This window comes from Alligator mississippiensis, chromosome 12 (genome assembly GCF_030867095.1).
Source record: "Alligator mississippiensis isolate rAllMis1 chromosome 12, rAllMis1, whole genome shotgun sequence".
Lineage (NCBI taxonomy): Eukaryota > Metazoa > Chordata > Crocodylia > Alligatoridae > Alligator > Alligator mississippiensis.
Genome location: NC_081835.1, coordinates 67,351,542 through 67,473,437, shown reverse-complemented (window position 1 = coordinate 67,473,437; position 121,896 = coordinate 67,351,542). Strand labels below are relative to the sequence as shown.

At 44.3% G+C, this 121,896-nt stretch overlaps 2 protein-coding genes and 4 long non-coding RNA genes across 10 annotated transcripts; 3 read left to right on the top strand and 3 right to left on the bottom strand.

Annotated features, from left to right (window-relative positions):
- Nucleotides 1-1,503: 1,503 nt before the first annotated feature.
- On the bottom strand, nt 1,504-19,618 carry ZBTB34 (zinc finger and BTB domain containing 34). Its single transcript, XM_059715768.1, has 2 exons — nt 19,533-19,618; nt 1,504-7,809 (listed from the first exon to the last, which is right to left on the bottom strand). The coding sequence occupies exon 2, from the start codon at nt 7,785-7,787 to the stop codon at nt 6,288-6,290; it is 1,500 nt and encodes a 499-aa protein (XP_059571751.1). The 5' UTR covers nt 7,788-7,809; nt 19,533-19,618; the 3' UTR covers nt 1,504-6,287.
- Nucleotides 19,619-19,704: 86 nt separating this feature from the next.
- On the top strand, nt 19,705-23,622 carry LOC132244497 (uncharacterized). The gene is made up of 2 exons (XR_009455974.1): nt 19,705-20,383; nt 23,368-23,622. It is a non-coding gene; the product is annotated as an uncharacterized LOC132244497 (long non-coding RNA).
- A 317-nt stretch (nt 23,623-23,939) lies between these two features.
- Nucleotides 23,940-35,560, bottom strand: ZBTB43 (zinc finger and BTB domain containing 43). 3 transcript variants are annotated; one of them, XM_059715766.1, is made up of 3 exons: nt 35,437-35,560; nt 34,920-35,077; nt 23,940-30,219 (listed from the first exon to the last, which is right to left on the bottom strand). In XM_059715766.1, exon 3 carries the CDS (start codon nt 30,195-30,197, stop codon nt 28,803-28,805), a length of 1,395 nt encoding a protein of 464 aa, XP_059571749.1. In that variant the 5' UTR covers nt 30,198-30,219; nt 34,920-35,077; nt 35,437-35,560; the 3' UTR covers nt 23,940-28,802. The 3 variants fall into 3 exon arrangements, with proteins under 3 accessions (XP_059571749.1, XP_059571748.1, XP_059571750.1); XM_059715765.1 differs by having other exon boundaries at nt 34,959-35,077; XM_059715767.1 differs by lacking the exon at nt 34,920-35,077.
- A 187-nt stretch (nt 35,561-35,747) lies between these two features.
- Nucleotides 35,748-109,107, top strand: LOC102571410 (uncharacterized). Of its 3 annotated transcripts, XR_009455969.1 has the most exons (8): nt 35,748-36,637; nt 38,920-39,063; nt 42,339-42,422; nt 78,906-79,049; nt 81,724-81,788; nt 82,665-82,765; nt 95,499-95,585; nt 106,276-109,107. It is a non-coding gene; the product is annotated as an uncharacterized LOC102571410 (long non-coding RNA). The 3 variants fall into 3 exon arrangements; XR_009455968.1 differs by having other exon boundaries at nt 35,748-39,063; XR_009455970.1 differs by lacking the exon at nt 78,906-79,049 and having other exon boundaries at nt 35,748-39,063.
- On the top strand, nt 48,274-52,061 carry LOC109285061 (uncharacterized). Its single transcript, XR_009455972.1, has 2 exons — nt 48,274-49,448; nt 49,789-52,061. It is a non-coding gene; the product is annotated as an uncharacterized LOC109285061 (long non-coding RNA).
- A 1,304-nt stretch (nt 109,108-110,411) lies between the features above and the next one.
- On the bottom strand, nt 110,412-111,471 carry LOC132244496 (uncharacterized). Its single transcript, XR_009455971.1, has 2 exons — nt 111,252-111,471; nt 110,412-111,115 (listed from the first exon to the last, which is right to left on the bottom strand). It is a non-coding gene; the product is annotated as an uncharacterized LOC132244496 (long non-coding RNA).
- Between the last annotated feature and the right edge of the window lie 10,425 nt (nt 111,472-121,896).

Below are 121,896 nucleotides of genomic sequence, written 5' to 3'. Positions count from 1 at the left end.
AGCTGGACTGGTCTCAGTGGGGGCCGACGACAGGACAAGGAGCAATGGGCTCAAGCTGCAGCAAGGGGAGTTGAGGCTGGGTATCAAGAAAAGCTCTCACGAGAAGGGTGGTGAAGCGCTGGAACAGGCTGACCAGAGGGGTGGAGGTCTCCATCCTTGGAGGTTTTGAAGACCTGGGGAGACAGAGCCCTGGCTGGGATGATGTAGTTGGGGCTGGTCCTGCTTGGACTAGATGGCCTCTGGAGTTCCCTTCCAACCCGATTTTCTATGATCTCCCCAGATTCTAGGCAAAAGAAACATTTGCTCTAGTTGAAGGAACCTGGCAGGACTTTTGGCTTTCCTTCCCGCATGGGTACAAGAAATGCCACACTCGCCCCACCCCTAAAACCCCACATATCTTTCATTTAGAGGATTTGGAGGAGTGGGAATCCTGGACAGATTGTCAACAATTTACACCCTTCCATCATGGCAGCACTAAAATATATGTATACATGTAACCTAAATTTGGGTGGAGGCAAAGCTTATCACTCATTTGAAGCTCAACCAGCTTTGCAATACAATGCAACTCCCACGCTCACCCTTCGCCTTCCATGCGCAGTGAAAATAAGTTCAAATAGCAAAACCCAGGTGCAATGGAATCACAGTATAATGATATAGTGTACCTGATGTTTGTATAGACCTAACTATATTGCTTGGCCCTCAGGGGAAAAGGTTAATTTCTGAAATGCAAATGAGCCACTCAAGGATGGACCGGTTTCAGAAAATTAACAAAGTATGCCACTGGCCAAAGAGGAGGGGAAAATGTCCTGCTGGAAGTGATACTTGCATGGACTCAGCATTCTCCTGCTCAGCTCTCACGAAGCAAGGGGGAAAGTACCAGCTGGCTGATTGCAGACACACCAATTAAGGACCTGTCCAAGTGCTGGGCACCCAGGTTTCTAGTTCGGTGGTTCTCAACCTTTTCTTATTTGTGGGCCCCTAAAAATTTTGGAACGGAGGGGCAGATGCCTATTAATTATAAGTGTGGGTATCCGCGTACTTCTGGATTGATCAGTCATCTTTCAAGGACTCTTTAGACGTAGTCTGCAGCCCCCAGAGTCTGCGGACCACAGGTTGAAAACTTGAGCCCATTGCTAGAAACACTTCCCAGGTTCCGGTTTTGCTGGTGGCTGAAGTGAACTGACCCTGCGTCCATGACCGAATTCCTCGTTGGAGGCAGAGTGTAACTGCCGAAGTCAGTCTGGACACAGGGTCAGTTCCCTTCAGCCAACAGCAAAACCGGAACCTGGGAAGCGGTTTAGACAAGTTGTGCATCGCTGCATGCCGGCTGCATAGCCTCAGCCCGAGTAGCAGCCTCAGTCAAGGCAGCGCAGGAATTCTTTGCCTCCCCTTTGGAACGTCCCTTGAGTGAAAGTAACCGTTTACAGATGTTTTGATAAACCAGCATAGAAAATGCAAGTCTTTGGTGTTTAAATATCTGAATGTATACACCGACACCACTGGTTTGCTCTAGAAGCATTTTAATTTACAAACAGCAATTCCCATTGACTTTATTTATACCATAAAAAAAGCAATTTACAAGCAAGAAACGAAAATTCATCCAAACAAAATAAAGCAGCACTGAAATATTCATGTCACAAATCTAAAACAAAATGAATACAAGAGTAAAATATCATTTGAATAAATATTTTAAAATTCATGCTATAAAATAATCCTTAATGGCAAGTTATTAGTTGTTACAGCATCAGCTTAGCTAGCTTCATTTACTTCATGTGGTGATGAAGTGTGGAGTTGTGAGGTTACCGGTTTATATTGCAAGATAATGACACCAAGTCAAGTCATTCAAACTGTTCAAATATTTATCATGAAAACCGTACAAATAATAATAGTTATTTAAAAATACCATTTTCTGTTAAGGAAATAAACACTGGTAATGTTGTGCAAGTGAGTTCTAACTCGAATCAGATACACAACCAGAGACTTGCACTACAAGTCCAAAGGTTGAATTCATAGCATTTGTAAATTGGAGAGAGCGCAGTTTAGTTTACCTGCTGCTGTAGTAGCAGCTGCTTATATATGCTTAAGCAAGTCCGCTCAGTTATCGATTCTTCGCTTCAAGTCCCCTGAATAAAAGCAGGAACAGAGCTGTCCCTTCTGTTCAACACTTCTATGTAAACTTGCATAACCAAGTCAACGTCATTGCAAGGATGGGAGAGTAACATGCCTAGTCTACAGTTGCATGAAATACAATTATTCTGGCACTTATTAAAAAGATATGTAAGAACAGCACAATGGATATAAACTTTGAACGCTTTGAATGACTTTACTGAACTTCTGCTTAAGTCACTGAGTATTATGAAATTTACAATTCATGAACTAAACAGATTCATATAAAGAATTTACACAATTCCCCAAATACTTTCAATATAAAATTTAATAAATAACCCTGACCAGTCTAAAAGCACCATTCAAGGGTAAAACTCCCTTGGAAAATAGATTAGGTGTTGCATATTTGAGTCCCTTTCAATGGTTTCATGTGAAACCCTTTCAGAAAAATCACAATAAAATAATCACAGTAAACTAATATAAACAATTAAAATAAGATACTTCTTTTTTTAAAGGTAAAGCTCATTCATATCAACCTTTTCCCAGCCCTTGATTTTATTTCTTGCTATTCTTCCCATAATTCAGCCTAACAGCTATAGCAGGCCTTATCATTTCAGCTAGAAATAAACTGAAGGCTTCAGTATAAAAACACGTTTATTCGTGTTTGGGAAGATAAAAATATTGAAAACTATCAATTTAGGTCTACAGTATATTCTGCTGAACAGTGAATAGACAGTATCCTTTATGCTATTAAAAGAATTCACACTAAAATGCAAAACCAATCATGAGGCGCTCTGTTGACCAAAACTGAACTTCTGAGAGACTACGCTTATTTACAAAGTTATTTTCTAAATGTATTTACAACTTTAATAGAAAGTATATGGAAGATAACTGATTAGGAAAACTAAAATAACTGTTTAAAACCAGAAACATTAGCAAAAGTATAAAATTCTTTTGTCTTCACAGTTTGTAATAATAGGTTTAACATCTAGAGGAAAGGACACTGTCACTGGTTTCACATTTGTCTATGTAAATTAAAAAGGTAGATCAAGAAGAGACTCAATTATGAACTAGCCTAGAATGATTTCATGATGTATTTTACTGTCAAATATTTCTTCACATATCACTTATTTCATTGACTTCTGCATTTATTGTAAATGAAATGTTTAACAGTTCTGTGCTAACTTAAAACTGTACAGAAACAGGTACTGTACAGTACTTTCAAAACTAGTTTAAAATAACACAGCATACGTTGTCTTGGTGGACTTGTGAAATGAACTTCAATTTGATAATGCTTTATGTTTCATGGTAATGTTAATCCTGGCATACCATCATGTGACAAGGCACAATTTAATTGCTGCTGCCAGTCTTGAAGTTCATTTTCGACCAGTCTCACTTTGCAAGAAGTAGAAATATAATGCTCAACGATGTTCTATGCTCACGTCAATGTATGCATCCTGTGAAGCACTGCTCAACTTTACAGTACTGTGTTATGGCTTGATAATTCTTAACACTGCTAGCAGTGGAAAAGGTAAATATTATACCAACATGAATGGGAGCAAGTGGAACTTACAAACCGCTAAATGATGATATTATAGAAAAATGATCATTTCCTGCCCCTTAACAGTCCCATTACAATGTTTGAACCTGAACCTGTACAATCAAAGTGATGTATATTTGTCAGAGACAATTTTGGATAAGTCACTCTTTGGTAAACTCAAACCAGTTTAATAAATTTACAAATACAAAGAACTATATTTAAATAATGTTAAGACTGTGACACAGAACAAGAGTCAGGAAATGCAAAAGTTTACATACAGCCTTTTCCCCTACTATCCTCAACTCGTATTACCATGGAAACCAGCCATCCCAAAGGCACCACAGCACAAGTTTAAGATAAAAGGTCAAGCTTTACTCTGCATTCCTTGGCTTTTGTGTGTCTCAAACTTAATTTTATCAAAACACAATTTTTTGCATTCAAATACTTAAAAACCCATATGCAAGAACAACATCTGAAACACCAACACGTGTTTAAGTGGGTAAACATGTAGAGATCTAACCTCCCCTTGATGCACACGTACCATTTCCGTTAGTGGAAACAGGAGCTCTACTGTTGCTTCAGGGAGAGAACAAACCCCTTCTTTAGGCAGTTTTAGGAGGAAAAGGCAGATTATATACCCGATTTAACTAAAACTACTCCTAGAGAGCAGCTGGGGTTTTATAGTGTAAGTCTGTATTTAGTAACATTAATCCTTATTGCGGACTGTCACAATATTAAGAGCTAGTGTATTTTTATAAAAAAAGTTACTGCACAAATATACCCCAGACTCATGGGGTAAGGGCCTGAAAAATATTTAAAATCCCACAAAAAGCAATTTTTGTTATAGGAGTCCAAAAAGCACTGTAAGCCAGCAAACCTACCTTTTTGCTTTCCTTTAACCTGAAAAAGAGTTTTTTTGTTTTGTTTTTTTTTTAATTTCAAGAGATTAAAAGCATAATTGCAGGTACATTTTGGATGTCTGAAAAATGACTAAAAAAAAAAATATAGTGCCAAACGTTATAAAGCATAATTCTTGTATATATTTAAAAACTTGTGATCAACACAATTGTTATTTCTGTAATTCTGTCGATCAGGCAGAACTCCACCTAGTAGTGTTTGCTAGCTCGTGCTTTTGAGGTCTCTCTTTCAAGCTATAATCTCATTGAAAAGATTTTGTCTTTTTTTTCACTGTTACCATAAGGTTTCACATTTTCTATACTATACTGACCTAAATGATATCAAAGGTAAAGTTAGCACCACATTAAAAAAAGCATTTGGTAAAAAAGAAAAAGAAAGATTTAGAGTATTTTGAAAGTTATTGGTGGCTTCTTAATGCAGAAAACATTAACCACTGAAATTATAAGGAAGCCATAGTGACTCTGTAATACTCACATATGTAATAACAGACATATTGCTCGCAATTCCCATATAGTATTTTTACAAAAAAGTACAAATTCCAAGTGCTGGCATGTCACTTGGAGCTATAAGTAGGAAGTCAATGTGCACCTGAAACAGCTCTCTGGGAAGAGACCTAATACAACACTGCTTGGAAGTACTGTAGTTTGAACTACAACATCCCTTTTGGGCTAGTATTAATCAACTATGTGGAGTGATTAAGTTAGATTCAGTTACCTGGTATGTTTCTACAGTACGAAATGAAGGTAGATTCTGAGGCCAGTAAAAACATTTAAAACCACGATGCTACTTTTGGGTTTGCTAATATAACAATACAGTTCTATAAAAAGGTCAGCACCACGGGTTGTCCAGCGTGTACTCTAGACAACAAACAAAAACCCAAACAATTCAACCATAACTTAATAGATTTATGGCATTTGGTTTACATATCTGTTATAAAGCAAAGCTATTTGCTTTGCTCACTTTTGGACACAACATAATATTTTAATAAAACAAAAATCAAAAAACATTCTTCTAAAATCAAACAAACAAGCAAACAACAACAACAAAAATCCCAGCAAAGTCCTAAATCCTAGGCAGAGATGAGACTGAAGAGTTGAAAGCCTTGTACGTGGCATACACTTTGACATACGCTTACATTCACCCCATCCAGAGTAGGAAAGTGAAAGCATTTTATTTATATATATTTAGATATTTATAAATATATATATATAAAATTGCTAGCTACCAAAAGTAGCTATTTTAAAACTAAACAAAATGCATCATGAGGACACATGGAGGGGACACAAGGGCCAATATTCTCTCCCACGTGGTTATGTAACTCTTATTACCAATAACGAGAGTGAGGCACGGTGAGAGAAGATAGAGCCACCTGGTGCGTTCGGCATGACTGCCAGTCTTACTATCTTTCACTCCCAGAATTCACGCTTTGCCCAATCAGCCTGTAGGAAACATTTTTAGCCAACTCCCCCCTACGCGCACACACACGCGCACACACACGCGCACACACACAGAGTCCTTTATATGACGAGCATCTTCAGGAGAGAAAAATACTCGGCCTTGTTCAAATGGATGGAGAAACACTTACGTAGCTTTCTCCAGAGACCATTTCAACCAGATTTCCAAAAGGTCAGGTAAATTAAAAGGCTGATACACTTGTATATAAAATTATTACAGAAGAAGAAAAGTAATGTGCTTTGCTTGGGTTGCACTTAGAAGTAGTATTTTAATCAGGTGTGTTGGACATTGTGTGAATTTCCATACTAGAATCCATAGCTTCAGAGGCCGAAGTGTCATTATCTATTTTCTGTTCCACAAATGCTTCTGTTCTTTCTGGAGACTCTACCCGGTTTCTCACTTCTGCTACCCCAGGGTGATTCTTTCGCAAATGCTGGTTTAGTGTCCCTTGAAAAGGAAAGCATTTCCCACATATCTCACAGCGGAAGGGTTTATCATCTGTGTGGCCACGAATATGATATTCAAGTTGGTCCTTGCGTGTGTATTTCTTCCCACAGAACTTGCACACAAAAGGAGTTATTCCCATGTGTAACCTCATATGTCGATCAAGGCTCCCCTTCTGATTGAAAGACTTTCCACAGTAAATACAAATTAACCTCTCGTTGTATGGATACCAGTGACCTCTTGCACTTCTTTCCCGTGGACTGTTTTCATATCCTGGATTACTCACTATGGTTTCACTGTCAGCCCCTTGCATCAAGCCCTGAACATCACTATGCAAGTGTCCAGCGGATACCCGTTTTTGGCGTGCACGACCTCCTCTGAAACAGCTCAGCATAGACCTTGACGGACTTGAATTACTCAGGCTTCCAAAGGTTTCAGATGCACTAGTAGCCTGGGATGAAGTGTGGGAAAACGAATATACATGTTGCAGCACAGACCCATAGGAGCCAACATTTATTGCAACCACCTGCTCTCCATCTACCATTTCAGTATGGTATCCATCATCACCAAGGGAAGAGCTATCAGAACAACTTGGCCGATCAGATTTCTCCATTTTAACTTTCACCTCTGCAATCTGGCTCTCCCTTACTATCAGATCCCCTTGCTCATGATCACCTTCAATCTGAATTTCATATTCAGAGACGCTGCCACTGCTTCCTCGATCTGAATGTCCTTCTTCTTGCAGACGATTGCGTAAAGTCTTGCCTGGAGTAGTTTCCATTCTAAGATCGCTACCTGCTGTCGACTGTCGCACCTGAGAGCAATAGGGGGGAGATATTTCAATAGGGTTGGCAAAATAGCTGCTATCTTTAACTCCATTCCGGTTTTCTGGATTTTCTTCAGCACCAACAGTGACAGAGTCGACATCACCAACGCTGATCTTCGAATGGATACTTTCTAGTATCTGCGTGCACTTGTCAATGACGCACTGCATCTGTAGAAAGCTAGCTGCAGTTAGAAAACTAACAACATCCTTCAGCTGCAAGGACATCCTTCCAGTGTAACAAAACGAAAGCAACTGTTCAAAGACGTTGGGGTTTTTAATAACTGATATCGATAAGCCACTCATGGTGCTTAATGCTGAATGGTCACGGAAGTATGGAGAACTGGCAGCTAGGACAGCCTTGTGAGCTCTGAATGGCTGGCCCTGAATGTGCACGATGATGTCGCATAGCTTCCCTTGCAGGCGAAGCTCGTTTAACTGGCTCAGAACAGTGTTGCTGTACTCGGGCACGTCAAACTGAATGAAACTGCTGCTGTCCATTTCTACTGCTGTAAAGCGTAATCTGAAAGAAAATAAAGAGATTTACCACGGAGACATTATACATACGCGTTCTCCATTTAAAAAACAAGAGTATGCATGCCAAAGCAGAGTCACTGGGTTGTTCTGCTTATGAAATCTAGCATAACAAATCAATTAAGCTTTAGCAGCTTTCTGTCTCCTGCTCACAACTCGGTCCCTGGAATAACTAACTGTCTGGGCCACTGACAATTCAATTGCTTGGGAGTGTCCATCACCAACTTTAAAGTAGTGCCATAACATCAGTCTCAACTAGAATGGCAGAACTTGATGCCATCTAGAGCCCTATTCATACCAAAGTGCCAGTTACAGCTTTAGCTTACAAAGGCTTCGCTAGGCTGCAAAGTAAGAGGCAAAAGTAACACAACCACTGCTGGACCACTGTGTCCACACACCCAAGAGGTAAGGTCTTATTTTACCAAGTACAGCAAGCTTTTTAAAAGCCCAGCAAAGACAAGAAGGGCCCATGAACTGTTTCCTGTATGCATCTAGAACTTACTGTCCAGAGAGATTTTCAGTTAACACATCTACTATGCAGACATGTAGTACTAACGCACATTGACAGAAAATAGCCAACAGATTTCATACTGATGATGAAAGGAGTACACTTTCATTATAATTTAATATACTGAAAGGTTCCCTGTTACTGCAACATGGTGACTGATAAGGTAGGTTCTGTAGCATGGGGAAAAATTGTATTTTTAAACACATACACACAAAAATTCTTAGAAGCAATTAGACTGACTTAATTGAGAGCACCTGTAGATGTGCTGCAAATATATATTATTGAAATAGTTATTTCTTAATAGGTCCATCAACTCCTTTGGCTCATATACAGTGTCTAGTGCAACATATCTATAATATATTTTATTCCCCTAGTCATTTCCAATAGTTTTTCTCCTTAGGAGTTAATCACAAAGTTTACACTGAAAATATTAAGCTTTAGGAATTCAAACTACAAGGTAAGGAAGTTCCTAGTAAAAGAAAACACTAGTCTTACTTTGCACCCAGACCCAGGTATCCAGACAGCTCTGAATGCATATGCTATACGTGCTTCAACACCCAAAGCAAAGGTCAATCAGCACCTACCGGTGAACTGTCAGTCTTTGAGCTTCCTTTTTTTTGTGGTTTTCAACCTGTCCCTTTTTTGCAGGCTATACATGCATTTGAAATGAACACTACTTGCTTCTGGTCATTTCAGCATCTCCTCATATTTTTGTCTACACAACTGAGGCTTCACTGAGCTATTCAACAGCTGTTCCCTTCTGGACTCATTTATGGGTCAAGCGCAGTTCTGAGTCTGGAAAGTCAAACCTCCTCCTGCTACCTAAGCAGTCTCATTTCCCGCAAAATGTCTGGAACTGCAGTCCCAAGAACTCCATGGAAACTAATGCATTTCAAAATGCAAAGTCTCCAGAGAGTGGCACTTCTGCAATTTTTCACTGCAGTGTTATTACTAAAATAACCACAAAAGGAGAAACTTGTTGCCCAATGGTTCCCATTTCAAAAGCTTCCACTGCAGACACTGGGTTTTTCTATCCCAGGACCACTACTGACCAGAGGTCTAGAGCCCTCAAATGGCTTTACAGTAATCCCTGCTCTTCAGTTGCTTGATAGTCCAGGTGCGTTACATACCCATCACACCCGGCTTCTCCAGCTCAGGAAACGGGAATCTCCAGGTCATTCCTTGCTGGTGGCACATAATAGGAGGCATATCAAGATATTTCTACACGCCGCTGAATTACCTTCTATTTGTGCCTCAAATTACACGCTGTCATGATGACATGAAAGATATGAAATTTAAATTACATTATCTGCAACAGATGATGAAAAGCCAAGGACTCTCCTAGAAAACCTTAGTGTTCAGGAGAAGAGAGCAAAGAAACCTACTAGGAAGAACCCAGGACAGGGGCGGGCAATTATTTCGAGAGGAGGACTGCTTACTGAGTTTTGGCAAGCCATCCAGGGCCACATGGCAGGCAGCCAGGGGCAGATAAATATTAATTTTCTAAATTTTGGGGGCCCCCGTGGGCCGGATAGAATGGCCTGGCAGGACGCGTCTGGCCCGCAGGCTGCATTTTACCCACCCTTGACCCAGGATCTGTCTGTTTTCCTTGTCAGTGGTGCTGCCCCAGACCGTTCCTGCTGCAGACTGCCTTCAGCAGCGGGATGGCTTTAAAAGCAAGATAAGCAACTTCTAAAAATCCGACACAATCCAACTGAAACGAACGTGCACCGTGTTGTCTTCCTCCCCATTTTTCACCAGTCCCTTTGTGTTTGGAAGGAAGTTTTAAATATAAACTCATAGATGAACACAATCATGTCAGACCATACAGCAGCTATTCTGTTAGATATTCTAAGTCCTTTCCAAATTGAAGGATATTAATCACAAGTGAAGTATATTTAGCAATGCTAATACAATTATAAAATACCATGATATTTTAGCAACATATACTGGCACGGTATTTTTTTTTTTTTTTACTTGCTCGTTTGGGTTTCACTAATTTTGTCCTATATTAGGATAGACAAGCCAATTTTATAATGTTCTTACAGCAGAAAACATGGAGAAAAAAGGTTAGGAAAGGCTTACGAGGTGACTGGATCACTATGTAAGCTAAGAGATGATTTCAGATAGCAGAGTTCTTTAATCTAGCAAACACTTAATGAAACCAAATTCTCAGGAGCTCAAGCTAGACAATCCCCGCTGCTTCCCAATGCTCTGCACTGTGCGGGGGGCTCTGCCACGAGCACCCAGAGGCCTCAATCGCCGCTCCTGCAGCCAGTGAGTGCAGGGCTTTTTTACGTGCCGGGACTAGGCTGGGGCCAGGTGGGGCGGCCATGGGGGCTTCTCCCAGGGCTCCCCCCACCAGGCACAGCCGAGGGAGCTGCCCAGCTATGCCTGCCTCTCCCTGGCCACTCTGAATTACTGAATCTCTCCGAATCGGCACCAAATATTCCAAAGCCAAAATCAGTTCAGGACAGTGATCTGAATCTCTGAATTGAACCACTGTCCTCTGAATCGGCTGAATCCGAATCGAATATTTCCCTATTCATAAGAGATTCCAATCATCACTTATGATCACAGACAAATAAATCACTACAAAACTGATTTTAAAAAAGTTATGAAAAATAAAGAATGCTGCCATCTGTGCGGGCCAGGAGCGGTCCGAGGCCCTTTTTCCGCGCGGCGGGCTGTGGCCAGCAGCCCGGACACACCGGGTCAGGGAAGACAGGCGACACGCTAGAATTAGGCACGGACGCTTAATGGTTGTTTAAGATTGTTTACTTACACCGTAGATGGTCGCGGTGCAGGCTGGAAAACTTCCAGGAAAACTTTGCTTAAATCCTAATTTTAGGACTCGGACAGAGCTCTGGATTCACTCACAATTCACTCACATGAAGTTTGCGAGGCTCCGTGGAACTTTGCGCGCAGGGAAGGGTACGTCGAGGGATCGTTCGGTGACGGGGAGGCGAGAGGCTGATCAGACCCCTGTTGCCTTCTTGATATTCATGCTGGGTCCAATAGGCTCCGCAGCGCTTAGAGATCTTCACGAGATGTGAAGTCTCCTCCTCCTGATGTTCGTGGAGTCCTCCGACTTGGGCAGAAACCACTCAAGCCTCTTATACGGCTAGCAAGCCAATCTCTAGCCGCCACGTAGGAATAATTTAGAACTGACCAATAGTGGGGCACAAATTTAAATACAAATGGCGGGAACTCCTTGCAATGTGCATTTCTGTGCTGCAACAAAGAAATGCACCCTGCAAAGAAAGCTACAAACAGTGGGAAAATAATTTAGCAGTGCCGAAGCGCACACAAACAAAAATCACACCCTTGGGTTGTGACACCATCTTGTTGATTTAATTATGCAACATGTGACTGAAAGAGCTGACTTGTCCATTAGAAAGTATCATCAGGCCCTGCCTACACTTCAAAGTTAAAGTGAATTAAGGTACAGTGAAAAAATAAATACTTGCAAGCCTCCATATTAGTTTACCTCCCTGATTTTCATTGAAATAGCTTTTCCATTAGAAAGCAAGGTTATCTAGCAGCAACAAGGGCTTCCGTTTCAAAATACAAAGCTCTACTGCTGAAATAAAGTCACTTGGAAAAGAAAATAATCCATCCAGCAAATGATCACATACCATCAGGGAGCGGTCCTGATAAAATCTCAGCTGCGACTTCTGTAACACAACTAAAAATAATGAAATACTCATCATGTACGCAAGCACACATGTGCAGGAGGAAAGTCTGAAACACTCGTTTTAACTGATCAAGAAAACTAATTTAAGTATGTTTCAGCATATGGCTAAGACTTGAGTATTACTTACTAAAGTACATCCTTGCCCTATAACAGTGGTTCTCAATCTTTTTGGACTTGAGCCCCCCCACATATAACTTTTGTGAACTGAGTTGCACCCAATTTATATACAATAGTGCTTACATCCTTACACAGGGGCTCGGCAGTAGGGTTGGGGGACTGTCTAGGCAAGAACAAGCCAGGGCCTGGTTTATCTGCTTAATCTCTTGACACCTCACTTACATTCTCATTCCTTGCAATACCCGTCAAAAGATCTGGCATCACCCCAGCTGCCCCAACACCTTGGTTGAGAATCACTTCCCTATAAATTGACGGACAGAGTTTAAGCTAGTGCCGATGCAAACGACACCAGGCAGAGTGCTTTGGCAGAACGCAGCTCACACCGTTTACATGCTGCCCGAGAAGCGCATACACTTTTTAGTGGCCCGGTCCAAAACTGGTCCTATTTCCTCCCTGTTGCTACACTGTAACAAACTCTGCTCATCTCATCTGCACATCAGAAAAATAGGCCTAGAGGAGATTTCAACAGGTAAGTGCAGGCCTTGCTTAAAGGTAGACAAGGTTCTTTGGGCAGATGTGATATCTTTTATTAGACCAACTAAATAGTTGGAAAAATTGTTCTTTGCAAGCTTTGGGGCACAAATGCCCTTCTTCAGGCATAGGGAACGTTTGCTGGTAAATTGTGCCTTACTTAAATGCATAGGAACTCTGTGCCCACCGTCTGCTTTGTAGCGCTGGTGAACTCTGCTGAGCTGGCCACCTGGCCAAACGGGCTGGGAGCCCCCAACGGGACGCTTCTGAAGCACGCCCTGAACTGACCGCGTGTGTCCATTTCAAAGCTGCTACTGGACAAGGAAGCACTAGTCAGCCTAACTGAGGCGCTAAGCTTAGAGCAAGCTGTTCTTGTAGTTAATGGGCACTATTTACAGGGACTTGAGCACATATTGGGGTACGGTCAGAAACTTCAGAGCCCCTTTTCAGCTCGGAGGCTATGCATTTAAACAGACTTTGTATTGGTTTCCCGATAAACCACACTGTATTAGCATAAGCTTTTTTGCCAGTAGAAATGCATTGGCAGGACAGCTCCCACTAGCATAGAAATGAAGTTAAATAGATAAGCCCTACACATCCTTACTGGTATTTCCATTTGGCAAAAACTATGCATACTTGGTCACAGAGCTAGGAACTAATACAGTCATTGATTTTAGTATCAAAACAGAGCATTATAATCCCCTAACTGACCTCCAGTATAAACAGGCCAAAGATAAACATCTACTGATTTATGCATCAAGATCATAACTTCAGTCTGGACTACTGCATCTCCTTTAAATATGTCCAGTTGTTTCTATCAAGGCCTCAAGCATACCCATTATTTCTCATCTAGGTTTGCTACCTTCAGCTCCCAACCAGTGGATACAACTTACTATTGAGTTAAAGAGTTATCTGCTATCAAATCTTATTCCCTTTGTCACCACTTGCAGACCACAACGAATTCCCTTCTCAACTTTCACTTACATAAGCTAGGTAGATGAAGCTTCTTGGGACTCTCCCTGAGAGAGATGTTTTCCAGAACTCATATTATACCTCTGTCTCTTCTTTGAACTCTTTAGTACCCTTTTCAAAAGTACAAAAGCCAAAATTGAACATATTGGCTTACACTTCCATTCCACCCAGGAGAGCACACAAATACCAGTAGACTCTCCCTATGCCTGAAGAAGGGTGTTTGTACCCAAAAGCTTGCAAAGAACAATTTTTCCAACTATTTAGTTAGTCTAAAGAAAATGTCACGGTTCCCGAGGAATCTTGACTACCTATGACCTTAGACCAGGGGCAGGCAATTATTTTGGGTGGAGGGCCACTTACTGAGTTTTGGCAAGCCATCGAGGGGCGCATAACAGGCAGCCAGGGGCAGATAACTATTAATGTTCTAAATTTTTTAGGGGCTCTGCGGGCCAGATAGAACAGACTGGCGGGCTACATCCGGCCCACGGGTCAAATTTTGCCCACCCCTGCCTTAGACCAACACGGCTATAACCAACAACCCCAAAAACTGGACACAGCATACCAGTGCTGGTTTCACTAATGCTGCAGACAGAGGCTTCCTTAGTCCTACTAGAGTTTATATACAGTCAAGGATTGTAGCTGTCCTTGTAGCTACTTCTTCACACCGTCTTTCACTGGGCTTTATACTGTTGCCCTCACCATGGTAATCCAGTTGCAGAAAAAGCTGATGTTCAATTGTTTATCTATTATGACCCCATTTCTTACGACAAGCTACTTCAGATAAGAGCAGTTCCTTAAACATACAAATATCAACATGTTATCGATTTCTTGATAAGTAATCTTAAAATCAGCTAAGCCAAATTACATTCTACCAAAGATCATGGCTCAATTAAAAAAACCCCCAAACAAAACTGAAAATAGGAGGTGATGCAACATGCTTAGTATTTCATTTTAATGCCATCATGTGGTAACAGCAACGAAGCATCATGTAACTGCTCAATGCAGCCATACACTTGCCAACCTCATATTAATTTCTGCTTCTAAGTCTGCACCTGTTTAATTTCATTTGCTTGCTGATATATACCTGTCTTTAAAGACCGTGCACCATGCAAGTTACGCTCATTCTAACTCCAATTTAAATACAAGAAAAAAAAAAATCAAGATGCCTTCGCTTACACAATTTTTCAGTCATCAGAAAGAGACCTCTAGACAAAAGAAGTTACAACCATGTGGTTACTACTGTAACAAATGTATAAAAATAACTTTTGCTATAAATTTGTCTGAGTTGCAATCAAAATGGTCAGACTGTCATCAGCTCCAACCTAACATTTTTGCAGAAAAAAAATGGAACCATATGTCTCAGACTGGATACAGCATGCCAGTTCTGACAAAAGTATAGGAATAAGCTTAAAGAAACTGTAATAGATGCTCACGAATACCTCCCCCTAACTTCAAAAGATTCAAGCGCTCACTGCTCTCATTTGTAAGAATCTGAAATGTCATATTCATGCAATCCCGGGTTGTTGGTACCAGCCTCATAACGCAAGAGGAATTCTCAGGTGTGCTTTCATTTAAGACGACGACTTTGGCTTCTATGATCCCTGCAGAGTTTTAGGGTCAGATCCTCACTTTCATTTAAGCAAGCTGGAAGACTAAAAAGCCAACAGAAAACTTTCCTTTGCTCCTGCAGCTACTCCTAACCCTGCACACAGTCAAAACTGCAACCACAGTGACACAGCTCAGGGCATCCCTACCAAGCCCTCATTCCTTCAGTGACACTTCTTGTCAGGAGAGAAGAGAATGACTGTGTAGGGCCTTCAGATCAGGTCTACTCCACACAAGGATCCTTCTTCATCTGGATGACTGTCTCAGGTCCTCACTACAGTATGGCTAGGATCTGGAAACAGTATGGCATGAAACATGTGCTATACAAGAGACTCTGGCCCTCAGTCTTGCACATTTTTATGTAGAAAAGAAAACCAGCATTTTATTAAAATACTGATTTTCTGGAACAAGAGTTTCTTCCAAGTCAAAATTACCTAAATTAATTGTACTCAACTAAAAGCCTTTGTGATACAGTTTGTACAAAGTAGGTAGGACCATACCAATCTTACATATTTACAAATCCACTGCACTACAAGGAGACTGCCAGAAAATTCACACATTTAATTAACATTCAAAATCAAGTCCTATATATTTTGATTTCATGCATCTAAAACACATTATAGAAACACACTACCGGGGACTAAATATATAAATAACACACTTCCTCGTGGAGTTTCCATACTCGATCCACGTACCCACACACATTAACTTAGCTAGCGGAGGTCATCAGCCCCAGGCCCCAACTATGAGGGTGTACCAGAATCCCGCCCAGGAGTCTACCATGGCAAGGGCAGCCCTGCCTGGTGGGGCTACAGGAGCTGAGCAGCACAGCCCTGCACACAGCGGTGCACCCGAACAGCAGCAGGCGAGTGGAATCGTGCTCCAGCAGATGCAGCTCTATGCTCAGTAACAGATGTAGGGTGGGGGGAGAAAACGGGGACCCAAGGACAGCTCTCAGGACCTGCACCACTGGGCAGCCGCACTGGCTACAGCGGCAGCCACTGCCTTCCCTGTGGAGAAAGGGAGAGAACGTAAGACTTCCCTTCCGCTGTGGCCCACATTGACCAGGCACTGAATAAGCATACCCCCATGCCAGGCACTGAATAAGCTTGCTACACCTCTGCCCAGGCTTGCATTATTTCTTTAATGTAAGAAGTGACAGAGCAGGATGAATAGACTGAACACTCCCCCCCCACAGTATCTTCAGAACACATTTTTAGCTTACTGGAAAACACATGCAAAATAAATCTAAATATATTGAACATGTCCACCTGGAGCTCTGCGTAACATTAGATCTTTTTACTGTGTTGCATAAGGAGGACTAACATTTAAGAACTGCTTACCCCTCATGCACAGTAGTGCTGAGGTGGGCAGAAACACCCACTGAAATCATAACAGCTGAACAGGCTCCAGGAACAGGTAACTTGTCAGCAGATCAGCTCTCTACTCAAAGGCTCCATGTTGCACTGGTGAATGAGAAGCAGCTGTCTAACTGCCAAAGAGGAGTTCATGAGACAAAGGATAGAAGAATTGTTTGTTTGGTTTTTTTTATTATTATTATTTTTTTTACAGTGGCTGAGAAGAAAGGCCTAAAACACTCATGTAAACTATGAAGGTTTAAGAAATTACTCCTTAGCAATCAGTATTTTGAGTAGTATTAAGTCTGTACCTGGAAAGTTCAGGTTGTGAAAAGTCAATTTTTAGACGGATGGTAAATCAGACAGAAATGTACACATGCCTTTTATGGAACAATTGTGAACTCTTAAAAATAAAAAGCTGTCCTATAATTAAGCAGTAATCACAACACTGGCAGATCAAATGATTATAAGATCCATTCTACTTTAGAAGCTGCCTGGAATTGGGATCTTAAAACCAGACAGATCTTCTCATCGGTCCATTATCCCGAGAGACACCACTTACCCACATTCCACAGAAATCTTGTGCCCCTGACTTTTATTTTTGAAAATAAAGCATCAAGAAACTCAAATGATAAAAACCCCAGTTGTCTGCTCTAAAGGACTGTATCTGCCAGCATTTTAAGTTCCCTCCATGGACATTTTTGTAGCTTTCATTTTGAATCTCTCATGCATTTAGCCCTTGGCAGGTTGAGGGGTGTAAGTCCAGAAACCACAGGACACGCATGTGGAATCTGGATATTTAGATACAGGTCACTGAGAGTCACTGTGAGCAAGAGCTGGCCCAGGGCCCAGAAAAATACCAGAGCACTACTGAAAAGGGCTGCAATTTACTTCAGTTAATTTTGGTACTTTTTACTGTTGCATTAAAACCTAATTTTGTTTAGAGATGCTCTAATAATACAGAACAGCTTTTCTATGGCACTTCTCAAGTTTAAGATAATCTGAAGACCCACTACAATATCCTAGGTTAGATACTGGTAAATCAAGCAAGCAAACCAAATTGTCTTCACGTGCACAAAACACAAGTCACGTAACCTTGGATGTACAAACACTGGTCACGACACCAGGATGTTAATACACCTATAGGACCTGCAGCCGATTTCTCAAGAGCCACTCAACAACCTGGCATAAAGCATTTCGGTTTTAACACGGAGGACAACAGTGTACAGCAACATGACAATACCGCTCTCTGAGCACTGGGTGCGAGATCACAGAAAAGAGCATAGAAGCAATTGGTGGGTTTCAGATAAATGTCTAAATAAGCCAGAGGTCAGAGGATATCACTTTTTTTCTTCCAATTTTCAAGGAATGTCTACAGGTCCCAGAAGGTGTCCAACCTCCTGCACCACGACCACGACCACGACCACGACCACGACCACGGACGGCAGCAGACTCAGCTTGTGCCCTGCGTGTCACAACGTTCCAGTGGTGATAACCGACCTGCACGTGCTTTGGTTCTGAAAGTCCTGGACTAGGATTAATGAATTAACGTGACTTCTCTTCAGGACAGACTGAACCTTAGCAAAATCTTGCTAGCAAAAGTCATGCCCTCATCTCCCCGCAACAAGCACAGCATAATCCCCGCTCCTCAGACAAGGCATAAGAACCACAGTACTTCTCGCCCCTTTGGCACTTGGGATAAGCAGATCTCAAAGTCTTTCACAGAAGGGGTCAGTTAACACCACCGGACACCTGGGGAAACAGGCACAGAGAAAGGGGGAGGCGGGCTGGAGGCCACCTGGTCAGGCAGGGGCAGAGCCCGACAGGATTCAGGCATCCAGGTCACAAGCTGATGCTTCCCCCCTGGTCCCACACCCGATCCCTGCAGGACCCAGCCTCAGCGCCGTCACGAGTGGGCGGCACACTGAAGATTTACAAGCGTCGGAGAGCAAGGAACGCTTGTTGTTATTATTTCAGTCTTCGGGACGACGGAGACCCGAGGGAACGCACGCGCGATACAGACACCGCGCGCGGGTGGCAAGTCTGCAGCAAAGGAGCTGCCACGCGCAACCGTAAGAAACGGTGACGAAGCTCGCGCTTGCCAGCCCGTAACATCATTGCAGGTGCCTGCTGAGTTCTTATTAAAGGAAAAAGCTATTCATTTACAAATATCAGCATCAGCTCCGCACGACAGCTTGCAGCGCACCAAGAGCAAGGTCACAACTGAGCGGTTCATTTCTAGTCTCAGAGAAACGGGAGGCTGCGTATTCGGGCTCAAGAGGCTCGCGTACCGAAGGCCTGCTGCGTCCGCGCTGCCAGCACGCGCCTGCCTTGCCGCCGACCCGTCAGCAGCTCCTGTGCAAACGTGGTCGGCGCCTCTGCACGAGCGCCGGGGTCGGCACCCCAGAGACTAGCACCGCCGCTCCTCGCGTGGCACCCCTGCTGCTAGCCCGCCAAGTCAAACCCAGGTAAGTACGCGCGTCGCCTACCCCTGCACGCAACGACCAGACCGCGCGCGGCCCAGGTGCAGGCGCCACGGCCACGTCCCACACACACGAGCACCGGCAGAGCCGTGTCCGCACGCCGGGCTCGGGGGTGCACGCGCTAGGGACCAGCGCCCGCGCGGACCGGACCGGACCGGACCGGCCGGGCCTTGGTCGCCAGCCGCCCCCGAGCGAGCAGCGCTCGGCGCCCCGCCAGCGCCGTGCTTCGGCACCAGCCGTCTCAGCGGCCCCGGCTCTGCTCCCCGCGCGGGCCGGGCCCTGCCCGCCGCTCCGCCTCGGGGCCTCGCCGCCCCGCTGCAAGGGCTGCTCCAGGCGATGACACGCAGGAGCCGGCGCGCTCCTCGGCCCCGGGCCGCAAGGAAGGCAGAGACGGGGCGGCCCTCGGGCCGAGGGCAGTGTCGCGCGGCGGGCGCGGCTCACCTGGGGTCGCGGCGTCTCACATGGCGGGGCCCGGCCCGGCCGCCTCCCCGCGCCCAGCGCCGCTTCCCGCCCGCTCCCTCGGCTCCTGCCCCGGAACTGCTTCCGCCGCGCTGCCCCGCCCCCGCCCGCCCCTCCCCCGCTTCCGCTTCCGGGGCGTGCCCCGCCACGCCACGCCACGCCCCCGCGGGCCGGGGTGACGCGGAGCTGCTTCGTGCGCGCTCCGCAGCCGCCGCCTCCGCGCGTGGCCCGGCTCGGGGGTGGCGGGCGCGGGCGCGGGCGGTCCGGCAGCCCGGCTCCAGACACGGCGGCGCTCGGAGCGGGGTGGCCGGGCCGGGCCGGGCGGCACGACGCCGGGAGCACGCGCCCACCCACGGCAGGCGCTCAGCCCGCCCAGCACGGGCGGCGAGGCCGGGGCGCTACGAGCCGGCCGGCCGACCGGCCTCAGCGGGGCTTGGTAACACGACTGCACGACGGTGTGGGCGAGCGCCCCGCGGCCCGGCCCGGCCCGGCCCGGCCCGGCACGGCGAGCGCGCAGCTGCGCAGGGACCCCGCCCGGCTGCCAACGAGGGAAGATGTGCGCCCGGCCGGGGCCAGGCTCTCCCCGGGGCAGCGCCGACACCGGAGCCGTCGGGCTGGAGACGGGCCGGGCCCAGGAGGCCCGTGGCGGTCCCAGGGGCCGGGAGGCACCGGCAGCTCCCCCGGACCCGCCTCAAGCACTTGTGCGTCAAACACGCGGCTCGTGCTCGCCCCGAGCCACGTGCATCTCGCAGCTCCCACACCGCCTTCCTCCTCGCCTGCTGTTAATCGCGCGTGCCCAGCGCACCTCCTTTGCCAAAGGTTTTGGTAGCTAGGTAGGTAGGTAGGTAACATGATCACATTAACATGCGTCCGCAGGTTCAAAGGGCAGATGCTTCATCACGCCCCAGTAGCGATACCTAATGTCATACACCGTGTTCATCAGCAGATATCAAACTGCTCTCCTGAGACGTCCCATGAAATGACAGACGTTGTCTGTCTGCCCATAACGCTTCTGGGCAACCGCGCGTGCTGCAGAGGGCAGGTGGCGACTGCCTGCACGGCCCCGCGTTTGAGCCGCTGCCAGGGAAGTTTGTGTCAGCAGCGAACGCCCCCAGGTGCCCGAGCAGCAGAGCTTCCCCCCACCTCCCTGCCTGGGGGCAAAGGGGGGCAATCACGGTGGGCACCCCCCCACAGCTGCAGGCAGGCGGACGCGGGCCAGATGGATGTGGAGTGGGGGGGAAGGGCTGTAGAGCGGGGCTGGACCTGGAGCAGCAGGGGGGATGGGCAGGGGTGCAGGGCCAGATGTGGGGCTCCATCCCAGCCCTGTCTTTTTTGACGGGCAATTTGCCAGTATTCGTGTATTTCTCCGTTGTGTCAAGGTACAGAGAAGCGGTGGCGTGCCCAGCAGGTTGGTGGCAGTCGAGCGCAGCACCCACAGCTAGCAGGCCACAACGCCTTCTTGCATCATTTGATGCATTCCCCACCCTCAAGTTGATCAAGGCCAGCACTCTAGACCTAATCAGTGGTTAGGTCGGGAAAGATATGGGCAGCTTATTCCTATTTCCTTTTTAGAAACGTTTGCAAATGATTGGAGGTAGGGGCACAACACAGGCTTCTCTAGCAGCCTGAAGTTCATCTGGTGTACAGCTCCTTAAGTGTTTTTGGAGCAGCTGTCAGCTCTACTTCGATGGAGAACTAAGCCCTGCCTGTAGCTTCTGCTAGTAATAAAGTGAGGCACAGCTAAAACGATGAACAATGCAGGGACTATGTAGATTAGTTACTGGATTCATAAAGAAATTAAATATGAACTGTTGTATGTCACATTGCTTGAAAATGGAACTGGGTGTGAATATCGGTTTTCAGAGGATTAGATGAATGACCTGTTTAAGCTAAAGAAAGTCCATTCTTTGTTGGGAAGGAAAACATTCTTCCCAGTCTTAAGCAAAAAGCACCCTTATTTAAGAGCATTTCAAAGTTGTACCGGATCTAATCATCCCCAAAGCCTCCAAAATGTGTTTTCTATTTATGTTTCTTCCCTATACCTTTTGCTCATCTCATTCTCATTTTTTTCCATGCTACAGGTCTTTTTTTCCTCCAGCATAGTTTACTATTCTACCTGGTGTCCCACTTACCACTGAAGGGGACTAAGCCATGAACATACGCTGCCTGTAAAGTGGTACATACTGCAGCCAGTTTTAATAAATATCTCCTGTTACTTAAAACTGTTACCTAATAATTTCAGTGTAATTTTATGTTCAGGTTAATTATTTTAGCACTTTTTTATCCTATCGTACTAGTGTAAAAGCCCTTAACTATAGTTTAGGCAAGTCTATTGACAGAAAAAATAGGAGAGAGAGAAAACTGAAAGAAGAAAATCTCAAAACATATTTTTGTCTCATAATTATTAAATGCAAGAGACTGGAATGGATACCAGAGGCAAAGAGAAGTAATTTACATCTAAACTTAGGGTTAGTTACTAGTGCTATTCATGTGTGGGGTATGCTGCAACCCTTCATTGTTAACTGGTGACTCAACTCCTCTCCCCAGGTAAATAAAACCCAACTACAACTGCTGCAGTTTCAAACTCATACCATTAAACTGTTGGGTGTTTTTAGGGGGTGGGGAAAGAAAAAGATGGATGAGGGTAAAGTGGGGCAGGCAGACTAAGTGGTGCTGTATTAAACACTTAACCCTGACACCTCTCTCCCCTATGGTACAAATGATAGGACAAATTGCACAACGAAACCACTAGAACCTTATTTGGGATGGGAGCTGTCAGCCACAGTGGTGTCAATTTATATTTGTACCTTAAGTATCTGTTCATCCCACTTATACATAACTAACTTTGACTGTAGTTAACTGGCAATTCTGCTGGTTTATCAAACAAACAAACCAACCCTTGACGTCACTCGAGCTAATTACTTAGTGATTCTGCATGTTGTCTACTCACCGCATTTTGATTACTGGTACAGCAAAACACATTTAAATTAAGCTAGACTATCATTTTTCCTTCTGGCTGTACTGTCAGTCTGACACAATCCTCCATACTGATGTGATTTTTCTCCTTCCTGAAAATATTTGGAAATCTTATTTTAAAAACCATCATGCAGATTAAGATGCATCACCATCCAGAATATAGCAGAGAGGCCATTACTTTAAAATACATCTGGGAACACAAAAACAAAGTAAATTCTTATTGATCTACTAGGAATTTTAGAAGAAACACGTTTCATATAAGATTAGACTAGTGTCATTCCACTTGCTCTGAAGAACATATGGATGGAATCACCCTGAATTAGTCATCTTCATCCAGGAGTTTTTTTTCTACTTAAGGCCTAGGTACCTTAAGACATTGTTACACCAAAAATAGAGAGTTCTTACACCAAACAGGTGCTAATATCTTCACTAGCTGCAGGGTATTTTTTGAAAACTTGCATGAAGAGAAGTGCTGAAGATGCAGCATGAGGGAAGTGTTTAGCACATATACAACAACCAGGGTTAAGACTTGTAGGGCCAGAAGCACCCTCTGACCCCTGTATAAATACAGGCCATAGAATGAAGACTTTGACAAACAATTATTCCAGTGGGGCAGATTCACATTTCCATTATGATGCACATTATGTTGGCATTGAAATATGATAGTGGTTGGTGCCTAATACTTGCAAAAGGTTCTGCTTGCTTCCTCGTAGGCATGCACAACTGATTGTAGCGCCAAGACTGAATCGTAACAGGCCTTTCATGCGCTGCTTTTCCAGAAGCTTCTGTATAAGCACAAGTCGTTTGCTTGTTTATTTAAATTAACCTTTTTTTGCTACAGATGATGGAGCCAGTGGAATTCTGGTATTGATTTTTGTGACATGGACAATTACAACAAAATTCCCGAGGAGGCTGAGCTACCCCAGTTCCAGATGTGGAACACACTGACCTTTCCAACAGAAACGAAGGCAAAATGTAGAGCAGGAGTAAGACTCAAGAGTGGGTCATTTCAAACTTCTACTTAGAACATCTGCTGTAACACCACGAGAGAGGAATCTCAGGACTGAAGTTACCATAAAACAGCAGTTTTGTTTTAGTTGTTCATTTTAGTCATTTACTTCCTTCATTAATATGTACCTCATTAGGGTTAGGGTAGGTAAACGGTTTTACAGGTTCAGCAGCCTGAAACTGGAACTTAAGAAACAACATTGACAGGCAAACCAAACACTTTGATAAACTCCTATTGCTAGGTTCGCTTCCTTATTTTATTGTTATCCATGATAATAGCGATATGGACTGGCAACTTCTTGAAGTACTAAAGTTTTGTTCAAGTTGTTATTCTTCATGACAAAAGCTGCATATACTATTCTAGAACTACACATGCATTAGTTTTGTACACACAAAAAAGAAAGCTTTTACAAAACTGACAGATAACATTTATTAAAACATGTTATACAAAAAAGGGCATGGGTCTCTTCTATAAGAAGAAAATATTGAACAGTAACATTAAATTAATTAAAACCATGCTGTGCAATTAGGACAGCAATTTTATATAGACAAAACTATCCAACCTTTGCAATACAGGCATAACATCTCACAAAATATCAAGATATGCAACTTTACTATTTTATAAGTAAAAAATTTAGCTCATTGGGGAAGATTCACCTGACTTGCATAAACAGTTACATTTCTGGAAGATGTTCTGGAATCCCACGGAAAACAAAAAATGCAGCAATCAACTGACGCAAGCTTCAAGCAAAATCAGAGTCCGACAGATTCAACACTTAAAAAAAATATACTACTTTGTTTTCCAGCGTCTCCCTTCGGCACTGAGAGCTTAGAGCCTTTGCCTAAAAAAACCCTCATAAACACACGTAACTGAGGAATACAGCAACCTTTCTTTACCGTTTTATGGAACCTTTCAGTTCTGCAAAACAGAGCTGACAAACTAAATGTACTATAGCTTCTTGGGAGTCAAAAAAGGTTACCTTACTGACACCAGCCCAGTCACGTTCTGTTTAGAGGGCTTGAAGGCTCTCCATTATTTCATGCCCAAAAGTACGGGGATGTTAGTGTGGACTTTACAATAAGGACACCAGAATCTGGGAGTCTCTGAGCTCCCCTGTGGACTCTGAAGTGTGGCATTTGCTTATACTCTTGATAAATCAGCTGCTGCAAGTGCACAGGGATGTGAGTAGTTGCCTAAATTCAGCAGCACATCAGAGGGGAGAACTGAGAACAAAGATCTTCCAGTCATGTCTTTCAGAGTCTTATGTGCTCACCTCTGAAACAAGCGACATTCAAAGACAGACTAGAGAACGACTAGCTAGGCTGTACTTCTGTAGAAAGGGACACAGGAGTTACAGTGGACCATAAGGTAGGAGCCAGCTGTGTGCTCTCACTGCAGCAGAGAGCCAACAGCATACTGGCTTGTATTAAGTTGCAAATCAAGGGAAATAATCTTTCCATTGGATTTGGGACTGGTGGGGCCTTACCTGGAGCGGGGCCTGAAACTGGACACAGTACGCTTCAAGAAAGCTGCAGACAGATTAAGAGTCCAGCGGAGAGCAACACAAAGGATGAGGAGTAATGCTCTCAAATTGTAGCAGGGGATACTCAGGTTAGATACTAGAAAACTCTCTCATTATAAAGGTGGTTAAGCATTGGCAAAGGATATCCAGAGAGGTTGTGGAATGCTCTTCAATTTCCAAAAATGAAAAGTTAGACAAATACTTGACTAGGATGGTTTAGTTGGGGATCCCTGAGAAGGGAGTTGGACTAGGTGACTTCCTGAGGCCCTTCGCAGCCTTATTTTTTTAGGCTTCTAAGACAGTTGCTCCCTGCAGTTGTGAAGGCAGGGCTTTTAAATACTAATGTACAGAACAGGAACCCCAGTCAAGGAGAATACGACTACTACATCAAGATTCACAGACCCATGAGGAACAGAAGTTTTGAAATGTGTCACCAGGGCAGCAGGAGACTTACAGAATTGTAGTTAACTTAAATACCATGGTAACGAACATTTCAAATCCAGTGACTGAACAGACGAGAGAAAAATATAATATCTTTATGAGGTGTAAAGAGAGAGAAGTCCTGCCAATGATGACAATACTTCAGGTGTTTATAAAATGCCCACTTTGATAACACCCCTCAGCAAAGAGACAACACTAAAGTACAGGTGGGAAAAATGAACAAATGTCTCTAAAATAAAGCATAAGCAGAAGTGCTTAAAATCGACCTTAATATGAATGTCTCGTTTCACCCAAAACAGCAAGCATCTTTGTTGCTGGAACAAAGCCACTGTACTAATAGTGCTTGCAAACTCTGCAAAAAGCTGTATCCATACTTCTTTATCTTGGTTAGCTTGAGTGGAACAGGTAGAAGTGAGAACTCTGGAGAAAAATCTTCTATGGCAAATACTTCCTTGTACCCAAGCCATTTAATGTGGTTTAAAACCAAAGATCCAAGCGTCAAGTGTTATAAACATTAATGGAATCACATATGTGGGGTTTCAACACAATGTCAAAACGTTAGGTAGGACAGCATTAGACCAATATTAGAAATTTACCATCCATGACAAGTCACTATAAAGGATAAACATTATTTATATGCATCTACTGCACCTGTATAAAACCTTTAAAGTGTCTTTTTTAGTACATTTTATTTTAAAGCTCTATTTCAAAGTTATCTAAACATTATTCCTAGTTGCAGTTAACATTTAAAAGACCCATATAAAAGTCATCTCAGACTGGTAGAAGAAAGGGCTTTGCTGGCAGCACTGTAGGGGATGGGTCTGATGGACCGCTTGACTATGGATTCTCAACCTGGGGATTGTGACCACCCTCTTCTTTATAGAGAGATTGGAGGAAGGTCCCCAAAGTTTTCAGTTGTAACATGGGGGTCCCTGTATGAAAGAGGATGAAAATGACTATGCTAGAACAATCCTGAAATGAGCAGGAGAATCTTTCCCACAGCAGTAAAGAATGGAACGTGCAGAGAAGTCTTCCAGTACACGGGACTGGGAAGGGAGAAGGTAATGGAAAAATTGGGCCAGGGAATGCTGGAACACCGCCCTCTATGCTTTTCTGAACAGACAAGGAAATAACCTGTTACCACTATAAATTTCAAGATTAAAAAGACAGTGTTAACATGGAAACAAACTATTGAGGGAATATATCATTTCTAAGTTTAAAAAACATACTTATAAAGATTTTTAAATACAAAGTGCTTCTATACATTGAGCAAGTTACAGTGTTAGTGAGCAAATCCCTGTTTAGTTACCTTGATTACAAGGGCTACACATGGCCACATGGTTTATTGTAGAGTCCAATTAAGTGCTAGGAACAGGAACTCCTTGGTGCTGGGCCATTTGTATCCATTGCCTGCAATGGAATCTTCATATTTGGGATCATCTATTTTAACAAAATTCCATATGAAAAATATCTGAAGAATTGACAGAGTAAAATTTAAGAGCCTTCAAGACAAAATAATTTTACTTAAAAGTTTATAATTAATATGCCAAAACAGAAGTGACCAGAGATAGTAGCCCGACAAGCAATAAACGCCACCTTGTCCCAGACATCCATCTTCAGGAGACAGTCATAGCTGGTAGCCACTTCAAGCAGGCTAGCAATTGTCCCAAACTGTTATGCTGGAAGTGGGTTGCAAGCACATGGACTCTCACCCATTCTGATCGTGACCCATTTATGCTAAGGAGGCTCCTTCCATCTTATGTCGGGCCGTAAAGTACAAAGTAAAGTTAACTGCTTTTAAGTAGGAGTGCAAAGGCTTTCAATTAGTAAATCCTAATGTCAGCATTACAACTGATGCATCCACTCTCACCTGCAGGGCTGGTAGCATCCCTCAAAACTACAACATTGCTCCACACAAACTGCTAGAGCATGAGTCCAGTGGATAACACATCCTCTTCATGGAGCACAAGCACCGCCTTCTCACTGTCAAGGATCCAGAAGTTGCTCCCAAGCTTGAAACTTTTCTGCAGCCCTATATCCCACTGTACCATTAAAAGGGATCCCAACTGGGCAATTTAAGTGGTCAGCAACAGGCTTCATTTGGAGGGGAAACAACTCTGGCTGCTTGTGGCTCTGGAAATGATCAGAGTCACAGTAGTTCAGTACCAAGAACCTGTACTAAAAACCTGACTGGTCAAACAGTAAAGGATTAAATATTTAAATAGTTTGTCTGTGACTAACAACCACTGACTGAAGCAAGTGTTTAGAAGTTATGAACTAAAACTAGATAGAAATTTTCAAATACATTTTAGTACCAAAAACAAATCTGTTTGTACTGTTCACTGAGTTTGGTACTTGCTGCTGCAGTGATCCATTAAATTCCAAAACAAACTATAGTTTAAACGCTTGAGTGTACTGGATTAATACCAACTTTGCAGGGTTGGTTTGGTTTTTTTGTTACACATTTTGACAGTTGGCCACCCTTGCAACTGCTAGATGTTCTGTTATGATGTAGTAGTTAAAAAGGCAGCCAGACTTGCCACAGCATTAGGCTCTGTTAGGCCAAGACAGTTATAATTTGATTCAGTCTTAAATATATGCACTGTCCAACAAGATATAACCAAGTGCTTTACAAAAATGGATAAAAAGAATTAGGCCCAATACCTAGATAGGACCAGATACTTTACCAAAAATGGGCAGAAAAATTATCCAAATAATAGCTTTCCATCAAATGCTGTGGCACTCTAAAGGCTACTTAAGTTACCTATGTTAAGGGTGTTGGTGGTCTCTGTTCAGTTGCAGGCAGACAAGTTATTCTACAGGTAGAAATCTTACTCGTTTAAGAGCTTTGACTCCTGCAAATAGTTAGGTTTACCAGACTAGCAATCTTGTGGTGGGGTTATTGTTGTCCACTTCTCAATAAGGCCACTCACATGCATACAGTTATACAAAGAAATACATATTTGCAGGATTGGAACCTTTAATAACTCTTTTGGGGATTGGGCCTCACTATGTGTTTGTATGACACTTAATAAAAGAGGATGCCCAACAAGGAAAAAGTTACCACAAGTGGCCTCACTATTTACAGATTACAAGTCGCATGAATTAGCCACCTGAACATCTTTTACATCTAAAGCTTGTAGAGTGGCATCAGTAGATGGACAATAAAATCTGATCTGCTTGAATCAGCAACACCCTTAGAACTTTAAAAAAAACACCCTAAAATGTCACAATAGCAAGTACCAGACAGTATTTGCATAATTAGCTTGTTTTGCGTACTCTACTAAACAACATTTACTATGTTTCAGTTCATCTCAGTAGTATTCTGCTCAACTTTGGTAGCCTGGTATGATTTACTACAAGAAGTGACATGCCGATGAAAACTGTCCCGCCACATAAATCTTTTCCCACAGATGTTACACTCATATGGTTTGATGCCCGTGTGGATTTTCATGTGGCCAACAAGGTGGTGTTTCATTTTGAATTTCTTACCACAGACCCCGCAGCCGTAAGGCCGAAGGCCAAGGTGCATACTCATATGCCGATCCCTCTGGCTCTTGTGTGTAAAGCTTTTACCACACTGACAGGGATACAGTTTGTCAGCATGCGAGAATCCAGAGAGGGAGGTTTCTTCTTTAATTCCTGCAGCCATTTCAACATTTTCACCATACCCTGCTGCTATCATAACATCTGGTCTGTGAACACTTCCATTTCCATCTGCCCTTTCACCTGAAAATTCTTCCATAGAAGAGCCATAGAAATCAACTTGCTCATCATAGTTACCCTCATCACCCTGTTCATCAAATTCTGGTTCTATCTTTTTGTCGCTGATGTGAAAGTCTTCGACACCTGAAGACTGGATAGGATGCTCTGGCTGAATGGCATTCATGGACTCGGAGACTTGGTGCTCATCATAAGGATTATCTGCACCTTCACAGTCCTGTTCAAATCTTTCCGGTTTCACATGGATCCAACGTTTGTGTGACATGATGCTGGGTTTGCTGTAGAGAGGTCTTGTATACTGATATTCTGCACTGTCGCTAGCTCCCTCTTCGCCATCCTGACTTGTCATTCCTGTGCTTAGTCTGTCATGTTCCGTCGAAGAGTTACTGGGAAGATACTCATGTTCTGTTACTTGAGATGACAACTCGTCTTTCGAGCTTTCTTCTTCATTTTCACCATCCCTTAGCTCTTGCCCTTTGTGGAAGTCAGGCTGTCCGCCAGAACCCAGCTCAAAAGTTTCAACAAGGCCATTATAACTGCTGCTGCTTGGGGACTGATGATCACTGCCATGATTCATCTTCTGACAAAGCACTGTTGGGTTCCCTTCTAGCACTTCTGTACATTTGTCTACTACATGCCACATCTGAAGAAAGCTTGCTGCTGTCAAATAGCTGACAATTTCTGGGGCAGGCATGACCAGGCGACCCGTGTACGTAGAAAGAAGAATATTCTCAAATACCCTTGGATTCATCACATCAGGCAGGACTATTCGTCTGCTATTTTTCAGGAGCACTTGGTCGCAGAAGTATGGGGAGCTGGCTGCGAGGACAGCTTTATGGGCTCTAAAGAGATGGCCCTGAACTACAATGGAAACATCACATAACTGTCCTTGCTGGCGCTGCTGGTTCAGCTTCTGTAAAATGGTGCTAGAGAAGTCAGGAAATTCCACTCTAAAAGAACTTGACCCAGACTCCATTTCATTACAAGTTAGTGCTGTGCTGCAAGAGAGGAAAAAGATCACCAGTTTCAAGACAACATCATCAGAAATTCTGGTTAGTTATGTTTGCTTGGGCCGCTTTCTGAGGTTCAAGTCTCTCCTTAAAGGAGGGACACTTTAATTAGGCCAAGATGTTTGGATCAGCAGGTGTACAGAACAGAAAATAAAGCTTTTACAATTTTAATTTGTTTTCTTTATTCTTGTTTTTTTGTTTTCTACAGAAAGCAAGTTATTATCCCACCACTTCCTATTGCACCTTACCCAACCACAAAAACAATCTGTGCACACGTACAAGCTAGAGTGGTACCAGCAATTACTCTACCCAGATACAACGATCATTCGTGCATGTCCTTAAGTGGGCCGAAAGGTAAACGAGTAACCATCTAGCCAAATTACAGAAATAGAATGACTTGTGTTAATACAAGTGCTGGGGCGCTCTAGAAAAGTGGCAGAAATAAACTCAGTTTACCAACTGCCAGCCAGCCAAATCTCAACCCCTGCCCTTGAAAGCATAGCAATGCTTTAAAACTGCTTCACAGTTCAATACACTGCAAGAAAATGATTAGCAGAATTGTAATTAAAGCGGAGTTTGTGACTTCCATATTTTTGCAACGAGAGAGAGAGAGAGAGAGAGGGAGAGCGAGGGAGAGCGAGAGAGACAAAAGTAGATGCTGCAGAGCTGTGAAACAGTAAGAACACTGAAGTAACATTAAAATTTATTACAATCCCCCTCAATTTAACACCTTTTAAATTCAGTGTTTTTCTTGTTTAAACTGGAAACAAACCTGAACTCCTTAGAAATTTTCTCAGTGTAACAATGCAACAAAAGTTAAACCCAAGAGCTCAACAAAGAGCTTGATTAATATATTAAGGATTTTAAACTATCCAGCTGTTTAGTTACAGAGGGAAGAGAAATATCCGGATTTAAAAAGTTACACAGTAAAGAAACAGTCTTTTAACTTAATGTTTTAAAAGATAATAAATTATAACTAACAGCCCAACAAAATATAAAGTTACTAATCCTTAACATAAAAAAAACCCTTATTAGGAATTCAAGCACAACTATAGAAAGACCCATTTTAACTGCATAGGTAAATTTGTAGATTATCTAACTAAAATGTTTTAGCACAAGCTTGCACCTGGTCCAAAGCAGAGAAATGCTACTTTAAGTTTTTAGAATGCTCTTCCCCATGAATGACATGAAAGGAAAAGACTTTTTTTATGAAAGGAAGAAACTGTTAAACAGTTATAGGTGCCAACAGGAATAACACTTTTCAATGACTAATATCGGAGGAGCCTCCCATCCCATCCCATCCCCTCCCCTCCCCTCACCCCAAAACAAAAATTATCTTGGGTCTTGTATAAAGGCTTGTCTAAATCTTATTGAAGATTGGAAGTAAAATTCTGGAAAAAGAAAACCCATTAATTCAGACTGAGATAAAAATGCAACTGATTTATCAGGTGGTTCTTCCTACATAATTGTTTAAAAATATACGTGTGTGCAACACACAGCATTTGAGACAGCCAAAAACCCAGTAGTTTGAAGTTGAATTGAAGCAGAACTAAAATAGCGTCTGGGCTCCGTGGGTGACGCATTCAACAAGTCTAAAAAAAATATGTATGTAATCCATGAATATACTTTTCAGAGTGTGAGTTTGGAAGTGACAAGTTACTTGAAAATGACAGTGTTTCTTCCTGGAGAATTTTATGTACGCTCAATTTCACAAGTACCACAATATCAAACAGAAAAAACTGAAAGTAGCAGCACCACCATTTACATACTTATACATTGTTATTGGGGGCTTAAGAAGCAATGTAATTAGCAGTTCATAATCATGCAATCAGTTTCTGGTATTTTGGAGGGAGAGATGAAGTTTGCCTTTTAAATGAAAGTTCTTCCAGTTCCTCCACCCAAGGTTTAAGAAGTAGGGAAGGAAGACAAGGCAGATTGTGTCAAAATATTTCAGAAGGAAATTGTAAAAGAGATTACCCCACTGTCACATACCCAGCTAGAGGTGGAGAATGCTTCCACATAAGGAAACACATGGGAGCTAGAAAATTAGTAACAGGACTGCAAATCTTTAGGATTTACAGGAAATCCACCCCAGAAGTCCTCGCAAACGTTGAAATGAGAACCTTTTACAAGACTATGCCCACTTTAGTTTCATTTCAAAGTGTCTAAATCAGCCTTACTTTTCATAATACTACTCTATTATGCAGAGCTATACAAAATATAAATTGCCGGGGGGGGGGGGGGGGAGGAGGAGGAGGAGGAGAGTGCATCATAATTTAGGTTGCAAACACCACGGTAATAAATTGAACACATTTTTCTCTTTCCTGAAAATTAATACAAGGTTTACAAAGGGTAGTTTCTCATGCAACCCCAGATACATCGCTTAAACCTGCCATTAAGGGATGGCTTTATAGCTTAAAAAAAAAAATCAGTCTGGCACTGTGTGACCATGGTCAGATGTACCATTTCACAGGTGGACCATTTCACAGGTGGAAACCCTAATACCCTATTTCACAGGCTATTGTCAGGCTTAATAAATGTTTTATTAAAGACAGTTTAATAAGATTTAAGATGCTAGGTAAAAGTCATTTTTAGTGGAAATTCTTAGGCCTAAAGTGGCCTAATAAGGCACCACTTTAATACATCAGACTAGTATCTGCCTTCTGGTTAAGCAATTTGCCAACTGCACTCACAAAAATCCAAAAGAGACCAGTCCCCTATGAACTGCTTGATCCAATAGAGAACGCCAGAGTAAGATGTCCATTTGTACAGTGTGTGATATTTTCAAAATGCAGTCCTATAAATATCTGGAATCTCTATATTAAGAATTAAAAAGCAACATCATTACATTTCCTCCTTTGCAGAAAATGACTGATCAATTTTAGCCCATCATGATGGAAAATTATGCTCAATTTGCATTCTAGCCAATCTGAAGTATGAGCCAATCAAAGTGCTGAGTGGCTGACTTCCTGAATTACCACCATATATATTAATAGACAGTATCACATTTTAAAAGATCCCTTATTAGAAGGGAGGTTATTTCTGAAGCCCTCCCATGAAGTCAAACTGGCTTACACATTTCTAAAGACAGCCCTACTATGAATTAGGAACCAGGCAATTAGAATGACAGCACCTTTAACCCCAGCTAGTTTCATTCACCTTCTTTCAGCCTTGCTCACTTTTTACAAACTGTTCCTCCTTTACATGAACACAACAACCCATTTCAGAAAGAGCCTCCCTTTCTTTAGGCCTTTTCTCAGACAGCACCATCCCAGGTAAAAGAAACCCAGCCCCACTGCAAGAATTTCAGCTTGCAAATACAGCACACTCCCTCTAAGCACACAGCTTTGGTACGAAAAAGGTTGTGCACTTACCCTGAGCATGCACTTAAAGCAAACAAACCTCACTGAGTACACAGCATTTGCAGCACTTGAGACTTAACCAGCGTTGCTAATAGCACTGTAGTATTAGCAGAAAAACTGACTAGCATTTGTCCTCTTTAAAGCTTCTAATAAGCAGCTTAGCGGATGCTACTAGAAAACTCAGAAATGAAGGGAGAGCGGTCCTGAAGCTGACTAGGAACCAGGGAACCGACTACCTCCCTTCATCTGCAAGGCTTCCAAGAGCAGCCTCTGTGACGGCTCCTTTCTCTCCACTGTATCAGGTGTAGTTGAAATGAGAACAATTACAGTCATATTCAGCATGCACTACCTTGAATATAATTAAGTTAAAGCAGACGGTAGAGCTGAAATATGCTGCCTACTTGACCAACATACACAACTGATATCTGTTTATGGTTCTTGTCACATACAACAATAAGCAAAACATTAGGACTGGCATTGCTACACAGCTAAACAAATTAAGTACTTACATCAATGATTCTCAACCTTTTTAGACTCAAGACACCCCTGGAGACACTCCTCCAGAACTTGTGTGAATTGAGTGGCACCCTGTTTTAAAATACGCCTTTATTACAGTGCTTACTTTCTTGCAAAGGGGCCTGGCAGGGGCAGGCCTGAACCTGCACTTATTCCCTCGCACCTGCTTATCTCAGCACAACTCAAAGCACCCTTCAAAAGATCTCGCATCACCCTGGTTGAGAATCACCGACTCGCAGCGTACGCTAAGTACGTATGTATGCACGCAAGCTATGCAGCCTACGACAGCTGGTCCCGCAAAGCGAGCTGCATGGATGCAGAAACAGTGCAGTCACGTGTAAATTATTCTTGGCATTGCTGAATCATGCAACAAGAACACACAAGGGCAGCTCGTCACTAATACTATAATGGACAATTATGTTAATGCGCAAGCTCAATGCGTAAGTCATGACGTTTTTGTATCTCTTCTTACACTAGGAGGAAGTTGTTAATTCTTCGCCAAACATTCCCATATTTTGGAATAACTTCCCATGCAACCATTTGCTGGCAATCACTTTTTTTTCCTTTCTAGTAGTGCTACGCTAATTGCAGTTAAGTGCACTGAAATAACATTTGGCTTGAACTACCACCTCTCCACAGCGTACAACTGAAACTCGAGGAGACACCACGCTAAATCCACATATTTCCTGTGGCATAATATTTCTAGGCAGGATTACTGGTTTCTTTTATGTGGGCAACTGACATGAAAGACAAGCGCTTTACACGAGCGGGGCAGCGAGCCCCGCACGTGCTGTCCAAGCCCTTCTTCACCTGCGTTACCAGAAGCCCAGATGTGGAAGGGGAGATGACCTGTGAACCGTGGCTGGACGCGCGCTGCTCGCGGGCTGTTCTGTCGGCATGTTCCCGGCGGGTCGGGCGCAGCGGGCGACGCCGTCCTTCCGATGCATGCGCGGCTCCCTTCACGGCCTCTGCCAACCACATCCAAAGACAAAAGCCATTCGCTTGCCAGACGCGGGTGGCGCGAGGGCAGCTTCAAGCCAGCGTTTCCCCCCCCCCCCCGCTCCCGCTGCCCGCCGGCTTGGCCGCGCTGCCGGACACGGGCACCCCGGCACGGCCACCTCCCGCCCGGACATGGCACCCGCCTGAGGGAGGCCCGGGCGAGGCGGGCCCGCGGCGGCTTCAGGCTCCCGGCTCGGGCTGGGCGACGCAGGGCCCGGCCCGGGGGAAGAGGCCAAGGCCCAGCCCGCTAACCGCCGCACTGTCCCCGGCGCTCCCCGCCGCCACGGGCCTCGGCCTCAGCCACGGCAAGCCGCGGTCCGGCGCTCACCTGCGCGGGTCTCACATCGCGGGCGCGGGGTCCGCAGACGCTTCCGCTCCCGCCGCCACTCGCCGACCCCGTCCGGCAGCACCAAGCTCTTCCGCTTCCGGGTCACGTGGCATCAGCGCTCCGCTTCCGGGCGCAGGGCGCAGGCGCGGACCCGGCCTGCCTGACGTTACGGGGGGCGGGGCGGGACGGGGCGGAGTCGAGCCGAGCCGAGCGCGTGCTCCGCGAACGCTCGAAGGCGGCGGGGCGGGGCGGGGCGGGGCGGGGCGGGGCGCCCGCGGGGGAGGGGCGGGGCTGCGGGACCAACCGTCTCCTCGCCCCTCAGGCGAGCCCCGCACCTGCGCGGGATCAGGCGCGGGGCGCAAGGGGCTGCGGTACCCGCGTGGAGCGAGCGCCGTGCGGCAGCGCCTTCTTAAAAGCTGCTTTAAAAGTGGCTCCATGGAGCAGATCCCGCTGGGTGCGTGTTCGCTTCTGCAGCAGTAGGGTGAATAATCCGGCCTCCCTCGCCTCAGGAAAGGCATTTGTTTCCGTATTGCTTGTACGGTCCTGAGCGCACGGGCTCGTTGTGGGTGCGGTGGAGGGGGAGGTGTGCGGGCTCCGCCGCTCCCAGGAGCAGCAGGCCTCTCCTGACCTGGCGGCTGTCCCTAGAGCCTCGTGAAGGGAGCGAGGTCGTCGTGTGTCAAAGCCTAGTCCCCGCCGTCCTGACCGTGTGCGCCGCTGGCCCGGAGAAGGCCTTGCCGGCCAGGCTTGCTGGCAGTGGCTGTCCCCTCCAGGCTGCGGCGCTGCCGGGGAGCCGTCCGTCGCAGAAAGAAATCCTCCTGGGGGCAATTGTGGAATAACTTGGTTGCAAAGAAAGTTTCCTCCTTCTACCGCCCCTGTCGTGGTTTGCTAACGCCTTGAAGCAGGGAGGTGTCGACCCGTTTGGGCTGTGTTTTAATACTTGCCTATTATAACTATTAAACTGTTTTCTGTAGACTTTCAAGCACGTTAAGGAGGAAATAGCTTCACAAATGTCTCTTCCCTGCACTATTAAATAAAAGGTGGTTACATTTTTCAGACCGGTTGCTGAAACGGAGACTCTCCGCTGATTTCCTGACAGCCGAGAGCCATTCCCTTTGGTCTCTGCTCCGGAAGTAGAGTCCAAGGTGAACGCGCAGTCCAGAAACACCCTGCTAATAAGACCGCGTTATAGGTTTCCGAACCAGTGAGTGGTGGCATATTCGGTGGGGTCTCATTTACATATTGGCGAGGGAGAAATGCTTGTTTGGCCAGACCTTAATTGCTCGTTATACATGAAACATCTTGAAAAATTTCAGGCTTCATCCTACTTTCATTAAACTGTTTCATTTTTCTTTGTCAGCATGTGATTTGGAGCAGGTTTATCGTTTTAGGATTCTTTTTAGATCTAGAAAGACCAACCCAGCAGAGTTAAGGAAACAGACGGTTAACAGGCTGGTCCGAAGGCACTGGTCTGTGTCTCTGCGGGCCATGGGAAGGGAGCAGGTGAAACTGCGCAGTGGGCACCAGCTGTGTCTGTCTTGGAGCCGTGGAGATGCAGTTGTCCTGCTCATTCAGGATTGCCTGGTGGACTCTACCAGGTGTCCCTTACTCTCTCTCAAGACCAGGGCTGCTATTCACTTCAGCTGCCTTTTCAGTGAAAGGAGGCATGAAGAAGAGAAAAGCACATGTATGTCAGGAGGTGGGGTACAAGAAAAGTGTAGGAGTTGAGACAAAGCAGGAAGAGTAATGATTTGTTTTATGTTTCTTAGCTTGGCAAATATCTCCTGGGCATGATGTGTCAGCAGTTCTGCAAGTCAGTTTGCCAGCCTTGGAGGAATGGGGGATGTGTGTGTGTCGCTTGTTTGCTGGGGCCCTTAGAAACCAGTACTACATTGCTGGGTTCTCCCAAGCCGGCATCTTTGTGGTCAGTCATAGCCTTTGTAAGAAGAGATTATTGCCTGTGCATTAGTGAGAGTGGGAAATCAAGGTTGGAGCTAATAGTTTCTGACTGTAGTAAGTTGTCATTTGGGCACTACACAGGAAAAAGGATGGAGCTAGTGAAAATCCTGTTATACCTCTGGCCAATCTACCAGTAACTTTTGTCAAGGAGTGCCCTTGTTAAGTCTTAGTGGGTGATAGAGAGCTGCTACTTGTGCTGCTATTATAAATAACAGGATAGAGGAGGACAAAATTCTCAGATGCATGCTGGACAGAAAAGATCTAATTTAAACTTTTAATTTGGCTATAGCTGGGCAGATTTTTTGACGGCAGTTTAAATGCATAGATGCAGTTTCACATATAGTCTTTCATAACACTAAGCATCTGGGGGCCTGGTGGAAGAGGCTTCTTTGGCAGTGTCATATAAAATAAGGGCTTGGTGATGGGAGAAGTAAAGTGGCCAGAGTAACTGCTATCCCTCAACAATACTGATCATTTTGTCTGAGAGAACCTAGCTAAGAGATGTTCAAACTATGTGGTCTGAAGAGAAAGGTGGATCTAACAGAGAAGACAGCAGTTAATTTCTACCAGCTGTTATCATTGTGGACTGAAATTTAAATGGTATTTTAACCCCCCCCCCCCAATATATATATCACATGATTTCTCATAGTACACACCGTTTTAACTATTTAAAACCATTTGGGTTCTGAAGAAAATTCCCTGTGATGAAGGGATCAGGAGGCTCTGGTCCTGTAGTTAATTTCTCTACATTTATGATTCAAAAACTGAATTTAATACAAAATTAAACACAGAAAAGTTTGGAGATAGTGAGCAGCTTATTGACATTGAACCAACTTTTATATTAAGCAACATGTTTAATAGCCAAGACAGTTATCAAAATTGCTTCACCTTAACTCTTAGTTTTTCAGTTCCAGCTTCATTTGGGAGTTATGGTTTTCCTTTGCAGTAGTTCACTGGGAAATTTCCTATGTTTTCCCTACTTTTATTTCTCTGAAACTGCCAGCAGTGTTGTATGCAATGTCAACAAAGAGACACTAGAGAGCAATAGTAGATGCTGGCTTGGGAATTAACTGTGCTGTCTCAACAGTATTGCACAGGTCTGCTTGCTTGGTGATGAAGAGAGTGAGTAAAGGGCATGTGCCTAGACCTACTACGTGACAATGAAACGTTGCCTTGAGACTACTGGTTTGGTTGTATGGCAAGCACATACAAGAACTTCCACAAAATACGATGGGATTCCACAGGAACAATTTATAGGCTGAAAATAGATCAAAGACTTACTTTGAACTGTCCAAACAAGCCTGTGGCATTTATGATGGTGTTTTCATGCTGGCACATTAAGCTAGTTCATAACTGTTAGTTTAGTTAGATTGTATCTTGACTGTAGAGGACTGACTATTCCAATAAGGAATTAAACCTTCAAAACAAAAAGTCATTAATTTATTTTCAGACACTGTCTTAAATGAGAGAGGTTGCTGTTTGGTTAGCTTTCTGAGAGACTTTAACCTAATCTTTCTTGCCTTTTAGACTACATAAAACAAGTCCTATGAATAGAGACTAGTTTCTTGCTACAGTGTACTTGGGAATGCAGCCCTAAAATAGTTTGCTGCTGCTTTACCTGTGTAAAGCCCCTGATTTAAACAAGATGAGGGCCATTGCTGTTGGTGAAAGGTAAGTTGGGAGGGTTTTAATGATGTTTGATACAAATAAAATATCACATTCATTTAGACTTTACACTTTCTAAATGCAATGCATCTCTGTAAGTTAAAGAGTTACCAGTCTTGGAGAATTTGTAGAGGAGGTGCACCACGAACAATGGCTGAATAATTTTCCAACATTGCATTGTCAAGATGCTCTGACCCCTTGGAGGTGAGAAGAGATTCTGGTTTCAACTACACTTTCAGTCCTTGGCTTCATTCCTTCAAGGATACTAAATAGTGGCTATCAGAATAGTGGATTTATTTTTATGGCAAATCGAGATCTCTATCATGGTAAACTCCTAACTGGCAGACTGGGCTTCAGCTAGTAACCTACAGGTAGAAAGATTGAAAATTTAGGTTTGTTGACCTCTTTGTTAAAGCAATTTTACAGGTTTTATTTCCAGAAGCTTTTAATGGGGTTGTCCAGAGAGAAAGAGACCTTTTGTGCTTGCTCGCTGTTTGTATTTAATCACATGTTTTGGCATTTTGAGGAAATCACTGATTTGGGGGCAGATACAAAATTTTAATACTGTACAGAAGCTTTTGGGTCCCCCTTGCCCCCAGCCCAAAAGATCCCATGTTTCTAACTGTACCTCATTTTAAGTGTATAGCACTGACGTGGTACCAGTGACGCTGCAGATGTTTTCTGTGCTAGGAGAAGAAAGACCTCTCTAGTCAACTGCACACTGCAAGAAAAGCTTGAGTTAATGGTTGGCATTTCAGCAGATCTAGGCAGTTGTCAAACTGGTTCTTTTGGACCAAGAGGGAAAACATTCTAAAGGCAAGGGCCCCTTCCTGAGTGTGCCACGCTTGAAACTAAGCTGAAGCCATATGAAATACTTAACAACATTGTCTGAAGGTCTCAGGGTGAAATGGGCACCGAGGTTACTTTGACTGGGAGGTCAGGGAAGGTGTTGATACAACTGAAATAGTTGTCTGTCTTTTGTAAAACAGTAGATGGTGCTGAAAGCTAGGGCAACTTCTTTCCTAACCTAGTCCATGCTCTGTCACTAATAGGGTCTCATAACTTCACCACAACTATCTACTACAGCTCCTGGTCATTTTAGGAAGTCTGTTATTTAATGAATAAGTAATAATTGTATAACAACCAGAAAACATCTATGTGCATTTTAGTGAAAAAGCAATTTATTTTAATTTTATCTTTATTTTGTTATCTAGATTTACTGAGCTTCTCATTGATAAGAACCATAATATGTTGTTAAGTTTAATGTGTTTTTATAAAAATACACACTTCGGCATTCTAATATGAAGTCTGGAAACTTTTTTTTTTCTAGAAGAGGCACTTTATTTGTGAACAAGGGAGCCATGAAACCTTTTAGAATAACAATTTGACCTTTTTATAAGTCCTGTGTAAAATATGAAATAACAGCTTTAATTACAAAACTTGGACCTAGTCCTACTTGTTTAATATTTAATGTATCTTAAATATTTGCATTTCGAATACTTTTGCTTAAAAACTGAAGTTTGCTTCCTTCCAACTGCTAACTAGCCCAAGAACTATGCTTTTCCAAGCAAAACTCTGGATACATGAATTTGTGATGGCCAAAGATGACCTGCTTTTAGTGTTGCTTCTGACTGTATTGCCAGCATTAATCGCCATGTGTGGCATTTTGTCTAAACTACTGCATTGTTGATATGGTCAATGTGTCCAACTTATATAGGACAATACATAATGAACCTCCAAAATTTCAAGTTAGTCTTGGGCAGATCTGTCCTGACTTTGGCTGCTCTGGAAAGGAGGCTGAAAACACTGCAATATCAGGATTTTTGTTTTATTTTCTGCTAGTTCCTGATTTTGGCTGAGTTAAAAATACTGGGAGGGAGAATCTTTTTAAGACTTCACAAAAGGTTTAGTTTTCATCTGAAGCAAAAATTTAGATCTGTTCTTATTTTATCTGGACAATTCATGAACCTCTAGTGACTTGAGTTTTTCACTACTGTACCATAACAAATGTAAAAGGAAAGATAGGTCCCCATGTACCAAGGTTTAGGTTGCGGTGGAAGCATGGTGTTCTATCTACTGCAAAAATTGAAAATAGAATAGCAAAATATTTTAGAATAAATTGTTTAGGCTAGAGCTAGAATGTACATACATATTAGCCATTGCAGTGTGCTTTGCCTGCCTTGTCCCTGGTGTAAGGGAGCGTGTGAAGTTTGGATTTAATTAAGATCTAGCTTATGGGGAGGGAACTTAAATTACAGCAGAAAAATGGGTATTAGTTTAGCTTATTTTAGTGTTTATAGAGATTACATCTCAGACGCTGAGGGTTTTCTCCTCCTAAAAAGTGAGCTGGGCAGTGTATTTAATTTGCAGTGTCACCAATTCACTGATGACTTCACTGAGGAATAAGAAGCAGCTGGGAAAGGATTACATTAACATTTGATTGACAGTTATACATGGGTATCTTTAATAATTAGGAAGTCTGCAGAAATTATGAATGACCAGAAAGTAAACATTTGTGTATAATTTGTAAGGTTTCAAAGTCCCTCGGCTTCATAAATGCTAATTTTGTATAGTTACAAGGAAGTATCAAAATATGTTTTTTCCATGAACTAATGTTAGGTGCATCTATGTTCGCATTAGCATGTTGTGATATATACTTGTTTATTAACTTCAGAAAGGCGGAGGGGGGGAACATTTTGTTTGTCAGGGGGCTTGTGTTTGTGCAGCCTTTCTTATGAAGAGTCATCAAACCCTTACAGAAACTCCAGTTCCCAGATAAGAATAAGCTCAAATAATAATTCATCCAAGATCTTCATCTCATCATATGACAACATGTAATTATTTGAAGCTATAATTTGTAGGCGCTTATCAAATGGTTTAATTTTATATCATTACCCCCTGAATAAAGCATTTTCAAGTTAACTTCAAGAGTCAGGTGTGGTGTTCTTGGCTCGTGAGATTTACTATGTTGTATTTACAAAATCTAACAATATCAGCCAGTTTTTCTGAAGAGTCATCTTTGTTTCATGGTTTCTGTCGGTGTTCTTGTAGGTTTCTTGCCTGTATGAGACAAAAGGCTCTAAATAGTTGCTTCTGAAAGTCATATTGATGCTCAGATTGCTTTTATTGTTTCCTTTTCTCATTAGTGTTACTTTCTATTTTATATAATGCTAAGCATTGTTTTATTTTGAAGTAAATCAGCAGATTCTGAATTTTTTATGTTTCATCTTAGAATTTTTAACCCAAATTTGAATAATCCTTTTTCTGAATTCTTCCCAAAGGTTTCTTTAGCCAGCTCAAAACTCTTCAGTGAGATGCAAGTTACAGCCTGCAGAAATATTGCGTATGCGCAAAGCGTATGTCAGGTATGTTGATTCTATGTCCTTATTTCATCCACCATGAGGAACATGGGTGTCCTTTACATTCTCAGAACTGGAGCACAGAAAACCCTAGGTTAGTGAAATGGGCATTGAGTTGAAATGGGCATTGAAATGGGCAGAGTGCGAAAAAAGGGAGCCAGGGGCCAAAGGCACTAACCCTGCTCTGAGAGGGGAGTTCCTGTGCCCTATGTCACTAGCACTCTTTTGGAAACCCCATCTGTTGTTGCTATAAACCCCTAAACAAATCAGGGGGAGAAGAGGCTCTTTAACATGGGTGAGAAAGTAAAACCTGTCATAAGGGCACACTAAGACTAAGAGAATGGAGAAGGCAGCCAGCTCCAGAGGGCCAGGGCAATACTTCAAGCAAGACTCCTCACCCACCTCAACGAGTATTATGCAGGCATGTAATTTGGTCCATGGAGTCTTTGCGTAATATCTTAAATTTCCAGATTGCAAGTCACCATCCTTCAAAAATAAACATTTTATTACAGTACAGAATTATTTAGCACAGCATTTTCTAGAGATATTCGATACCCAGAATGCATAACAGAATTAAATATTACAGTTACAGAGAAAATGGCAAATAGTTTCACAAGGAAAGAGAAATGGAAATGTGCGTGAGAGAGAAGAGGTGTTTTCAGATGAACAGAGGGGTGCAGGCTGGCCATTTAATGCAGCAGCTGTTGTAGAGAAGTCTCTTGCACTCAGCAGCTGTAAACTATGGAGGCAGAGAGGAAGATCAGCATTAGATGCATAGGAAGAGAAGAAAAAGGACTAGTGAGACAAGGTGTAAGGGATCTTGGAACAAGTCCATAGAGGCTTTTTAGAAATGAGGTCAGTGTCGAATTGGGTCAGAAATGAAAATGGTGGAGGTTGAGTTGGAGGTGGTTGCACTTCTTTGTATGTAAGATAAAGTGGGCAGCAGCATTATTTATACTTCTGAATCCAGAGAGAGGTGAATTGCTGCTCCAATCAAATTTCTTTTAATATATTAGCACTTTTTTACTTTTAAATGTCAGACTGTTCCATGATTTAGAGGCAAGAACCATGCAGATAAAAGCAAACTGCCAAAATGACCAGGGAAGTCGAGTATCTTTGCTTTTGATCATTAAATTGATTTTTCTATATTCCTCTCCTTGCTCTATCCCTCTGAGAACAGTAGATTGAGAGCATTACGACTTTTTCATTTTGTTTTGACACTGTGCCTTTAAAATTTCATGCTCACACAAGAGAACTTGTCAAAATGACGGATAAAAGTTGACATTAATCTCCACAGCGTCACTTTTGTGACTGGCTGCGCTTGATTTCCCAATACCCTATAGGATCATCATAGACAATACAGAGCACATTTCAAGTGAATTTGGTTACCTTTTCAGGGTGCTACTGAATCAGTTTTCTCTACGATATTGTTTCATTTGCTGTAAATTAAGTCAAAACTTGCTGGAAAAAATGTTTCTCGGTTGTTTGTACTTTGACTATAAAATTGTTGCAGTCAGACGTTGTACAGTAGAAATGTGTTTGGGTCAAAGTTGACTCTCGGCACTATTTAAAAAAATCCAGCAACAACTTGGAGCTGTGCTTTCAGTTAGGGACATATCTCTTTGTGCCAGAGCAGCTGAGTTTTCCCCTGCTCTGGGGAAGACTGATGTTTCTCAAAAGTTCAGTGAAAGGAAGGTAGTCCAGTCCTCAGGGAAGGTCTGCATTTTAGACCCCCACAGATATCCTTGGGCAAATTAGTCTTAGTTTCCATCTGTAAAACTGGGGTAATGATACTTTCTTAAATTATGGGGGTGTCATGAGGGTAAATGGATTACAGAGTGTGAGGCACTTATGATGTTTGGGGCCGGGAGGGGAGTTGTGCATTCTGTGGATACCAAAGACAGATGGGCAGATAGATGCCTAACTGGCGTACGGTTGCATAAAACCCTCCAGGGTTTAGCCTAGGTTGCTGTACTGTACACCAGACCCAGTGCAGACAATCTGACAAAGAGTTTCATGGAATAATAGTGTCACAGAAATGCAGAAGGGGGGAGGGGGGATTTCAAGAGATTATCTAGTCAAAGCTCTTGCTCTGAAGTGAATTCAGGTATATCTAGATCTATTCCTGACTTGTTTCTAAGAGTCCTCCAGTGACGGGGATTACAGTCTCCCTAGGTAACCTGCCCCAAAGCTTAACTGCCTTGTATTCCTTCATTTACCCATTAATCTGCCATACCTCTGTGGCCCCTGTCACACATTCGTTTAGCTGCTCAGTTGGGATAGAAAACACTTTATCCCCGAGACCAAAAATTGCCTTGCAATTAATGTCTCTCTATACCATTGGAGGACTTATGATTTCTACAGTACAACTCCAGCAGTTGTTTGTCTCTAAAATATCTCTGTGGTTTCTTAAATCAAATAAAGATTGTTCATCAAGAAATAATTTTGTGCTTTAAATGTATTTATTTACTACAGTATTCTTGTGTTAATGCACAAGAATTCCCTATCTTCCAATCCTGTGGGAGTCATTTGGTATTTTTCATATACATTTTTTATGCTTTCAGTTTTTATCCATTTTGTTGATAAATGCCTTGTAAGCCTGAATAACAACTAACTTGCATTACATGCATTTATCATTAGGTCTTTCATTCTGTTAGTTAATTGTAATGTGAAAAAATGACCTAAAGCTATATTTTAGGTATTCTGTGAAGAAGAGAACTAACACTGCTCTTCCTCACAGGGTACTTTAACAGTTAAATTGAAATTATTATTAAAAAGAAAAAAGTAGCTACAGTACTATGAAACTTGACCTTCTATTTCCTATTTATCTGCCATGTAGTGCATTATTGACTATCAGCCCTTTTTGCACAAGAACTGTTTTGCTTTGTATTGAATAATATTAGGCATCCCAATGGCACTCAAGAAATTCCTATTTAATAATGATTGTCTCTTAATTTGTACATGTATGAACTTAGAGCAGGACTACCCAAGTAGCACATGTGGAAAGTGACACACATGAGGATTTGAACTAGGTTATTCAGTGAGCTGTCTTCATGTTTTAGGCTCCTATATTCTAGAGCAATTGATTTCCAAGCTTTAACACCTGATACGTCATGCTTGAGCTATGTCGTATATTTAGCTGCACATTTTGAGCATATCGTAAGCAGCCAGTTTGAAAAGTAATCAGATCTTTAAAACCATGTTGGTTACTCCTGGAGTTTGTTACTTGTGCACTGTAGCTTAAAATTTACCATAATTTTGCGAGAAGTTTTGTTTCCTGTGCTATTGCCTTCCTTTTGCATTGTCACAAACCTGAAGTTGTATATGTGATATCTTGAACAAAATCAAAACAGTTGTCAGATTAAAATATACAATGTATGAAATAGAAACACACAGAGGGAGTTTGGGATGCAGTCTTTTATGATTAGCAAATGGGGTGATCAATTTATATTAATAGAATTTAAAACCATCAGGGATCATAGATCATTTAGTAGTCCCTTCTGTGACATAACCCTAAATTTCATCCACGCTCGGCTCATATTGTGTCTCCAGCTTGTGTTTTGCTAAAGCATATCTTCCAAATATACGTTTAGGCTGAATTTGAAAACACTGAAGTGCAGAATCCAGCACTTTGCTGTAGTCGTCAAGAAAGAATAGTTAATTTGCTCTGGGTCAGGGAGGCCTGGAGCCCGAGTGTCCCTTTCCCTGGGCATGTGCCGTAATCCAACCAGTAGCTTATTGGGCTGAAAGGTGGGAAGAACTCTCCCCTTCTGCCACTTCCCCTCCAGGGTGAAATTGAATGCAAAACTGCATAGATGAGAGAGGCTGCAGTGATGTAGCTGAGCACCTACCATCTAGGCATGTAAAGTGAAATGTGGTTTAGCACAGTGTCAGGTGCTTTGAGCTGGTAGAGTTTACAGCAGGTAGCTCTATCAAACATTTTAGCAATCAGTACAATGCATGGTCACAAAGAAGAAGCCAGTGCTCCATAGCTTTTGTAGACACATTTCAGAGGCATCCTTTAAGAAAACTGTAGTTATTTATTAAGAAAGAACTGATTGGTGCTTAAAAGGGATAGCAGGGTCTTTGGTCCAGACAGCTTATGTGGTAGTTTATACATGACACAGAAACATATGTACTTCTTCAAGCAGCCCCTAAAATCTTTGCTCATTGGATGTGGCAGACTGTCATGGAACAAGCAAGTTAGGGAGCCAGGCACGCTTCGGTGTTGGTCAGATGCTACCTCTTGAGGTTTGGAGGATATTCAGAGGAGGAAAATGACTGTTCCGTGGACAGTACCCTTGAAAGAATTTAAGCAAGCAAGGTGGCAGAGACAGGACAAAAAATGAGAATGGTAGGAGTCAAAAATGTGGCAAAGATAACATTCTTCTTACAAATCTTAACTTCTGGGGGCATTTTCAGCATACTTGTGTCTTTTTCCTTTATACCATTATTCACCAAACAAAACCCAGCCCAGTCTCCTTTTCTGGTTAGTATGCCGTATTTACTTGCGTACCACCCGCATGTTTTTCCAAAATTGGGGGGCATATCTTACATGGAAAGCTGGGTTTCTTCCCCAGAATAGAAGCATGGAGGAGTAGATGCATCAATATACTGTGCTTCATATGGCTACTAGCTTTTTCTCCCTGCCAGCACGCAGGAAGTGTACAGTCCATAGGGAGAGGGATGCCATTTTAAACAGTGTCTTCATGAAAAAGCCAGCTTTAGGCCATGGCTCTGGAAATGTTTTTTTTTTTCTACATTCTGCCTTTCAAAAACAAGGATATGGTAAAATTAGTGTAATTTTTGCTGCTTATGGCTTGCATATGCTTCTAAGTTTTGAATCTGTGAGACATGTTGTTCTTTCATTGCTGTTTCATTTTATTTACTGTCCAAAGTTGTTTATTATGTTGAGTTAGCTTATGAAAAGCCGGCTACAGAGACTATGAAATGAGAGTAGTTATGTTTGGCCTTAAATGTTTGTCTATATACTGTGCATTTTTTAAAACACCACCGTCATGGAGCATAATAGTGTCTCAGCTTCTCTCAAAAAACAGCTCTGAAACTCGTTCTTCGTTCTCTTGAGTCCTTTTCAGTTGCATCTGGGGATGTACGCTAACTCTGTAGTTTAGAGACTGATCTGAAATCCTTGATACCAAACTTTAGTTGTTAGACTTGTGTTATGTTGTCCCAGTGGCGGGGGGTCAGACTAGATGACCTGTTCAGGTCCCTTCTGACCCCAAACTGCTATGAAACTACTATGTTAGTCTCAGAAATTATATAAAAAATGGGCACAACCCTAACTCTGAACTGAGGGTGGTGAGGATTCTGTCAGCCAGATGGACATGGGTCCAGCTCTGCACTAACTTCAACAGAGGCACGCAGCTGAAGCACTTCAACCTCTGCCACTGACTTCATGTTTTATTATTCCTACCTTTGGGATGTTCTAGTCCTTTTCTGCTTTTCATGGGATTTATGGTATTTGTAAAAGTACACTGTAAATGTAAAGAAGCCGTAAGAGCCTTGAAACCTTTACATTCTGTCCATGCAGTTGATGCCTGAAATAGTTATTCCTTTTCTGCTCTTTAAATCAGTTTTCACATCACGTAGCAGAAGGTTACCTGGCCTGAGCTGCTCACTGCTGACAACTTAGCAGTCGCATGGAAAATCTGCATTCATCTTAACAACAGGTGGGCAATTTGGGGTAGAGGGAGGAGTGTGGTTGCACGTGCTTTTGACAGATCTGATTTGTTCAACAGATTCATTTTGTATGTTGGGCAGAAAATTCCCCCAAGAAAGCAGGGCCTGGGTGATTAGAAATGGTTTTCTTGACCTTCGACAGGCGATCAAGGTATTGATAACATTTCAAACAGCTTCTTAATCAAAGGGTTTCCTGTCTTCTCTTGTAATCTTTTCTGAAAGTCGCCTTTGTTACCTGCTTTGCCATTCATTTGACAAAAAATTCTTTCCAACTAAACTAATGGGGATGATTATATCATGAGTAGCTGTCTTTATAGCTTTGTGAGGCAGGTAGCAAACCAGCTGTTCTCCAGGAATTTGGACCAGAGCAGTCTTGGCCGCAGATGCAGCCAGCATTAATTGGCACTATTCTCCGAATCAAAGGTAAAATGAGTAGTCTGTTGGAAGGTCTTTCTGATGTATGCTTCTGAAATGAACAGTGCCATTTACTACCTTTGTTTTTTAACTTAAACCACTAGGTAGGACATTTTTTTTATAGAGTGCTTTCACTCAAAATGGAAAGTGGCTAAAAGTTCTCTGCTCAGTTATGCACAGAAATCACTGATGTTCATTTGTAAAAGAGTGAGGAAATGATAATATCAAATTTATAGTATGTTAATTTGTATGGCATCTTTTTTATATACAGTGTCCTCAAATGTTTGATAGAATTACACAACGAATACTAACTTAGGGAGAGAGGAATTCATATAACTCTCCATATACTCTGTATGCAGGAAAGGAATTGGCAGCATACTGCATGCCCTTGAATGTCATGAGAGGAGACTTGGGAAGCTGTTTGAGAAGGGAGTTGTAATGAAAACTTTAGCTAAATTCATTCTGTGGGTGAAATTTGGAAGCCAAACCCTTCTTCAATAAGTGTATTTAACTCTTCCCCACCAGTATTTGTTACATCTATATGACCACTTGGGCTTTCATTGAAGTGAACAGATGGGACTATGATTTCAGCTCCTGACTTGACTCTGGGGAGACCCAGGCCACCACTGTAAACCTATTTCCATTGCATTGTGTTCTTCAGGTGCATTTCCCTCCTTCACATGCACTGCCCTCCACTTCCGTTGTGGGGATATTTAAAAAGCAAATAAAGTATTGAACTCTTTTTAATAAATCTCATTAACTCATTTGAAACTGCACAGAGAAAAATGGAAAGTCACTGCTATTTCCATTTCCAGGGTGTATTTTTCCTGTTGTGTTTTGGCCCGTGGAGAGGCTGTGCCCCATATAAAAAGGGGATAGAGGTGCATACATAGCCTGTTGAATGATGTCATAAGAGTGGTGAGTTTGGGTTTGCTGGTAAGTGATGCAGCAGGGGGCATATGGAAAAAGAACTGTACTGAGAGGCAGGGAAGTAACTCCAATGAAGAGAGAGATTGTAGCTGTGCAATGCAAGGACAAGCATCTCTGTGAAGCCTCAGGTTTGACCTGTGTGGCAGTGCAGGGTTTTGTGATTAGAAATGTGACTGTGAAAAGTGAATAATTGCTAGTGAGAAAAGTGAATCTCACCAAATGAGAGAAGCTTGCAATTTAAAAAAACTCCCAACACCTCAGCTCAGGAGGCTTCTTCTCAGCTTGCTTAGCTGAGTCCTGGCTTCAGTGATGTGTGTGTTCCTTTCAGATGCATCACAGCAACAACATCGGGATGAGAACTCAGAAAATAAATCAGTCTGCACCTTGGCATGCACAGCAGCTATTCCCTCTCTCCATTAAATCTTTCTTATTAGAGCTAAACTTTGGAGACATCACTGGGGATAGTCTGCAAGCTATTACTGCAGTGGACCACGTCGATCATCTGACCCTCATAACTATGCATCTGGGAGCATTCTCAAGAACATTGTGGTAGCAGTTCTGCATCCTACTTGGCTTGCCACTGCATCCTTGCTGAGCACTTGGTTTGGGGAACAGCTGATAAACTCCATGTTCAAATGGCAGATTCCTGAAAAGACTTCACAGTACAGATGCAATTAATGCCTGGCTTTGTAAACTCTGGGACCTTTCTGTTGTCATGGTGCTAGAAACCATTCAAGTGAAGCTCAGATTGCCAAGACCTATAATCTAAAAGATATATTTTTGTTTGGTATGATAATGGATCTAGGCCCACACTGTGCCTAGCCTAGACTCCTACGAGTTCCCACCCGGTCCTCTTCTAAAACACACCAGAGCTGCTGCTGATTTACTGGCCAGAATCATGCTCCCACCCATGCCTTGAAACAGTACTACTGAGCCCATGACTTATTACTAGATGGCTTCCTTAATGGCACTGGTGTATGCCTGTGATGTGATGTGAAAAAGCATTACCATAAGATTGCTCAGAAAACTTTCTGACTTGTAATAATGCCTATTACCATCTAAAATGCATCCTAAGTGTAATGTATAACAAGGCCCTCAGTATTGGGCTTAAACTTGCTGAAATCATCTTCACTCTGTAAAATCATTGGGCGGTACTAGGAGATTTGCCTGGCTGGAGAAATTGAAAAAGAAGATTCTGTGTGCCTAAAGTATATTAGGGCCGTACATCAGGGCCTCAACAATGATTTCAGAAATGGTTTTCCTTCTCACCTGTCTGATTCTTTGCAGCTTAGGAAGTTTTTCATTTGCTTTGTATTCTGGGAAGGGCTAGGCTGATGCAAATGCTGAATCACTAGAATGTTACTATATAAATGTTAATTCAAAATGTTAAGTTGCTGTCTCTTACTTGTACATAATCTTGCATTCTGCATTACAGTAACATCAGTAACCTCTGTTAGGATCATTGTCTGGTTGTGCCAGGTGCTGAAGGGCATGCAGCAGGACAGTCGCTGCCTGAAAGAGTTTACAGTCTGCAGGACTGCAAGATGTAACAGGTGGTTGCAACACCCAGTGGAGGGGTTGAGGGAAAGGAAGATGAGGGTGGCTATAATAGAAACATGAGACTAAGTAGACTAGTCACAGGCATTACTTCCAGATCCTCATTTTTTTTTTTTTAATGATTTCTAAATGACACCCAGGGAATGAATCTCCAGTACCTTGCTCGTTTTGCTGGCAATTCAACTGTTGTGCAGTACAGTCCTGTAACGATTACATTATTAGGAATTTAGGAGGCTAGTGGGCTTTTTTTGTTCGTGTTTTTTATTTTTTATTATTTTTACAGTTTTGTGTAGCAGAACTTTTTTTTTTAATGCAAAGGCTATTTACAGTGCCAGTAGGATTAGCTGTGAGCATAGTCCAACAAACATTTTGGATTTCCTTTACATTGCTGTGGCCAATCCTGCAGTGATTATGCATGTGAAACTCGTACTGACTCCAGGAGCAGTGCTGTAGGGTCAAACTGTATTATTAACTCAACATCTCTGTTTTGCAAAGGGAGCAAATGGAAAAGGCATAACTAGTATTGTTTGTTTATTTTAGTTTCCTTTAAGCACACACACATTTAGATCAGACTTGTGTATAAGCACACATCATCATCTTGGCTTTCCCTGGTGTTTCCTGAGACCTGTAAATAGTGCAGCTTCAGTTTGGGATCTGCCACCACAGCAAAAGTACGAAAGCTTATTAGATGCCAAGCCTAATGCTGAGGTTTAATTATCCATTATTGGCATGTGCAAGTTTGGTTTGCATTTTAATTGCCGCACAAACAGGGGCCCCATGTTAGTGGATTTGTTATAAACAGCATTAACATTGGAAAAATGGAATTGTAAAATATTACACAAAAAATGCGGCTTCAATTAGTGAGGAGTTTGTGTTCAGGGGCCTAATCGGTAAAGCTTCCCTAGTGCTGTGGGGCACTGGGGTTTGCATATTTGACAGCACTTATTTGGACTGCATATATTTTCCTGGTTTTGGCAGATTGGATGCTAATAATGTCAGTATCTCAACAAGATCCTCTCAGAAATAAAACATGTTTTATAAATATGCCAGATTCAGATTCCAGGCAGACTTAGTTGCTGGTGTTATTGGTGCCTCATTTTGTTTTCACTGGGTCTACAAAGCTAATAAGCAGAACAGGAAAGGAGTGGGGCACAGGCACCGCTAAAATGCTGGTTGGCAACTCAGCTGGCCTCTTTCACTTGCTGGGGATCTTCCACAGAGATAAAATATCTGGCCCAGCTTTGCAAACTGATTATTCCTTGGATACCACTTGTGTGCAGGCTGCAGGTGGCTCATTATCTTATCTTTTCTTCATGTTGTTGTATGAAGAATGAACTTAATTAAAAAAAGTGTTTAGCTGTTGACTGTTCTCCCTATGTTTAGAGGCCTTTGGGGATGTTGCCCAGCCAGCTGCAAAAGCCCTGTGTTATGATGGCCAAGGCGGCTGCATGGCCGTCTAGGGCCTAAAGGGGTAACAAGAAATCATTCATGGCTTCCTCCTCCTCCTCCCCGCCAGGAACTGCACTCTGCTTCTCTAACATACCCAGGCTGTGCCAACTCAGGAGCAAGTGTCAGTGATGGGGAGGGACCCTTCATTTATTCCTACAAAGCGGCACCTGGCCACTTCTGACACTGAACTGAACCACTGGAAAGTTTTTTTACTTTCTGCCTGGTTTTAAATAAACCAAAAAATAGCATGAAGAATTTACTTTTACTACTGGAAAATGGAAATGCCTTTTCTGTGTTGAAGGAAATTGTTTTGAAGTGTGATACTCGTGATCTCTATAACCAAATGCTTGAAATATTCCTTTTGTGCAATATTGCTGCCAACTGTTCAGCTCTTTAAAGGAAATGCTCTCATTAAATGCTCTCATTACTGAATCAAATCCTTTAAATGTATTTCTTAAAACTAATGAAAATAAGAAGGAAAAAACCCACTTATTTTCCCAGCAGGGAACTCTGAATGAAACTCTTAGACACTCGTTTGGCATAAATTCCTGGCTTAGGTTGGACACTTTGAATTATGTGTTAGAGCTTCATGGACTGGCATGCATTTGCACTCATGTTATTTTATAATGCTGAGCAACTTTTGCTGAGACCTGAATAACACTGCTACCTATGGCTTCTGTAGTCAAATTTAGATATTAGGACCAACTCAGATGCCCCCTTATGCCCAGATTCAATTTGTTCATGGTCTCAGTCAGCAGTAGCTCATGCTGTACCTCCTCACTGGGATTGCATTTCTCTGAAACAGTAAGATTTGCTTTGTTGCTGGCTCATAACCATATAGAAAATGGGAAGGAAAATCGTGAGCAACTGAAGTGACCAAGTGAGGCCCACTGCCTGCATGCCTCCCTGAAGCATCAAGAAATTGGTGATTCTTGCAGGCAGAGTACCAGGATAGTTGGACTGAGCCAACAGGACAGCATCTAGGTGCCATATTTTCAGCAGCGTTGGCAAGTGTCCTTTTTTTGTTAATACCAGGTTAACCCTGCAGTGGTTAGTGTTAGATCTGTGCTGGCTAGAGCGTGAGCTTGATTCCTTTCCTTTATTAGGGCATGCCCTTGGATGGTTCTCTTTTTCCTACTCCAGGTATCATGCTGGGACCATTCTTCTGGTGTTTGGCTTTATTATAGTGCACTGATTTCAAATTGCTTACTGCTGCCGAGTGCTCTGCAGCCAGCCAAGACCAGCTTTATTCATAGTACTGACTACAGTGATAAAGAATTTAGCAAAATACTGTCAACTATAACCTGCCTATTTTCAGGCCAGCTTCTCTGCCTGCTGGGAATATGCACCTGTGATAGGCTGCCTGAGTCCTAGGTAGCATTTTGACTTTTGTGCATGGACAGCTGAAAGAGAATGAATTCAGCAGTAAAACAAAGCAGGGACGAATCTAGAGCAATGTAAAGAAATGTACTGGTTTAGGATTTGTGATCTTTGTGGCCTTTTCACCTTTGACTTGGCATTTACATGTTCGTCTGTTCATCTCAGCTAGCTTGTCTTTTCACTGGTAGACAAAGGAGTGAAGACTGACCCTGAAACACCCACAGACTGGTTCAGCCTTGGGTAGCAGAAAGATATATGAGCTTTATTAGAACTTCAGTGCAGAGTGTGTTGATGGACTCTGAATAAGGCTGCATTCACTGTGCCCTTGTACTGAAACCTACTGTTGTATGCAAGAAGCAGGGATAAGCAAAGACACTTTGCTGACTAAACACAGCTATGTTTTGCACCAATCAAAGCATCCACAGAAGCTCCCTTGCGAGGAAGAAATCCAAAGGAAATGAGGGCCATAGTAGAGAGTTAGGAAACAAACCCAGGCAAGGGGGGAAATAAAATCTAGGACAAAAGCAAGCAAGCTGAGTCAGAACACTATGGCCCTATCATTGAGGAAGCTGACACAGGATGAATAATTGGAAAAGTGTTATAAATCCATATCGTATCTCATCCCAAAGAACCTTGTCTGCCTATGTCCTTAGACCAACACAGCTACAGCCTATACCCATGAATTCATACTGGTGCTCCCACTACAAGCAGTGTCTTTGCTACTTGCTTGTCAGCACCTCCTAACAGCCAACTGTCAGCAAAAAAAGAAAGCTTTAAAGATATTAAAGGAGGGCATTAAAATTCCCAAAGGGGAATAGACTCCGCAGTCTATTCATAGTCGCAGGAGATGCACTGAGGATATCTGCAGCAGGCAATGAGGTGAAAGTGCCACACTCCTGCCCAAGGTGTTCATTTAAGCCCCACTGAACCATTTCAGATCTCAATCTGGGTCACCACTGCAGTGTCTGGAGGGAAGAGGAGTTCATGAGCCTGCCATATCATAATTACCAGATGGTCAGATGATCCAAAAATATGCCAGCTGGGTATCTGCTGTCTATAGCCAGGGGCCAGGCAGCCTGAAAAGCAAAACACTGAAGGCTGCAGTGTTTGGGGTTTCTGTTGTTGTACAGCACTGGCTGTGCTGTTTTGGGACGAGAAAATTCTTAATTTTTTCTGTGCAGTTAGTTTGAACAAATAAGACTGTCTCTGAACCTTAGTGATGCTACCGAGAGAGTGGCAGGCACAGAGGTGTGAGTGCATGATGTGCCAGACTAACAGATACCTATGCTGTCCTGACTGTTTCCATAGTCTTTCTTTTATTTGCTGACCTTTCCTTTGCTGCTTTAAAAGTTCCATTTTTCCATTCAGCTAAGGTGCGTGGCATACGTGTCACACTTCAGTTACACTGAGGTAAAAACTAAGACAATGAAAGCAAGTCCACACTTTTTTCCATAGTCTGTTCTGCAGCGGAACAATGAGTTGTGGACTTCCTTCGTATTTATCTGTATGCCAGGTGTTTTCTGCATACTAAGGCAAATATTCAGGCTGTTTGGGGATACAAGTGCTGTACCCCAGAACAGAAACAAGTGAAGTTGCTCATAGGATTTTCACGAGAAGAAGAAAAGGTCAGAGCCACCTATACTTCTCATGAGGCTTCTCAGCAAAGCTCTTTGGCCTTGTCTGTATTTGAATCCTTAGACACTTATCTTCAGAGCTAGAAACAGTTTAGGAAAGGGCCAGGCATGTTTATCACCAGGAACTAACCGCGTGTTGGAATCTGCTAGAACTTTCAGCAGAGTTCTGTTACCTTTTTTGCATCTAAGCGGAAACTTCCCAACCATTTTAATGGCTTTTTTGGCACTTACGCACAGGTTGTGATTCCATTACCCTACATTGTAGATAACACTCTTTGAACGTGGAAAGGATTTTATAAAGATGGTGATTGTGGCGCAGCACCAGTGGGGTGCTTGCCACGGAGTGTAGGCTGCAACAAGCTGGAGGGGTGCCTGTATGGGAGGCAGCCTAGAGACACCCCGAGCAGGTGGTTTTAGGGGGGAGGTGTGTGGCGGAGTTGCTCACCACTTTAGGGCTATCACAGGCTCTGGGAGCAGCAGGGAAAAGCCTTCCCTGCTAAACATTGTACAGGGAAGGTGGATGTCAGAGCGCCGTAAGGGCTCTGCCACTTCCAGACCTGGCTCAGGCAGCAGGCAGGTGCGGCTCAGCCCTGACGAGCAGCCATGTTCGCTCCCAGGCCAGTTTGCTGCCAGACACCGAGGAAGCAACATCTCCTGGAGGAGCTGCTGCTCCGAGAACAGCTTGGAGGTAAGGGTGAGGCTATGGGGAAGTAGGAGGCCTCGTGGGTCCTGGGCACGACCTAAAACGGCACCCTGCTGGGATAGGGAGGCCTGGTGATCCTGCCTGTGGTGGGGCAGGGCCAGCAAATGCCAGGATCGAGGCCCTCCCTAGTGTAGGGTAGGCTGGGGCGCCTAAGCCCCTGCCCCCACCACCTGGGGGTTACATGGATAACATTGGTGGGATTAGTGGGGCCAGGGACTTCCATATGGGACACCTGGGCGAGTGGGGGTGCAGGACCCCGCAGGGGAGGAGTGGGGTCCAGGTAAGCTTCGAGAAACGCTTGAGCCTGAAGGGCTGCAAGACCCGTAATAGGAGCAGTTGATGCCCTGGTGAGAGGGAGCGAGGGGTGGGACAGGCACGCTGACGAGCCTGCGGGGATGTCGGACCCCAGACCCGAGTATGGGCCGGAGTCGAGAGTGGCAGTTGTAGAGCCCGGTGAGCGAGGGGCCTGAGTTGGGTCCAGGTAAGCCTTGGGGCGCCTGGGGCCACAGGTGGGCCAGAAGGCAATTGGAGGGTGGCAGAGGAGGAGCCACAAGGAGAACGGGGCGAGCCATCAGCCCCTTGATGGAGAACAGCTGGGGGAGTTACCGGCTGCGAGACCGGGGCAGAGTCGGCACAGTATTTTGTGAACCGCCCCGCGCGCGCTCGCTCGCTCGCTCAGATGGGGGTAGCGGGAGAAGCCCAGAAGGCTGCGCGCTTGCTGGCCGGGGAGTGAAGAGAATCAAGCCTGAAGGCCCTTCAGGAGAGGGCAGGGTGAGTGAGAGAAGGGGCGGTACGGGTGAGGCCTAGGCAGCGCGGGGTGAGAGGGACCCGTACGAGCGTGGCCCAAGCAGGGCAGTAAGAGAGAGGCTCAATACTGTGACGAGTTGGGCCCGGCCTGAGGCCAGAGCGTAGCGCAGCAGTTAGCAACGTCTGTGAGGCACGGGACGTGTACGGGTGGTCGGAGTGTGTACCTTTGGTCCTTGTCAAAGGGCAGCCTCCTGCCTCGCCTCGCTACCAGCTCAATTATTTACAGTCAAGGCGAGCAGGTGGGCGGTGGGCGAGGAATTCCCACTTGTCACAGCCATCAATTGTTTTTTGTGTGTGTTCATGGGGGAGAGGACAAGAAGAACGGGTTTACACTGAAACAGCGGAAATTTAAGTTGAATATTAGGAAGAAATTTGTAACTCTGAAGGTGGTTAAGCACTGGAACAGATTACCTTGAGAAGTTGTGAAGTCTCCATCACTGGGAGTTTTTGACAGAGTAGGAAAAAACTTGTCTGCAGTGGTTTGGGCAGGGGATGATCCTGCCTTGAGCTTGGGGGTTGGAGTAGGTCACCTGCTTAAGGATCTCTTCCAGCCCCTCTATTCTGAAGCTTCCCTTGGGGTGGGCAGTAGGTGCCACAAGCCCTGGGGTCAGCACTGCATTTAACATGTAGCAATCCTGGGTAGTATCCACTTGCTTCTCATGGTTGTGTCTTCGTGTTCAGTGTCTGTGTGACCTACACGTGCAATTTCATAATTGGTTCTTGAATTTAATATTCGTTTGGCTTATAAGAACTCCCCTGCTCATCAGCATACACAATCCTTTTGTTTTGGACTGACTTGTATTCTCCACCTGCCCACACTGCCAGGAAGGCCTGGTTCATAGATTCATAGTTGTTAGGGTCGGAAGGGACCTCGTTAGATCATCGAGTCCGACCCCCTGCATGGGCAGGAAAGAGCTGGGTCTAGGGTTCATTGCTGGTCCACCTAGCAGTGCAAATACAGCGTGATCCATCACCATTTGATGGCTAATGCATGCTTACTTAGCAAGGTGCAAAGCAGGGAAGAACCAGGTCACTGATTTAAAAGTTGCTAGCAATTAAGGACACTCACAAATATGTAAATATATAGGGTAACTTCGGGGCCTATGTCTTCAAATTTCTAGATGACAATGCTGAAGTGGAACTTGCTCATTAGGTTTTGGCAGAAAACAGAACTGCAATTATTTTAGGAAGGGCTTGGCACTTGCATGCCATGCTATAAGTACCAGGCTTGATATGGATTGTGTCTGGGAATACATTTCTGCACAATCAGCAGTAATTTAGAGACAGAAATCTGAGATGTAACTGATGTCGATTCCATGGCTCCCATTCTCTCGTTTCTTTATTTGTGCCTTAAGAGCTCTGAGCTGAGACAGAGACCCTCAGTTTTCTCTCTGATGTTGAGTGCTTTTTTATAGTAGTGGTTTTATTTTTTGTGGTCTGTATTTCCTGCTGTGACTCATTTAAATAATTTATTTTTAAGGAGGTGAGTTTCAGGGTTTCTTTGTTATCACCAGGAGTAGAATTGTTTTAATAAATTATATTAAAGGGGCAACTTTTCCTTCTAATTTCACAAGGGGGTAGAAATGACTTTCCAGGTCTGTCTTTGCTTTTAGAACAGACACAGTGAGAGTGTATTTCTGCCTGTAAATGAAACATTTTAATTTATTATTATTTTCACAATAAGCACAAGGACGTCTCTATTTTGTAGCGCACTGGTGCAGAGGGGTGCAGTTAGGCCTGTCCCAGGATGTTGAAATACCCTGAGAGCTTGGAACAATGATCACACATTTCAAAACTCCAGTTGTATACACAACAGGTCCATGATTTACTTCATCAAATAAGATTTTCTATGCAGAGGTAGTGCCTGACCCTGCAAACTGTGTGCCCGCTCCTTTTCTAGAGCGTGTGGAATAGGGCCCTACCAAAGCAAATGGAGCAGTTAGGTCTTCGACGCAGCAGGCCTCGCTCAGAAAAACCTTGTGTTGAATTTGGGCACCAGAGAGCCAGCTCCACAGACTCAAAATAGGGAGCGTATTTTTAATCTGAGCACAACCACTGCATATTTTTAATTTCCTATTTCTAGTGTGAGGGAAAATTAAATGTATCCTTCTGTAATTCTTCATGACAGTTCATTTGCATGTTATGAAATTAGTGTTTTACATTTGTGTGAAATTTCACATTTCAGCAGACAGATATTCCCAGTAAATCAGCTACAGCTGTATTCCTCAGGAATACACCCTTCCATTCATCTCTGAGTTGTCACATATTAATGCAGAATTAAAAAAAAATAATAATAATATCTGAGCATTGATACAAGTCTAGCAAATAATTGTATACATATAAAATATTTATTGTTTGCTCATAAAAAGGAAAGCCACAATGATAAGATAGAAAAGTTTTACAGTGTAACAAAAAATATATATAAAATTTTATAGCACTAATCAAGAACAGGAAAGTATTGAGTTCCACAACACCTTTAAATTTTAAACAGACCCATACTGCAAAATCCCTTGAGCAAAACTTAAATAATATATTATAAAGATATAAATTTGACTCTGCCTCTCCCAAAAAGGCAAGGTTGTGTGTTGTCGTGAGACCCAACCTGGGTTGCAAACAGGCTGTAACAAGATGCTAGCAAAAACAAAACAAACAAACAAAAACCCATTTATGATCCAGCTATAGGCCTGTCTTTATTGTACTTATAAAATATACATAGCCTTTTATTGAATTGCCTGCTGTCGAAATCTGCAAGAATTTTATTGCTTTTTACTGTCCTGGAGAGGAATAAAGCAACAGCTTCTGTGTAATTTCATAAGAAGCAAGGACAGTAAATCTAATTTCGTTGGATATGGGATCGATAAAAAATCATCCATTGATCTTAAAATTAGTGATATCAATGACAAGAAGCTTTGGAATATACAACAGCAGTATTTTGTCCATACATTTTTGATTTTCATGGTGGAGGGGAGAGTTGTAAAGCATTTTGGGATATTTATGACTGAACACATTTTGAGTAGCAGTGCACTGTATGATCTATTTTAAGGTATACATTCCTGTATTTCCCACTGTAAGTACCTTAGTCGGCTTCATTATTGAACAGAGGTTTTCACTGTGTGTTCTTCATAGCAGTATCTTCTTTCCTTCACCTTGAAGTGGGATGCCACTGGCTGCGCAGTGTGGGGAGGGTCAGCGGGATTTGGCTTTAGAACATAACCTTCTCTTTTCCTTACACTGAACTTGGGATCAAAATATGAAAACCCCAAACTCCCACTCATGAAGACAGTAGCCCTGGAACATGAAAAGCTGGGTGCAATATTGAAGTAAAATATGCAGCTTAGCAGCTTTTCAATGAGAGGTATAGTGTGCTGCTGTTGGCCACACTTCTAGCTTTGGGAATCCTTTTGATTCTTATTTTCAAATTCTTGCACATCCCAGGGGAATCCTGGGCCAATATAGGAAGAGCTGAAGCTGTTTATCATATAGCTTATAACTTTTGTATACAAAAAAATCTATAGTAAGATAATTTCCAAAGTACATAATAAGGTCAGCATAACTATGCAGGAGCCAGAGGGAAAGAAATCAGTGCTTTTATTTATCATACATTTTCTGCTTTACAAAATCAGGGTGTTGTAGCACCGTGAGTATATAGCAACTCGTAGGCTCAGGTGCTTAAATTGGTGGGGATGATACAGAGGCATTGCTTCATTCACCACTGAAAGGGCCAAGCAGTTATTTATCAGCCGACAGCAACCTGGCAAGGCAGTTTGGTGCAGGAAGTGAAGAAGAATCTCTTAACTGAAACTTTAGAAGGATGGGAGATTTAAGGAGGGTGAATTTGAATATAGCTGCAAACGTTAAAAGAAAAGAGCAAGAGAAAGGGGAGACGCAGGGAGCGCAGGCCGTGTAAGTGAAAGGAAGTGATTTCTGTTTCTAAACACAACCAGACTTCTTCCTCTGCTGTATCTTAAATGTTGGAATGACATGGCAGCAAGACAGTCCTTTAGCATTAGCCAAAAAAGAAGCCCTTTGGTCATGTAGAGACCTGACTGTGACCCCTACCGTGGGCAGTTTGTTGCAGTCTGGAATGCTGGAAACCGTGACTCATCTCTTTTTATCCAAATTAAGTTTCATAAAAAAAATTAAAGTTTGAACTTTATAAAGGTGGGGGGGGAGGGCACAAGTAGTGCTTTTCACAAAGAGCTTATCTGGTAGTGATGCTGCTCAGTATGATAAGTGGAAGCCTTGGAAATCCAAACTTTTTGTAATCTGAAGCATGAAAATGCAATTAGATTGTGCTTCCGTCGTTAAATTAATCTAAGGATGTTAGCAAGAAATTCTGTACTTATCAGATGAAAAGGAAAGTACAGGTTAATCCCTTGGATAACAGAAATAAAAGCAAGGAATGCTGCTCAGCAAATGACTGTATTTTCCCATTACCTTATAGCCCACAGAATTATATTCTTCATTATTACTAACACAAGCTCTTTGCAGTGCATTAGCTCCCTGATCTAGGTCATACGCTTGCTTGGGTGTGGCATATCCTGTACGGTTTCAGGCAGTTGTTTTTCAGCACTGTGACTGGATGGCCAGTAGTCCATGTAAGTTATTTCAGTACAGGGGTAGCTGGCTTAATTCCTGCCTGCTTGTACCGTTAATGAAGTAATGATCTGTTAGTTTACTAAGCCCTGGAACAGCCAGGCTTGAACAAACCACACCCCTGTGAGAGGTATCCAGCCCAGCTCCTCTCATCTCACACGGTTATGTGGGACATCTGAGGCAAATGTGTGTAATGGTATCTTGCTGTGTCTTGCTTCTCGGGCTCGGGCAACCAGAATTCGTATTTTAGCTCCTAGGAGAACTGCAACAGAACTGTTTTTGATAAAGGCCGAGTTCTGTAACTGTGGATGTTTGATTCCAGGGGAAAGGGGCCTGAATCAAGTCTGGGCAGGAAAGCCAACTTCAAACCATCACCTTCTCTGGAGAGTGCCCTAACCACCGAGCACGAGACTAAGTGCTGCTGGGAGGGCACCCCTCAAGCTGCTAGTGTGCAGGGAAGAATTCAAGATTCCCTGAACCAGAGAGAGAGAGAGAGAGTGGCTTTGTAGTCTAGTGGTTAGAGCACTCACTTGAGCAGGGAGGAAGTCCTGTGTTCCAGTTCGTCTTCCATGTACCATTTATGTACTTCACATTAAACAGCTCTGGGACAAAGCCTTGCTTTCTCTTCCCTCCTCCTCCCCTTTCACTGGCCAAATGAATCTCGATTTCTTTTTGCCAACTAACACAGCTTCAACAGGAGAATCAGGAATACTGGCAGGGGGCTGATCCCATGGGTGTACTGTATAAGAATGCTCTTCTACAAACTTTGCAGGAGCTCTAGTAAGTTGTAAGGGGCTAGTGTAGGCTGAGCAGGGACTTTTTCTTCTTTTGTGGTTGGGGAGATGATGGAATTTCAACTCTGGTTAAACCCTTGAAGGAGAAACACTCCTGGGGGAGTGTCTCCTGCTGATGACTAGTGCTAGCATGCAGGATCCACTTCCTCTGCTTCTGGGTCCTCGGACAGAATGAAAGACTTTTTGTACGTGAAGCCTCTAGTGGGGCAGTGCAAAAGAGTGGAGGGTTGCTTCAGTGCATCATGCATGAAAGGAGGGGATTTGCTCAAGGAAACTCGGCTCCGACATTTTCCTTCACGGTCTGTGTTCTTCCTGCTTGTGGCACACCAGATGCATTTGAATCATGCATATACTGTTCTGGTGGGTGCTGCTGGGTGTTGAAAATTGGGCAGTATCAACTACCTTGGAATGAAGGACTTGCATGACTCTCAGCAAAAGCTTCTGTCAGCCTCTTGTTTTCTTTGAGGAAGCTGGGGTTACTAGAATATGGGCATTGATGCACTGAAAGGAATGGGCCCATAAGAGGCCTATAATAAACAGTACTTGCTTTGATACTTGTGCAGAAACAGGTGGTGTAACAAGTTGTCAACATCTGAGCCTTGCCATTGTTGAAATGAAATAACTGCTGACCTTCTGCAGGTGTGTAGACCAACCATGTTAGGCTTGTGCTTATCAGGTTTCCCTGGAGTGGAGCTGTGTACCTTCATAAGCTGAGACGGTTCATTATGCTAACAGCTGAGCTGCTGCACACAAATAGCCGTGGGCAGAAACCACTAGACTGATGCCTCTGCATCTGCATGGGTTCCTCTTATGTTGACTTCAACTTTTAGTCCTTTGCGTGTGTCAGCTGTGTATAGGTGAATGAGTGCCTCTCGAATTCTAATGCAATAGACTGGTGATACCAGCGGTTGGGGTTTAATCCATTTTCAAATGAATAAGAAATGCCAAACCCCTGATGGCAGGGCAGTGAAAGAAACAGTAAGAGTAGGGAGGCCACGGAAAGACCATGTCTTAGTCACAGAGGCAAAGGGGGGTGGTGTGTAATTCTGATCGTGGGCTGGAACTCAGGAGGCCCAGGCTTTGCTACAGGCTTCTAGTGAGAAGTTGGGTAAATCAGTTAGTCTCAGTTTTAGTTTTCTCATCTCTAAAATAGGTATTGTAATACTTTCCTATCTCTCCTAAGGGTGTTCTGAGATTAAATATATTAATGTATGGGAAATGCTTTGATGCCATAGTACCACAGGAAATCTTACAAATATTGTAACAGAGTTGGAGTGTTATATTGGAGCTGGTCCAGGAAGTGCACAAGAGGCAAGGGTTCTTTTCTGATATCTTTTATTGGATCAACCATGTAGTTGGGAGAGCTGTTGGACAAGTTTCCGGGCATCAAGTGTCCTTCCTCAGGTCGCCTGAGGAATGTCACACTTGCTTCAAATTGTTTACTGTTTTCAATGAAAACAAATGGCATTTTTGATTGCCTTGATGAACAGTTATCTTGTAACAAAACATAATTTTTTGTCCTAAAAAGCGTTAAAATTTTCCAGTGAAAATGGTGAATTTTAACTTGGGGGAACTTGTAGCTCGTTCTTTGGTGAAATTAAGTGTTTCTCATTTGAGTAAATAGAATAATTTCTCCCTAGAGTAGGTCTGAGTATTTTCACCTAACCCTATAAAAAAAAAAAAAACTCCACATGTACACATGGAAGTGCATAATAAGAAAATCTCTGCATAAGAAAAATATTTTGGCTCTCCTTTTAACACACAACTCAGTGTGGAGAGGATGCTTTTACTAAGGTGCTACTGTTGTGCCTTTGACGAACATCTTTGCACACTGGCTGTCTTTGGTGAGGTTGCTAATTTCCAGAAGTCGAAAGCCTTTGCAGGGTATAGGATAAGCTGCCCAGTAAACTTTAGAGACGCACGTACAGAAATGGAGCTAAGATGGAAACGTGCCTTTGCCGGCCACAGTAACGGCAAAATGCTCTGCTCTCCGAGCAAGGCTGGCAAAACTTTGAAATGGAGATTCCAAAATGTGGCTGTTGGGAGAGCCACCATGTAAAAATGAAAGCTGTCTGTGATATGTCCCAGAAAGGGGCATTTCATATCCAGATATACATACAAAGGTTCATTTAGTGTCTTAAGGGTTTTTAGCCCCAGGTACTCTTATATGAAGGTGCTTATCTGGGAGCCCTGCAGCCAAAAGGAATGTTTAAAGTTGGTTTGGCACCCTTTACAGTATGCTCGTAATAGCAAGACATAATCTGCTGCTAAAGGCATCCAAGTAAATATGTATTTAGGGATAAACTGATACCAGAGCCCTGCTGAAATAATCTGTTATCAGATGCTGGCTCCTTAAAGCTGGGAGATACCAGATACCTTAAAAAATTCAATATCATCTTTTTCATGAAACAAATGTTCTTTAAAGTGTTTTCCTCACTACATTACTAACACACAGCATGAGACAAGAGCATCGCATTCATGCACACACCACCTTTCTCTCAGAAAACATGATAGAATCAGGAACAGAGAGGAATAGATTCATAGATGTTAGGGTCGGAAGGGACCTCAATAGATCATCGAGTCCAACCCCCTGCACAGGCAGGAAAGAGTGCTGGGTCTAGATGACCCCAACTAGATGCATATCCAACCTCCTCTTGAAGACCCCCAGGGTAGGGGAGAGCACCACCTCCCTTGGGAGCCCGTTCCAGACCTTGGCCACTCGAACTGGGAAGAAGTTCTTCCTAATGTCCAGTCTAAATCTGCTCTCTGCTAGCTTGTGGCCATTATTTCTTGTAACCCCCGGGGGCGCCTTGGTGAATAAAACCTCACCAATTCCCTTCTGTGCCCCCGTGATGAACTTATAGGCAGCCACAAGGTTGCCTCTCAACCTTCTCTTGCGGAGGCTGAAAAGGTCCAGTTTCTCTAGTCTCTCCTCGTAGGGCTTGGTCTGCAGGCCCTTGACCATACGAGTGGCCCTTCTCTGGACCCTCTCCAGGTTATCCACATCCCTCTTGAAATGTGGCGCCCAGAATTGCACGCAGTACTCCAACTGCAGTCTGACCAGCGCCCGATAGAGGGGAAGTATCACCTCCCTGGACCTATTCGTCATGCATCTGATGATGCACGATAAAGTGCCATTGGCTTTTCTGATGGCTTCGTCACACTGCCATCTCATGTTCATCTTGGAGTCCACTAGGACTCCAAGATCCCTTTCCGCTTCTGTGGAATAGAAGTGGAACATAGAGGTATAGCGACTGAAAAATGGACACTTGGCTCTGAAAGTTGCTGGCATTTTTTTGTGGCTTGGACTGTACGGTGACAGGGTCTGCAGACACTTCCTACATAGTGAAGGCCCTGTCCTTGCTACGTCATCCACAGGAGCACATCTGGCATCTCTGGAGATCTGCATGAACTCCGGTGTGCCCCTCTGAGGGTGAAAAGGTCTGCGTGTGTAGGAGAGTGCCCTTGTGCTTATTCTGTGCATGGTTTGATTGGAGTCAGTGGGATGGTATAAGGGAATGAGCAGGATGCAGAGGAAGAATAGTTTGAAGACTTGGTTCCTGAACTGTTAACTGGAAAGTACTGTAGCAGAAATGGCCCTTTTCTGTTTGGGGTGAAGCTGACTGCCATTACTATTTGTGTGACAGTGAATGAAGGCAGAAGCTAAAGGGGGACTGCATCAAGCTGCCAGTCATGCAGGAATCACATTTTTGGTTTTAAAGTGTATTAAAATATTAAATAATGACTCTTGACCTGAGCACTGCACTTCGGGTAAAGTTTACCGTGGTGAAAATGTGTCCAAATTTTAAGTACCTTATAAATAGGGGTTTTATGTGGACAGCCTAACTGAGCCTAAGTAGGGCAGCATATAGACATTGCTACTCACGGTAGCACTGCTGATTAACTCAATAGATCACTCTCTCTGTGCTGGAATCAATGACAGTGGTTAAAGGTCTGTCCAATTGCTGTTTTCCCAGTAATGAGTTTATAACAAAGCTGCCACCAAATAGTTTAGTGTCATGTGTTTTCTCCTTTATTGATTTCAATAAAAAGGCTAATTTGGAGATGTGCTGGATTGTCATCTGTGGGTGGAGAGTAGTTAATATAACGAATGGCAGTGCTGCAGCACGATGGGGACATTTAAACCTGGCTCACTCCTCGAAAACAGAATGGGCTTAGCAGCAGACAAAGGAAAGCCCTGTGTTAATGCTCATTCAGCTTAGAACGCATAATGGCAGCTGGCAGGATGTTCGGTGACAGCTAATGTAGGCTGCGATGGGGAACGTATCCCAGGGGGAGCACCTGACCGGCTCAGTCACAATCATGCACATCCTCAGGTTCAGGGAAACAAACGTCTTGCGTAGTTGCCGTGAATGTATTGTCATACTCAGCATCCGAGCAAAGCCCCAGACCTTTCCTCATTCCCACTGTGGGTGGCAAGCGACTAGAAAATCCATTCAGCAGCAGCAGCAGCAACGGTGCTCAAGCTCTGGCTCTTGGGGCCATGTCATCCAGCTTGCGGAAATCATGGCTGTGAATATGTCCACCACTCCCTCACTGGCAAATTTCTGGCCCCCTGGGGAGCCCTGTGAGCTGGATGACATGGCCCTGTACACAAGCACGTGGGGTCACTTCGTACCTGGATCCAGGATGAGGGGCTGGGCCCAGCCCTTGTGCAGGGCTGTTCCGTGACTAGATCCAGTGCACTGGATCACACCTGCAGACCAACCTCACCTGCGCGATCCAGCTTACGGACTGGCCTCACACCAGCCCTCTGGTCTGCAGTGCTGGAAGGCTGAGCTACAGCTACAGCCTCGCAGGAGCTGCTTGGGAGCATGATGAGAAGGGGGAGGATCGGGGAGGATACTTTCTGGAAGCTAAGGGACCCTAGATTAGCTCCAAAGGCCCAGGGCTGTGTTACACTCAGTAACTGGCTGCTATTTCGCTAGCCTTGATCCCGTCTGCCAGGGAAATGCATCCTCCTAGAACATACAAAAAACTAGAACTCTTGGTTCCAAAATTGTACCTTTTATTAGACCAACTAGAAAATGGCAAGAAAATTGTCCTTTTCTGCAAGCTTTTGGGATCAAAGTCCCTTTGTCAGGCTCTGGGGAAAGTGTAGATGGTACAAGATGGTAAAAAGTCCCCATAGGTAAGAAATAAACTTCATTTTTGCACAGAGAGAGCTGAAGATGGAAGTCTGTCCCTCTGGGTCCATGAGAGTGTCTTTGTCTTTGTGAGCTGTGTTGAGTAGCTCTTTGATGTGTTGATCAGGTAGAATTCCTTCCCTGAAGGTGTCAGATGGGAGGCAGGGAGGTAAAAAAACTTCCTTGCAGTTCTGCAGTGAAGTTTAAAATCCTCCTAGAACAGGCTCTTGACAGTTCAGGACCCGTGTTTCATGTCACTGAGGAGGGTGGAGGAGAGGGAAATACTTCATGCAGCCAGTCTCAGGCAGGCGCTGGGCGTTTCCAGATCTGTGGGACCTTGCACTTGCCAGTTATTTCAGATTGGTAACTTGCTTTACATTCAAGTCCTGACTTTAAGAAAAGCCATATTTCTGAAGCCTCTGTTGACCTGGGCCAAAACTACTCATGTCTGTGCTACTGAAGCAGAGCTGAAGATGACTGAGTTAGTCCCTCTGCAGATCTTCACCCCGTCTTCTGCACCAGGAGACAGTGCAGGGCCCTCCTAGTTGTGCGTAGGATGATGCCTTCGTCTTTGTGTTCCACTACTTGTCACTCAATGCAGTGACTCCTTCCTGCTCCAGCTGCTTTGTGGTTAGATCTCTGTCTGTTCTCTGCTAGTACCTGCTACGTTACCTGTCGGCTTTAGGACTCTGTGATAGTTTTCTTTCAGGTTGCCATGCGTAATGTTTAACAAAAGGCTTCCCGAGCAGAAGTCAATGCAGGAATTGCTACAATAGTTAAGAAATGCAGAGCTTTCTGAAGTAAAGAAAAGTAGACTTTGTGGTATGTGGCTCCAAGCCATTTGAGATTGTGCCCTTAGCTTCTTAAAGAATTCTGGCTTTGGAAATATTAGCCTAAGCAGTTCTGAGTAATATTTCGGGAAAGTATTATATTGGCTTTAGCTACTATAAGTCTAGCATTAGTAACAAAACTCCAGTCAAAAACCTGATGAAAACAAGGCATTCTTGAAAGATTGGATATGTTTAAAAACAACATACACTTTGGCTGTATTAAAGGTTCCCTTTTTTCAAACGAAAAAGGATTAAAAATAAATCTAGTTTAAAGAGTTTTTAAAAAATAAAACAAACTAAGCCTAGTTTGACAATAAAGAAACCTTCTGTAGATGTGATCCTTTATGAATACTTAGCTTCCTTCGGTGCCGCATAGTGTGGGCATTCCTTGGGAGAACTGCTTTGAGTTGCTCAAGCTGTGAGGGGATGGAGAATTTATTCTTCAAACAATAGGTAACTTTTTGCCACTGGGGCCTTTGGAGGTTTCCCACCAGATACCCTCCACATGTGCTTAGACGCATCTTGCTGATGCTGTCGTCTCAAGATAAGAATGGATGGATTACTTTTATGGTAAGACTAGGATCTTTATGATTTCCACTGATCAAAGTACTCATGACACTTTTGGCGCTGAACCCCCAAGCCCCTTCAAAGTAATGGAAAGACTCTCACTGGCCTCTGTAGGCTTTGGACTAGGTCCAGACTGAGGAAGGCCTGCTCTTATTCTCCCTTTTGGAGTCGGTTCTCGCAGCATCGTGAGCCTGTTCTCGGCATGAAGAGTACTTGTGCTCTGTAGCCGCAAGAAGACCTGGCCCAAAAAGGTACAGAGTTTGTCCTGGCCATCCTTTCACGCCTATCCATCCTGTCTCTCTGGTGCTCCGCTCAGCAGCTCCCTCTGCTCCTCTGGCAGTTCCAGCTGTGCTTCCTCCTCCCCAGATGCCAGGTAGCTGCAATGGGGAAGGAGCTGGGTATCTGCCCCATTGCTCATGAGGGGAGGGGGACAGACTTGCCCTAGTTTTCTAGGCTCCATATACCCCCTTTTTCTTACTTCCTGGGAGAAAATCCTCCTGGGGGGAAGTGCTCTGGCTGCTGTCTCTTGCAGCAGGCCTGAGTGGCTGCCCTTCCCTCCCTCCAGCCCAGGAAGTGGGGCAGTGTGGAAGGCAGGTAATTGGAGGTGATTTCCCCCAAGTGGGACTTGAAACATGTGCCTTTTAGCTATCTGGCTGGGTGGTTAGACATCTTTTTATTTCCAGGGTCTGCTCCCTGGTGCATCCTGAGCCTGGAGAGGAGCTTGAGTAGAAGCCAAGTTTTTAAGAGTTGCTAACCATTCACCTGTTTATATCCAAGTGCAGAGGAGAATGAGAGTTGCATTTGATGTAATTATATTAGTGTAGTGAGGCTATGGAACTTCTTGCCACAGGGAGTTTTTGAGACCACGATTATAGTAAGATTCAAAAAGGTATGCAATGTTTATGTGGCTATTGAGGCTCTCCAGGATTGTCGTCATTGCTGATAAATTCTGAGGAAGGAATATTAAAATGCACGTCTTAGGTTTTAAGCTAATCTCTAATTATTAGGTATCATGGGAGCCATTACAGTGGGGATTCAGGCAATGTTCATCTGCTCTTGCTGAAGCATCTGGTGTTGGCCACTGTCCAGGAGGGCACACCAGGTGAGAACGACTATAGCTCTGACGTAGTCTGACACTGGCTTTGTCCATGTGATACCAGGCAGTAGTGAGCATGAAGAGGCAAGTCGAGGAGGCAGTGTTCCCATTCCTCTTCTGCTTTGGTCACTGGGAGCAAAGTGAGCCTGCAATCAGACTAACCAGTAGCTTTTGGATTGTCCCGCTTGTTGCGGTTGCATTTTTGCTCTTACAAGGACAAGACTGTAAACAAAATTGTTAGACATTGGGCTCAAAAACTTTGTTCTGCAATTTTTAAAAATCTGATACATAGATTGTTAAAACAAAGTGGCTTAACTACAGATCGCTCAAATACCATGGCGATGGACACTGCGAATGCCCAGATCAATTATCGCAAATATATTGTTCACAAATATACTGAATGTTAAATGTTTTGTAGAAGATGAGTACATTTAATTTTTAATGAACAAATAGGTATTTATTAAACAATGTCCATGCCTTTTGTTCAGTCTTCCAACTTATGTTTTGCTTTTTATTTTTTATTTAGCTAAAAGGAATAATCATTGCTTTGAAAGTATTTATGTAGTTCTGCATGTGTGCATGTTGAGACAGGCACCCTGCTCATGCCATCTCTTATTGTTGCACACAATGAATGTAAATACACAGGTGCATATCTCCAGCTGAAGCTGCTTAATGGGAGAGTTCTCAGTTTGGTTTTCATCTCATCTTATAAAAGAAATTGGTCAAATCACTGTGGTTTAAGATAGAAAAACACAACAAAAGCTGAACAGCTGAATGATTTTTGGCACGATATGAAGGAAAAAAATAGACACTGGTTCTTCTTTTAAATGAGTGCTGTGCTCAGCAGAGCAGAGATCAAGCCGAAGTTCACGTTATCGTCTCACGTACCTCACCTGGGGCTCTGTTATTGATAAGTCTGTCATCCCTGCTAATATTGGAGGGGTAATGGCAGCTGATGATTAGGCCACTCTTGAGCTATTAACTACATTTCTTATCCCTTTTATAAGAGCTTCTTAGTCAGCTGGGAAACAAAGGCTGCCTTCAGTGAGCTAAGGCCCAAATTGTGGGCCTGCATCCTGCAACCTGAAAGGCACAACTGTTACACTTAGAGGAGTCTCCGAAGTCAGTGAGGAGGTAAATGTCAAAGGTTACCCAGTGGTGTTATCTGAAATGAGCGGGCTCTGACTGCCTCTAGTGCTGACAGAAGCTTGCAGGGAAATTACAGAAAATTGCCTGTTTTGTCAACATTTTCTCGGGAGGTTTAGGGAAAAAAAAGAGGACTCTAGTTTCAGAGAGTTAAAGGGACTCAGTCAGCCCAGAATTGACTGACAAACACTCTATTATTCATCTATGTAAAAAAGTGATATTTTATATCATTTATTTGAGTGATTGTTAAGTGACTGGGTAGTGACTTTGACATGCAAGATAATCCCAGTAATATTTCCAGTTCTTGTCTCAAGGTAGACTTGCACGTTTGTCAGTGCTCGTAATAGATATTCAGAACAGTAGTAGTGACAATGGGCTGGCTCCCAGAAATGTCTCTTAAGGACTCCAAGCTGGACTGAGGATCCACACTTAAGTATTCCAGTAAGGGGTGCATGGGAGCCGGGCAAAAAGAAGGCAGGTAGAGCGTAGCGAAACACAGCTAATGGGGAGAATTGCTGAACTTCCACCCTTCCTCAGCCTGTCCACATGTCCCTGGGAATCCTATGGCATTGCATTTTAAAAAACAGTTTTGCTTGCATTACCCAGGTTATAACATTTTATCAGGACTTCCTCAGATGAGCAGTTCTGAGCCGTAAGCACTCTTGTCCGAGTGATACAAATATTAGAATTGAAAAAGTTACGTAGACAAACCTGGCTTACGCTAATGAGTAACGGGTGAATTGCGAGGGGATCAGGTCTGTGACCCTCATTGTTGTGTTGTTTTTTTTGCAGCAGGAGCAGGTTCCCAGTCAGGTTTGCATGATATAGGTGCGTTGCTTAATGAATTTGCAGCAGCTCAGGGCACCTTAACTAGAGCAAATTCATTACTGTTGTTTAAAAAGGACAGGTTCCACTGCATAAAATTCCAGAGAGGCTCCATTATGATGCAAAGAGTAATCGGATAACCATTTGAAAACACAACCCATACCACTCTACCTAAATGACCTTGTCATGGCTTACTGCTTTTATTCATAGCCCCAGGTAGTCAGCTTTTAAGTATAGTGCTTTTTCGAGAATATTTCAGTCTTTGCCATAAGCAAATTAGCACCTGTTAGAGCACAGTCCGTGGCAGTTAGTGTCCCTACTGTGTTTTCATGAACTACTTAGGGAGCAACTTGAGTTAAGCCAAGCAGATATTAAAATTGACTTTAGAAGCCTCATACTGACTTTTTAAATACTTTATTTGAATCCTCATTTTTTGGGTGCAAGTCAGTGATCAATAATTGGCTGGATTTGTAATACCTGTGTTTTTGTTGTTGGCTGCTGGTCATTATTTACTGTCAGAACTCCAGGGAAAATGACACATGGCACCAGCGTACTATCTGAGGAGCATTATATAGTTCAGGTGTGAATTTTTTGAAGAGTAAACTGCAAATGAATAAGTTACTCCGAAGTAACTTATTAATATAAGAAGTGGCCTTAGAGTGGAGATGACTAATGCTGCTTCTGAAAACAAAACCTGCAAAAATAAATTACCCAAATACAGAAATGTATTGCATTCTCCTTTTGAACATTAAAAGAAATCCACAGTTTCTATGCTAGAAATTAAAGTCCCCAGGTACCAGAAAATGATAAAATACTAGAAAATACAGTATTTTCAAATACCCAGTACAAATTCTGTAAAAGCAATTTAGTATGCTTCTTAAACTGGTTGTTGTTTTGACCTTTGGGACCTGGAATGGTTTTGGGATCATTCTTACAAACACCTTTTGGGATCTAAGCACACCAGTTTTACCACTGGAATATGATGCTGTGGCCCTTTACTTCATATTCAGTAGTAGAAAGAATCCCAGTGGAACCAGGACAAAGCTATTCTGGTGTTATTGTTATCCCATTGTGATACTTGCTAACCACGGTCAGTTAGCAGTGACAAACAAGGGTAGTGCACGCAAGCGCATGTGTACAGAGAGATGATTCATAGAGCAGTTAAAGGCTCTTTAAGAAGAAGAAACTAATTACATAGAGATGGGGGAGAGCATTATTTATAGAAGTACAAAATTCGCATATCTCTTGTTTATTTAGAGATTTAACTCAAAAGGATAGAATCATAGAGAATGAGGGCTGGAAAGGAGCTCAGGAGGTCACATCAGGTCCGACCCCCTGCTCCGAGCAGAACCAGCCCCAAGTACATCATCCCAGCCAGGGCTTTGTCTACCCGGGTCTTAAGCACCTCCAGGGATGGAGACTGCACCACATCTCTGGGGAGCCTGGCCCAGTGCTTCATCACCCTCCTCGTGAGAAAATTCTTCCTAATATGTATTCTAAACTTCCCTTGCTGCAACTGGAGCCCGTTGCTCCTTGTCCTGTCATCTGCCCCCACTGAGACCAGCCCAGCTCCATCCTCTTTGCAGCCCCCCTGCAGGGAGTTGAAGGCTGCAGTTAAATCCCATCTCAGCCGTCTTTTCTGCAGACTACATAAACCCAGTTCCCTCAGCCTGTCCTCGCAAGTCATGTCCCCCAGCCCTCTCACCGTTTTTGTTGCCCTCCCCTGGACTCTCCAATTTGTCAAATGTTTAGGCTATACAAGAGCTGATGGCACTGTCACCTTTTCAGTTTGCTGTCTAGCTCACTGGACCAGTCACCTAGCTTACTGTGTTTAGACCTAGTCTCTCAATCTAAAAATGGCATAATGCAAACAGAATGGGGTCCAGAGATGGATGACAAACACATTGAGATTAAAAAAATTCCTGGAAAATACTTAGGACTGGTTTGTTGAGGAAAGAAATGCACACACACACAAAGAGGGGGATGTCAAATACGTTTAGAGAAGGTTGGTCAGGCACTCTTTACTGCTCTCATAATACAGGAACAAGGGGGCTTCAGATGAGAGGCAGTAGATACAATTAAGGAAAGGAAACGCTTTTTACCCATAATCATCCTGTGGAATTTGTTGTCACAAGATATCTTTGAATCCAAAAGCTTAGCAGGATTTAAAAAGTGTTAGCCATTTATTCGGATGCATTATATAAGATAAGATAAGAAAAGAAAGATACAAAACCGCATGCCTCGGGCATAAGCCAGAGCACTAAATAAATGGGGTTTTGGAAGAGACAGCCATTATAATGGAATGGAGAATTTGACCCATGAAGTGTCAGGTGCTCAGTTTGGGCCCAGTGCAGGAAATGTGGGAGGTGGGGTGTTCTGTGGGTTTTTGCAGTGCTCATTGTGTAGTAGTCTGTCTCTCATTTTACCTTGCATACAGTCTGAGCTCTCATTATTCTGTCCCACTGAAGAGCGCTCTGCATTCCCTTCTTCTGTTTCAAACGCTGACGGTCTTTTCACTCGGCTCTTCAGCAGGTGGTAGAAAGGCTTTTTTTTAAAAAGCATTGGCCTTTCTTTGAACAGCAGCAGTGATTGCACTAGAGTAGACCCCAAAGGAGAAAGTGAAATAAGAAAATAAGGTTAAGCCTGTGAATGCGTGAGATCTATGAGGCTGTCAGATTATAATAGGGCCCAGTATTTAAATGGCAGAATTAAATAAGACACAGTTGGGGCCAACTGGTTTCCTTGCAGGCATTCATAAAACCAAAGTAATGCTAGTTGGATCATAGTTAACGTTGCTATTGAAGTGAGTTGCACTCGTCTGTATCTTGGCTTCCTTGTAGAATGATGGCTTCAGCAGACTCGTATGTTAGCCTAACTGGTCCTCTGGAGTAGAAGGCACTTTCTCTTTTGTTTGGGGAATATTATTTGTCAGTGATAAGATAGTTGTCCAAGACATTTGTAAATATGCTAATTTTGAATGCAAGTGTTATCGTGTGGATGAAATTTAGCCCTGGTGGTTTTCAAAAAGAAAACACATTTCTTGCTCGCAAGGGTACACAGACTGCTGGAAAGCTCCTCACAAAAGCAGAGACCTGTATTTCCTCATTGAAGTGGTTTCATTTATGCTTCTAAATCCATGTTCTGTTTTAGCCTTTTTCAATCTTCAGAATTAGATTTTGAATTTTGGGCGAAAGTTTGGGTTGCACTTGATTTTTATGCAAAGGTTTAGGTTGGTCCTCATTTACTTTATGATGGTTCATCCATCCCTAGGGTCCCTGGAAGATGTTCATATAATCATGTGATTGGGATAGAGGAATTTTATGCCTGATCCTCACATGTGCATGGTAGGACTTCTGATTTTTGGCATTGGGGATAAAATTCCTCTGATCCCAGGCACGTGACTACCAGTACAGGGAGTCTGGACTTGGGACTAGATCCCTGATGCTGGGCTCCCTACCTGCTGGCCTCTTGAAAGGCAAGCATGGTGGAACTGGGAGCCTCTCTGATATCAGGCTCTCCAGACCCGAGACTTTTAAAAGGCTTGGTGCAGCCCAGTATGCTTCTGCCCTTTGAATATGCTGACTACCCACAGGACGGCATAGTCAAGGGTTGTGCATGCAGGTGGGCTGCACACACAGCTTCTGCATGTCTAGATGCCAAATGTTTAAAATTAAGTGTGATACAAACCAGCTACAAAGTTGTTCTGCATTAAATGGGAATGTTAAAAAGTAGAGTGACTTTGTGACTGGTTTAGGATTTTATTGGATCTGAAATATCTTGCATATGTCTTGTTGCCATTTACTGTGTAATCGCATGATAAATGTAATGTCTGTGAGGGGCCCAGTGATGCCAGAGCATTGTGATAGTTAGGCCATCAGAACAGGTGCCATGTGTTTCTCTTGTTTGCTTTGCAGTCCAAGGCCCGCCTGGTTCCTGTCAGAATAGTCATACTGTAGCAATGTGTGCATTTTGGCCAGACGGTGGGGCCTGATGTCTACCAATTATTTATCCCTTTTTTCTCTGAAAATATTTTTCTTCAAATCATGATGAAACAGAAGTTTTCAAACTTAAAACTGAGACCCTAGTTGAAGGAGGACCATATGCATGAGTCCAACGAGTTGCTCCAGCATCTGGTTTGCGAAACATTTATTGTTCTTGAAGGAAAGCAAGCACATATGTTCTCTAAGAAGCAGTGGAGAGGGAACTGCTGCCCTGTTGTTTACTGCTTTCATAGAGAAGAGCAGAAATGGTGGATATGATGAGAGAGTGGCAAATGGGAGCTGGCTTTAAACATGGCATTTAGCTCACAGCTTGGAAGAAAAGCATCACATCAGCACTGTCCAGCTGCTTTGATTGAAGGTTGCCGCTCAACCTTTGAAACGAAGCTTGTTTGCAGGTTGTACCAAACCTCCTAGGCCTCTGGATACAGCCAGACATTAAAGAGCAGAGCCTCAGGTGACCTGAACCAAGTTCTGTAATGTAAATAATATTGCTTTCGTTTTCTTGCCACCTGCTTGCAGGAATGTGGGGAATTTTTGTTCTGTTCTTACAAAAAGAATGCATGACTCAGTTTACCCTTCTCACTTTTGTATTTTGGCCTACAAGGACTGAAGGGTTGTTCACACAGGGATATATCGGTTGGTCTTAATGAACTATCAAGACTAGTTCATGGTGGGAATGGAGGTAACTTGGAGATGCAGTAAAAACAACAGTGATCACTTGGACTTTAACTGGCTCCTTAGTAGCTAAGGAAGTCAGCACTTAGGATGACAAAGTGACTGGAACTTAGAACAGACCAAGGCCCTGAGGTGCCAGGAGAAGAACTGTGCTGCTCACTGCAGAGCGATGGCATGGGGCAGAAAGGCAGGCAGTGCACCACTGTAGACGTTTCATGTAAGCTCTGCTCTTTCATCATAAACTAAGGACCTTATAACACTGTGCTCATGTTAGCTGACAGAAGCTGTCTTGTCCTGAAAAGGCTGTCCTTAGTTTCTGCAAACACCTGTGGGTATATTGCATCCAGCAGGCAAAGTTTCCAACTGGAGTTCAGGTTCCTTTGAACTCTCTCAGGATGAGCAATGGTGGGGTGCCTGTAGGTGTGCTGTAATTACAGCATGTCAGAGCAGACTCAGTTCATCGAGTCTTCTGGAGCGTGGTAATTACCGCACTCCAGCCAGCCTCCATGTCTCGTGTATCAGCATCCCCTCACTTCAAAATGGTGGTGGGGGCACTTAACTAAAGCTCATTGAACAAGCCTTAGTTCAAGTGTCCCTGCTGCCATTTTGAACAGGATGCTGCGGCAGAGCCACTCTAATTCAAGCACCTTCCTCCACCCCCAGAGCACCTGTAGAAGTGCCCCTGGTACCTGGATGCAGGAGTGGAGCCAAACCATGTTTATCTTGTTACTCAGTAATGAAGTATGTAACCGAAATTGAAAAGAGGAATTTAAAGGAAGCGAGCCCTATGTTTGTATGGTGCACAATGCGCATCGTGCCTCAGCTGGATAGAACCAACCCACATGCCCACTGAAACCCAAGCCTTATGGTACTTCAGGAAGTTGCCAGTCAGATTCACCAGGCCCCCAGGTTTCTATCTTTGGATGAGAGTGCTGATATAGATCAGCCTCTCAGTCTCTAAACCCTGGCACGGGGGACTTTCCCTTCCCCCTGAGACAAGCCATGTCCTTTTGCCACAGATCTACAGCTTCTGCAGCAGCAGCAAGGTCAATCCTGGGCTTGCTACCACCTCTTTCAATTCTGTATCACAGGCTTTTGTTGCATCGATGCCCAGACTTCCTCAGCATAGCTGAGTTGCAACAGGTTGCATGATTTCCAGAGCTCGGGAGGCCATACTCTCTGGATTGACTCTTACAATGGACGCCTGTAGAAGCAACAGTAACAGCTGAGAACGCACTTCTGAGAATGAGCAGAGATGAAACGGAGCTTGCTGGGATCTTAGGAAAAGCCCAGGTTGGGTTTAGCTCCAGAGAGGCTGACAGTCCTGTTAGATTTTTCCCTTATTTAAACAGCATTAGTTTTCTTGTCTCTCCTCAGATACTTCTGCACTTGGTGCTTTGAGCTAGGAGACTAAACAAGGAACACAAGATGCAGCAAGAAGAATCAATCTATTGTGAGGTGACCAAGATGAAAGGTGCTGGGAACTTCTCTCATTTTCACAGCATTTGTCAGCATCTGACTGTTCATGCAAAACTAAAGAGGCTTCCAGGCAGGGAGACTTGTTTATACCATATCTGGGAGACCTTTGGCGGTGCAGAGAAAATTCTGGATGTTAATGTTGCAGAACACCTCTCCAGATCCATTTGGCTTGACCCATCTCTTTTGCTGATATTGTCCTTACGTGTACAAAGAAGGAAGTGTCTTGGTATTATGCTCATGGTCCTACCTGGGACCACTGCACTGGTTGTCTGCTGATTTGTGACCATTTTAATAAGGTTCAAATTGTTAGATTTTACCATTCGTATTGAATGCATTGTTTAAAAAAATGGGTAGCTTTCAAGACTCTTCAAAAATAGGAATTTCCTTGGAGAACTACTGTACATTCCTTGGAGAAATGTTGTACATTAAAGCACAACATTCAAAGAGAACTGCTATTATGACTCATTTATACTAGTGGTGATTTGTATATGACAGGATGTCAAGGATATGTTCAGAAATATGATACTCAGTACATGAGATCTCTCTGTTCGTTTTATTCTGTGACTCTGCAGCTCACCTTGTGACCTCTGCAAGAACATTCTTGGCTCTTTCGGAGCACCAGATGTCGGTTTCATTAGCTAACCATCTACTTCTCTGTGTATTAAGAAAGCTCTGAGTTACACAAAATTGCTCTTCAGAGAGAGAGAGCAAGAGAGCATTTCTGTAACTTATGATCTTCTAATCTTTTAATTTTGTCAGTACCAGCATTCTGCTCTGAATCCATTGAGGCTGCCATCAGTTATCAGAGACCTGGGTCTCAAAATTCACTGCTGCCAGATCATCTAAAAATATCCAGCGGTCCTTGGTTTTGAAAACCAGATGATTTTGACTGCTTCATGTACAGTAAGTATTACCCAAAAATGCTTCTTGTTACCATTAGTATTATGAGTCTCAGATTGTTAGAAGTTTCTTGGATCATGACAATATGAACAGCCCCTCTAGCACATTATGGGAGCTGATGGAAACTAGCAACCAAGCAGTAAATAAGGAGAGCTACAATAGCAACATAACCTGTTGGTCTTTGCGCAGGCCCTGTAGCAGAAGTTTTGGTTTCTAAAATATCTATCCCCAGCAGAAAACCTTGCGTTCAGGAGAATGAAAGCAAGGTGCAACTGCCCAGATGTGTGAGCGTTCCTCCTTTGTAGAGTTGTTTTCATGGCACTGGAGAACTTGGCCATTCCTCGATGAAAACAAAAACACTTTGAATTCTTTTGTTCCGTCTTTAGCCAACTGAAACACAGCCATCATGCCTTTGGGGGTGATCGTATTTGGTAGTGTCAAATGAATTTTTGTTTTGTATCACTTGTTGCACTGACATAGGATTGAAAATATTGTCTCTGCTGAAAGGAAAGATTACAAAAATGGTCTGTCTTAGTTCCCAGGCATGACATCTTGACCACAGATGCAGCAGGCATAGAATCATCTCAAATTCATAGTATAGATGCAGGTTTTCCTCAGTACAGCTACAGTCACAAATACTGTCCAAGCAAAGAGAGCTCTGAGTGCTGGAGGGCTGGCATGCAGCACCCAGAAGCATACCTATGCCTCCTCTCAAGCACAGCTATCAGAGATCGACCTGTTCCCAAGGCTTTTGCATGGTGAGCTGTCCAGTTGTGCGTGGTGTGTTACAGACTGCGGTGACTATATGCCTGGGGGTTCCAGGCGAGGTCGTGTTTACTAGCCAAGCTAGAGTTTTACAGAGTGTTTCAGTCTCCCCAACATGGTGGTGGCAGGAGTCGGGGTGGTGGCCAACAGATGAATTCATTCTCAGCTCTCTGCAGGGCCCATTCCCTTTGTGTATGGCAGGAGCTCCTGTAAGATGCTGCATCTCCACCATTTTGCAAAGGGTAGGGATTTCCCCCCCGTGCTTTCGACATCATTAGTCTTGAGGGTTCATACAGAATGTGGCAACAAATCCCTTTAATCTTCAAACACCATAACCATGTGTAATGCATCCACAGCTGCCTCGTGTTTCCCACAACAGCTGAGCGATGGGAAAACAGTTCAACTAGTACTTGTCTTGCAAGGGTCACTGATTTATTCCTGCAGCAAACTTTGCTTCCAGCATTTCTCTGAGTGGATCTCATGCTCTGTATGGTTCCTCTGGGCATACTGAGAGACCTACTGAGTGATATATCCCAGCCCTTGGTCCTGTCTCATATCCCTCTCACTTACATTTTTCTAATGTTGAGAAAGGCGGCAGCAGCAGAAGCATCTGCAACAGGAATAGTTGTGAGGTTCAAAGCTAGAGAAGCTATCAAGGGCTTTTACTCTATTTGTTTTATTTATTTATCTTCCCCTGCCATCAGTATCCTGTGGTCATGGCATACTTGTTCTACAGATGTCAGGATTTTCAATAACAGCAAAAATTATTTAGCTCACTTCAACCACCCATAAGATCCAGACTTCTTTGGCTAGAGTCAGCAGCAAAGAGGAAGAAGCATTAATGGTCTTTTGGGAAGAGAGTGATAATATCCTGCCAGTTATCACAGTCTTATAGAGAAATGCTAGGCATAAAGCATTAGAGCAAAAACCTTTCCACCTTTGTCTAACTTTCCAAATACATCTGTCCTTTGACTTCATGTCTGTCCTGTGCTGCTTCTGAGATACTGGTGGCAGTGAAAGCATATTGTGCTTTGGATCAAGGCAGAGTAAATATTGCCAGCAGGCTCCCAGACATTTGTGCTGCCCTGTAGAGATTGTGGAAATGTGAGGGACCCATTCCCTTTGGAGGTCTGGCAGTCTGGACATAGACAGGCAGTTTAGTGCTTACGTATTATGCCTTGTTTTGATCTCAACAGGATTCTCAAACCTAGTGATTTAGTCAGGTGGAGGGACATGGGCACAGTCACTTGGATCAGATAAGTAGTCTGCCTAGCCTGCTTTGCAAGGTGCTGCATGTGAAGGTGCAGAACATGTCATAAATTATGATTATGTAATTACTTCATGAGGGTCTTTGCACAACAGATATTTGTTACCCATACTTTTTGTCTCGGTATTCTCTGGCAGTGAGTTACATTGGTTATTCAAGGGTAAAAAGAGTGTTGGTTTTAAATCTGTTGCCTCTTAGGCATGAGAGAGGAGAGTTTTTCTTATGTCCCAACCAGCAGTGAGACTGCAGTGATTGGGGCACAGTTCAGAGTACTATCGGGGCATGATCCCACCAGCCCAAGCTCTGCCCCTGGAGCACAGGAACTTCTGGCACCACCACTTCAATTGAGGGCGCCCGTTTCATCTACACACACCCTTTGTTACTGTACCTTTAGGAGCACAGCCTGGTCCACTACAGGGCATGGACTGGCAGTGGACCTCAAGGGGGTGGGGACAGAGTGACCTCTGCACTCCCTTGAGTGCAGGGATTGCACACAGGTTACTCAGCTGGTGGGCCACACCAGTCTAAGGACCATGCAGAGTGGCCAGAGCTCACTGCCTTTGTTAAATCTCTCCTCACAGTGGGTTGTTCTAGGCCTCCTGGCATAGAATCACAATTGTCAGTGCTCTGTGACGTTTGTTGCAGGATCAGAGCCGCCAGGTGAACAGAAGTCTGTCTAAGTGGATGAGCAGCGGAGAACAGGCAAACCGGTAAGAGCCAAGGCTGCCAGGACCCTAGTTTGCAGCATTCATAGATGCATGTGTCATAAGGCACATGGTGATCATCTGTTATGTCCTCCTGCACAACATACCCACAGGACTTCATCATACTTATCCTAACATTGTGATTTCATAAATTAGACCTTTCAACGTTGCATGGTGGAAAACTGTGAATCTAGTTCCAGGATATAGCAAAAAGGTCATGCCTAAGAGGCATTGTACATTACTATTATAAATAAAGGACAGATTTTATATATTAGTTGGAGAATGCTTGTCGTTAGCTTTAGAAAGCACAGAGGTGCAGAACAATGGATTCTACCAGAAGGCAGCTTAGTTTGTTGTGGTGGGAAATCCTGTAGAACCAGGGTTATTCCTGTGTCCTTTAGTGCATACCTTCTCTTTGTGGTGTGTGCACCACACGAATCGACTACTCGGTGGTTTCTGATGAGACAGATTCAAAATGTACTGTCTTTAGAAGTTTTATTGCATTGAATGCATCTGTACATAGAAATAATGTGTGTGTAACCAATCTGTTACCTGGCAGCTCTTACTGTTTTCCATTACTGAATCGAGAGAAATAATTAAAGAAACTAAGCAACAGAAAATCCATCCTGTGTTGTTCTCAGTGACCATCAGCAGTGATGTTGTGCCATGCTCATGCTGCCCCTCCTGGAGTTTGCACTTTTTCCTTTTTTTCTTTCAGAGAGTGGTGGTTTTGATTTACCTGCTGCACAGTGCTGTGTAGAAAATCAAACAGTGCAGATTTTCTGTGCAAATATTTCTTTTTCAAAATAGAACCTTTAATGTATTCTAAAAAGGTTTTCTAACTTAAGTTTGCTCTCACTGTTATTAATTTTTTTATTACAGATCTTGTTATTTTCAGAGTTCCCAAGAGACCTATTAACAACAGATTTTTATGGAAAAGAAGCATGGTTAAACTGGTGAAAATAACTGTGCACAAGTCATAAGTAAGTAATATAAGCTGCAGCAAGGATACTGTGTGTTGTTTTAATTTCCAAAATAGCAACAGTTCAGACATTTAATTGCATTTTTTATTACTCTTTTTTTTCATAGCTGCCTAGTGTAAAATATGTTGCTGGTAATATATAACTGCTAACAACTTTTAAGTTCCTTAAGCTGACATTACATTTCTTATTCTATTGGAAAGGAAGGCTACTTGACCTATTCTTCTTCCTTAGAAAAATGTCATCTCCATTGTCTGTCACATACTCACTGCTGGAATGTACCTCCTTTTCCTGCTCTCACCATGCCAGCTCTTCCCGACAGCTTTAGTGGGGTAGAAAGAATCTACAATCTATTTATTAATTCATTATTTTCATCATTTTGAATTTATAAAGTGTGCCTTTTCAAAACATTAATTTTATGACCAGCCAGCAGGGTTTCATTTTTTGCAGTCGGAGCTAGCTGGCAGTGCAGATGTGCAGAGGCACGAGCTCTGATCATTGTGTCCCTGTCATTATGTGATAACACCTAATGACAGTGTCCATATGACACCTCACAACATGGGAGAAATGTTCTTTTCTGTCTGTTAGGTGTTCATTGTACACAACCTTCCCCTATAGTCCTTGGGCAGGCAGGGAGATATGATACAAAGAGGTCAAGTGGGGAAAGCAGATGCTGCTTTGTTCAATGGCAGCAATCCTCTGGATGTTTGATCATCTTGACATTTACACTTAAGAGGCTGCAATGTGATTGTTACAGGGCAGCATGAGAGGGAGGCATCTCTCTGGCTAGGGGAAGGGGCTGCTCTTGCAGGCAGGGCAGTGGAGGACTGGCAACCGGGCAAGAGCCCAGAGACTGCTACTTAACTAACCTCTCATAGGCCACACGTGGCTGGCCGGCTGCCAGTTGGACAGCCCTGGCCTAGGCTTTTACGTAGGGTTCAGATCAGTGGGAGCTAGGTATTCTACAACCTCACATAAACTATTGCCATGACAGATCAGGGACTCCAGGGTTGTGTATTTGTGTTCATCCCTTCCCTGTGGATGGAAAGGTAGGAACTGTATTCTCTAGTGATAGTGTTGTAGGTAGGGAACCTCCTGTTTGTTTTAGTTCATTTGTGAGGATGCCTTTTAAGGTCCATGCTCATTGTGGGATTTATTCTTGAGCTAATAGGAATCCTAAAGCCTTGGTTTCAGCATCAAGTGGATCTGTTTATTCTGAAACTGAATAAAAGAAGGTGGGGGGCATGCAGTGAGGTTGCTCTGAGGATCTATTACTATTCTTTTTTTGTATGCTATAATTCAGCACCAATTGTATTAACTGTTGCTTCCATATACAACATAGTAGATGCATATTGTGGCAGTTAGCACTTGCACCTGATTGCACCCTTAACTTTGTATTTGTTTCTCCCTTTTGCTCACGTGGTGATTGCTTTTTGAACAACTTGATAGATCTGCCAAGCAGAGGACCTGCCTGCTGCAAGTTTGGTTAGCAGTTAGGTAATGCAATTAGGATGACTGAAAATCATTAACATGGCACTGCAAATAAGTATGCACTGAGGCACAAACATATAAGCACTGAGTAAGGTACCTTGTACCTTAGTTTGTAGTTTGATTTAGTTGTGGCCTGGTTTGTCATTTATAAACCCTCGTCCATGGGCTGATCATTTCATGACTCTTACTTCTCGTGTGTGTATTACTGCAACATCCTTTTCCCTCACCATGACAAATGCAGTCTTGCCCCTTGTATTCATTAGAAGACTGCTTCAAGGATCATTTTCTTAGCATATCTCTTTGAGCATGTCACAGCCCTGTGCTCTGTTGGCATCCACAAACCAACAAACTTGGCATTTTTTCCAACCCTTGTCTTAAAGCTCAGCAGTGTTAAGGCTGTTTAACTACTGCCTGTCGCACTGACCAGGACTGTCTCATTGCTTCCTGTCTGTATGCGTCAGTTGTCTCTTGTTTAATGCATACAGCTCTTTGGGGCAGGGTCTGTCTGTTCTGTGTCTGTCAAGCACCAAGAACACCGGGGCACTGGTCCATGCCTCGAACTCCTGGGTGCTTGGACTTTGAGAACCTTTTTAAAACTAGCAGGAAAGTTGCTACCTATGAAAGTTAATGGGGGGCTCAATTGTAGAACGAGGAAATTGCAGTACGGCAGGGAACAATTGCCTTTTGGCCTGCTGATGCTGGACTTTGGATGCGGCTTTAGACTTGTGCCACTGAAAGTTAATCTGCTGCCACTTCAGCACTGTTTCTTCAGAGGAGTCCGCTGGAATGCCGTGGGACTGACCGGACAGGAGCTTTGTATAGTTTCCTTAGAGCAGCAAGCCAGAATACTGTGTTAACCTACAAGCCATCAGCAACTAGGTGACAAGATAAAGTTAGTGGAATCAGCAGGACGAGTTCTGGACTGTGGGGGACAGAGATGGATGGGATGCTCCTGTGTCTTTTGCATCTCAAACCTCCATGATTCTCTGAAGAACATATTTAGCCAACTTAAGTAGATTTACAGCTGGTGGACAAAGCACACAGCAGAGAGGAAGGGAACAATATTAGTCATTATATTTGCCCACAAAAACTATAGTAAGATGTTAGCCTCATGTTTCTGTTTTACATGACTACCTAACTCCTAGCAAAATATAGTTAACTTATTCTATGTGCAGATTAAATCAAGGCTTTCAAAGAAGACAGTAAGTGATTTATAAGAATGAAAAGAAAAGGAATGGAAAGGAAAGGCAGGTGAGCTGAGTATTATTTCCCTTCTATAATCTTCCATGGCCATGAGAGCACTGCCTCTTGAGCGAGGCCTTGTCAGCAGAGGGCCGGCAATGATGGGTGCCTCTTGCAGTAAACCATCCCGCTGCTCCAGATGTTTTAACCTGCCTTTGTAACACTTGGCATTTCCATAACGTCTGCTCTGTCTGAAGCATTATTAATAACTGCAATACCCACTGAGTATCAGTAATGGGAAACTTTGGTGGAGGGGTGATGGTCCAGACTTGTAAAGTTTTTTTTAGGCATTTTTTCACTTGGCACTGTTGCCTAAGTCCCTTAAACAGTTGGGTCCGGTGTTCAAAACTAATAGACGGAAGAGCCTAAGTCCCATTGACTTTCAGTGACTGAGCTCATTCTTCACTTCTGCTACCTGTCTTTAGCCTCAGTATGGATGTCAGGGGATAAAGAGATACATGCATGTCCTGTAAATTTACAGCAGAGGATTAGCAGCAACAACCCCCACATCTCCCTTCTTGCCCTCCCTCTTTCTCTCATATCTAGCAGCTCCTTTCTAAATCACTGTCAGTGTGCTAGAGGGTTGCTGTATTTATTAGGATCCAATAATGCATTACACATTTCTCCATGTGATATGCTTTTAATTACTCCCCTGGGGATTATTCAGGCAGTGTTGATGGTGGGAATATACACTGGGGCTGCTCAGGTTAATGGCCCAATGATTCACAAGACAAGACAGTCTTGAAATGTAATTGATTGTATTAATTGTTTTGCTGAACAATGTGAACCACAGCAGTCGCACTGGTCCTCCAAGAGCTTGAGCCCAGACTTTGCCAGCAGCAGCAGTGGCATGATAGTTGTGCCAGTTGTCCTGAAGTGGCTAGGTTGGCACTTCTTGTTCTGCTTTTGTCCTAGGTTACTGTCTGCTACTATAGGCTGCTCCTGAACTCCTCTTTTCATTCCTTCTCAGCTGGGTGGACAAGACCTCTGGGGCCCTCTGAGAGCAGCACTTGTCCTGGAACAAACAACCTTTCCATCATCCCACAGGCTATGCTGAAAAGTGCCTGCTATTTGGCACAGGATTATAGATTTCATAGATGTTAGGCTCGGAAGGGACCTATTAGATCATCGAGTCCAACCTCCTGCCCTGGGCAGGAAAGAGTGCTGGGGTCAGATGACCTCAGCTAGGTGTTTGTCCAATCTCCTCTTAAATACCACCGAGGAAGGGGAAAGCACCACTTCCTTTGGAAGTGTATTCCATATTTTGGCAACCCTCACTGTAAAGAATTTTTTCCTGATGTCCAGTCTAAATTTGCTCTCCTTCCGTTTGTGGCTGTTGTTTCTAGTTACCCTGGTGGGTGCTCTGGTAAACATCATATCCCCTATTTCCTGTTGTCCCCCCGATGAGTTTGTAGACGGCCACAAGATCACCTCTCAGCCTTCTCTTGCAGATTGTATCACGTCATTGGAGATTCTTTTTCAATAGGATTGAGAAATAGGTCGTTTGCAAAACTTTATTACTCTCAAAATTGAGAATAACTTCTGCAAATTAATATGGACTTAAACACTACCTATACCATGTGCTTGGGGGTGCATTTTAAATAGAGTGGTTCCCAGACAGTACGTGAATACTAATATATTAAGGCCTCATGCACTTGAAGTGTTCTGTGGCCATTTTTTAATCTAAACCTCATTCAACAAGGTTTAGTTAAAGTGCCCCCACGGTCATTTAAAAATGTATGGGAGCTTAATACACGTGATGGTAAGGTGGGGGAGCATTCTAAGTGGAGCGTGGAGCAGATTCAGTTAACCGAGCCCGCTACGTGTGTTCTGCTTGGAACATGAACAAGCACGTGTGTAGGCAGCCAAAATGCCCATGTCAGTCTGCATCAGAAACAAGTGGGGACATTCCCACCCCTTTTTGGGGGCAGCGTGAAGAAGGGGAACAGCAGCAATGGAGCCTCACACTGCCGCTGAGATGTCCAGGAGTATCACTCCTCACTGCAAATGCTCTGAGCACATCTGCCTGTACAGAGCAGATCTGGAACAGGGCAGTCTCAGGTGAGACGTCCCCTGTCTGGAGTTTGACTTAATTGCTGACTCTCTGAGAATTAGCTGAGGCTTTTGGCCAAGTCTCTGCAGGGTCCCTGAGCCTTGACTCAAGTTCCCTCTGATCAAAGGGTCATGGTCATCTCCTGCAGCTTGGTGGAACAGAAGAGCCATGCTTGCCTTATGATTCTACCTCCTGCTAACAGGAATTGGCAGAAGACTACTTACCCCTGTGTGGATCTTGCTTCTCTCGTGCTGTGCAAGAGGAATATTGTAGAGCTGAACATAGATTTCTAATATGCACAGGACACGTGGATGCTCTTCCCCAGGTGGCAAGAGATCGATTCCTCCCAGAGCATGTTAGGGCCATGACTCGCTGATGACGCATGCAGGATGAGTAAGGAAACAAGCTTGCACTGCTCTGGCTAGGCCTTCTGGAGGGGCACACTGTGTGCCCAGCCTGCATTGCGTCTGCTGCAGGACCCCTGCTTGGGCTGCATGGAGCATACTATTGGCACTTCACAGATACCAAATAGCACTGATAACTGCGTCCCTGCCTGGTTGTGTGAGGCCAGCTGGAACCTCATTTTGTTGACTGACACCAAAGGGACAGGACCCTCTGACCTGCCCTATCTCAAAGGAGCTTTGCACATGGGACCCAAAGAGCCCTGCTGTGGTGCTCAAGGAGGGACCAGTGATCCTGCAGCTACCTGGTACCACAGCACAGTGCGGCAACTTTTCACCTAATTGACCCCAGCAGCATTACAACGGGCAGGCATGCATATGCTACAGGCCTCTGTCCTGGAAAGAGAAGAAAAAAAAGTGTGCAAGTAGGCATGTTACTTAGTGCAGTGAATGGTATACAGTGTGCAGTCAGCATCCCTACCTATGTGAGGATGGCCTATTCATTCGCCCCCTTCCATCACTGTGAAGGCCAAAGTGATTGGCATTACAAACAGTAGCATATATAGAGGATAATGCAACTTCCATGCATTTTTAGAGGTCACCCTGGGGTAGCTTGGAAATGGGCTCATTTAGGAGACAAATGTAACAAAGAAGGCTATACATTTTAGTAACATATTGTGGGAGACCTAGTGAGAAGGTGTTGAAAAGTGTTTTTGGTAGTAACCCTCTGTAATTATAGTTTGCTTAAATGCACCGTTGGAAACTCCACGTTATAATTTATGCTTGCTCAGAATGTTGTCTCCGTGCAGATTCGTGGCGATAGGAAGCAAAGTAATCAATCTAGGTGATGGAGGGGAAGAGGGTGACTTGTAACAGAAGGAAGCAGATTTTTACAGTTGCCTCAAATACCAAAGAATCCACCAGTTCTGCAAGTCTCTGGATAGGGCAGTCCTCCAGCAGATATGTGCCAGCTCCAGCCCCTGAACCTGCCATAAAATTAATACTGTTATGTCTGTTAAGTAGAGCTGGAGCCTTAGACAATATCTGGGGAGATGCACAATAGCCTGTGTGTTCAAACCCTGTTTTGTTATAAATATCTGAGAGCGGTTTTTCAGGAAACAGTAGGGACAGATGTTTTAGGATTTAAAGCTGGGCACTCTGATAGGCCCAAATTTCAGAGCACTTTTAGCATGTTTAAAACTGAACCACTTGGAACTGTTTCTTGCTAATGAGAGACAGGAGGGCTACAGATCAGCATGCAGGACGAGGAGCCAGATGCCCCCAGATTTTACGTACCCTTTGCCATCATGTCATCATGGGTAAGTTGCTCAGGATTCTGGGCAGGAGACCTGAGTCAAAGATGCCCGTTGGCTTCACTGGCAGTCGTATGTGCTTGGGTACCTCTGCTTCATAACTGTTAGGCTTTCAAGCAGCTCCCAGGAGCCGAGGCTTAGATCACAGCTGAGCTGACAGCAAGTATCATCTGAGCAGCTGATACACATTCCACTTACTATTGCTACTTGGAGCTAATTGAGATGAAGTGAGGCAGTGTTTCAGGTGGGCAGAGCAGACCCTGACTTAGAGACAAGGTGAGCTATTTTACCCTGTTAGTGGTATTGACAATGGAAATACAGGCATTACGGTGAAGATGATAAAATCACCTTCAAGAAATACAAGCAGCAAATCCTTTGCAGTGGAGGTCCTGCATCTTCAGGTAGGTGAAAAAAAACATGGGCTGATACTGTGAAATGAACCAAAGAGAGAAATCGGTTTAGATGATGTGGTTCAAAGTGAACAGACCAATTTTTTGGTGTTTAAAGTGTGCAGAGTTCAGCAAAAGGAACTCTAAAAAGAGACATCTTGGACACAGTATCCAATGTCTAGTGAGAGCAGGATCCTGTTTGAACCTCTTGCCAACTGCTAGTCACTTACTGAAGTTTTATAGCAGCAGCTTAGTAGTGGCAGCCTTCTAAATCTGTCACATCTTGTTTTATTTGCATCAGAGTCTATAATTATATTCATACAAACTTTACTTTTTTAAAAGCTGAGAATGGCTCCTGATTTATGCTCCCTACAAGGCAATTCCTTCACTCTGGGATGTAATATGTCACGAAGTGGGGTGAATCTGCAGCACTGCTGCCGTCCCTCTGCCTCCCCATGCTTGCCTTCAGGATACTGCAGATATATTACAATGACAGCAAGCCCTGGCTGTTCTTCCCTCCCCTCCAGAGCTGGGCCTTAACACTCCAGTCGGCAGTTTGTAAGTGAGACCTTCTGAGAAGTGCTAAAACATGCTCACAAGGACCAGGCTGGCCCCTCATATCCACACAAGAAGAACTTTGAACAAAGCAGTAGGAGAAGAACCAGGCCCCAAGGTACCTAAATGTGCCATCTCCTGAATAGCCGGGCAGAAGAATGGGCAGGCGTCTGGGGCATGGAGATGGCAGGAATGTACGTGGCTAGCGGAGGAGGCGTGCTGGACTAAGAGAGCGCAGCTCTGAGGAAGGCAGTGTTTTCAATTGCATGTCTGAATCCACTGAAGTTGCTGGGTGTTGAAGACTGTTATCATCTAACAGCTGACGGGTGGATCCAATAAGAATAGTTTGGGCATGTGAGTGTCCTTTCTGCTGTCAGCTCAAATCCCCTCTCCGCACCTGTGGATCACTTAGTAGGGCAGGAGGTAGGCATGCCCAGGGACCTGGGTGTCAGTCATTTAATAGCAAGTCTCAGTCTGGGGCAATGCTGGTCTCATTGCAGACATTCAAACTGCCTTCCATGTCTGGCAAGACAGTTGTCCATCCTGATGAGCATCAGCCCTGCCCATGAGTTCACATTTGGTGCCTACAAGCTGGACTCATCTCTGTCATTGCATTTAGACTTAAACTCACAGGGAAGCCAATGCTGATACGTAACGGAGCAGCAGCCTGTCTTCAGATCCAGCGCTATCCACTTCATCTCAGGGACTGCTTCCATCCAGCACATTGAATCATAGAAAAGCAGAGCTGGAAGGGACTTCAAGAGGTCATCTGGTCTAGGCCCCTGTTCAGGGCAGGATCATTCCTGGCTAAACCATTTCATACAATGCTGGTTTACCCTGTCATTAAAGCTGCGTGAACAATTGCACAGCTACAGGGCATAGTGCCCCAAAACACTAAAAGCACCCTAACTTGTCACAGGTAAAGTAGGGAGATGAGGAAACTATCAATAAATTCATGCACAACATTTTTACGAGAGGTATTGAGAATTTAGCTTTCCTGACTGAGCTGAAGTACAGTAGTCCTGCCCCCTCTAAGATCCCTGGCATTAGTGTGATGGATTTAGCTGCTAAACTACTACTGGATCTTTCCAAAATAGACTTTGCTTCAGGCCTCAAGAATGGTGCCTGTGAACTGCCTGATGCTGATGGCCGGCTAGGAGGATGCCTGTTAGAATGCTAGCTTGCTGAAATGAAGATTTATAGTCTTGACTGGCTTGTCTCTAGGTTCTTCCCCACCCTTTCACATGCAGGGTAATGCAGTTGCATCATCTTCTCTTTGAAGGTATGGTTTGGGAGTTTTTCTTTTAAAATGTTTTACACACTCTCCTATCAAGCTCTTTTTAAAAGGACAGTCTGAGAAACATCGGTGATATTGGGGGGGTTCCAAGTTAGAGTTCAGCTTCCAGTTAAGAACTTGCCTGGAACTTGCTAGTATTCAAGAGTCCAAAACATTCAGAATGGAAAATGTGAACTTTAGCAGAAAATTTGAGCTGAGTGATCTCTGACTGCGTTGCCCAAGAGTGCGAGGTGGGAAAACATTGCACATATCTAAGCTGCTTGGTGAAGCAGGGTGTTGTTCCTACATTTCTGCAGGATCGGCTTGTGAAGGAAAACCTAACCTTAGAAACTACAACCCACCCACTAAAATGCAGGGACATGCCTTTTCATTTCTGTGTGCTGAGCCACATGTGCAGATATACCTCAAGGTCTTAGCCAAGCGAGAGGCAGCACAAGAACAGCCTTGCTCCAGGGTGCTCACAAACTAACTGGACAAATGATGGGATTGGGGCTCAGAGATGAAAGGCGGCTGTATCAAGGTTATTTGATAATATTTAGTTAGTCCTTCCTCCTGCAGGCTGCTTTATTCCCTCTGCTGGAAGGAGACTTGACTGGGGCAGAACACATCTCTACTCCTACTTGAAAATATGAGAATTGTGATTTTGGAGACAGTCTCTCATGCTGTCCCTCAAGCAGGACTTCGTTGCTGTGTGGAGAAAGGAATGTCTCCCAAGTGGAAGGCTCTTTGGTTCAGTGTGTCGGGAACTTGTGCCTTCTTCCTTCGTAGCTGGGCTCTGCTCCCTTTGAAGGGTAGCAGTTGCCCTGCTTGTATAAGAGGAACGTTGTAAGCACCAATGCTCCGTCCCTCTCCTCTGGCAGCAGCCGTGGAAGTGTGAGGTGTGGTGTAATTTGTCACGTCATATCCTCTGGTAGTCACTACACTTTGTTCAGAAATGACCTGATATACACTACAGTGGCACACAGATGATGTGCAATAAAGAAACAGGGCCCTCAGAAGGGCAGAAATCTGGAGAAAGACACTTGGTTAAATGTTCACAGAAACTGGGAAAGGGTTGTTGAAGTTATTTGATTTGATCTGGCCCCAGCTTGTCCTTCCCATGAATGTTTGAATACCTGCTAAGCCAGAGCCTATGGCAGACATGGCTAAAGGCATGTGCTGTTTTTTCTGTGCATGCATACAGGTCACCACACACTTTCTTATGCAAACGTGTACAAACCAATTAACAATTTACAGGGAGAAGCCAGTGGTGGGACCAGAACGCAGGTTCCTTATGTGGGCAAGCACTCAGCCAGCTGGACGGAAACAGCCCCTGCACTAGCTTGGGCCTGTCGATGTTCATTGTCTTATAACCCAGATTATTCATGTATGTCATTGCCACCAAAGCCAAGGGTGTCCGTAGCATTCAGGTGGCATCTTGTCTCTTTGTCCAGACAGGAATCAAATGTTCTGGTGACGATGAGGTCTGACTGGGCACTGAGTACCAGACAGCTGTGGGATCTCATTGCTTGTTAGGGGTCTAAGTCAGTTAAGCACTTTTGAAATCCCACCTGGAGTCTCCTCCCAAACAGTTTTACAAAGTCATTTAATACACAAAAGCAGTGTGAGGCAGGAGCGGGGGAGAGAGAACCAATGTCTCCGAGGGGAGGAGGGAGGGACGGACGGACGGGGAGTGCTCTGCCTTGCAGTCCCACTTTGTCTGGGCTGTAACACCATACCAGCCCCGGACAAGCGCACTTTGGGAGGGGGCTTGAGAGCACAGAGGCAAAACAGATGTGGCAGGAAGGGCAATGATTTTCACTCTGTGTTGGTGATGGGAAGAGTCAACATACAGCAGGGAGAACCTGGATAAATAATAGGAAAAGCCTGTGCTGGAAGGACAGCTTAGGCAAGGCTGAAAGTCGACACTTGCTTATGAAGGGTGGGTGATAGCCATCCAGTTCTAGTGAAGAGGGATGGGCTAGAGAGCCCGCTCAATCCCCTCAACCCTCAGCATTTCCACGGTTTCCTAGAATTTGAAGGAGATGGGTGAGGAGCCGAGAAGAAATCCTGTATAGAGCATCAGCATCCCATAGGCCTTCAGAGAGAGGGGGAGGTACCAGCATCACTCTCCGCAAATGCTGCATGCCTGCCTGAGCCATCACTGGCCACTGGATTGCCTGGCCTGGTCCCAGCCAAGCACCTCCCTGCCAGAGTCTCGGGTCTTTCTTTTAGACGGCCATTCTGCTAGCTGCTTCCTGGCTCTTCAGCCGTGGAACGAACTTTCTGTGGAAATGTAGGTCCTAGAAACTGGGAAGACAGGCAGGCCCCTGCAACTGGTGCCCGGCTAACATGGCTGTGGAATTTATAGCCCTTCTAATGCTCACACTTTATTCCTCTCCCAGTTGTTGTTATTGTGCAGTAAAGTGTGGCTTCTGTGTTGTGTCAGCCAGAGAGCTTGGACACAGAAGGAAAGTACTTTCCAGTGCCTTGTTCATTTGCTATTATTCTGAATTTCCTATCTCTGAACTTGGGGAATACTTCAGATCCCTTACTGGGTGTATGAGTTCATGTATTGTGATTGCAGTAAGCAGGGGATTTGTTCTTGCGGGGGGGCTGAGGTGTGTGCGGCTGCCATCCGTCCTAGAGGGAGGCATAAAACAGAGCCAATTGGCTCTGCAATTTGTGCTTTAGTGCTCACTGCTGACCTCAGGACGGGGGGGACTGACAGGGCCTGGCTGTGTGACTATGGTCTTAAGACAATACTCATTTCTGCATTGCTCATAAACAAATGTATCTAAAACACCACACTTTATATCCACTTACAATTCTGAATACCTTTCCATTTATCTAAAGCTTGCTGAGGTGAGTTCCTATAAGGGAAGACTTATTTCATTTCCATGAAATGTTTATATTTTCTGGGAAGTTTCTCTCTCACCTCTTTAAATTTTACTGCACTTGGCGTGCAGCCTGCAGCAGAGTCCTCCCAAGGAAGCTGGTGAGGCAGGGAGGTTCAAGAGGGACTATAAATTTCAAACTCTCTGGGTTAGAATAATTTAAGTGCACCAAGATCTTAACCTTAAAGGATCAATACCAAGCTGTTTTTTTCTTTAGTGTTGTAAAATTCAAGCCAAAAAAATATAGCAGTTAAAAAAAAAAAAAAAAAAAAAAAAGGAGTAAATAAAGATTGTATGTGAACCGGGGACTGATGCTATAAAAGATCCTGCCCCGGTTTTCATCAGAGTCTTGGGGCAACTTCTAGTTTGGCTGTCTGGGAGATCAGCCATTGTGGGAAGACCTTCTTTAAAAATATGTCAAGGCCCACAACTTGGTAATCATGCTTGCCAAATGTCCACAGCTCCTCATCTGCATTTAACTTCTTTGTTTAAATCCCAGCAGGGACTTGGCATTTCAACATAGTCCCCTGAATGAATTAGGTTTGGCAGGTATGAGTGTCCCTTTGGGCTTGGGGGCTTTGGCTGTACAGAAACAAACAACTCTTTGGAAGTGGAACGCCACTGCAAGTGCAGTTTCTGGCTAGCTGGGCGAGGCTGTCCTGCCATAGCATCACCCCCGTGCTGCAGCAAGAGCAAACGTTCAGTGCTGTCCTGTTACCTGCTGTAAAAAGGGACATGGGGCAGAAACCTCACATGTTTGTGGTAGACATTTTGTACTCAACAAGGAACTTGCAGACTTGTTTTGACAAATTCTGCTCCCCAGATACTCGAACTGGGCCAGTCCCATGTACAGCAGCCTGTGGGACGTTCAGGGAGCCGTTTGGTTGTGGGGGAAACAAAAACGGGCAGAAAAGGAAAGCAGAAATTAGAAATCACCAACCTGGTTAAGACTTCAAATGTGCAGCACGTGCTGGCAAAATAAATGTCTTAAAGCAAAATATTTATGCATCGTTTCCTGTTTGTTTTGCTTGCCAGGATTTGAGGTTGGGGTTTTCTGGTTTTCTTGCTATAACTGATGACATCACAGTCACCTAACGGAGCATTTCTGTTCTTTTTTAGTGAGAGACAAAAAAAATACTTAACATGAGATGTGAAGGACCCTGAGGTTAGGACCTGGCAGGCTGTACAGGAGAAGCTGCTTGACAGGTACTGTGTTTGAAAATGAAAATTCATATTGAAGTCTTCCCATTGTTTCTGTTAAAGCCGCAACCATTGCACTTATCTTCAGCATTTACTAGAAGAAAATGCTACGTGTGTGCGTGTGTGTACACGTATGCAGGTATGTATGTATAATTTATTATGGTCCAGTAACTTTAGTACTGTCTGCTTCTGCAAAGAGGTATTTTCATCCATTCAAGAAAGGTAAGGACTGAACAGCCTGCCTCCTGAGGAATCAAGTCTTCAGTAGCAGGGAAGAGATGTCAAGAAATGGGTGATGACACAGTGTCTGCATTTTCTGACCGGTACTAGTACCAGTGGATGGGCAAACGTATGCATTCAATACAGTCTTTCCTCAAAGGGCCTCAGCCTCAACCGGATTCACACCAGGGCACTGTTAAGAACCTTTTCTTTAGCCAATCTGTTCACTAGCAAGTCATCTGACTTGGTGCCTTTTGCCAGCTAGCGTGGTGAACAGATATAGCTGAATGCTTGCTCTCGCCATGCACTCCATGCACCACGGACCCAGAAGCAGGCGGCAGAGACGTCGGGGTGGTGGGAGCATTCTGGGTCTATCTGGGTTCTGTTCTCCACTCGACTTCTCAAAATCAGATCTTCAGATGTGCTGATTTGATGTGCGACTGTACTAGCTTGGGTGCTCTGTGACTGTCCAAAGGAACTAATGGGGACATTGTCTGACTTGGTGATGGGGGTCCACAAGGGCTGCTCTTTTGGTGACTCCTCCATCCCTGTCCTGTCTGATTCCAGTCTGGTGTTTTTGCCTGATGTGTTGCACGTGGTCTTCAAAACCACACTCCTCCCTGGGTTCCAGTAGTGCTCTGTGTCAGGTTTGGTAAGGTGGAACATGTGCTTATGATCCTCCTGCTTGCCGATTGAGGCAGCTTTGGGTGACTCTTCTCTTGGTGCCTCTGGAAGGTGTATATTTGCTGCCAGTGCCTGTAGACCCTCCATTAGGACAGTGTACCTCCTCTTTCTCCAACAGCCCATTGTCTGGTCAAAAGCCATAACTGAGCCTGCTGCATTTAAAGTACTAGAAGCAAAATACATGGGCACCGGCACCTTCTAAACCAGGGGCGGGCAGTTATTTTGGGCGGAGAGCTGCTTACTGAGTTTTGGCAAGCCTTCAAAAGCCGCATGACAGGCAGCCAAGGGCAGATAAATATTAATTTTCTAAATTTTTTAGTGGTCCCGCAGGCTGGATGGAATGGCCTGGCGGGCCGCATCCGGCCCGTGGGCCGCGTTTTGCCCACCCCGTTCTAAACTCTAGAAATGCAGAGAAAAGTGGCAGACATTGTCCTGCTAAAACAGTTATGCAGCCAAACCTGGCCAGTTCTGAAAAGTGACATATTTTAATTTTGCAGGAAGGAAGGATGGGGCAAGTCTGAAAGCATCTGTGTTACTAACTGCACAGTACGGAAGGGGCAAATGACTAAAAATGCTGGACAGCAGTTCTGCAAATAAACAGGTCACTTTTGCTGTTGTGGCAGGAAGAGCCGTTCATATAGAGTTGTATCAAATGACTCTCTGGGACTGACTCTTTCTCATCAGGCTTCTAGGCCTTTCTCTCTCTGCCACCCCCACCACTTCCTTTTACCGAGGATTGTTTCATTGCATCTGCCTCTATTCTTTTTATTTAAACCAAGTATAACATCTTAGGTTTCATAAGACTGGTAACTGATGTGTGAGCAGACTGGACTCATCAGCAATGGGTTTGTACACTTGGAGATGGGACAAGGGGTCTGGTCCTATTGTCTAATGTTGGTGTGTGGAGATGCAGTCCCCATCCCACCTCCTCCCAGATGGCAGCATTGTGGTGGGTTAGGAGACTCAGATCAGTGATGGGCAGAGACTTGTAGAAGGGACAGTGTGTTGAGAATGGGACATGAGGTTAAACGGTATGTGTTGTTCTACAAGGACAGTTAACGGAGCAGTGAACCTTGCCTCTGTACTGGGGCTCATCACAACATTGTTTTTAATGCACTGGATGCATTTTAACGCGTTGGGTCTGACTCTACTATAGTATGTATGAAACCAGCTCTGGGCACATGAGCAGAGTGCCTCAGCTTTGCTCCCATGGTGGAGTGGGGAACTCGCTCCACTAGTATTTCTGTGATTACGACATTAAAACATGGCTTAAAACCGGTACAAAAAATAAAATCCGTCGTTTTCCCATTGTGTCGTGTTGTCTGTGGCCTCCCCCCCCGGGTCATGTTCTGCAGAGGCTTAGTGTGTGGATTTCCTTTTTGAATACTGTCAGAAGATACTGGAATTTCCTGCTTTCATCCCACTGCAGTAACTGCACCCCAGGCAGAAAGGAGTAGAAAGACTTGTTTCTGTAGGTCACAACTGGTCTTTCTCCCAAAAGACCATTACTACTGCCTTGTCCAGTGCATTTTAGATAGGTCACCAAATGGCACCATCACCCTATTTTGGTGGGGGGGCAGGGTACAGCACAGCACCTTGATATTACGTGTAACTTGCAGGAATTATCTCCCAAACTTAGCATGAATTTATTTGTCTTCAGTTCAGCCAAATGGTTATAACATTCAAACTGTGAAAAATAATCCCTCGTTCTCCCTGGAGTTTTCCCTTGGGTAGTAGTAGCCTGTGGTGGTGTTCCCCAGTCCATTACCTAGCTAAGCTGTGCAGTCTCATATCCTCTTTGCTTCAGTCGGTCCCTCCCGTCCCTTGCCGACGGTGACATTTGTTGCTCTTTAATTCCTTGAAGTCTGTCTACCTCTTCCTGGTCCAGCGATGGACACGGAGAAGCACAGTGAGTTCATAGTTTCAAGGGAGGCAGGAGTGTGACGCACGAGATGTAGTCCAGTATCTGAAGTGTTTTTTGGGTTAGATAAATGTTCTGAAATAAGTGAAAGCAGCAGCTAAGCTATTCTAAAGTGGCCTGGCAGGCCAGACAAGGTCTGTGTTTTGGGTACACTCGTTCCTGTGCTCTGACGAGATACCCCTGAAACCCCAACCTGCACTTGCTGGTTTGCTGGTCTTCGGCAGCACAGCCTCCTGTTTGATTTGCTAGTCAGGTTCAGACTCTGGTTAGGAAAGTGGAACCAGGAGCTGCTTTCTTGCTTTTAACAGTCACACCAACGTGCCTTACAGTGCAACAGCCACAGACGCAGCCAGAGGCATCAGTCAGATGCTGCTTCCTCTCAAGTAGGCTCTGCACCTCCCTGTTTGTGCCTGTGTCGAAGCAAGCCTCACGCAGCATAAATCCTTTTACAGCTATGTTAGCGTTTCCCCTTTCCTCATGCTTTCTGGACAGCAGTGACCACACATACTACTTTACCCGTGGGGGCATCAGCAGTGATTAACCTTCCAGGCATTAATGCTACTTTTTTGCTTCATGTAACAAGATATTTAAATGACCATTTTAAAGCAGTGCAGCAATGAATGTTTGTGAAGAGGTTTGAGATCCTTGAATCAAAGGCACTGTGTATTTATGCTTTTAATAATTGTTACAAGGGTTGTGCTTAAATTAAGGACCACAGATGCTCACAGATGGTTTCATTGCATTTTTCCCAAAAGCCCTGCTCTGGCTCTCCCAGAGGACAAAAGGCCTTTATTTTTGAGCCCTTGATGTTATTTGCACTTTAAATTTTGTTGGGTTTTTTTAACATGTAAATAAAAGTTGGCCTTTCACAGGTTAACAGTTTGCAGCATCTTCTCAGTTCTTTCTCCACAGGAGCAGCCCTGCCTGGTTGTAAATCATGTTAGCACGTTTGCTTTGTAATCTCGCTTCTCTATCTCTTCACCTGAGGCAGTGGGCGTGTATGCAGATAGCCACCTTGTGTGCAGGAGCCATTGCTTTCTCCTACTTCTAGAAGCCGGGCTGTTGGTTCCCACCAGATGCCTGTGATACCTGTTTTATTCTTAGCCATTTTAGGCTGGCGGAAGCTAAATTCAGTTAGTTTAATTATGAGTTTGTGTCAATTTGAGGCTCATGGATTTCCTTGGAGTGCTTTGAAAAAACATATAAACTGCCAAACATGCCATGCAAAACTTCACTTTCCCTTTCTCTCTCTATCAGACTTTGGATGATGCTTAGTCTCAGTAAGGTGCTGTGTCAGACTAGGTTGGTTTAAACTCCTCTTCTCAGCCAGACAGAAGAAGATTCTTGAAGCAAGACCAAAGCCTGCAATTTTGTTCTTAGATGTCTGAACATTGAATTGTGTCACCTCTTACTAGACTACTTTCATATCTCCACGTCAGTAAGCCACACAAATTAGCCAGAAGCTTTCCAGGTGCCTGACCCTGTAACTTTTGAAGGACTATTCCCTTTTCCCATAAAGGAAATGGTATGTGGTGAGAAACAAACAGTGGGGATGACACTGGGCAGGTGTGATGTGGACCGGGCCTTGCTGCAATACAGTTATCTACATGCGTCCTGGTCTAACAGGCACCTCGTGCATTCTGCCTCTGAGGATGCATTTGCGAGAGCACAAATTGGACACCAAGGTTTAGGGCTTGTTGAAATACCCATGCCAGGTGCCATGTTTGGCAAAACGGGACACAGAATTTTATCCCTGCTTTCTGTAACTTGCGGAGAATGAGTCAGTGGGTCAGTGTCTTGTGAAAGATCCCTGTTTGATTTGAGCTGATTCTTAGAGAAATAACCAGCTTGAGCTTATTAGACTTCCCCTGTGAACCAGAGAGAACAGGACACTAGCAGGGCTGGGAACTGCAGGGTAGGGAGTCTGTTCCCAGGGCATTTCCAGCCCATCAGCTGTGGTTGAACTCAGCTCCAAGCCTTCAGGCCCTTAAATTTCACCCGCTATTGGCCACAAGGCTAATCCACCCTTGAGTCCCAGAGCTGGCAGGGAGCTTGTGATTCTGCCTCTTCCATACATAAAACCCAGAGATGCCTTCTCTCTAATCAAGGCCTTACATGGGCAAAGGTATATAAAATGCAGCCTGCTCTTCTGCAAGCGTATGTCAGTCTAAGGAGCCAAAACAGAGATCCATGCTAATGTAATTTGTTCTCCTATTGCTTTCAAGATAAGAAGGGAAATGTGGTATTGATTTACCTAGTAAAAGTGACACCCTTCAACATGCGGAATCTATCTCTGCCTGTCGCTCAGTGGTGCTCTGCCTTTTGGACAGTGCTGCTTGTATGTGTGAAGTTATTAAACAGAACCATATTGTCCAGCCTGACTATTAGATCCAGCTTTGGAAAGGGCAGGTATCAAACCAATTCAAAGAGCGTGTGAAAGACCACATGGCACTTAGCTAGATTTGTAGATCGCTGCTACAAGAATGTATGTAGAAGCCTTTATCTGAAGAGGGATATTTCTGTTCCTGGATGAAATCCTCACAAGATGGTTTAATTAAGAATTAATGGCAGCTGCTTCTAATCCGTATTTTTTAGCTCAGAAGCCAAAGGAGCAATATCATGAGGACCTGTGATATAAAGAATTCCTTACAGACCAAAAGGTTCTGGGAACCTCTTTGTACCTGACCAAATGGTGGCAGATTTTGTTGCTGGCCGTTGCTTATAAGCTTTGAGATTTTCAAGTGCGTCTAGTACATAATTAGGGCCATGAATGGTCAAGTGGTCAGCACTTCCTCTCAGTGCCTGGAGACTGCTAATAATTAGGACCCAAGCAATATGGAATGGATTTTTTTGTTCTATTGATCTTCAAAGGGGTCAGGGCTGGAAGTTTGTCCTGGATTAATTTTTAAGTCATATTGTGCAAATGGTAAAGCCACTCAGTATCGTACTCACTCTTCCCTCCCCCCCTCCTTCCTTCCTTTTGAAATTACGTGGGGGGGAGAGAAGGAAGTGGATTAAACTGAGAACTGATCCATCAGGAAATTCACACACGCAGCTCTGAAATCAAGTTCTAAACAAGGAGGCGGCCCCTAGCTCAGGTGCAATAACAGCTACCATGGCACACTGGGGAGGAAGCAGAGGACCAAGGGAAAATTAATGTTGTGCTAATATTAAAGAGAATAATTACAGACCTGTCAGCCCAGCATCAATCCTGGGACAGCTAATGGGACAGCTGATACAGAACTTGAGTAATAAAGAAATAAAAGACAGTAATTCAATTAATGCCTATCAACATGGGTTCATGGAAAGCAGATAGCTTCCAACCAACTTGATATCTTTTTTTGATGAGATTACAAGTCCGGTCGATAAAGATAATAACATTGATATAATGTACTCCTGTAAGGCATTTGATTGGTTACCATGTGACATTTTGATTAAGAAAATAGAATGATACACGTATTGAAAAGATTAAATGTGGGCTAACTGATAAGGTCTCAAGGCATAGTTGTGAATGGGGAATGCCATTGGGTGGGTACATTTAAAGTGGGGTCCTACAGGGATTAGTTCTTGGCCCTATTGTGCCATACAACTTTTTATTTAAGACCTGGAAGAAGGCATAAAACTAGTATCAGTAAGCACTGAGGATAGCGCAAAGATTGAGCAGTGGTATGTAACAAAGATTGTCATTAATACAAAATGACCTAGGTCCCAAGGTAAACAGGATGTCAGCAACCCGTATGTGCTGCGATATGGCCAAATGCAAAACTATATGTTTAGGAGTAGAGGGCAAGCCACATTCACAGGACGGAAAACGCAGTCTTGCAAAGCAGTGGCCAAAAATAGCTTGAGTTTCACAGTGGGTAACCCCAAATTGGAGCCCACTGCAATACAGTGGCCAGCAGGGCTAGTAGCATCCTTGGGTGTGTAAGCTAGGACATCTTGACTAAGACCATGGAGGTCCTACTACATTTGCCTTTAGTGGCTGCTACTGCAGTGCTGTGTCCAGAGCTGGTGTGCACAGTTCAGAAAGGATGTTAATAAATTTGAGGGAGTTCAGAAACTGTCTGCAGGCTCAACCGGAGGATGGGAAAGCCTGCCGTATAGTGAAAGACTCCAGGCTGCAAATGTTTAACGGTAAAGTAGAGCTGCTTGGGGATTTCCTGGTGAAACAGTGTTTCAACAGAAAATGCCAGTTAGTTAAAACTGAATGTTTGTGGGAACATCTTAGTGTTGCTGAACTCTCATCCAAAACAGGCAGATTTTGGGCAGAACCCCATATGCAAAACAAGCTTGCATTGCAGACCTGCCTGATACCTTCCCAACTTACCTGGCAGGCTGCTGAGGATCAGCAAACTAGGGCAGCCCTGCCAGACTCCTTGCCTCCGAGCTTGGGCTCCCAGGGCTTCTAAACTCTGCTGTGGAGCGGAGAGTCTGGAAGCCCTGTCTTGACTGCAGCAGGGAGTCTGGGAGCCCAGTAAACCCTAGCTCAGGCTGGGCACTCAGGGCTTCTAGGTTTCCTTCTCTGCAGCCAGAGAGTCCCTGCAGGACTTGCAGACCTAGTCCCATGCACCTGTAAGCAGCCCAGCAGAGTCCCCCAGAGATATGGCCACATGAAGAGTGCCCCGGCAGCAGAACAGGCAGATGCTCTTTGTTTAAAAAAACTGACCCAAAGATTTAAATTAAATAAGTGTTTTGGATTTTTCCCCCCACAGGAAATTTCAGTTTTTTGGTTTGTGCCCAAATTCAGAATATAAACTTGTTTACAACATGCGAGTTCCTATGGAAGTCAGCTACGTAGTGAGGGGAGTTAACCACTGGAACAAGGTAGAATCAGAGAGGGTTGTAAGGTGCCTTGTGGGTCAAGTTAGCAGTCTGTGGGGGATTCTCCTTCATTGGAGAGGACTAAGTCAAAGATGGATTTTTTTTCCTAAAATAGCATGTTCCAGCTCAAACAGCAGTTCGTGCAGGGCAGTCCTATGACCTGTGCTTTTACCAGTGTGGAGTGGAGGACAGTTGTGGTCCCTGCTGGCTCTATATTCTAGGGACCTCTGTGTCCAGCAGTTGAAACAAATCCAAAAAAATGGTGTACTTAAGTTTGAAAACTTCCCCTTCCCCTTGCTTCAATTTTCATTTCCTGCCACCTGTATGCTGGAACCAAGAGCAGGAATGGGAGTGACCAAAGGGCATCTTCAGCTCTCCTCTGATCCCGTTCCTTGCCCTACAAGTTTGTTTTTCTCTGTCTGGATCACAGCGCCAATCTACCTGTCACCCTGGCTAGCAGCCTAGTTATCGTCTTCAACTCAGAACTCATTCTAGGTCCTCACATCCGGGCCATCTCTATTATAAGCTTTGAAATCAAGATCTGGCCTTTCCTGTCCATCTCACATCTTGCTTACAGTAGCATCCTGTCTGGGCTTGACAGATACAGTCTCTTAAATCCAAGCTGGGGACAGACAGGAGAAGCTTGGGTGCATTTTTTTTCTTTCGCTGGGAATCTGAATTGGGGTGACTCTACTTCCTTAGGATAGGACGTAGGCCAGTTAACAGTTGCATCCCTGCCAAGATCCTACTTTCACTCACATCTTCCCAGAGTTAAGAAACTAAGGACTAGACATGAAGAAAAGTGTACAGAGATTACAATTATTGCTAAATGGAATTAGTTTTCACATTTTTGGAGGAGGTGTTAGTGGTTCATCAGTAAGTAGCAATGTAAATGTTCCTGCATACCAGTTCCCATAACAGCAACCATTCCCTGTGCGGTGGTAATTGATGGGAGTTCCAGAGCGCGCGGCAGAAGCCTTTTCTCAGGTTACTGTATTACCCCTGCTGCGTGATCGTGTACAACAGAGCTAACGATGCAAACAATAAATGATGACATATTCAGAAAGCCTGGAAGCCCTTATTCCTGTAACCACATATATCTTGTAGTGCAGCACTCTGATCTCACACAAGTAATGCACCATTATGCCCCTGAGGCCACCGCCTGTGATTCCACATTTTATGGACTGTCTCTCTATTTATGCTTCACAGACATAAACTTAGCAGATGCATGGCTTGCAGTTGGTCCCAGTATGGGATCCATCAGAAGCAGTCTGTCTGCTAAAAGTGACCTGCAAGGGAAAAGAAAATGGTGTTTGGGTCCTTTGTAGCTGCTTTATGGTGGCTAAAGAGGGCCAGGAAGATTTAAAAACCCCCCCAAAAACAGCAAGCCCCCCTGCCCTCCCTTGCTTGTTTTTCACCTTTGAAATAGCTGAAATACCAAGCCTGTTCTGCTGGACGAAAATTGGAAATTCCTGGGAGCAGTTTGCACTCGCAGTTTAAGCCAGGGTTGGTTGAATCTCTACCGGATAGAGTTTCTCTCCTGAATGTCTGTCAAGAGTTTGTGCGAGGACTTACTGATGTGCTGGGCACACTGGTTTAACTAAACGTGTGATTTTAAGTTGTTGCTGAATGCTACGTGGACATATTTGTTTCAGTTTAAGCTGCTTATTTCGAGTTAACTTGCATGGATTAGAAACTGGTGTAGGCTACACCCAAACAAGACATCCTAAAGTCAAAATAAGAGCTTCCATACAAGGGTTTGCATTAGTTTAGCTAAAACTATTTAAATAGTTTGATCTAAATTTGGCATTTAGCAGGACTTGTAGGAGGCACAACCCCAGCAGATAAACACCTAAAAGCTTTGTAAATACTGTCTGAAGAAAAAACCTTTCCTTTTCATTACCCATGCTCAGTCTTTCATCACTTGTGGTGTTTTTGTCTTGATTGTTCTTCTGTCATGCTGAAAGTCTCTACCACAAAGACAGAGAATGCTTGATATATGAGATTTAAAAAATGCAATTTTAAACAATAAGTCCCCAATTTCTCTACATATCACTTAGAAGGGAAAAATGGCACAAATACAATTGGTTTTTATGCTTTGTGTCACCTTTTAGAGAGGTAATGACAATTTACAGCCACTTCCTAATGAATAACATCTCTTGTTCTATTGGATATTATGGTGCTGCCACTTGCTAGCATTTCCATTGGGAGCCCCTCTATTCAAAGGTTGATAGGATATATTTTTTCATGATTTCTTTACTTTCCCACCCATGAAGCAGCAAGCAAAACTTAGGATCCCCTGTATTGGTGAAAATTGCAAAGAAATTATTCCTCTATATATTTAAAAAAAACCCCAAAATTAAATATTTTAACCTCACCTCTAGTTCATTTTTGCAAATGTAACCACAACTGGTAGTTAATTGTCATTTTATTACTACAACATTTCTTTTTACTTGAAAATGGCAAAACACATTCTTGCCTGGCACGATTTTATTTTTCTCTAAATGAAAATTGATGCTTTTTTAAAAAGTAAAAAGCCACGTTCAGCAGCAGTCCCATTCCAGAGCACGTTTACCAAGGAGAGCAGATCATTCTCAAAATACTTTGGGTAAAATAATGTTCTGGTTCAGTGTTTCTGAAAAAAAATGCATCTGGCCAACTTGATCCCTGGGCATTCTTCATGCTGCGGTTTGGGTTTCTTCTAGAAATCGCGTGTGCAGAAGATGGCTCGGTGTGAGCACTGGGGCTGAAGTAGGATTTGTTCTGTACAACATATCTCCCAGTGCTTGACTCGGTTCAGTTTTCAGTATCTCGGGTATGGGGTTCTGGGATACCTTTGCAGAGTCTGATAGATTTCTGTATTAGGATTTTTTTTCTGATATTCATCTGCAGATTTCTTTTTAAATTGATCCCTTTACTCTTCATGTGTCCAGTATACCTTATGTTATATAGGTGTGCAGATAATATGACCACAGAGGTCCCCTGTGGCCTTAAAAATCAACTGCTGTGGGAAAATCCACCTTCTCAGTTCGTGTTGTTTCTTCTTTCCAGCGACTTGTATTTGTCTGAGCATAGAGTTGGGGTCCACGTGCCTGTGGTTGGCGTGCTGGCTCCGAGCTGACGGTGTTGGAATTCACGTGGGTTCCTGAGCTGAACTTAGAAGAGATGTGGCTTGCTCCGATTCTTGTGACAAGCTTCGTACAAACCTGCTCGCAAGCTGTGTGGAGTAAAATGAAAGTCTGGTGGTTGAATCCTGCCATTCCTCTGCAGGCCATGCAAGGACCAAGAGCCATCTTTCCACCTAGTTTTGGCAGTGTACAGGGAGAGCTGTTCTCGCTGCTGTGTATTCGTGTTCCCTGGGGCCGGGGCCAGGCCCAGGGAGATGGACAGAAGAGGCCTGTAATGCGTTCCACGTCCAGTACTAAGGGCAGCCTACCGGGCCGTGTACCCAGCACTGTAGTTGAAAGCACGAAACGGAATAAAATCAGAATTAACATTCAATCAGATATAAGTCCTATGAACTCATTAGGAAGAGGCCTAGGATTATAGGCAAAAGGCGGTGTGAAGGGGGTCCTTGGCATTTCAGTGCAGCTGTTTGCCTGGGCTTTGTGTCACCAGAGGTGTTTCCCAGGAGACGTGTCATCCCCGTCTGTTGCCTCCACGACTTGCAAGCAGCCCAGGCAAGATTCTCTGGAGCAGTGGGATTAGGAGGTGGTGCCCCAGAATCCTGTCCTCTGGAAAGGTCAGCTGTGGACCACTGGACATCTCATTCCACATGTCCTGGAGCACATATTCCACAGGTCTGGAGGAGGGGTGCAGCCCCAGATCGCCTTCCCAAGATCCTGCTGGTGCTGTTCCACCTGACCACGTGCCCATCTCCTAGAAGATGAATGAGGAGGACTTCCTGGCCCCTTTGGATTCTTGTTCCAGATCCAGACGTGGCTGCGAGCTCCAGACCCCGTCTCCAGTCCCTGGGGCCATCTTGTGAACGTCTGACTTGGCCCCTGCAGCCTAGCGTTTTAGCTGCTCCACGGACCTCTAGCCTTACTCCATCTGTGGTCATCTCCCAGACTCCAGCATGTTGCTCCTCACCTTGCCCTCATCACTTTCTTCACGTTCTCTTTATCACAGCCTTGCCCATCTATAATCTACCTTTCAGCTTTTTCATCTGTTGTGTCTCTAAGCCTTGACACGTTCAGGCAAAGGGACTGCAGCTGTCCTGGAGAGCTGAGCGCCAAACGTGGGCGCTCTGCTTACTGAGGGGTGGCACGCCATTAGGTAGGTCCTCTGCTCGTGTTAAGCAGAGCAGCCCATGGTGATGTTTACCGCCGCTGAAGTCGTAGCCTACGAGGTGGCATGGCAAGGAGCAGGCATGGCTTCGTGGAGCAGACAAAAGGGAGCTTCAGTCTGCAGGGTGTGTTTGAAACCGAAGCACAAGGCAGCCTCTCTCTTGTTGGCTGCAGTATTTTAACCCTAGGCTTGTTGGAGGAGGATTCATTTGCTGAGCGCATCTTAGCTAAGCACCACATACGTGCTGTATTATGTCTGTTGTAGCATCACAGAGGGACTTTGATTTCCTTTATTGCCCAGCTATCTGGTATTGAATATTCAGTAACCCGACACCAAGGCAAATGGCACAGACCAGGAAAAGGGAGCCTCTCTTTTCATTTTCCCTGGGCTGGCTCCAGCACCCTCCCCTCGCAGAGTGGATCCGACCCACAAAGGCCAGTCTTGCACTTGGAGACGCTCGGCTCCAGTGATTTATCTGTGTAATTCCCGCACAGAGGGGAAGCCACAGAGCAGGCTTGGAGTTGTGGACTGAGGAGAATATTGTGTTGTAATATATATCAAGCGATAGTGCAAACTGCAGAAAACACACAGAGTAGGGGAAAAGCTTCAAAGGAGCAGGGAACAGGTAGTTTAAGGTTCTCTTGCGAATAGGCTGTTGCACAGCTCTGCAGGTCAGAAGCCCTAGCACTTCAAAGGGAGAGCGTATTGTACCTGCATTCCCCGTTACTGGCTTGCCAGAAGCCCCACTTCCTTCTGGAGGTGCCAGGTTTTTCTTCCAGAATCCCTACGTCTTGAAAGAAAACTATTCAGTGGTATCATAACCATCATCATCCCCGTATCATTAAATCCCAACACTTGCTCAGTACTCGTGTTTGCTTGTTTTCTGTCTGAAACCTAAGAAAAGGCTGCCTACTACCTGGCAGAAAGCACACACCTTTACAGACTCTTGCTTTTGTTTCATTTGGGATGTGCTCTGCAGTTACTTTTTGAACTCCTCTTTAAGGGACAACACGTGATGGGGAAGGAAGGGGATAATGAGGGCTGACTCCTTAGGAACAGAAGAGCCTGATCTTGGAACAATGCGCAACACGGCTACAGCAGAAAAAGCGGGGCGGGAGAGCTCGCTTTTCCCCTCGACCAGAATGACATCTCACTTGACCCAGCACTTAGCAGAGGAGCTCTGTTGTTGTTGGTGCAGTTTCAGAGCAGCAAAGGAAAAGCACTGAGTGCCGATGGGAGGATTCGCACTCTTGCTTCACGGTGCTTATAATTTTAAAGTAATCCCCTAAAAGAAGGACGCAATTGGAATCGCAGTGGAATGTGTTGATTTTTCCCCTTACAGGGTCTGTGGAGCCCTTATTAAAAGGGGGAGAAATCTTCTGTGTGGCCTTGAAACCTTATATAATGTTTCTCTGTTGGGTCAATAAAAAATATCCTAACCGTTATTTTGTCTGAGCTCAAATCTTGAAGGAAACACCAGGCTGAATAGGAAAAAAGTTCTACGGTTACAGGTCTTATAATTCTCAGAGCTTCCCCCAGCTGCCCCCACCTCCAAACTCTGTCTCCAAACACTCAGACTGTGGAAGTGATAACCTGCAGACTTGGCAGCGTACATGACGTTTTACTAAGGGAGCTTACACAAATATTATCTCAAGTGAAATGAGGGTTTAATTCTATTATCTGTGGCTTTTCTTTCCCTGGGGTCAAGAGTACAGAAAGTGGTCATGTTGTCTTTATAGCCCCAGAAACAAAAGACCTGTTTTTAGACCAAATAATTAGTCATCCAGAACTAATGTCTCACAGCACTAACCACGGAGGCAAACTTTCGAGTGATCTGGACCAGTCTAACTCCCCATCCACGTGGGTTCAGGGTGCCAGGAGGGACTTGTTTCCTATCTTGTCCCAGGGAATTTCTGGAGATGGGTGACATGGCTGCTGCTGCGAGGGGGCTGGGCTCACTCCGCGCAGGGTATAGAAGCCACAGAGCATGGTATTTCCAGAAGGGTCCTGCCCGTTGTTCGACAGTGCACAGTTCAGTTCTTTTTTCCCTGGCTTTGTATTGCAGAGTGTGAGAGCTCGGGGTACCTTCAAGCACAGCTGTATGAGAGCTCATGGCACCAGATGGTGCAGCAGGGTGAGGGGTTGTGGTCCTGGGCGGCACAGCTGGGGGAGGGCTCATGGTACTACGCGGCACAGCTGGATAAGGACAAGGGCTCATGGAGCTGGGCAGTGCAGCTGAACGAGGGCTCGTGGCACCATGCAGCACAGCACAGCACAGCTGGATGAGGGCTCGTAGCACTGGGTGGCAGAGCTGGACGAGGGCTTATGGCACTGGGCGGTGCAGCTGGGCAAGGGCTAACAGTCGCTGCTAATGAGAACTAAGGGCATATTTGGGAGCGATGGTAGTACCTTGGCGTGTAGATGGGTGTGTGCCATGGCATCCTGTGCAGGCGACTCCGAGGCAGCAGTAGAGGCTTCTGACCACTTCTCTCCTACCTTGGCAACCCAGGGGCAGGACCCTTCCCAGCCAGCCCTCACTGAGAGGCTCTGCACTCAGGCTTGGCACAGACTTCTGCTAGGCCCTGTGTGGGTGAGGGTCTCTAGCACTTCCTGCGGCCTGGAAGTGGGGCAGAAGGCAGGGCAGGAAAGCACATGCATCCCTGGTGTTGTCAAGTCTGAAGTGCAGATCTACCCTGCCCTCTGCCCTACAGTCATAGGAGGACCCCAGTGCCCATACCCAAAAACATTTACAGTCTGAGAAGACAGGTGCCATGAAGGATGAGAGAAAGGAATATATGCCGGGAGATGAATAGTTTTTCTTAGAGTTGGTAAGCTGGTCAATTGACCAGTCAAATATTGTCAGTTGACCGCTGAAAAATATGACCAACACATCTGTGAGCAGTCAATATTATAGCAATTTTACAAAAAATCTACATTTTTTTGTAGTTTTCTTGACAGAAATACATTTAAAAATGTTTTTGACACATTTCTTAAATGGAAAAGTTGTGCTTTTTGTGTGTATTATTTGGACCTTTTGGCATTTTTTTTTTTACAATTTTTAACTGATATGTTACTGGTCAATTGACCAAACTTTATTCAATTTGACTAAACTTTATTTTATTCTAAATGTATAATTATAATGAGGTAGTGCTAGCTAAGGCCAATGTCAGTGGGGTGACCATATCTTGACTGGCTTCTCACAGGCAATGTGGCAGAGGCAATGAGAAATTTGTCTCTGTGACCGCTGGTTTTTCCTATTTCTGCTATCGGGGTGCGCTGTGCACTTAGTTGCTTTAAGGATTTAGGCCATTTTTAATATCTGGGATGTAGATTATAATTCTACATTCTTCCTCATTAAGGTGCTTTGCAAATGAACTCACCTAGCCAAATCAGTCCTGCTCCCTGGCCTGACACCTGTCTGATGACAGTGTCACCAAGACCCTTCTTGAAATCTTGTCTTTGCTTGGCATCTGTCCCTTGGCGCTGCCCTCTCCTGGTTCTCCTCCAGCTCCTTCGGGGTGTCCTTGGAAGGATCCTTCTCGTCTCCTCTGACTTGCACCGGGGGTCTGGCAGAGCTCCCTGGGCCCCTTCTGTCCTCCCTCTCCAGATAATAAAAAGAAAGAATAATACCATCATTATTAATAATTTGCAGAATCTGCCTTCTAGGAATTAGTGACAGAAAAGACGATCTGGCTTTAAACGAGCTCAGCAGGTCCCTGAAAAGTGTAAACAGTCACCTTGTTTGTGTGTAGTTGCCCAAAGGAAAGGGTCTCAATGGGTCTCTCTCATCAAGATCTTAAATGACGTGAGCGCTCCATATAGCCCTTCCCGCCTGCCTGGAGGGGAGCAGCGCTGCTCTTGTGACGCTGTCGCTGTGCCGTTGTCAAAGCAGCGTTCAGCTGGTGGGGGTGAAGTCTGAAACACGACAGCGTGGTCCTGCCGTGGTCTCGGTCTGTAATGTCAGTTGACCACATGGGGGCAAGCTTGTGCCTGTCTGCTCTGCCACGCTGCTCCCTGGCACCCCGTCCCCGCACCCGTCTGGCTACGATAGCCGGCACTGAACAGGAGCTGCACCCACCCCGCTGCGTAGGCTGCCTGGTCAAAAGGGAGAAAGGCCACTTTCCTCTTCGGCACGATCATCCCTTCCTCCTGGCCCCCAGCTGACTTCCAGGGTAATCTGGCTTTCTCTGTGCCAGAAGGCCACTGACTTTTATCACTGGACCTGCTGCTGGAGGCATGCACTTTCCTTTTTGTAAGCATCTCCAGGGGAGCTACACAACCAGCACATGGAGGTGGAGGCAGAGATGTTTCAGCAGCGCTCTGCTCCTGGGACTCTGGCTGTATAAGCCCAGAGCCCGTTCCTTGCGGAGAGTTAAAATGCACAAAAGCTTCAGGCCAGACATGAATAAATGCAGTGGCCAGAAGGATGAGCTGCTGCGAGGTGAGACCTTTGGACCTGGGAGACAGACCAGCCAGCACAGAAGATAGGTTGAGTGTAGTAAATCATGCGCTAAACTACACTAATATTCAGCCTGTCTGAAGCAGAAGGCCCACGCCTCCATTTGTTGTGCTTGTAGATCGGTACAGGGTAGGGTAGATTTGTACCTTTTATAGACTAACCAAAGTAGATGGATATCTTTCTACTTCAGTTTCTCTCTCAAAACCAGTGTGAATATACATGTGCACGTACATATGTATATACTTGAGTTAGTCTATAAGGTTTCAAATCTACCCTGCCTTTCACTTGACTTCAGACTCACATGGCTAACTGCATCTCTCTGCTTGTGGATAAGGGCCAAGCCAGGGAAAGTGACTGAGAAAAGCAACATCTCATTTCTGTCTCCTGACCTGGTTACCCGGTCTGCTCGAGGGGGCATTACTTTGTCACACAGGTGCCTATTTAGCTGGCTGTAACCACATATTTTGGAGAAGACAATGGCTGGGGACAGGAGGGAAGTCAAAGAATCAGCTCAGTCATATGTATCCAGAGCTGCTAGAAAGGTGCTGCACATATATGAAATCTAACTTTGCCTTGGACTGAGGCATCTCAGCTCATGTTAGAGGTTACCGTGCACCTGTCAAGTACTAAAAACTTTTGGCTGCTGCAGTCCTTGGTCAGGATTTAAACCATCATTTCTGTCCGCCTGTAAATTCCCTTGGCCATCCCAGCCCCTCGGTCATATATTCAGACACTGCAGGGGGAACTCCAAATGAAATGGTTAATGCAAAAAATATTTGTTTTAATAAAGAAGAAACTTTGAAAAATGTGTTTCATTTGCAGCATGTGCTAGAATAACAAAACCTAGTGATATCGGTATGGTAGTTACAAGTGAGATAGTCCTTGGCCCTGAGAGCTGCAGTGCAGGTTCTGTTTGGACAGATGGCACACTGTCCTTTAGGTCTAAAACTATTACTTAAATTTTCCACATAACAACTTCCCAAAGATGCCTTTGAAAATTTCTAAGGGCAACATGTACTTAATACTTTAATATAATCAGGTTTGATTCAATACAGATTGCGCAGAAGCACCAAATATCTGTGGATGTATCTTGGGTTGTATCTAAATCTGTACTTCCGTGCATAGTTCTGTCTGAAAGCAATCCCAAAGCCGCATGGTCTGCGAAACAGCCTGGTGAGCTTAGTAGAAATGTGAACCATGTGAATTGTGATGCCACTAAACCACGCATCTTCCTTTTGTCTGTTTTGATAGCCCTTGATCCTCTGAGGACATGGAAGTGTTTTTCAGTCCAGCATCTGAGAAATAATGCCACTCTGGATTCTGGAAAGAACAACATTCAGCTTAAATCCATCCCTCTACATTTTTGTTTTCAGACACTGTCTGTCAGTCTAGCCTTTGAAATTAGCACAAATACCCATGAGAAATATAATCCTGCTCAAGGCTCTGAATCACATACATTGCGCCCGATAAGTACCGTAGTTGCCCTTTGACTTTCAAATGATGTTTAATCTCTGAAGAGGTACAGTAACCTTGGGTAATCTGCTCATCATTTTTATGGGTTAAATAAATGGGTACATTAGTTTCCTACAGATTTCATTGTTCTATAACAGCAACTGGAACATAAGGTCAGAGCTGCAAAAAAAAAGAAAAAAGAAAAAAAGAAAAGATGCAAGACCTGTCTGTGACACTCTGTGGGCTCTACTGGTGAGACACGGACCCGGAGCGAAAGCTGTCTATTAATAAAATTCTGTATTACCCAATGGGAATTTAAGACTTTCTGGGGTGTTTGCAGAATTGCAATATCCGTCTTAGGTCAGATATCCTCGTTAATGGAGTCCTCACTAGGTAGCCAGACTAGCATGTGTGCCCTGACTGTTACTGTGGAAGAGACTGGAATCGGCACTTTGTTTTTTCGAGCCAGAAGGGACAGTGAATTTCTCTGCAGAGTTCATCGGCATCTGTATCATTTTTGTTCTGGAGTGTCCTGATGTCCCTGCTTTTGTACTGGAACTTGTTGGCATCAGTGTGACTTGGGAGCTTAATTAACCACTATGGAAAGTCACTAGGCCACAGCAGGAACCTTTTCCCTTTGGGTATTAAAAGAAAAAAGACATGAGCCAGAAGATATTTCAGTAAGAGAAATACTAATAAAACCCTGTGAATGGACACTAACTATTATTTAATAAACATACTGATCCCAACGATCAGTATTTAACTGAAAGAATTTTTTAATTCTTACCAAAATCAGGTGAACACTATGCAGAGGCCCCTTGCAGTGGCTATGAGGGTTTAGGTTGCATTTAGGTTGCATTTCAGGCACTACCTCCTTATATTATTAATGACTTTATACTGTATCAATAGAAAAATCATTCCTGCACATACTTACCCAAGAGTCTGTAATAGCTTCAGAGCTCAGTAATGCTCCCTGAAGATAGTAGAGCTGTAAGGTCATTGATATCATTTAGTTCATCTTCAGTTTTAAATACCTTCATCTGTATTTTTACAACTCAGATTCTCATCTGTTTTGGGAGTTCAGCTATTCTGCCAGCAGGAATATATCAGCTGCATTGTATTGTATTGTAGCATAGCATTGTTTAGTAGTTCATTGTCTTGTACAGTATTGTTTTATTCCCAATGGCTTTTCAAAACCAGCTCCTTAGATTGTATTGGATCTTCATTCTTAACTGTAGTATGGGAGACTAAGGTTTTCATTCAGTTAAGCAATAAGGTTGTGGGATCTTCCTTGAAGTCTGCATACTGTGGTTTAGTGTGCATTGATATAGTTTACCATGTGCATCCCTTCGTGGGGAGGACACCAAGTTATAGGCACAGTGCAGTGGGTATCAGAGACTGAGCAATGGCTCAATGGCATTTGTCCCAGGTATGTAGTGGGGACAGTTCTTCGATTGCTTTGGATTTGGTATAGACCATTGAAGTACAATCCAATGATGGTGGAACCTGCATAAAATGGGCCAGGTAATACTGCAAGCACTCCAGGCACCCTTAGGGTCAGCCCTTCCCAACAGGCAGTGGCTGCTTCAGTAGCCCTTGGACTGAAGAAGAGTGAATGCTGCACACAAAGGCCACCCTGGGCAGGGGCAGCCCCTGCTGAGTTGAATTTTTGAGGCAGAAACCATGGAGTGCAGAGACCAGAAAAGGTGCAGCTCTGGTTGTGACCTTTCTTTGTCTGTGTGGGGAGCACAACGGCAGGATTTCTCCTTCTTCCCTTCAAAACCTTGAAGGGAGCAGAATAAAGCAAGTGATAAAGCTGCCGTTGAGAGGCAGAGATGAGGCATTCATTCCTCCTCAGCCCGTGGTCAGAACGTGGCCCTACATGGCTCAAGTGCTTGTGTAAGTGCTTAGTTTTTTCAATCAATGCGTGCAATAAGTCTCTCCCAGCACGCACTGTTCCTCACAAGTCTTTGGGCAGCAGTACCTCCTGGCTCTTGCCTTATTCCTGCACCTCTGGGGTCCATGCCAGTGGGACAGGTTCTGCTGAATCAGACGTCAGTGGGATGCTCTTGCATGCAAGTAGCTTTAGTCAGCCTGGCTTTCTTGTCATATAAATTGTCAGAACAAATTAAGCGTGTACAATCGCCCACCTCGAGTCAATACCTGCATGGAACACACAATCGGTAGGGAAAGTGCGTAAAATCCATTGTCTAATGCAATTTAGGGGTCATTTGGAGAAATGATTTACAGAATTATAAAGGTCTGACATTTGTTGACCACCAAATTACCCTTTCAATTATTCAATGGTTTTGGAGATTATCTCCTGACCTGCGGTGACCTAATCTGAGTTGACTAGCATAACAGTAGATTGTACACTGGCCTGCTGCTCCCACGTGGGCAGGGTGCAAGGAGATTTTACACCCCGTTGGTAGTATAAACATTCCCATTAAGTTCAGGTTGTTTTTGCAATATAAAACTATAAAAAAGCATTAAAGTGAAGGTCACTGGAGGTCAGGAACCCCGAGACCCTCCCCAAGAATGAAAGGCTGGGACACAAAACAAACTGCATACGATCTGTCCTTATCGGAGCTGCGATCAGGTTAGATTCCTCTCTCTGTTAAACACAGCAGGAGAGACCAGCCATTGCTCAGAAACCTGGGCCAAAGGGAATATACCAGGTTTCTGCTAGCCAGCAATGGGCCATGTTTTCTATGCGCCTTATCCGAGGACTCTGGGAAGGCCCAAAACTAGGCCTTTGCGTGTTGCCCTGTCACTTAAGTGCTTCTGTTAGAAGCAGAAAACCAGTTAAAATGCACCTGATGCCAAGAGCCCTACATTTACATGGCTGAATGTACGCCCCCAGCTTTCTTGTGCATCAACACTTGGCACACAGGAAGTCAGAGGTCTTCGAAAACAGCGGGCCAGGTCCTCAGCTGCTTTAGTGATGTAACACCAGTGACTACACCTTGAAATGAAGACCATCTCTGAAATGCTGCTGTGGGCCACAGGATGCAAGGTCAATCTTTAAAAAGAACATGTGAAACAAATGCTTTTTAAAACTGATGTACTACAACACCAAGATGTCCATACTCTGACATCAGTTAGTTATAGTGGTGATAGGTGCAGTATGAAGGCCACAGACTGTGATGGCATTTCTTTCCCTGCATTGGCGATGGGCTGTATATAAGGCAGCTGTGTCCTGCATTATTACATGGGGATGATATGAAGTTCAGATCACATAGAAAAAATGTGATTTAAGTTGTGCCATAAATTCCAGTTTCAGCTCAAGTGATAATATTTTCGTGGCATGGCCGAATGTTGCTGGAATGGGACATTGCTTTTCAGGAAGCTGTTGAAACTGTTAGAAAGTGGGCAATGTACAGAGATATTTGAGCACAGAGAAGTAGTTAGCTGTGTTAGCCTGAAGTCAGGCAGAAGGCAGGGTAGGGTTGCACCTTATAGACGAACTAAATAAGAGAGATATAGCATGAGCTTCTGTAAACCAAGCTTTACTTCAACAGAAGAAGGAAGTGCAGGAAGCAGAGCTTCTAAATAGAAGGCAGTGAATGACTACAAAGGGTAGGGCAGGGGAGGAAAAATTAGGGGGCACTGCTGGGAGAGGGGAGGTGGGTAGGAGGAAAAAACAAAGCAGTTAACCCACTGAGGGACATAGGGGTTATAAAAGCAATTCTGGGAATAAATGTTCTGTTAACAGCCATCTGAGCCTTAAACACTAGAGGGAGGAATTGCAGTTTAATGCACATGAGCTGAAGCAGGTCTGGGCATGTGGCAGTAAGAGACTTTGGGAAGTGAAGTCTTGGCATAGAGTGAGATGAACACCACACCAGCAATGTGTAGATGAGTTACAAGCTTGTCCAAAGGTAGAATCGCCCACACACTGTGCAAAGGTGAGGGTTTATAAGGTTTGCTGAATACTTACGAGAAACCAGTGACAAATCTAAACCTGAGCACGTTGGTTGCTCCAGGAAAGCTTGGAATCAACTGCCCGTCCATGCAGAATGCTTCATTTTCACTTTGGACTCACCTCCTGGGATTGAGAGGGCTCCTTCTGAACTCCAGCAGTCAGCCTGTGTCCAGACATCTCTTGTGCTGTACGGGCTCTGGCCACGGTGTGGGAAAATGTGCACAGCAGCCCTAAAACGTCCTCCTTATCTGAATGCAAAGGGACCGCTCCTCTGCTCACCATCCTGGAGGTGTTAAGGTAGCTTTAATATAGGGACATCAGATGTGGCAGCAGTCTGACTGCGAGTCTGTAGGTCGCTGAGGGGAGATTCTTGTCAGGCCTAGATCCTGGTGCCACGACCCTGAGCATGCCAACCTTTCTGCAAGCACAAGTGAACGTGTCCCGTTTTTTCTGCAAGGTGCTGTGAATTTCACATGGGGTGAGCATCCCCCATATTTTCTTATAAGAATACTAGGCCTCATTACAGCAAACCCTACAGCACGCTCAGGGTTAGAAGTAATTTGCCCAGGATAAAACCCTTCCTAGATGAGAGAAAATGCTCTTTAAATCCTTACCAAACTTCCCTCGTTCTGTGGTTTTCCTGGCTGAACCAGCACATGGCAGGCTAAATATTTTGGATGTCATGAAACCTGTCTTTGTTCAAATGCTTTACCTACCAGTACATCCAATGTATTTGATTAAAGTATGAACAATATCCTTTTCTCCTATGGACATTGTCTAGAGCAAGGGAGATTGCTAACTCTGCTGATAGTAAGGAGAAATGGGGAGGCCCCAAGGCTGACTTCTTTGATCTGTGTTGCACAGGGTCTTACAAGTCAGCCCTTCCATGAAAGTGAAGGGGCTGGAAGTGCCAGAGACAGACTCCTTTCTATTTGCAGGGCAGACGGTGTCAGGCAGCTACTGCGTGAACTTCCCCATTTGCCCTGCTAATGATCCAGCCGTGACCTGGAGAAGTCACCCTCTCTGGGAGTGAGAGAGATGCAGCTAGGCACTCTTAATTCCACTCCAGTGCTGGTCCCCCAGAGAGGCAGCGAGATGCACTTCATTGCCCTTAGGTAGTTGCTTTGTTTCCTTGCACCGCTTAGTGTGATGACACCACGAGTGTGCTGGTCACCTAACAAATTAGTAATAATGAAATGTAGAGGCACCTGAGGTTCCTTGTAAAAAGCTGTCTGGACCAGTTTGGCTAGGTGTGCAAGAACAGGAGGTGTTAGAAAACTTCTGTAAGGATCTGATCCCAAGCTATTTTCCAGCCTGATTTCCAGACATAAAGAGGTTGAAGCATGTGCCTGGGCTTGGATGCTTGCTTTGTTTGCACTTCTTTGGGACAGAAACGCCGTCATTATACAGCACCTGGCTTAAATGGGCAGTTCCAGTTGGGGGCTTCTGCAAGCTGCTCATGTGGAAAGGGGCTTCAGCACTTTTTGAGAATTGCACTGCGACCCAGTTTTCAGGGACAGCTGGTGCGTGGAGGAAGACAAGGGAACACAGATTTCTGCAATGCTAAACCAGTCTTAATTGATGCACCAGGATTATGGAACTCACGGCACTGCTTGCAGACACAAACCACTGCAGTTTTTCTTCTAAAGCTATGATTTCTACAGACCATTAATCATGTTATGCTGGGGTTCTGTACACTAACCAGTGCAATGTAAGCACAAAAACGACAACGTTGAAGACCCTAATAGCATCCGCATGATTCTACATGCTGTAAATCCCTAATTCTGAGTCCCTTGGGAGATGCTTTATATAGATATTTATGACTCTTTGACAAATACTGGGAGGTATTTCCTTTCCCTGTATGTTACAAGTCATATTTTGGTACTTTGGGGTTGAATGAATGCCCGCTGAATGGGTCTTTGTCAATTCTGGGGTCTCATCACTCCATCAGTACACCTAAAGCGTGTAGCTCTTTTCACATAGCTTCTAGGAAGGGCTGAGGAATGACAATGATTTGCATTTGGTTTGCTCTCTCTTGTGTCAGGGGTAGTCTGAACCCATGCTTAGGTTCTCCTAATGTTTCAGGCCAGGGCTCTAAAAGGACAGTTGACTGTACTGAGAGCCAACACCACTTAATTTGCAAAACTTAAAAACACCCCTTGAAGCCTCAAAAATTCACAGCGGGTGTCCGAGGCTTTGGTCTGGCTTTCTGCATGGGGGTTAACTCCACTTGGTACTGGTAACTTTCTCTCTTGTGGTTGTACTTTATTTTGTGCTGCTTCAGAAACAGCCACCAGCATTTAAGGTATACAGAAGTAGTACTTTGGAATTGTCTCTTGGCACAGAGCACAAGGTCTCTGCACTACGTGCTAGCGGAAGGGAGAGGGCAGAAAGTAAAGGGAGAGGATCTGGAGGCCTTGATGACGTAAAACAAAAGCAGACCGGTACTCTGGCATGCAGTTGGCTTAGCTGCTTAAGAGAGTCACAGCTGTCTGTACCCGTCGCGTCTAAATACTGCATCAGGCAGAGCCTTGGTGTACATTATACCTGCTGGAAACAGTAACTGCACGGCGTCCTTCTCTGTCACTTGAGAAGGAAGTTTACCTCGCTCTTGAGTTTTTGATTCTTTGTGCCAGGTAGAATTAGTTAACGTTTATACAGTGCTGGAAAAATAGACAGTGCATTTCTTGGAAGTCCAAGGGTGTGTAATTTCTGGTATTGTTCTGTCTTCCACCTGGTGAGTGAGGTCTGTCTCAGCAGCTGAGTGTGCTGGTAGCCTCCTTCTTGGCAGCTCAGTGCACAAGTAGTGCGCGTACCCCTGTTGGCACGGTCCAAGAACACTTCTTGCCAGGGGGTGCATGTGCAACACCCTTCTCGGTGGCAGGGAACACGTAACAATCAGCAGGGAACTGGGAGGCCACTGATGAAAAGAATAAAAACAAAACTGGCTGTTAAAGATGCAAATAATCTACAGCAGATCCTAGCAGGGAAAGGTGGCGAGACTTAGTCCTAGCCTCCCGGAGTCAGACGCATGCAGAATGTGACACATCTTTCCTGAGCAGGCCTTATGCAGAATTGTTTTATAAAGCAACCTTTATTCATAAACTCAAAGTGTCCCCCTTAGGGAATGTGTGCTTTGTTGCTCTGTCTAGCTCGCTCAGTCTCCACAATGTTTACAGAACCTAGGCTTGAACCCGCGATGTCCTCTACCGCTAATGCAAAAGATGCTGCCCACACCATGGGATGTTCCAGCAGACACTGCTCTGCTCAAGGAAAAAGGCTTGCTCTTCCTTTCATGCAGTCGAAATGAAACAAACCCTGAACAGTGTCGAGTGGAGCACAGGTCTGTGTCAGCTCCTGGCTCTTTGGGATAGGCCCTTTGAACGGTGGCCATTCTTCCCTTCAAGTTCAAATTTTGACTTGTTATTTTGTGGAAATGTAACAGGCACGCGTTGTCCGTGTATCCCAAACACTGAATCTAGATATACAGTGGTCAGACCTGGTTCACAGGAATCTGTGTGTATTTGGCTGTGTGTGTTTTCCCCCATGCTTTGACAACAACCTGCACAATCGTCTGGTCTGCCTTACTGTGATTGTTTAATCAAGGGGTGTTAAGCAACCTTTGTGGCCCCGGCTGGATCTAGACGACGGGGCTGCTTGTGAGCTGCATCCAACCTGGGGCATGAGAAAGCAGCCGCAGCCCTGGCTCTGACTCTGAGCGCGCAGCAGCGGTGGCAGCTGCAACTCTAGCCCAGCCCTGGAGCACGTGGGGGCAGCCGCTCCACTGCTGACCTGGAGCATGCAGTGGTGGTCCCATCCCCTACCACATGCCCCATGCCAGAGCTGCCCCACAATGAGCCTCATGCCATGGTGGCAGCTCCAGGGCTGGCAGCCGAAGGGGTAGAGCCAGGTCAGTAGGGACAGGTAGGGAGAGGGTGACCAGGACTGGATCAGGCCTGGCTCACCCTCCCGCTTGCCGCGGGTTGCATGTTGACACCTAGCTGTCAGTGCAGTTTTAGATCTGTGAATGCCTGCCTTCCAAGTTTGTGGAAGGTGTGCAGGTTAGCTGGTGGCTGTGGGGGCAGGAATGCCCAAACTGTCTCTGAGCCAGAACCCCCCGGTCCGTTGCCTGCCTGCTTGGTACCAGGAGGGACCAGCTCACAGTATGAGGAGCAGGCTGCCTCGTGGGCTGGGCACTGGGCTGCAAAGAGACTTCTGCATTCTCATCCTGGCCCTGATATATTGACTCCGTGGGGCCTTGGTCAGGTCGTTGAATCCTCTCTGCATTCATTGCCTGGGAGCTGGTGAAAACAAACTTACTGTCCCTCTTATCTCACAAGGTGTTGGGACAGCTTATCGGTTGCTGTTTGTGGGTACTGGAATCTCCCAGAATGCACAAAGCGTCCCCAGGTGACGTAGCGTGCATGAGGGCACTCGGACTCCAGCTCCGCTGGACAGCTGCCCCTTGGAAAGCCCATGTTGGCATCACGGGCACCTCTGCGTCCCTGCCTCCCCTCCTTTCCCTGGTTTTACTGCAGTCTGGTTG

Bases quoted from the DNA above. Each gene is read 5' to 3' on its own strand.
- ZBTB34 (XM_059715768.1), bottom strand. From the start codon at position 7,787: ATGGACAGCAGCAGTTTCATTCAGTTTGACGTGCCCGAGTACAGCAAC.
- ZBTB43 (XM_059715765.1), bottom strand. From the start codon at position 35,056: ATGCATCGGAAGGACGGCGTCGCCCGCTGCGCCCGACCCGCCGGGAAC. The intron at 30,220-34,958 runs GTCATCTCCCCT...CCTCTCTTGCAG, and splicing joins CGTCCAGCCACGGTTCACAG to CACAGCACTAACTTGTAATG.